Raw genomic sequence first — 121896 nt, forward strand, 5'->3', positions numbered from 1 at the left:
TCATCAACATAGGTTTGTGATATATATGATGATTTGTCCTTAAGTATGAGTTGTACTTTGGAGGAAAACTACCAAATAAATTCAATCTTACAAGAAAAGGAGATGTACATCTATCTATATATAACGTAAAAACTACATGGGTCACCATCAAAATTATTATTTGTAATGGGTAAGGATTGACTCATGAATCTATATGCCAACATGTGGACGTGGTAAAATCCATGTGTATGATTGTTTCTTGTTGATTGGAGTCATAATGCAAAAAAAGGAAGGCATTGTTGTTTTAGATGACAAGGATATATATACGTGTGTATATATATACTAATGGGATATACAAGATCATTAATCAAGCGGTAGTTTGGTCGGTCTTTTCACGTATGTGAAAAGTAAAAGGTCTTGAATTTGAATTCTCTCAACTACATTTATTTTCACCAAATAGTGAGCCAATGATTGTATAGTCCACCGTGTTATTTCGGCCATTGGTCTCCCAATGAAAAAATTTTTAAAGGCCATACTCTTATTATTGCAATAAGAGAAAAAGAAAGATGCAGTTTTCTTTTGATTTTTTTTTTTATGAGGTAGGAGCATGGTATTGATTATTCAAATCAGAAATAAAGCATTTTGAGATTATTATAAGCAAAAGAAGACATTATATTATATATTAGATAAACAAACTCAAGAAAATGTTATATATACTACATAAAAATATATAAAAAGAAATTGTCATAGGCATGTTTTTAAAAAATTCCCATCAATTAGGCTTTCAAAAAACCAATTTAAACCTATCAATTCATGATTTGAAAAAAAAAAAATTTAATAATTACAATTTAGATTGTTGGCATGATATAGCTTAGCAGTGTAATGTCCACTTTTTAAATGCAGAAAATGAGATTTCAAATCCAACATATAAATATTTGAATATTTACAATCTCTTAAAGATCCAATTAAATGGGCCATAAGCCCTCCAAATGGAGTGGACAAAGACAAACCAATCCAACAAGTTAATGGGCCATCCTAATGGTATTTTTACAGGCATTAATAAATTAGTTAATTGTGCCGAAATGTAGAAATGAAATCATATTTTTCAATTAAGAAATTAATTTTTATACTTTAAAAAATAAACAAATGAAAAAAAAAAAGTCGATAGAACAGAATTGACAATTTAGGTCCTATGATGTTCATGTTTTGTTTTCAATTACCGTTATTTAAAAGTTAGGCAGTGAGCTTTAATGGGTGAAGAAAAGTATGGAAATGGGAGGCCCAACCTAAGTGTAGCTTATATCATTATTGTCAATATTGCAACTACCAAAGAGACAAAACACCGCCTTTGGAGTGTTAAGTATTCTCAATTTCAGGAATTTTTGTATCCAAGTAAATATCCAACCAATGTCACAATTTCATTGTAAACCTAATTCCATATGTTTTAGGGACCAATGTGTTATGTAAATTTAATTTCAAGCACTAAAGTGTATAGTAAATTTATAATTTCAAAAATCAATACTAAAATGTTACTTCCTCCGTTCCATTTTAATAACAACAAATAGATATTTTATTTTATTTAAGTGCAGTTTAGAATCTTAAGAGTGTTTTAATATTTTTTTTTTCAATTTTACCTATATTTATTAACTGCAATTTATTTTTATGTTTATATGTATTTTTTTATCATTACTGTAATTGTAATTAAATTAAATTTTTGATCTCACACATCACTAGAAGTTTTTTATTATATCAACACTTGAAAAATGAAATGGAAGGACTACTTTAATAGTAGTGCTTTAATACGAGATAAAATTAGTATTGATTTGGTAGTAAAATTAAATGAAGAATTTTTAACTTTAACAAGGGTAATTTAGACATTATGTTATGTATTTTTAGAAAATTAATGTATTTCAATCATGTTCTTAATTATTATGAAAAAATAAAATTTTACTGTTGAAGTGGAACTAGTAGCTTTTAGTAATGTGAGATATAAGAGGATTATGAGCGTTTAGAGGTTTTTTTTGTTTTTTAGCAATGGGGGAAAGAGATTCGAACTAAATCTATTGACAAGTTGTATATGTACTTACCACTAATTTATGTCTTAGTGTACAACATTTAGAGAATTAATTTTTAGAGGATTAGAGAGCCTTCTAAAACGTTATCCCCCTAATGTATAACATTTTATGCCTTCTTACTAAAATTTTTTACAACATTATCCTTAATTAATTTAAAATCTCTCTTTTCCTTATACTTAATTAATTTAATGCCTTCTTACTGGAATTTTTTACGACCTTATCCTTAATTAATTTAAAATCCCTCCTTTCCTTATCCTCGGTTAATTTAATCCCTTCATTATCATTTTGTCTTTTTGTTTTTTTATGTTTTTCCTTATCCTTGTCTTTTGTTTTTCATTATCATTAAAAGAAAAAAAATATATTATTTATATATTTGAATTTGAACTCAAGCAAATATTAAAAATTAAAAACATTGATTCTTTAAAATATTAAAATTTTTCAATTTTTGTTCCCTTAAATTTTGAAAATTCAATTTTAGTGAAATCATCATTTTTTTATAATCAATTTAAACCTATGACTAAGTGAAAATTTTAATGGATTTTTTTATCATTTTAAATATAATTACCGATCAAACAGTTGTTTTTACTGCTGCTTAAACAATTATCAACTAACATTACATTTTGGCAGCCGCTGCTTACACATTTAACAATATTAAAACACAATTAACGGCTAATATTGTCAAACAGGCCCTTAATCTCAATCAACGTACGAATAAAATTCACATTGTTCATGTAAGTTACACGTAACAATAGCCAGGTGATTACTTTGATGGAACAAATAACATTAAAATTATTTACAAGCACAAATAACAGCCCTCCCCTTCAAGTTTTACTACTCCACTTCCTTTTTTCCCCACCAATCTCTCACAACAAACACAATGAACATTACAAATTCAAGAAAAAAAAATATCAACCAGGGCTCAAATCCTAGTTACCAAAAAATTTTTAAGAGAATCTGAATGAAAGAAAAGAAAAAAAAAAATACTTGAGTGAGCTCTTAGCCTTTTGATAATTGTCATGATTCTCTCTTGTTGAGTCATCTGACCTCATTGTTCAACTGTAATGAACCATCCTTCATTAATTTGAGACTCAGATTACTGAACCGTTCTCGTGAATACTGCCTTGATGCTTTTCGCCAATCTGTACCGGCCTTCATCATTGTTGCAAATTCATCATAGCTTATTCTTCCATCCTGCAAGTTTCCAGAAAATGATTCAGGAGGACTCTAAATGGAGACAAATTTTACAGGCTACAAGAAAGAATGAGATTTCCAAGGCTAATAAAACACTAAATGAGTGTGCCATTTATGCAAGCAAGGGAAAAGTAGCAGAGTAATCTCTTCTATAGGGTATATAGTGCACCCTGCAAAAACATTCTTGAGGGATCACTTGAACTGTGGAAGATGGATCCCACGTGAATATGAGAGAGGGTGCATATACACCAAAATCACTGAATAATCTCTCAGCATTTTGTGCCATCACAATATCTCACATGGAAGTGGAACTGATGATAATTTTAAAACTGAAAGAGACAAAAAGAGAAGAAAATAGGACTAACCTTGTCTGTGTCCACATCATGAATAATTGCGTTAATGACGTCTTCGATGTTTTCAACAACTTCATCAGCCAAAGCATGTCTTAGCTCCTCAATTTCTATGTACCCACTTTGGTTCCTATCAAAGAATTCGAATGCTTTTCGGAGGTGTTCATCATTACCCATCTTTCTTAGGTGAACAGAAATGGTCACAAATTCTCCATAGTCCAAATGCCCATCTCGATCTAGATCACCCTGTAAAAACAAATAAAACAAATTTATTAGGACCACAACCAAAAATGGCACGTTAATAGCACATTGAAATATTTATTCACTGTTTTCAGAAATTGCAGTTTTCATGTTTCTGTTTGAGAATCTATTCAGCAATGAATATACAGGCAATGGGTTTTCAAGTTTCTCTAACTAAGATCAGCATCTTAACAAGGCTAAGAGATTTTAAGGGCAGTATTCAGCACTTACAGCTTCCATTAGAAATTGAAGATCAGTTTCCGTGATTTGATGACCTAGCTTCTGCAGCCCAATTCTTAGGTCATCAATGTTAATTTTCCCCTTATTACTAGTATCCATCACTTGGAAGCCCTCCTTTATGCCAGCAACTTCCTCTACGGACAAATGCTCAGCTATGACCTGTTAATTTCAAATCAAAAAGCATTAGCAATATAAGCGTAGCATGTAAGATAGAACTCCAACTAACCTCAGACGCCAAATCAAGAGTCCAAAACAGAGAGTTTGTCAAGTCAAAAACAAGGATTAAAGATGTTACCCTCAGAGCTCTTTTCTTGAGTTTGTTCATTAGAGAGAATTGCTTGAGCCTTGCTTTCACTGTTTCACCTAAAGATACATTAGGAGCCTTCTTTGCATTTTGCAACCAGGGATGATCTACATTAAAAGAGAACAAGCATCTATTAATTAAGCATACAATAAAAGCTCCATGAACATGAAACAACAATTTCATCAGAACCCAACATTACCTAGAACTTGCTGTGCTGTAAGCCGACGATTTGGGTCAGGATCAAGCATCTTTTTCACGAGATCTTTTGCATTATCTGAAACCTTGGGCCAAGGATCCCTTTTAAAATCTATAACAGACCTAATGATTGCTTGTGCAACTCCCTGTTCAGTTTCTGCATAGAAAGGGGGAGAAAATTATGAAATCAAGTACCAGAACAGATAAATAAATTTAAGGAAATGAGGGAAGAAATGACATATAGAAGCATTATTTTGGATATAAACACAACATGAGAAAAATTATATGATTAGAAACATTATTGCTTTGATGTTGTTTAATTATCAACATGAAGATAGTTTCTCCCGTTTGACTAAATTCATAATTTAATATTCATGTATAAGCATTTTTGCTCATGCACATAATGCAAAGAATATCATGTGTTTCGATGATTTTATTTTACCCTAACCAAAAACACAAACTACAAACCTGCCCAAAAGGGTGGAACACCACAAAGTAAGATGTAAAGTATGACTCCAGCACTCCAAACATCTACTTCTGGGCCGTAATTCCTCTTTAGCACCTCAGGAGCCATATAGTATGGACTTCCAACAATCTCATTAAATCTTTCACCTGCAGGAAGCAACCAAACTTCAGCAGATGTAAATGGAAAAGAAAGAAGCCATTAATGGTGACTAAAAAGCATAATTACAAAATACAATAGATAACATTGAGGCATTACCAGGTTTGAAAAACACCGACAGTCCAAAATCAATTGCCTTCAAAGCAGCAGTTTCCTTCTTGTTTGCAAACAAAAAGTTCTCAGGTTTTAGATCCCGATGCATCACCCCCTGCTTGTGGCACATCTGCAAGAAAACAGAGCTAGTTAAACTCATTGCAAACCAAATCAAATTTTTTCAGTTGGAATTGTCTATAAGTTTAGTATTAGCAGGCTAAATACCGAAGGAATTGACCCCAATTAACTCCTGCCTCCAGCATAGAACAGAATATATTATCAAGAAACTAACTTCTTACAGAAAATTAGACCATTTTCTGGAATTTTAGTCAAGTACATCTTGCTACCAAAAGGCTCTCATGAACTATCAATAGTTAAAAAAAATAAAATAAAAAAAGAAAACAAGAGGAAATAGGCCAAACCAGATGTGTTTCTGTTTATACATAGGAGAAGTTGGGGTTACATAAAAGAAGCACAACCAGCAAAGGGAATCTATACAGTAAGAAAATTTTCTCCATTCAGAGTCACCATCTGCCTCGGCCATTTATATTTCTCAAAACTAATCATCTCCACAAAGTTCATAAGTCAATAAGAATACTAATACTATTTATTAATCACTTCAAAGAATTCATATTTTGATCAATTGAATTTATGGATGGGTCCTGAATCCCTATATTCATGAAGATCAAATATCAAATTCTCTCTCTTTCTCTTATTTGACCGATACACACATAAGTTAAATATTATTTGATAAAAGAAATAAAAGACCCAATCAAAAACATATAAAAATTCTTACCTGAACAACCTCTACAATGGTCTTTGTAACAGCAGCAGCAGCTCTTTCTGTGTAATGACCTCGAGCAACAATCCTATCAAACAACTCTCCACCCTCACACAACTCCATAACCAAATGCACTGCGTTATCATCCTCATAAGTATCCTTCAAACTCACAATATTAGGATGCTTAGGCAAATGCCTCATGATCTGCACTTCTCTCCTTACATCCTCTATATCCACTGCCGTCCTTAGCTTCTTCTTTGAGATGGATTTACAAGCGTACTTCTCAGCAGTCTCCTTGTCCGTACATAAATATGTAATCCCAAATTCACCTCTACCTAGCTCTCCGCCTAGCTCATATCTCTGCTCGATTTCTCGTCCTGTTGGCTCTTTTAACACCGTAAGCTTGTGGTGGACTCCATTGTTTTGGCCATAATCGATGGCAAATGGGTTTTGCTTCTTCTTGTGCTTCTTATTGTCAGGGGAAGGAACTGCTGATGGAGTTACACAACAATTACCCATGAATCAGAAAACAAAAAGGTAAAAGGGATAACAAAAAAAAAATTGAACTTTTGGGCTGTTGTTGTAACGGGTATTCGGATTTGAAGAGAAAAATGGATTCAGATCGATCAAAATTTGATCTTTTTAGTCAAAACCTGAGATTTTGGACAAAATAAGAAAAGGGTGTCTACCGTTGAGATTAAAGATCCAAGATCCAGCTATGAATCATAAGATATCAGTACGAACATAAAATTCTCGGGGGAAAGTTTTTGATTTCCCAGAAAAATTAGATCAAAGAGTAGAAATTTGAAGGATGAAGATGTGGGAAATAAAGGAAGAGAGGTTGAGTGATGAGGTTCTAAGAGAAGACAAGGAAGGAGAGCATTATAACGAAGAACAAGAATTCAAAAGAAAGATAGATTGGGCTGGATTGGTTCAACAAGAGAAGGAAGGGAGAGAGAGAAAGGTCAAAGCTCTTTCCCAGAGACTTCCCTCCTAACCTCTTTCCTTTCTCTCTCCTGACAATTTGCCCTTCCTCTCTCTTGACAATTTGCTGTTTGGTTTTTGTTTTTTTTTTTTTGGTTTTTTTGTTTTGATTTTATTTTTGTTTTGCTCTTCCCCCTTTCTTGGAAGAAAGAAAGGGGGAGGATTGATAATCCGTTGCTTTCCCAAAATATCCAAACAAAATACAAGTTTTCTTCTTCTTATTTCTTTTTTTTTTTTTTTTTTTTTTGGTTATTAGGTTAAAATTGAATTCTACAAAAATTACTCTTGACTTAATTGGATTTAATCTTTCAATTCTCTTCTTGCTTTATAACTAAAAGTTCTGTCTAAATATAGCCAAATTCAATAATAATTCAGTCAATGTGGAAAAAACTGTGAATACTTGTATGTATGAACTGAAATAATTTATTTTATTTCTAAAAATATCACAAGAATTTTTAGAAACAAAACAAAACAAAATTTAAATATTTGTAAGGTAAATAAAATGTGTGTATAATTGTTTTATACAACTAAAAAATACATGAAAATTGTTTGAATAGGTTAAAATATAGATTTCCCCCTTTCTTGAACAGTATAAATAATTTATTATATTACCTAATTTCGCAAGAGAATCCAATTGAAAGGGGAAATTTAGGGTTGTAATAGTTCATATTAAAATTGGATTAAATTGAAATCGCAAGTATCAATTTTGAATTGAATCAGATTAAAAAATTATTCTTTCCCTCAAGTTTTTATAATTAGAATTAATTTATAATTACCAGTTAAATAAACTATTCAGATTCACTTCTATTTGATTTTTTTTTTAGAAAAAAAGGATATATGGTCAAAATAAAAAAAATAATCAAGTTACAATCACAATTGAAATTAATGAATGTTTTACTAAAATTAATTTACAATCATTTAAACATTTAAAGACTAATTTATATCTTGACAGCGCATTCAGAAGGTTAAATGCACGAACAATACACATAAATATACAATTGAAATTATTTTAATTCAAGCAAATATGAATTAAATATTAATTTGCTGGCTTGCAATTTGCAAATTATAGATGAGAGTAAATTAATACAAGTAAAAAACAAAAAAAAAAAGAATAATAATAATGGCAACATGTCACAAACATAAGATTTGCAATTTATTGTATTTTGACTAGAAAAAACAATAGGTTATTTCTATATTTATTTATAATCCTAACTTTCTATCATGAATCATCATCCTCACATAGCCATCATTAATTTCACCCAAGTCAACAATAACATCATCTACATTACGCACATCATTTGGTAGGGTTGAGCACTTGGAAGAATGCCCAAACCAAAACTTTTTATTTTTTTAGTTTAATTTTCTAAAATTTCATTTTGGTTTGATTTTAGGTTTTTATAGATTTTATTTTTTTATTCATTGGAGTTCAAAAATGAACAGAATTACAGTACAGTTAACACTCCATTTTATAATATCACCAAATTAGTGCAACTTCTAAAGTAAAAATATTAATTGTCAATAATATATTCTAGTATTTATAAATAATTTGAATCATTTGCATTCTTTTATAAGATACTAGTAATAATCTTACTTGTCAACAATATATTTAGTTATGTATTTTAACATTTAATGTAAATAATAAAATAAATAAATAAATAAAGAAAATAAGAAGCGAAAAATAAATGATTTTTTATTTGAAAAAAGAGGAAATAAAAAAAACTTTACTTTTCTTGTTTTTCTAATTTGGAGAAAATAATTAAATAAACGAATAATGAAAGAAAAAACTAATTCTCTCCTCGTAACTAAACAATTTTCCTTCCTCATTTTCTTCCCATACCAAGGGTAGTTATGTAAATTAAAACGCGTTATGCCTTGCTTTTTAAAGGTCAACGTCCTCAGCGACACGGTGGTGCTTTACTGCTTTTACCTTAAGTAAGTTTGGACGCGTTCTTCTAGAAGGCAGCCATTCCCGTCATATTTCCCAAACTATCCCCAATGCCAAAGCTCACCTATTGGAAAATGTTTTGGGAAAATTACAAATTTATTGTTGGAACTTTTTCAAAATTTTTTATTTTACCGTCTGAGCAGAAAAATTAAGTATTTACACTGCTTAAATTTTTTCAATCACATGTCTGTGATCTATATAAATGAATGTCTAATATTCAATTTTCATCTTTAAAAATTGAAAAGAAAATAAAAATGAAAAAATTTACCACACAAAATCAACTCAAAAACTTTAATTTATGGACATTAATATTAAAGTGTCCATCATTTTAATTTAAATTATGTATTTTATGTATAAAAATTTTAAAAAATTATTAAAATGATAAATTAAAATATTTATTTAAAAATTTGCATTAAATTAGTGGAATTTGAACAATTTTATATTTAAATAAATATTAGCACATATCATTTAATACTTAAATCTTTAACTCTTACATAAATTTTTAACTTAATACTCATTTTTATCAAATAACATATAAGAGAGAATTTATTGCTTTATATATTGAAATTAAAAGAAATATTATTGATAAAGTATTACGTAAGCACTAAGTAATATTAGATAAAATCTCAATATCACTTAATAAAAATTCTTATATGCTAAAATGAAAATTTTAGCATAATAGAACTAAGACAAGCGGAAAAAATGAATAAAGAGAGAATTTTGTTATGTTTTAAAAATAAAAGAAAAGTGTGGGGTCAAATTAAAAATTACAAAAAGGAAAGATCAGAACAAAAATCTATCCATAGGTTAAAAAAAGAAAAATAAAATTTGAGTGGGCAAGGTTCCAAGTGGATTTTAGAATTTATGTAATTTATAAAAATCTTTTTATTTATTAAATACTTTCAATAAATAATAAATTTATTATATTGAATTAAAAATTCATAATCCGTAGGAAAACATTAAATGACACGATTGCCCTTCCCCAATCATTTCAGTAGGTGTTACTGCCTTACTGGTCCCAAAGAAACAAAAGTCGGTATCTGTCGCAATTCACATTAAAGGATAGAAAAGGGTATTTTCGTCAAATTGAAATTGAAATTGAAAAGGGTATTTGAAGGCACTCTTAACTTAAGCCTAACTTTTTTTTGTTTATTTATTTTTAAAGCTTCTGGGCCAGGTCAAACTTGACGGTTTTGACTTGTAAACGTTAACGTTTTGAACATGTATATACCGTGTGCCATTGCTCATAAAAATATATCTCCAGTTCAGTGCACGTATTTTTTTTGTTAAATTAAATAATTTATATTACAATTTACAAAATAAAGAAAGTAATTAAATATTTAATATTTTTTTCTCGGAAGAAAAATATTGAAGATTAAGTTTACAACGCAATTGCAATCTTCATAAAACAAAGTTACTAATTTAGAACTAAAAATATTCTTTTATTAATTATAATTTTCGGTAACATAATCTATATAGTAATTTTTAAAGGTCAAAGGAATATTTAATGAAATATTATTTTACTCAATTTTTAGTGTTTGAAATAATTAATGGATATTTTTTCGAAATTTATATTTTTTACTTTTTGTTTTACACATTAATAAGTCTTACCTGTAGTATTAGTTAACAAGTAACAAGTTATTTATTAAATATTTAAATTAACTTATAAATTAAAAAATATATTTTAAATAAAAACTTAAATGCAAGAAATCAAACCACATACCACCAAGGAAGAGCTTTTTGCTTAAAATAGAAGCAATGGTTTTTCAAAGGCAAGAACTATCTAATTATGGAACATGGATGCTGTTTATAAAGAGAGTTTTTGGACGAATTATGGAATTTTTACAATAGATTTAAATAGAATAAAAAATGTAATTTTTTATTTTTTATTTTTTTTAAATAGAATAAAAAAAATGGTATTACTTTTTAATACCAATGGAAACAAAAAGGATTTGAAGGTGTGGAATATAAAAGATAAAAGCACCATTGTTGTTGGGGTAGGAAGGAACAATTATTGATTTGGTATAAATAAGGAGGAAGAGAATAAAGCTATTCAACTTGGTCAAAGATAGTAAGTTAATATTCATTAATTTGGTTATTTAATTTAGTATTTAAATATTAATATTATTCTCAGCTTTTACATGTGAAAGTTATGAATATATAAAAATCAATGCACCTAAAGAAACTTCTCTTAAAATAACCAATTAATTTTTCTTTTTTTTTTTTAATTTTAAAATTATTTATTTATTAATTCCTAATTACAACCAAGAGTAAGCCTTTAAATAACAATAATTAATAATAATAAATTAAAGTAAGCATATTCTATAACAAGTAGCACCATTCAAATCCTGCAAAACGACACTTGGACTAGAAAAGAATGCTTGTTTTTCTTATTACTTAAATTTTTATTTCATGACAGGAGTAAAAATATAATAATGGTTCTTAAAGAATTAGTTTATTATTTATGTTGAATGGTTAATTGGTTTGATGGATTTGCATATTCCTTATTCTTTTTTTATATATAGGAAACTTATCCTTGAGATTTCTCTAGTTAAGTCTTCTTTTTCAGACCATGACCTATTCTTGACCTTACTCCCATTGATTTGCTAATCCAATTGCAAGAACTTTAAATTAAAATGATATTATTTTATTTTATTATGGGTATTATATCATGGAAAAATATTTATTTTATTTGAGCTAATAGTAGTTCAGTTCAAATTTTATATATATAAAAAGATGGATACAAAGACTCAAACTTTTTTGGTACATGTTTTAACTATTATTTTAATATCATTTTTATTAATAATATATTATAAAAAATTTAATTAATAATAGATGTCATATATTATATAATTTTAGTTATAATCAGATGTATAACCAAAATATGTAGCTCGATTATATTAATATTCAATTGATTTATTTCGGCTTGATTATTATTTTTTATTTTAGGGAAGTAAAAAAAAAAAAAATTGTAAATACTCATTTTTATTCAAAAGATAGAATCACAATTTCAAAATAAAAAGAATAAGGTCAAATGCTGATCATCTTCTCTTTTTGTGGAGTTCCTCATTTTACATGCAGTCCATAGAAAATGAATCTCTTCTTGTTGGCAAGGTTGGAATTAGGTCAATAATGGAATGTAATAATATGAAGAATCTTTTCATAGTTGGCAAATGAGATTAGGGTTCTCAACTGAACCTTCTATAACATGAAATATAAATCCAAATTCTATTCTATACCCTTCTAAAGTCCACTTGTCTTAACTGTTATGCGGTTAAAAGATACCTACCTCGCTTACTATGTTTTGTTTTGTTTGTGTAATAATATATATATTGTCTAGAGGAAAATGACATGCAAGAAAAAGTCAATGGTTAGGAGATAGGGGAGGAGGGTAGTGGATTAGTCATTAATGACAGCCATTGACTCAATCAAAGGAACACCTTGCAAAAAATAAAAAATGATGGACTTTATAAGTAACTATGCATCGACACATTTGTCAAAGTGTTAGGACTTAGGAGCCATCTTGGAGCATTCTAATATTGTATATCACTCGTAAGAATTCTGCTTCACCCAATAATTTCATTATATTAAACAAAAAATATCTTCATCTGTCCGGTCTCAGAGAAAGATTGCTTCTTTCTGTATTACAGTTCCTGAGAACCTTCACTTGCTTATTTCCTAGCAATACAAATAACTAATGACGTCTCCACGGATGATGGTTCAACGGAATATCATCTCCATGGAAGCAAAACTTGATATGCCTTGGTATTCCTAAATTCATTCTACATAAATCATTAATGTAAATATGGCAGGGAGCTTCAAAATGGTTTTGGTGCAAGAGAGAGGGAAAGGGAGCGATGAAAGAGAAAAGGGAATGAGATGGTGTGGCTAATGAGGTATGAATTTAAATGCAAGTATAAGGCTTTGTATTCAGAGCAGTCAGCAAGGATGTTCGATCTGCCGGCTTTCGATGTAAAGTCTAAATCGTTCATCTTGTCTTTTTTGCCAGCTTTGGATTTTTGCACATTCGGATGCTCAAGGGAGTAACCTCCACGAGTTCATCTTCTTGAATATACTCGATGCAGTCATCCAGACTATAATCCAAGGGGGTATCAAGAACCACTGCATAGAGAAATAAAATAGGGACCATTACATACAAGAATAGAAACCTCAATAACGGATACTAGCAAATGTACACACAACTTGGATAATAAAAAATGCCATGAACGAGGTATATGCGTCATAGATATATGAATTATAAGTTCAATGATTATTGCATTCCCAGGTATAGATGTCCAGCAGTACAGCAAAAATAGACCTCCATACCGGAAAAGGATTATTTCTCTAGTATAGAATTGCAGCTTTGCTTGATGACCGAAAATAAAGAAAATTCAGCTTCTAGAGAAATATATTCAGCTTTTTATTGTACTAATAAAGGATTTGCAAAACCACACCTCTTAGTTACTTAATAGTAATAACAATCATTTAGTAATGATTAACATTTTCCAAAAAACTATGCAGGCAATTGAATTCTTTTTTTATGAATAGAGAAATTAAGGTAACAGTGAGAGTAGCTTTTCACCTGTTTGTTCTTTATTTGAACGAACATTTGTAGCAGCCTTTTTCTTACACACATTCAGTGATAAGTCCCCTGGTCGTTGATGGATACCAACAATTTGACCTTTATAAACATCCACTCCAGGACCAATGAACATCTGCCCCCTCTCCTGGGAACTAGCAAGGGCATAAGAAGTAGATGTTCCTTCCTCAAAGGCAACCTGAAAATCACTCTCTTTGTTATACAATTTTCAGATTGACCGAAGCAAGAGTTATTTACCTTTTCAAAAGTTTGAAATCTCAACAAGATGTAATTACTGTTTCAATAGCATATATATTTGGAATGCATTTATGTGGTGCTGTAGACAAAAGAGAGTCTTAAATAGATCTCTCGAATGGTTGTACACATGGATTTTTTTTTTCCCCCCATTATCAAATTAAACAAATGCAGAACAGAGAGGTACAAACATCACAAGATACAGACAGAAACATGTCACTTATATTTGTTAGTTCTCAGTGTACATATTGGTGAGTTATTGAATGTTACTTTCATTTTTATTTGATTTTCTTATAAAGTTTACAAAGTGGGGATCAAAATAATTGAAAGATAAGTTCAAAAGTTTCTAGAAAGCCATTTGAAAGTATCTTTTTTCCCCCTTTACTGTTGAATAGAACACCAAAAGAATCATACTTCTAAAAATTAAGGAACAAAGACAATTTTGAAATTGCTTTGATGTTTAAAAGTTCTTATCAGACAGACTATGCAATTTCATCAAGCATAATATGGTTCATGTGTAAAGGACATGACATCATAAAAAACCAGCTTGATAACAAGCAGAAAAATTAGTGATTACCAATGAACCCTGATCTCGGGTAGATATGTCTCCAGCCCAAGGACCATAGTCATCAAATATCGTGTTAAGAATTGCGGTGCCACGAGAAGCCGTCAAAATTGCATTCCTTAGTCCAAGAAGGCCACGGGTAGGGATCTTATACCTTAGCAGTGTTGTTCCCTCTGACCTAAAGCACATAAAAAGTCCATAAATAGCATCATTGACACAACAAGATGCAGCTTAACTAAAACTGATGCTAATAAAAGTACAGTGATGTGAGCAAAATGGCAACTCAGTAGTGGAAGTATGGAACTATGGAGCACCATTTCTATAGAAGTGGTAAAATGTGAGAATCATCAAAGTATACAGACTCAATTTAATTTATTTGTAAAATTCAGATTCCATCAAACGTGTTAACTTCTCAAGTGAGAAGATATTTGCAATGGTTGCTGTCTTTATAAGCGACTAAAAGGATCTTTTTTTTTTTTTCGGTGGAAGATTAAGAAGACAATATTATGAATCATAATCAGCATCCGATAAAAACTATAACTAATAGATCTTGGGATCAGAATATGCATAAACACAGATATCAGTGGTACAGGCTTTCTTCTTTAAAAAGTCATCATGAGCAGTTTCTTTTAGAACATGATTCATCCAAATGTTTGCTAACGTAAGAATCTATACTTCTTACATGATTGGCCTTTGCACATCAAATGGTCCAATGTTTGTATCACAGCACCTAAATATCATGCACTCTTCTCTTTTCTGTTTTTGTTTGTCACTAAATTCCATTATTTCTTGAATCCTCTACTTAAAGTTGTTAATTAAACATGAACTTAATTAAAGAACACATAACATTCTACGTACCCAACACCTTGCGTATCAAACATCAGTCCACGCCTTTTGCCAAGAAGTTCAACCACAGGCCCCATATATTGTTCTGGTACCTCCACAGTGGCAATCTGCAAGCACTTCCCATGTTAGCTAGTGATAAATACAGGGCAAATGGAAAAACATAGCATTTTGCCAGAAACATATGTTATAGTGTTCTCTTCCAAGATAAGCATTTGGTTATTGTTACTTTCTTAAGCATTTATGCTGTAATTATCATCTAGTACCAAAATATCAATGCAAAGCTTTTAACAAATGCTGCACTAAGTTGCCACTATGGCATCTCACAAAAAAAAAAAAAAAAAAAAAATAGTGGCTATTGTGTAATTTAATGTAGATCACCTTGTCCATTTTTTTGTCGTGCAATTTTACTTATCCATTTACACATGCACCAGTTGGACAAACTGGTTTTAAAGGAACTAAGAGGAAATCAGGGAAATTCAGCTATGCAATGGTATATATATAATGTGATAATGTTGTATGCCATTACCATATACCAATACACATATATGTATGCATATATCTCCTGCATGTATGCATGTATATGGCTGTATAAAGTATTGTATTAATGAATAAAACAATTAGAGGATAAAGTTCTCTCATCCAGTGGGTGTATATCAAAAGCAAAACCAAAAAGTTGATTGGATGCATTATTTTGTGAAATGTAAGCATCTTTCCATAGGCTTAGCTAAACCAGTTTAACTGTTCCTAAATTTACATGCATGTGAGGAAACGGCAAATAAGCCACAAGAAAGAGAACAAAAAAGAGAGACAGAGACATGTTAATAACAGGAATCTTAAAGCACATCCATACCAAAGTCAATCATGCATTTAGTTACATATCCTATGCCCATGTTTTCCCCTCAAAAAAGGAATGAAAATCCAATTAGGGAAACCACCTCAAATGGTTCCAACACTTTGCCGTCCACTGTTTTGTTAATGACCTTGGGAGGTCCCACCATGAATTCATATCCTTCTCTTCTCCTGACAAACAAGAAACATAATATACATAAGCAAAATGAAGAAATGGAACAGCAGCAAATAGCTTTCACTTACATGTTCTCAATCAATATGGTGATATGTAAAGTGCCACGCCCACTAACAGCAAATGTATCTGCAGTTTCACCATCTTCAACTTTCATAGCCAAATTTCTTTCTATCTCACGGTAGAGTCGATCTCGTAAATTCCTGCTAGTCACATATTTTCCCTGAAATGGAGCGAAGAAACATCAAAGTTTAAATGGACGGAAACATGAAAGTGGTCATGCTAACAAATGCAAATACTATGTGCACATTATTAAGCATGATTATTTGATGAATTAAAATTTTCACAATGGATGGAGAAAAATATTTAAAAAAAAAAAGAGTTTATGATGCCAACAAAAGTACTAATGAATCCCGTCATCATAATATTTTTAGCAACCTATGCAAGGACATAATAAAATACCAGACAAAGAGCAAACCAACACTCTCAACTAACTTACAAACTTGTCTATATAGGCATGGGTTTTGTGGGAGAATAGAAAGAAACTAAAAACGCCAAATAATATACTTAATGATTTCACTATTTTAGGTTATTGCCTAATGGTCATACCTCCCGGCCAACAAATGGTGAAGTGTTTATAGAGAAAGCCATTTTCACAGTTGGTTCTTCGACTTTGATAGAAGGTAATGGCTTCCCAGATACTTTATCAGCAATTGTCTCCCCAATCTGATTAATGAAAATTAAATCAATCAGAAAGTGATACTGAAAAAAGCAAAGCAAATTTCATTAAACATATCATATTAAGGTTATATGGTAAATGAGGCAGCCTCATGATAGGAACAATAGTTGATCCATGCAAAAGAGAGGAAAGCCTATTTGTCTCTTTTGTTAGCAACCTACTCGTTATGATATGTTCCTTTTGTCCAATTTCAGAACATAAATTATTTCACTTCCAACATCGCGGTTTCTTACTTTGTGAGACAAATTGCACTGACCATGAAATAGTAGTTTTCAAATTATATACTTGACACAAAACAATAAATGGTATTCCCTTGTTGAATCAACAAAAATGAATGGAAAGAGTAAAGCTTACTTGAATGTCATCAATTCCACAAACTGCACAGATGTCACCAGCTTCCACACTTTCTGCTGGAACCCTAATAAACTTCTCATACACAAAAAGCTCACTAACTCTTGCATATCTGCAGAAATCTTCTGATGTACATACCTGGGAAGTTGAAACCATGATTTGGAAAAAAGAATTAACTTGTAGATGCCAAAACATTCTCCAACTTGAAATAATCACAACCGAAAAGGAAGGGGGGAAGGAAGTTTATGTTTATTTTTGGAAATTATTAAAATGTACAGCTGGAGGTTATCACCTGTTGGTAATCATTGATTTTGATCTAAAAATTGGACTTATCCCCTGGTAAATCCTCAATCACTTTACATATGCTTCATGTTATATCATAAAACAGGATAGTCCATTTGTCTTACATACTAGCTCAAATTCAGAACACTTCCATATGCCTAATGAGTATGTAATAATAACAGAATGTCACCACTTCACACTACTCTTAATATAACACAAAGGCCCATCAAGTGCATTCATGACCACAGGCGCACATTGATATCATTTATATTGCATGCATGGGGAAAAAAAAAATTTCTTGTACATCTATTCTTCGTTTATGAGATTTAGCAATGACTATATTCAAGGATAAATTTGATTCTATTTTTCAAAAAGAAATTAGAAATATATTTCTTTTAAGGAAAATAAAAGGTTCAAACTGGATATCTCAACCTCCTTCGTCAGTACAGAAATCCAACAACAACGAATACATTCTCCTATATTTTCAATTACTACAAAGTTATCTACAGAGTATCTGCTGCAAGTCGGCAACTAATAATTTATAGCACTCTGTGCAGTGCCATCAGCAACAATGCCTACAGCTGCAGTTCAGAAACACATGGATATCATATTACAGATGCCATGGTCTTTAAGATGCATAACACTACCATATTTTTTTTTCAGGATTTTCAAGCTAAATGGGACTTACATATAGATTGTGCATTAATATCAGCAAGTTGATTTATCCAAAAATTAAAGAAATCAGGCACCAAAAATGATTAGGTAAGAAATGCACATATCACCAATGATGGCAAAAGAACCAACATAGTTCAGATAACCAAACTCATGACAAAGCAACCAACAGAGAAAAGTAGACAAAAGAAATTCAGAATAGAAGATAACCCACCCGCACATCCATTCCTTTCCGCAGAACTCCTGCATGCAGGCGCCCAATAGCTATTCGTCCTTTATGTTCATCATATTCAATATTTGTTGCCTAAAATATGTCAATGACAGTTAATACAGATATCGAGGTTATAATATTTTCATAAAGGAACACAAGATTAAAACAAAAGATAAAATAATAGTTGAAAGAAAATATGGGCCAAATATAAGAATTTAAACATGACCAATTGACCTAGGCACAAAAAACTAAAATCACCTTTAGAATTCTAAATCTTGGCATCTGCTTCACCTAATTGGCGAGGAGTTTTAACCATAGGTAAAATGTTTTGTGTGAATGCAAACACGTGATAATTAGTAAGGCAATCTTTACATTCAATCTACAAGGAGTAAGTTTAGCTAAGCACAAGTCCGAAGGATGAAAAAGGAAATTCACCTTTACAGCAGATCACAGATGCATTCGACGGAATACTAAATGGTGCTGTGGGATACCTAACCATAATTTACTATCTCCCAGTTATGGAAGTTCCATCATTGTGGTCATTCTTTTTTTTTTTTTTGTGTTCTATGGTCCTACACCCTATAGTTTTAATTGAAGATAACTCATGAAGGATTGATTCATATGAAACCACATGGAAGTTGGTGATCGTTGAGATCAATATCCATGTATTAGTTATCACTTCTGATCCTATTAATAAAGATGATGCTACTCCTTAAGCTTTGGGTCGTGGCTTCAAATACTAAGCCCCATACCACGCTCCAAGAATATGAAAACTTGTGCCAGTGTAAGTCACAGTGAACATATTGAGTTGAAGAAAGCCAAATTCATGGACAAACAATATAAAAGCAAAGAGTAAAAAAAGATTAAACAGTTATATAATGGACAACCACTAACAAGCATTTGTAGTGCACCATCTTTGTCAATGCGTGGTCCAGGTATGCATCTGATTACAGACTCGAAAAGCGGCCCAAGATCTTCAGCCAAATCATCAGGAGATAATCCAGCCTTTCCTTGTATACCGCTTGCATATATCACTTGAAAATCACACTGCATGTAAAAGGTAAGACACTGAGATGAGATTTTAGATACTATCTTCTGAATATTTTGAAGCATCTATAAATCTGTCAAACTTCAGGAACAGAAAACAGGAAGCATGAAGAGGCTATATATGCAATGGGAAGTTCATTAATTGTTGACCACTAATTAGCATTCGAGTTTTGGAAAAGATTTCTTAGTTTCAGTCTATGTAACAATTAATTAGCAATGTCAAAGTTATAACAGAACATATTTGCAATTTTGCAAATCCTTAGACCATATCACTTAAGTACCTGTTCATCTGTTGCATTTAGTTCAATGAATAATTCAAAAGTCGAATTGATGACATAATCTGGACGAGCTGAAGGTCTATCAATCTTATTGACAACAACAACTACAGCATGGCCAAACTGTAAAGCCTTCTTCAAAACAAACCTTGTCTGTGGCATTGGTCCTTCAACAGAATCTACCTACAAATAAAAGAGCTGCATCAATCACCAATCAGACAATTGGATAAAAAGAAGAGAATATTGCCTACTTGATCTAAGATAAGCACCAAGAGGAAACATTGCAAGTTTAATAAGAAACAGAGAGGAACACATCCAGAAATAGTAGAGGCGTCTAATGACTGAAATTATAGTCCTGTAGTTTTATAAATGAAGAGTCAAACTAATTTCTATGTAGTAGAAGGTGAATTCAAATACAGTAGAACCTCATGCAATGGCTAATCAACAAAAGATCCACTCAAACCCTTTCTTGAAATGTTCACCAAATTCTAGAGCTAGCACCTTGAAATATTATGAAAGGTGGCAGGTACGAAGAGAAAAGTTTTAAGTATCCAAAAAATGCCTTGGTCCAAAATTCCAGAGTATAATTGGTAGAGTTAAAATAAGGTTTAAGTAGATTAAAAGCATTTAGGCTGGGGATTTATGGGTCGATATGCTGTCATCAGTTGACATTTCTTCAAGGCTAGAAACAATTAAAATAACAAAATAACAGATGCTTTCAGCAGTAAGCCAAACTGAATATGGAAAGAATAAGCCCTGCCCAGTTGACCTGAACTCAGCACATTGACACTTCTTCCTCGTGTTGCTCTTCAAAGCAATTTATCTAGCTAAAAATATCAACATATACAGCCTGTTTGTTGATAATTGGCAAAGGACATACAATAATAGTTAAACAAGGTTAGCACAACAAGTACCATTCACAAAAACATAGTATTTCAGATCGAACAAATGATTCTCATGCTAAAAGGACTTTGATGGGAAACTACAAGTTCATTGTTGACATTTAAGGTCAGTCAAAAATAACAGACTCATAGGAGAATTACTTAGTGCACCAGGTCTGGAAGAAATTTAGTGTACCTTCCCCTCTGAAACAGCCTATTTTCATGGGAGGACCTCACATATTTGCTGTTTATTTACACGTGCATGTTGTGCATCAGGCACATTGAATAAATCCTTTGTACTGGTTTAGTTCCAGAAAACTAATCTTTCACCTTTCAACACCCCCTGAACCCGACCAAAATGCCATGGACATTTGTTTAGATATTAACATCCCTTAATATATATCCTTCACGAATATAACACCATTTCATGTTCACTTTAACTTTTGAGAATGAAGGCACTTATGTTGCCTGGAGGACTTCTTTCAGCAAAATGCAGAAATAACAATAAAAATCAAAAAATCAATGTTGATAACAGAATGATTTGCTTAAAATTATTAGGTTAAATGTATGATAAGCCATATAATTAAAGGTACAAATTAGTACCACTAGAAGGACTCCTTCCACCATATTGAGGATGCGCTCCACTTCACCACCAAAGTCAGAGTGTCCTGGAGTATCTATTATATTAATTTTGGTATCCTTATAAGTAATTGACGTATTTTTGCTCAGTATCGTAATCCCTCGTTCACGCTCTAGATCATTTGAGTCCATTATCCTTTCTTGTACGAATTGGTTATCACGAAATACCTGCATAACAATATTGGTCATAAGTATTAATATCTATTCATTGCTCTCTTCCAAATGATATAATTATCAGATAGCTAAATTAAATCTGACCAGTGGCCACAATTTATTATGATATAAGAATTTTCAATTGAATTTTATTTATTTGGGATTCTCCAAATTAATAAAGATGCATTCAACCTATGGTTCTTAAGTGTTCTTGCATCAATCTGAATAAATTTTTACCTTTTCATTTTCTTTTCTTTAGTTTGAATTTGAAAAACTCTTTCTTGCACATCCAAAGTCCAAAAAGAGGCCAAATTTCAACCTCATTAGCAATCAATAGTTAAAAACGAAACACTCCAACTAATTTGCTATGGCTCAGTGGAAATTGAGTCATCTCCAGTGCCATGAGGTTGTGAGTTAGCACCCAAAGTGCTCAACTTTTATCAAGCAGCAAGCTATTCGATGCAGTCTATGAGGAAGCTATATAGCATGTTTCATTTACACAATAACGAACCATTGTACACATGAATTTCATAACTGTTACCTTTGATTGCCTCAACATGGCATCAACCAAAGTTGTCTTTCCATGATCAACATGAGCAACTATAGCTATATTCCTTATATCGCTTCTCCTCATCATTTGGGCCTTCTTTTCTGAGTCAATATAACAAGATTAAGCTATACCAGAAATTCTAAATAGCATTTACCAATAAAAAAAATTCATAGTAGTAACCGAATTTTTTTAAAATCAATTATGTGCCATATTGAAGAAGAAATTGAATTACCAGTAGCTGTTTCTGTAGCTTGAGAAACAGAGCATTTGATAAGACCATTAAATTGATTTTTTGAACGACACATGAGCGATGTTCTAGTGTTTGGGGAAGAAGATAAGCTGAAACCAAGTAGTTGCTTATTGAGCAGAGAAGAAGAAGCTGTCTTTCTGATAACAGGGTTAGGATTTATCATACAGAAGGAAGAGTTGTTGAAGCTAATTGCCATTTCCATTGCTTACTCCCTTCTACGAGCAAGAGACAGAAAGAGAGGGAGAAGATGGATTTGGCGAATGAGGCTATTATTGAAACTGAAGATTAAAAAATGAAAGGTTGCAACTTGCTACTAAAACTAAAAGAAGGGGGTCGCTTTTCTACGATAGGGTGATAAGCCCAGGTTCTACCACGTCCCGTGTATACGAGTCCATAGAGTTGGCTGCCATAATCATCAAAAAAAGCCCAAAAGTTTAAAGCTTTATTAACCTCAGCCAGTCACCCTTAGAGAGCTTTTGGATAACAATTCCGGAAGGAAAGAAAATATTAAAGGAAAATAAAAGTGAAAAATGTAAAATTTTTTTGTTCTTTTGATGTTGGAATGTTTAAGAAGAAAATAAGGAGAGAAAATGATTTCATGAATAGAAATATTATAAGTTTAATCTAAATAAAACAAATAGAGGTAAAATTGTAAATTTAATGATTTCCATCTAATTTTCCTTGTAAATTAGAGAGAAAATGGCATGTAGGTTTCATAATTTATTTTTCCTTTCATATTTTCTTCATTCATAAACAAATGAAGAAACTAAAAATTTAATTTTTTTTTTTTTGTTAATATTAGCCTTATGGAAATGTAATAAAATTTTAGTTTTTACATCTTTTTAGTGCAAGAGTCATCAATTAATTTCCTAAATCAGTTTTTGCTCTAACTTTTATAAGTTTGGCATATTGATTTAAAAGAATGACGGAGTTTTTAAAAAAATAATTAGAAAAGTTTTAATGGAAATAAAGAGAAAAAAAGGAAATCATTTAATTATTTAATTCTAAAAGATAATTTGCTCAATTTTAATATTAATAAAATATTTTGCTAAGATTGACGGACAAGATATTAATTGAGTAATTGAGGTAGTTAACTATCTCAATTTTTTATAAAGAGAATAACACAAGTTTTATCCACGTGAAAAGCAGTTTGCTGGGAGAGCGCTATTTTGCTCATGGTAGGGAATTATATTTAGCTTGAAAAGAACGTAATTTTGCCAATTTGATGTAAGAAAAATATCTTGTTCTACTGCTATTCACGTGTATATGTGACCAAGAAAATTTCAGAAATTCTCCAGAGTCACATGTTATGTTTGTTTGATTTTTCCATGTCTGGGTGTGTTTTCCAATTGAAAGTTCTGCAATGACTATCCTTATTCCCGCCACCTGGTTTCCTTCTCTTTCAAAACCCCAACGTTCATTTCCTCCACTGAAAACAAGGCCCATCTTTACCTGCTCTGCTTTTAAACAAATACGCAACAGCAGTGTACAATACCCAAATCCACAAATAACCCAATACTCTACCATATCGGGTGCATTTCCTTGTGAAGAAGACACTCTTCTCTTCAGCAACTGGCCTAAGCTCCTAAAGATTTCAATTGGCTCAAGAGATTTCTTGTTGGGTCAGGCAATTCATGCTTATTTAGTTAAATCAGGCTTTCAAGGTGATCCATTTGAAAGGAATAATCTTGTCAACCTTTATGTAAAATTTAGTAGATTGGATTTAGCACAAAAGGTGTATGAAGGAATGCTTGTTAGAAACACAATTACTTGGACTTCACTAATAAAGGGGTATTTGGATGATAATGAATTTGAATCTGCACTTAATATTGCCTCTGAAATGCATAAATCTGGAGAGGCGCTAAATGAGCATACTTGTAGTGTAATTCTGCAAGCATGTAGCTCTCCGGATTATCGGATATTTGGGCAACAGTTTCATTGTTTTGTTATAAAATGTGGGTTTGATGAGAATGTTGTTGTTGGAACTTCGTTGATTGCCATGTACACAAGAAGTAAATTGTTTGGTGATGCAGAGAAAGTGTTTGATAGCATGGCTTGTAAAGATGTTCGGTGTTTCAATTTTATGATTTTAGAGTATGCTAGGGCTGGAAATGGGGAAAAGGCTATACGAGTTTTCATAAATATGCTAAATGCTGGTCTCCAGCCAAACGATTATACATTCACTAACATCATTAGCGCGTGCGATGGGGATCTGGGTATAGAGGAAGGTGAGCAATTTCTGGGGCTTTCTTTTAAGTACGGTTTTCTGAATGAAACTTCAATTGGAAATGCAATTATTAACATGTATGGAAAGAAGGGAATGGCTAGAGAGGCTGAGAGAATGTTTTCTGCAATGACTGACAGGAATCTGATCTCATGGACTGCGCTTATATCTGGCTACACAAGGAGCGGGGATGGGAAAAAAGCTGTTGATACATTCATGGAGTTGCATTTGTGTGGTGTTAACTTCGACTCTAGTTTGTTAACTACCATTCTTGATGGCTGCTCGGAGTGCAGAAACTTGGAATTGGGACTTCAAATTCATGGACTTGTGATAAAGCTTGGTTATGCCTGTGCTGTTAATATTGGGACAGCTTTAGTAGATTTATATGCTAAATGTGGTAACCTAATGTCTGCAAGAATGGTTTTTGATGGTCTTTCCAGTAAGAGAATTGCTTCTTTCAATGCCATTCTGGCAGGGTTTATGGAAAATAGCAGAGATGGTGAAGAAGACCCCATTGTTTTGTTTAATCACTTTAGATTAGATGGTATTAAACCAGATATGGTGACTTTTTCACGACTCCTTAGTTTATCAGCTAATCACAGTACATTAGGAAGAGGAAGATGTTATCATGCTTATGCTATTAAGACTGGATTTGAAGCTGATTTGTCTGTGGCTAATGCTGTGATTACAATGTATGCCAAATGTGGAAGCATTGAAGAAGCTCATCGAATGTTTAATGTTATGAATGACCATGATTCCATATCTTGGAATGCTATGATTTCTGCTTATGCTCTTCATGGCCAAGGTGCAAAGGTTCTGTTGCTATTTGAAGAAATGATAAAAAAAGAATTCGCTCCCGATGAGATCACGATATTGTCCATTCTTCAGGCTTGCACTTACTCTGGTCTATTTAGAGATGGAATAAGCTTATTCAATGTAATGGAGCCAAAATATGGAATTAAACCGTTACTTGAGCATTATGCTTGTATGGTTGATCTTTTGGGTCGGGCTGGCCACCTGTCAGAAGCAATGGATATAATTAACAAAAGCCCTTTTTCAAAGTCAACCCTGCTTTGGAGGACTTTGGTCAACGTTTGCAAGTTATGCGGTGATCGGAATTTTGGAAAGTTGGCTTCAAAATATTTACTTGAGTTGTCACCTGTTGAGGCTGGATCTTACATACTTGTTTCAAATATGTATGCTGGAGAAAGAATGTTAGATGAGGCAGCAAAGGTTAGAACAGTTATGAATGACTTAAAGTTAAGTAAAGAAGCAGGTACTAGCTGGATTGAGATAGATGACAAGGTGCATCATTTTGTAGCAAGTGGCAAAGATCATCCAGAAAGTAATGAAATTTATGCGGAATTGGATCTATTAAGGGATGACATGAGATGGAGATATGATGTAGCTAATTTTAATCTGATTTGGAGTCTTTTATAATAAAAAGAGAAGAATATTTGTGCTTCGGAGTATTTGTAATTCATTTCCAACCCACTGTTTGGTATGGTGTGTGCTCTTCAAGTACTTTTTTTTTGTGCTTAAAGAACTAATTTAATGATTCTCTTTTGGACCAACTAGTCAGATTATGGGTCAAGAATAGAAGTAGAGGACAACATCGTCGAGAAAACTTCCCATCGTAGTAACACTTTTCAAATGCAGAAATAAATGCCAATTAGTCCAGATTATGTTTCGTGCTAATTTGTTAACTTGAGAAAAGGCAAGCACTGTACTGCAGTTGTCTATATTGCGATTCTGTTTCACCATTTGAGAGATAAGGTGGCAAAAAAACAGAAAAAAAAAAGTCAATGTCTCAGATGTATTTATTTACGTGCAGTGGTCCATTGTGGGCTAAAAATTCTGTATTCACTATTGTCGTAGAAGTAATGATAACTTGTATCACTGTGCTCAAGTACAACAAAAGGATATTTGAAAGCTGTGCATACTAAAGGGTGCAGCTTGAAGCATTATTGCTTGGTATATTTGGCATTCTGGCCTCAATCATATGCAAGCGTGGAAGTCTCAAAACTGCAAGGCACTTGTTTGAATGGTTTTGTGCCTTCAACTGTTCTGAACAAAACAGAAATATTCATGGAAATAAAACTGGCAAATCCACCCTGTTTTAGTACCAACTTACATCTGTGCAGTCACTAATTGAGTCTCCTTTCCCATTTGATGTATTAAATAACCACAGGCCGATCTATTTATCATCAAGGTCCACTAATTTGTCTGCCATCATCCTAGTGGTTTTTGTTGTATAAGAAGTATATCATTAGCTTTTCAAGTTCTTTTAGTACCTTCATTTGCATAAAATAATAAGGTTGGATTCTTCATAGATCTCAATTTTCACCAAGATAATAATATCTTCTCGTTTCTGACTTTGTGATGTATAACACTGCAGGATTTCCACTCAAGACTAAATAAGGGAGCTTCTTAGCCCAATAACATTGTACTTACGTGCATCAATGGTCATTATTGGGAGATAGTGAGCAGGTACTGAGATTTCTAAAATGATGCATGTCAATTAAAAATATCATAGTCCAACCTTTTTCTTCTAATTGGGAGACAATGGATCGTAAATCACGGTCTTTAAAGACTTATAGCATGCCTTTCACTGTGTATATCTTCGTTACTTTAAGACTGAAGGCGACACTTAATGTGAAAGTCCTTTCATAATTGTAAAAAATATATAGCTTTGAAGTTCCGATTTCTTGCAGTTGATAGATTGAAACATATTTTTTCAGATTTTTGGTGCTTAAAGATACTGTAATCAATTTTCATTTGAACAACACATAATCCTTGGGATTTTATCTTTACTAGCCAATTCTCTATGGTGTTTGATCTATCTATTGTGTATAATGTATATCACACATTCATCTTAGAAGGCCTGCATTTCTGTCTTTTAGACTAATTTATCATAACCTGTATGTTTATGGACAGGGTCTATTACCCTGAAACAAGGAAGGAAATGATATGTGGGTGATTACTTCTTGTTAAGAATGCTGAAAAGCTCTTCGGTGCATTTTGCTTTTATTTTTTGAATGAAGACTGGGAATGTCGTCTTCTTGGTATTCTTCTTCCTTTTGCCAACCAAGTTGTGGTCACTTTTACTGTGATGGTTGTTATTAACCCAGAAAGTTTTCGGTTTTTTCTTCTTTTCTTTTATCAATAATAATGCATCATTGTCTATTTTCAAAGTTCTTTAAACATTTTCATTATATCATATCTGTATATGAGAATGATGCTATGAAAGCATAATTGATGTCCAAATAAGACTGACACAGAAATGACTATAATCCCATAACAAAATTCCAAGTTTTGGGATATAATTGATGATATTGATAGAGACAGTTTATATATATAACTATGTGATTGATTGGAAGTAATGACCAAAATATTAAATTGTGCATGCAACTTGGCAGAAATAATTTGATTCTTGTCCTCTAGCATGTGATCTTCCATTGGTTCCTTGCCATAGTGAACTTATAATTGCAAAAACCGCATCTCCACTTCCTTGAACACATTCACATGAAGATAGTGCATACATATAAAACAACATTCTATACCACTTGTAGATGCACCAAACTGAACACATCTTAATTATCTTTAAACAAGTATTGGCATTAATTTAAGCACCAAAAGTTTCTTTCAATAAGAAGCAGTATAACTGTACAAGACAAAATAGTTGTTCCACCACTTTCACCAACAAACACTAACTAAAACACACTTGAAACTTCAAACACTCAAACAGTAACATTCCTTAGTTTTTGAGTGCAATTCCTCACTGCCCCATTTCATACATGGGTTTCCTATAGTTCAAAAGATGTAGGAACCCTAATAGTTTGGGACAATTATTTTTGTCCACCATTCTATTTTTTTTTTTTTTTTTTTTTTGTCTTTTTAAGTAAAATATGTTCTATATGATTATAGTAGATTATACTGTATAGTACTATAAGGTTCAAAAGAAGGACCTTTTAGCAGGAGCTCTTCCAACAGCTCTCATCAAATTGGCTATTTCAAGAACTCTAGCAACTTTTGTTCCTCTTTTAGCCTCAGCTGATGCCCTTCTATCCTCTGCTTTCTTGTGTGCTTTTGCTACTTCATTCTGCATCTTCTCTAGTGCTCTTGCTCTTTTCTCTTCCAGCTTCCTCTAAATAAATCAAGCTCATATAAGTTAGAACAAAAAAGAGAGTGTTAAAAACAGAGACAACATTAATTTTCTAGTTGATACAAGAAAAAAAAAAGAAAAGAAGGAGAAGAAGAAGAAACAGTAAAAGACATATACATGCTTTAGATATAAGCCGATATGAAAATGCCTTATCAATTGTAAAGGTATAATTCTCATATGTACTTTTCTGTCTTGAGTAGTGCTTGAAGCATGAAAATACTTTTCTTGTTGAAAGTTAGTTATTATCTTTTGTGGAAGCAATAATTACTGAAATTGAAACTTGAGCTAAAATTAGCTCACTAACTATCAATAGATAAAATACAAATCCAAGAAACTCCATTATTTGATCATAAACTAGTGGACTATATTAACTCTTGTCATATAGGTAAAGTATCAAAGTAACTTCACCTACATCATCAAGACTCTCTCTAATCAATATGGTTCAAAAAATTCAACAAAGAAATTATGATTGTTATCTGTTTCTCAATTGAGTAATTAATTAACAAGTCCTTAGTATAATCATGAAAAAATCTGCATGAGAAGGGAAACATATTAACTTTGGATCATCAATTCAAAAATTGATTAACAGGCAAATTAATAAATAATTAATCTACTAGACTAATAATTAATTTCTTTCTATACATACCTCAACTTTCTTCATCCAAGAAGAAGACTTTTGCACTTGCTCACTTTCCCAGCCATTAATTATGGCATCCTCTCTTTTGAACCTATTATTGATCTTAGCAATCTTTGCGTTTTGCCATGCAGATATCTTGGTTTCTATCTCTTCTTTCTTCACTCTCTGCACTGACACATCAGCACCACCACCACCAACAACAACCACCTGATTGGACCCAACCCTTCTTGAGCTTGAGCTGGGTTCTGGGTCCAAGGGGCGAGTATCAGGCACAATAGCCAAAGGGTTAGTCTCTTCAGGAACTTCATCTTCTCCGATCCTAGCCAACAGGTTGTTTAAGTTACTATCTTCATTATGATCAGAACCGCTATTGTTGTTGTTCATGCTAGTTCCTATTGCAGAACCAGCAAGAACCAAAGCATTGAACTCTCTACTCATGGAGGTGAAGTTCTCACTTGCAGCCCCTTCACTACTCATGGATATTGAGCGATGGCTACCCGTTTCCCAACGGCCTCGAGGCACCGAAGGCGGCGGGGGTGGGGTTAAGGCATGGATATCGCGGATATCTTCATGTTCTTGGTCGTGATCGGTTTCTCCATGGCTTGTGGAGGTGCTGGTGGTAGGTCTTTGAGCACTTAACATAGAGAAAGAGTATTTCTTTCTGGTTTTATTAAGTTGATTATTATGTGTGCAAGAAGTGGACAAGATAGTGATGAAGGAGAAGTGGGATTTTGTTAGTGAGAAAAAAGAGTTAAAGATTGGGATATCGTTATGGTCTTGGTTATGAGTGGTAATAATTTAGCAACATGAACCACAAACATAATTCTTTGGAATAAGCTTTAATTCCAAAATTATAAAGGTCCATAAATGGCCCTATAGGATTCAAGGTTTATTTTTGCCCCTTCTATTTTTTCTTCTTTTGGATTTTTTTTTAATGACTTTTCAAAGTGCTATTTGTGTTAGTCCTCATAGTTTCCATATTTTGTTTGTATTCCTCTTATTTTACTTTATTTTATAATTGTGTATAGGTTTAAATTGAAACAAAAATATATTTAATTACAATTTCTCTGGCTTAATGAGTCTAGTCAAGTCTAGACACAATATTTATTCAATGAATTATTAAATTTTAATTTGATAAAATTTGCTAATTTATGAATTCTTAAATAAGTTTAGCCTAAACAAACAAGGTATTGGTTGAGGTAGTAAGCAACTTCAACTTTTTTAAAGGTAAAAACACAAGTTCAATCGTCGAGAAAGGTAATTTTTGCACTTTTTCGCTCTCTTGGTTATAAAAAAAAAAAAAAAAGGTTTAGCCTAAGATAGATTAAGATGTTTTATTCTAAATTTGGGTCTAGCCTATCTAGACCTAGCTAATATGGAGTTTAGAAATTTATTTAAATCTTACTCATAACAATAAAGTATATATAAAATATTAATGTTTTATTAATTAGGTGAATTTGACATAGCTTGAAATAAAATCCCTAACTAACTAAATTTAAAATTCTTTACTCGAATTAGATTGAATTGGGAGGTTTTTAGAGCCATGAATATATTTATATATTTATTGCAAATATCATTTATAGATTGTAATTTTTTCTTTTAGAGATTATAATCTTTTTACGACTTTCAAAAATAGTATTTTATAATAATTTTTTAAGTAACGTTTAGAGTTTTGATCAGCCAAAACACTAATGCTATTTTTTATAGTGGTCAGGTAACATACCGTTGGAATTAAGTTTTAAATGTTAAGGTAGCATTTTATGAAAAGTTAATTCATATAAGGTTTAGATTTTCAGTTTCATAAAAAGCTAAATAAAAGCTAATAACTAAATGCTACTAAAATAGCTAATTTTGCCGAATAAACCCTTAAGTTACACATTTATGTTTTAAAAAACATCGAGTTTAAACTTTTACAGAAAAAAAGCTACCTCATATTCAATAATTTATCTAATAAAATAAGATTAGAGGATATTTTAAGAAATAATATATTAAAGAAAAATATCCTTAGCAATGAATATCATAAACATAAATAAATTACTATATCATTTATAAATGACTTAAAGAATCTTTTTTTTTCTTCTTTTTAATTCTTTTGAATGTGACATATCTCATGATGTAACCCTAAATCCAACAATTAATTGTTAGGTTGATCTAAAAATCTAACATAAAATTTCACTTTTTCTATTTTTGTTTCCCTAATAATCTATAGATATTAGATCATCTAACCCTTACTATCAAAGTTAGAGAAATGCTTTTTTTTTTTTTTTACATTACCCATATGAGGCCTCATCTAAGATGTAACTAAATCTATTAGAGTTGATATTTAGTTGAGCTACTAACCTAAAAAGTGATTCCTTGAAAAGGGCTACTTTCAAATTGCTAAATTTATAATTATTAAATAAGTATTGGGGATGAATTGCTAAATTTAGTTTATTTTAGGTCACAATTTTAAATTCGGGAAATTATGAGGACGTTTATGCAAAAGATAGACTTTTCCCATTTTGGTGAGTAAGTGTCGGCCATAAAGTTAATTGGCTTGACCCCACCAGGATTAGGTCAGTGGTGGTGAACCAGTACACACGCGTCGTAGGGTATCAATCAAGTTTCTGTAGAGGGTGGACACGTGGCAAAACTTCAGTCCGATAAGGACTCGTCACTGGGACCTACATATGTTCCTTCCATGCAAACGCTGGCCTAATCCACTATATTTTTGCCACGTGTTTTTGGATTTTCCTTTCCGCTCGCTCTCTAATCCTCTTGGGTTTGCAAGATGCCCACGTCTCACATGATAAATTAATGTTATCTTAGAGATGTCATTAATCAACTATAATACGCGGTTTAGTGATTAGAGAATAAAAATCAAACCTTCACAATGTTTTCTTTTTTTTTTTTTTTTTTTCTTTTTCTACTTTTATGATGACTAATCTTTTTATGACTTTTATATTAGCACATTTTAATAAATTTAAATATTGAATATAATTATTATGCATATTGTAAAATTATTAAAAATATGATTCATTTGAATTTTAATAAAATAAGAGTGTAATTATTATATAAAATTCGATATACATTCAAATGAAAAACCTTCAATAAAAACATGAAAATTTTAGTTGAACGTTGAATAGTCAAAATTTCCTTTCAAAAAAAATTCAAAATTAAAGAAATTTTCGTGGGTATGGCCTTTGTGATAATATAGAATGTGATAATATAAAATTATATATTAAAACAATAAATAAAGAAAAAAAAAGTATATATCTAAGCTTTCATCTGAATACTTATTTAAATGCTTGTATAATATTAAAAATATATATTTCTGTATTTATAAAGACTCTTAAATAGGAAAATCAAGACCTTAAAGATACATACTAATATATATTATATTTTTATGTGAGCTTAAATAGTGCTTTTTTTCTTGAGTACCGGGAGAAAAAATTTAAATCTGAATTTATTATCAGGTAGTATATATATTTATCATTAAATTATGTTTCGGTGTGCAAATAGTAATTAATTTATTGCTCATCCAATGAGAAATCCAGAAATATACTATTACCAATTTTGGAGCTATCCTATGATGTAACTGGGAGTGGTGGAATAAAATATGGAAAGGTGCTGGCAACTGCGATCTAATAGTATAATAAAAGTAATTATTATACAAAATTGTTACCGTTAAATGAAAAACTTCAGCAATAATATGCAAAAATATTTTAGTATAAATGTTAAAAATTAAAGAAATTTCGTTAACATAATTTCTGGAAAAATTTTAAAAAAAATTAACGTGAAAACACAAAATATAAAATAGTTTGCTGTAAAAATATATCTTAATAGTTATACATAGAGATGAATTTAATATATCTAATAGTGATAATAAAAAAATATATATTAAAACAATAAGTAAAAAAAAAAAATTGCATACATATACTTGGCTAGATCTTTTCTTTGAATATAGTTGCTTTGATTCTTGCATGATATTAAAATATTTATAGGAAGAACTAAGAATATAGTATTAGGAAATATTTTATATTAATTAAAAAACTAAATATATTATCAAAATAGTTAAATTTATGAAGCGAATGTTTATGATAATTTATATATATTTAATTATTAAAAAAGATATTTTAACTTTATAGGGGTAGATGCAAACTTAAAGATTACATACTATACAAAATATATTTTTAAACGGGTTTAAATAGTAATTAATTTGTTTTAAGCATTGCTTGTCCAATGAGAAATGCACAAATGTACTCTTCCCTAATTTTGGAGCTATCCTATGATGTAATTAGTAGTGGTGGACTGTAACGTATAGAAATGCTAGCAACCGACATTGATATTAATATTTAATATTTAATAATAGTATTCTCTTTCAATAATTATCATTTAATTAATCTATATTTATATTTAATTTAAAAGTAAGTCACCTATAACTCTATGGTTTCACATCACTTATAGTTTCAAATCAGTTTTTATACGCCGCTTGATCTGATAAGGATAATTTAAATCTACGTATTATATTAAATTCGATTTTCATATACGGAATAAATACTGGCTGGAGCACTTTATTATTGAGTGGAGCCAATCTAGTATGAGCAGATTTAATTCTAATCCAATATGCCAAGAAAATAGGTGGTTAAGAAAAAAAAAAAAACAGATGAGTTTCAACAAATAAACAATAAGTGTTTGAAAGAAAATTTAATTAAGAGATTGTACATAGTATTCTCCAAGTAACATGTGTCCACTGTTTAGTAATAAAGATTGGTGTCAAGTGTCTTAGAATGTATTGAGACTTGGGTGTGTGAGAGTGACCTATCGATGCAAATGAAAATGGCTTGCATAGTATTTTATTTTATGATTAAATAAAATAAAATATAATAACATTAATTGATGTTAACATATCTCATTATCTCAATGTCTTTTTTTGCCAATAAAATCCAAAACCTTCACAGAGAGGGTTTTCATTTCAACAGTGGGATTCAAGATTGACCTACATTTTTTTTTTTTTTTTTTTTTTTTTGTTTATGTATGGTAAGGTAAGTTGTAACATCATTTAATGCATATCTTGGGATTTGGGTAACCCTTTGAACAAACATGCTACTTTGATTATCTCGTAGATTGATTGATTTTTTTTTAATAATATATTTGTTTATAAAAACCAATAAAAAATAAATAAATAACAGATTTATTTTATATTATATCCATTAAATATCAATATCAATATTTAAAATATGAAATTGACTTTTTTGTATTTAAATGGATATATAGAGATTTAGTGTCTGGCATTGATTTGATTTGTATTGATTTAGTGCATTGAATGAAAATGAATTTATATTTTCTATTTATTGTTAAAATTCAATCTCGTGGCTCTTTATTTTTCACTCCTAATCTAATTTATTTCCATAAAATATAAGAACTGTACTCTTAAATTTATTCGAAAAAAGAAATAATTTCCATTCACGCATGAATTAAATTGAGATATCCATTAAAATACATAAATGATAGTCATTTAAATTGAAGTAATTTAAATCAATAAAATTAAACTAAAATGAAAAATAATATGGAGTAGATGACCATAATAGATAAAAAGAATAACTATTGCAAAATATTATACACCCTAGACATAAACTTTGAACTAAGGTTTTTCGTTCTCTTTTATTCTCCACGAAGTTACAAATTTTTATGTTTTTTTTAAGAATACAATGAATTCGGTGAAACATTTAAAAAAAAATAAATAAATGAGGTGTCAAACATACATTGGACGAATTTTTTTTTTTAAAAAGGAATATTTTAAGACTTGAGAAAAATGCACATCCTATATTATTGGAGAAGGAGAAGAATCCAGAGAAGAACTAGATAGTCTCTGCCATCCAATGGGCCTCAAAGTTTTCCTCCTAGTTTGGCAGGCCTGTGTGCGTACAATAATAGTAAGAAAAAAATAAATTTTTGCGTTGCTAGCGAAATTCCTATAACGAAACTAATACATACATCTTTCGGTTCGAAAAGTTGATCTTTTATCCATTAATTTCTATAAAAAGATTAAAATAATCTTGTTTAAAAAAAAAAAAAAAGACAATTTTAAATCTCCAAATTATAGCGAAATTTCTATAACGAAACTAATACATACATCCGTCAGTTTTAAAAGTTGGTCATTTATCCGTCAATTTATATGAAAAGACAAATAATATTTTTTAAAGAAAAATATAAAATTTAGAGTTTCCAAATTATAGCGAAATTAATATATAATTTTATAAAATTAACACATATCTAGTTGAGCTTGATAAGTCATTAATGTATTTATTAAATGAACTTGATAGTTCAGCTTGAGTCAACTCGTTAAACTTATCGAACAAGTTCAAGCGAGCTTTTTTTAAACAGAGCCTCGAGCATTTTCATATATAGATTGACTTATTTACAATAATACTCATAGCGAGACTTTTTTAAGTCAATTTTAAATACAAAACTGACTATCACTTTAGAAAGAAGATTTCAAATTTAAAGGATCAACCGATATCTATTTTCAGTTTTATTTGAAGGGTATTAAGAATCAACGATCAAATATCAAATCCATAACAGGGCACATAAAAAGATGGCAGCGAGTAGATCGCCCGCTTAAAAATTAATGACATGCACTTAAGTTTTAAAGGACTTCTTTTATACAAGTACAATATTACAAATATGTAGTACAACATTAATACAATTACACTAGACAAACATAAAATACTCAAATCCACAAACCACGGAAAATTGTAAATAATAACACAACAAGGAAGGAAATGGAACCAACAAAGTGATGGTTAGAATGGTAAATGATTTTAAAAAATATTTACGCTCTACGATCCAAAGAAATTACTCCTCCTGGTTGTATGAAAAAAAAAAAAAAGCCCAACTAATTGAACATTTAACATTTATGTTTATCATTGGCCGATAATTTTTGTTGAAAGGCCACAACACCTGCAATATATAATCCAAGTCAAAAACAGTCTACTCAAATTCAATTCAAAAACCTTAGCTAATAGGTGACAAGTGTCCATTTTCTCTAACAAATTCAATTTTATCAAAGTGTGTGAATATATACAAAGAGGAAATTAACAAATATAAAGGGAAAAAAAAAAGATATTGTCTTTAAAAAGCGAAATATTTACCTCATATAAGGCAATTCACTGCACCTAGCAACCTCATATAATTTCCATCTTCCAAACACTCAAACTAAACCGAGTGAGTTATTGAGGTCTTGACCTATTAATCCAGAGACATAAGAATTGTCAAATTAACATATATACATACATAAAATATAATGTTCTCTTACGAAATGGTAAATTTTCTAAGCATATTGTATTTTAATTTTAATTAGTTAAATATATGAAAAAAAACATTTGACCACAAGTAAAATTATTTTTTAGATGAAAAGAAAATTAAATAAGTTGATTAATAACATACTCTCTACATCATTCCTCCAAAATCATTCCTCCAAAATACAAGTCGTTTAAAATTACCCTTTATTTCATATAATAATATCCTCACCTTGATATTGGGGGCAACCAGTGATACGTAACTCAAGCGATGGTATGCCGTGCATGTAGTTTGGAAAGTTCCTGAAGTTGCAACAACATGCAACTTTGATAACTTTTAAACCGGTATTAGATCTGTGAAGAAGCCATTGCGGAAAATCCACTAACTTTGGTAAGCCTTCAATCTCCAGTTTGCAAAGGCTAAATAATTGGCTTGTCGAGTCTTGACTATCTATTCCTTCCTCCATTGTCAAATCAAGATTTTCGCAACTCGCAACAACAAGAGTCTTCAAAGCAGCTAGAAATTTCACACTTGGTGGCAAAGAGACCAAGCTGTGACAATGACGGATAACCAAAGTTTGAAGTTTTTTCAGACCTTGGATATCTCCAAACAAATACTCCAAATTTTCACAACCGATGATGAACAAATATCGAAGAGATCCGAGGCACCCAATTCCACCATTTGGTAAATACCTTTGCTGTGTAGTTATCCAAAGCATTCTAAGGCTAATCAAGTACTTTATATCTTTGGGCAACTCTCTAAGACCATCACAATCACCAAGCAGTAGAGTTTGCAAGCTTTGTAGTTTGCATATGGACTCAGGCAGTCTTTTGATGCGAATATTCCCATACAAACTAAGATATCTCAAATGCTTCAATTTGGCTATCCCTCTAGGGAGTACAGCCACCCTGGAAAAACCCAAATCCAAGGTCCTCAAGTATTTGAATTTTGAGATACATGTCTCAATGAAAACTTCACTTGCAACACCCCCGTTTCTTTCATTTAAAATGGAAACAGTTCTTACAGAATCTAGGTCTTGTAAGGGTGTTGGAAGATCCTGTGGAAGTAATTGAGGGTAGGGAAATGATAAGTGTCGAATGCTGTCAGATAATGGTTCATTGCCATTTATTACCGTTAAGCATTCATTTTGAGTGACTGATAATGCTAGATCGTGAATTAGATCATGCATTTTACATTTAACATGGCCATCTATTATATAGAACTCTTGGAAAAAACATCTAGAGCATAGCTCTTGGAAATAGCGCAAGCCCACATTTTCCAACTCTTCATTTTCATTTGAAGATTGAATAAGTCCATGTGACATCCAAAAATAAACCAATTCAACATCATCAAATGGATAATCTTTTGGAAAAATCGAACAATAAGCAAAACATCTCTTCAAGTAGGCTGGCATCAGTTCATAACTCAATTTTAAAGCAGGCATAATATAATTATCCTTTTGCTTTAATTTCCATATCTCACTCTCCATTACAAATTTCCAAGCACTGTCATCTGTTACAGAGTAAAGTAGGGTTCCTAAAGTTATTACTGCTAAAGGAACTCCCTTACATTTACTCACAATTTGTTCTCCATAGTGTATGAGGTTTGGATTTTGGTTCTGCACTTCTCCGAATGCACATCTAAAAAACAAAGACAAACAATCTGGTTCAGGAAGCCGACCTAAAGCGTATGGAGCAACTGTGCCCATAATTGTAGCAACATCATTGCTTCGTGTGGTGGCTATGATCGTACTTCCATTAGCACCCACCATTAATAAAGTTTTCAAGTCAACCCATTTTTTTCTATCCTCATTCCAAATATCATCCAATACGAGTAAGTATCTCTTTCTTTGTAAAGCCTCTCGCAAGGCTCTTTGCAATTGCTCAATATCCAAACCCACATATCTTTGACCAGTGCTTACACAGTTGAGAATCTTAATTATCACAGTTTGCAAATGAAAGTTATCAGAGACACAGACCCATAATTTCAACTCAAAATGAGTAACTACTCTAGGATCATTATACACCAATTGAGCAAGCGTAGTCTTCCCCATTCCTCCAATTCCAACAATTGGAATAATGGAGACATTGTCATTTTCAGCAGCATTCAACAAATTTTTAATGATAAATTATGTGTCTTGGTCTCTTCCAGTGACAGTTGCAGGATCCACAAAGGAGTGGGTCATGGGCTTCTCCGTATGGATGACATAATTATCATTAATCTGCTCATTGAGACCAAAATCAGACTTGAGAGATGCAATTTCAGCTACTCTCTTCCTAATGTTCTTTAATTCATGGCCCAATTTAAGGCGGAATGCAAGTGGATTACATGTAGAAAAGAATCGGCGTACCTTCCTAGTAGTGCTTCCGGATTTCACCACTTGCCTTCGCAAAGCTTCACATTCGAACTCATCAATCACATCTTCCGTATCATAAAGAACTTCTTTAAGCTTTCCAAGCCAAAACTCTATCCGGTGATCCTGGGATTGACGCTTCTCTGCATCAGAAAGCACAGCTTTGATAGCAAGTAACATCTCTTTAATTTTTTCAAGGTCATCTTCAAGCCCCCATGCCAAGAAAAATTCTTGAAGAGCAAGAGCAGTCAGTTTGCCCAAAACGCTTTCTGCAGTAATGAACAAAAAAGACTCTACCATTGTTTTCTCGTTGGAAGTGAGTGAATGGTTTGATGAGCAAAGATCAAACACAGATGGAAATGATTTTTTTTTTCCAGTAAAATAATTTATTTTATCAGTATTAATATGACTATGAAAAACCTAAACAAACTCAAACATCTAATCCCAAGCCATCCAAACCTAGTTTAACCTTAGATTCTTTGCTAGACAAAGAAGATTGACTTTCTAACATTGCAAGTTTGTGCTCTGTCTGGGCACGATATTTATACTCTCGGGCCAATGGGTTTGTGATTAAAATAAAAAATAACATTATTAAACTGTGGAATTCATTTCATTTATTTGCTTTGTGCAGTGCAGCGACCAATCTAGGAAAAAAAATTTTTCATATTTTTTTTATAAATTTTATTAATTTTTTAGATTTCAAGATACCTCCTGAATATTTTAAAGACATTTTAAAAAATTTATAAAATATTTAAAAATTTATTAATAAAATTGTGGTCTTAAATATATATTAGATAATTATTCGTACGTAAAGTAAAAGTTTAAAGATATACAAATGAAAAAAAATTCAAATAATTATCACAGTTTATAAGTTTTTTACTACATAAATATCTAGTGGTGTTAACTTTAGAAGGCCGTTTCACAATGTCGATTGAAATTCAAGATTTCACAAAACTTATATATTGTTAGTGATCTTCGGTTTTTATCAAGAAAATGCCTATAATATTATATTGAACAACCTAAAATATGTAGTGTTTTAGTGATGAATTTGAAACTTCTAAAAATATTGAAATTCTTCATCAAATTGCTAATTTTCTCTAAACAAATCAAAGATAGAGGCCCTAATTTTTAATAATGATGTTAAGATTGAAAATTTAATTAAGAATATTAAAGTAGAAAATTTAAGTAATTTTTTATTTTATGTTCATGTGGTATTATGGATCATCTTTTCTTTGTTTGTATTTTTTAATAATCTTTATATTCAATTAGCATAGCATGTCTAAGCATAGCATGTCTAAGCGTGCCGTGTTCTTTTTTTATACATAATTTAATTATTGAATTTTGATAAACAAATTTAAAAAAATTAATTATTTAGCCGACGAAATTATTTAAGTAATTCGTTCGTTTTAAATAAATATTTATTGTGTCAATAACGTTTACATCCGTCGTTAGTCCCTCCGTTTTTTTCTTAAGTGACATGGAAAGGACGAAAACACCCTTTGGCCATATGAAAGTGACAGATCCATTCTCTCCCTCCCCGCCATCTCCCCTGCACTGCTCCTCCACCATCGGCTTCTCTGCCATCAATATCCCCACCCCTTTCATCTTCGCCATCTTCAAACTCTCTTCCCAACCTCTCCACACAAACCCCCTCGCCTCCAAACCCAAAATCTCCACTCTCTTGCTTACCTTCCTCGTGTTGCTCAGTGTCGATTTCGTCCTTACTAGCTATCCTATGCCTCACCGTCGACTCGGCTCTTTCTGTCGACCTGGAGGTCCAGCTTGTCCATGTGGACGCATTACGGACTAAGGAGATCGCAGATACAGTGTTGGCTTTGTTTATTGGCTTATTATGCACAGACTCATTTGCTCTCTCGCCACGCGCTTTTGGCTTCTTTAACTTGAATTTACTTTCTATTAGATAACAAGAGGAAATTAGTTGAAAAAAAGTATCGGTTTTGGAGAAATTACATCCTCTTCATTAGGAATTTTTTTAATTAATCATGCTCATTGCAATACTAGTGAAGTAATTTTACCAAATATCTAAAAGGCTAGTTCACCTGTAGATGCGTGAAGGCTTTCCCATTGAGGAAAAACAAGAGAAGGGTAATTTTATCAATTTTATATATGTTCTCTCTCCTCTCTTTTACTTTTTTCTATATTTAAGGGAAAACACCATTAAAAGTGGACGAAGAGATTATTCAGGTGACAGATGCAAATGTCAGGGATGCTTTGAGTATTTATTCAAAACGAAGGAATTTCTTAGATAATTTCATCGTATTTTAGGGACTAAATAATTAATTTTTCAAAATTTTATGGCATTTTAAATTTAAAAGTAACCTTGTGATACATTGAATTTCACTTTTTGTAATAATCTCACACCTCCTTAATTAAGAGCAACATTTTTTAAGGTTTTTTATTTTTATTTACAAAATATTGATTTGATACGTGGTTAATGCAACTTTTGGAACAATATTTTTTACATTTTTAACTATATAATAAGTGTTGTTTACAAGTTGAGGTGTTGAATGGTCAAATACAATGTTTATCAAATCAAATATAGAATTGTTTTGGATCCAAATCTAAAACCATATAATTACTGTTCACTTTCTTTTCAAGTCCCAAATATATAGTTTTAAAGAAAAATCTAGATTGAAGGAGAAATTGATAAAATGAAACATATACAAGTAATACAAGGTGAAAATCACATTATTTGATGGATAACTTATATAATACAAATTTTTATTTGAAATTTTGGAAAAAGAATCAATTTTGTTAGCAAGAGAGATATTTTTGGAAGTCATAGAGAGTCGTATATTGAAGAGATATAGAGGAGTAGAAAGTTCCTGAATAGCTTATGCAGAAGATTGCTTTTTGTAGGAAACACGAGAAATGGAGAGACTACAATGGAGGAAGTTATCTCCAGTGAAAAAGCAAAGAGCCGATGTTGAAAGGGTCTCTAGTGTTAGTGTGCCCACCGCAAAAAATTATTTACAGTCAGTAAATAATTGAATCTATTGACAGATCGTATATACATTTATCATTGGACGATGCCTCGGTGTGCTATTATACTGCAGAATTTATTTAATTTCTTTACTCTATCTAGGCATGATGATGTTTATAATCTAGTTTTAATAAACTAGGTCAACAATAGTCCATATCATATAACTAAGCAAAAACAACTTCTTATACCCACTTTTTAAAATTATCATTAAGATAATATATTACTCTACTGTATAATTTATTTCATATCTCTAATGTGAAAGTTATTTCCTAACAAACCTTGAACATTTATTTTCGAGCTAGTCCACATATGATTCCGTCGTGGGTATTGAAGTTAGGTACACTTAACAACCAAAAAAAAAAAAAAAAAAAACGATGAGATATTTTATTAACTAAATTATGGAATGAAATCATAAGAGGGTATTTATTTACGTAATTAGCAGTGAAAAATTTCTCCAAACCTCCAAATCTTATCATTATCGTGCTTTGTTTTTCAAAATTAACTGTTTTAGTAACTGTTAATTAAGAAATCTTCAGCTATATTACTTATCTTTAACTTTGACCCAAAATAAACTTAATTTGATTGAATATTATTTTTGGCTTCTACTACAGTAAATAATTTACTAGTACATGTACTTTCTTTTTGTGTCATTTGGCATGCTAACTTATCGTAGCAGGTAAATCTAATTGATTATGTACGTACTTTTTCTTTTTCCTTTTCAAATATCTTTTTTTAAAAAACTAATTTGAAAATTTTTGTGATTATATATGTATTTAAGAAAATTTTACATATCACGTAATTTATATGAAAATGATATGATTTCACATAAAAAATAAATGAATAAAAAGTCTTAATATGAATATTAAAATTTTTGGAAATATTTAACCAAGATAAATAATTTTTTCTATAAAATTTTATAAAATGATCTTAATTAATATCATATATTAAAACATTTATAGATTTGAGTTATCCAAATTGATATATGCATTGATTTAAATTTTATAAAAGATTATTGTTGGTGTTTCGTACGTGATCCATTTTATAAAACTGGTAACAAGATAATTAAAAGTTTTCATTATTTTATTTAGTTAATAGTACTAAATTTGCATTAACTAATACATTTTTTATACTATAAATGTTAAATCCGACGTGTTAAGCTATATGCCGTCCTACTTAGCAATATTTTGAATATTAAGTGGGTCTCATGAATCCTATTCTTATTTTCAACAAGCCACGTAAAATGAATACACCTAATCGAAAAAAATTTATTTGGTAAGAAATTTGATTGTAAACGTTTTTTCGTTGAGATATTGAATAAAAATTTTTCAAAAGTTTAGAAACTAAATTTGTAATTACCTCATTTTAAAATATTCAAATTAATATATATATTTATGAACTCAAAATCATTGATCAAGATAAAGACGGCTACAATATACTTCATAGATAGTTTTCTTCCATTCAATAATTAATTAATTAATTTTAACAAATTATACAAGTTAATTCTAATTATAGTCTTATATGCCTGAAAATACATAGAAGAATCAACAACTAAATTGATCTAAAATGTTAATCTGATTTTTTTTTGATTATTTTAAACAAATTCAAAGATTTAATTGACTCAAAATATTGAATTTAATATTTTTAACTTTATTCCTAAAATAAAATAACAACAATAAAACCCTCAAGATTTGATAAGCTTATGTTAGTTAATCTACCAACTAAAACCCTGCAAATTGCAATTATAGCCACTCCACGGCTAATAGCGCAACCGCCTCTTCTTGTAACTGGCCTGGGGAAAAGAAACCCCTAATTCCCAAATTCTCCAATCTCTTCCCTAATAGCGCAACCGCCTCTACCTATTTCTTTGCCCCAAGCCTAGTACAAGTAAAAGCGTTTTGAGCTCTGCATAAAAAGGTAATCCCTCTGTTACAGTACATTCCCTTTCGTTGCTGAATGCTGACTTTTGTTATCTTGGAGTAATTTTATTGTTGGTTTTGAAATGTTATTGAATTTTGAATTTTTTTCTTGCTGTTTGTCAATACAACCACAACTACTACTTAGCCTTACAGAAAAAAAAAAAAATCTTTCATGTGATTTTGATAGATATTTTGACCTAAGTTTTGATCCTCATATTTGGATTACTGTGCCAAAGATGATTTATGGTCTGAGTTCGTTAACTAAAAAGTTAAAGACTTTGGTGTATATTGGATTTGGATTCTTGTTAATTAGTTCAGTTATCTACTACATCTACTATGATATGCCAATGCGTGAATGCGAATCGACTTGTATATTGATGTGTCATTGTTGATCTTGCAAATTTGGGACAGCAACATTGTAGAAATTCGCCTTGCTTATTGAGAGTACGGGTCTAATCTTTAATCATAACCTTATGCATCTCTTTAAATGAAGCAAGGTATTCTTTGGAACTAATAGGAGATTTAGCAGAAGTAGAATGATGTATTTCTGATTGATTCAGTGTAAGTTTAATGGTTGTGCCTTGTGACTGCTTACTATCTCCGTATGTGTTTGAGGTATCCATCACACTCTCTTGTTTCTGTGTTAACTCTAATCTGTTGATTCCTTTATCTTTTATAAGGCAGAGGAAGGGTATTAAAACCCTAACTGACTCTTATCCATTAAGCCCAATAACCATCATCTTGGGCCACCTTAATTAGAACCAGCCCTTTAATCACATGGGCTACATACAGATTATTAAATAATCTAACATAAGTTTCATTTAAAAGAAAGATTTGTAGATGAGAAAGTTGAATATAGGAGGAGAGAGATGACTCACTCCATTGTTCAAGCTTCAGATGTTATTGGGAGAGATTTTGATAGAGATAAAATTATCGACTTTTTGTTGCATTATAGTAAGGAAGAAAATCTTTCAGTTGTTCGTATAATTGGAATTGGTGGCCAAGGGAAGACGACATTAGCTAAAATGGTGTATAATGATGAAAGGGTAGACAAGAATTTTCAATTGAAGATGTGGGTTTGTGTGTCTCAGGAATTTGATGTTACTAGGTTGGCTAAGGAGATTACTAGTTCTGCTACTGGTAGGAGTTATGGTGACCTGACAATGGATCAATTGCAAGCACGATTGCGGAGGAGTTTAGGTGGTAGAAAGTTTTTGCTTGTTTTGGATGATGTTTGGAATGAAAATCTGGTTAAATGGGTTGAATTTAGAGGTTTGTTGGAGGATTGTGCTTTGGGAAGTAAAATTATTGTAACTACAAGGAGTTCAAAAGTTGCTTCTGTTGTAGGCAATGATTTTGCATACAATTTGCCTGTCTTTCCCATAAGGATTGTTTGTCTTTGTTTTGGAAATGGGCATTTAATCCAGGACAAGAGAAGCAATATCCGAATCTCATAGATATTGGGAATGAGATTGTAAGGAAATGTGGAGGGGTTCCTTTAGCAGTGAGAACTTTAGGAAGTCTACTTTATTCATCAACCGAAGAAAAAACCTGGGTGTCCATCAGAGACAATGAGATATGGAAATTACAACATCAAAAAAATGACATCCTACCGGTGCTGAAGTTGAGCTATGATCACATGCCATCTTACTTGAAACGATGTTTTGCTTATTGTTCCCTCTTTCCCAAAAATTATGTGTTGTACAGTTTTGAATTGATTCAATTTTGGATGGCTTATGGACTTCTTGAATCGCCTGATGAAGATGAAGCATTGGAAGAGAATGGGTTGCGTTTTGTGAAAGAACTATGGTCGAGATCTTTTCTCCAAGATATTGAGGATCACGGTTTCTTTTTTACCTGCAAAATGCATGATCTTGTACATGATCTAGCTATATCAGTTGCGCAAAGCGAGTGCTCAACTGTAATTTGCCAAGTCAACAAGTTCCTAAGTTCTTGCACAAGTTAGAGAAGGTAAGAACTATATTTTTCCCAGTTAGGGGGATGGGGCCTAGTACCGGAACATTTATTGACACCTGCATGTCAAGATTCAAGCACTTACGAGTGCTTAATCTTAGCGATTCATGCTTTGAGACATTGCCAAATTCAATTGGTACATTGAAGAATTTGAGATATCTTGACCTTTATAGGAATCGGAAGCTTCGAAAACTCCCTAATTCCATTTGCAGGCTGCAGAATTTGCAGACCTTAAGACTTGAAGAATGTGAGAAGCTTGAAGAAATTCCTAGAGATATCAAGCAGATGACTCGCCTCAGGTTTTTGGAGATAACTACAAAACGGACTTCCTTACCAGAAAATGGTATAGGATGTGTCAGTTCTCTAAGATATCTGTCTTTGTTTGAATGTGGAAATTTGGAAAAATTGTTTGATGATATGCAGGCTCTGACATCCTTTCGAACATTGGTTATAACTTCTTGCGGGAGTCTAGCATCCTTACCTCGCGGTATAAGGAATCTATCTGCATTAGAAACTTTGGTTATTGGAGACTGTGGAAAGCTTAATTTGATGGAAATGGAAAATACTGAAGATTTCAATCTGAGCCTTAGTTCATCCTTAGTTTTTGAGTGCAATTCCTCACTGCCCCATTTCAGACATGGGTTTCCTATAGTTCAAAAGATGTAGGAACCCTAATAGTTTGGGACAATTATTTTTGTCCACCATTCTTTTTTTTTTTTTTTTTTTTTTTTTTTTTTTTTGTCTTTTTAAGTAAAATATGTTCTATATGATTATAGTAGATTATATTGTATAGTACTATAAGGTTCAAAGAAGGACCTTTTAGCAGGAGCTCTTCCAACAGCTCTCATCAAATTGGCTGTTTCAAGAACTCTAGCAACTTTTGTTCCTCTTTTAGCCTTAGCTGATGCCCTTCTATCCTCTGCTTTCTTGTGTGCTTTTGCCACTTCATTCTGCATCTTCTCTAGTGCTCTTGCTCTTTTCTCCTCCAGCTTCCTCTAAATAAATCAAGCTCATATAAGTTAGAACAAAAAAGAGTTATAAACAGTGTTAAAAACAGAGACAACATTAATTTTCTAGTTGATACAAGAAAAAAAAAAAAAAGAAGAAGAAGAAACAGTAAAAGACATATACATGCTTTAGATATAAGCCGATATGAAAATGTGTAAAGGTATAATTCTCATATGTACTTTTCTGTCTTGAGTAGTGCTTGAAGCATGAAAATACTTTTCTTGTTGAAAGTTAGTTATTATCTTTTGTGGAAGCAATAATTACTGAAATTGAAACTTGAGCTAAAATTAGCTCACTAACTAGCAATAGATAAAATACAAATCCAAGAAATTCCATTATTTGATCATAAACTAGTGGTCTATATTAACTCTTGTCATATAGGTAAAGTATCAACGTAACTTCACCTACATCATCAAGACTCTCTCTAATCAATATGGTTCAAAAAATTCAACAAAGAAATTATGATTGTTATCTGTTTCTCAATTGAGTAATTAATTAACAAGTCCTTAGTATAATCATGAAAAAATCTGCATGAGAAGGGAAACATATTAGCTTTGGATCATCAATTCAAAAATTTAATTAACAGGCAAATTAATAAATAATTAATATACTAGACTAATAATTAATTTCTTTCTATACATACCTCAACTTTCTTCATCCAAGAAGAAGCCTTTTGCACTTGCTCACTTTCCCAGCCATTAATTATGGCATCCTCTCTTTTGAACCTATTACTGATCTTAGCAATCTTTGCGTTTTGCCATGCAGATATCTTGGTTTCTATCTCTTCTTTCTTCACTCTCTGCACTGACACATCAGCACCACCACCACCAGCACCAACAACCACCTGATTGGACCCAACCCTTCTTGAGCTTGAGCTGGGTTCTGGGTCCAAGGGCGGAGTATCAGGCACAATAGCCAAAGGGTTAGTCTCTTCAGGAACTTCATCTTCCCCAATCCTAGCCAACAGGTTGTTTAAGTTGCTATCTTCATTATGATCAGAACCGCTATTGTTGTTGTTCATGCTAGTTCCTATTGCAGAACCAGCAAGAACCAAAGCATTGAACTCTCTACTCATGGAGGTGAAGTTCTCACTTGCAGCCCCTTCACTACTCATGGATATTGAGCGATGGCTACCCGTTTCCCAACGGCCTCGAGGCACCGAAGGCGGCGGGGGTGGGGTTAAGGCATGGATATCGCGGATATCTTCATGTTCTTGGTCGTGATCGGTTTCTCCATGGCTTGTGGAGGTGCTGGTGGTAGGTCTTTGAGCACTTAACATAGAGAAAGAGTATTTCTTTCTGGTTTTATTAAGTTGATTATTACTATGTGTGCAAGAAGTGGACAAGATAGTGATGAAGGAGAAGTGGGAATTTGTTAGTGAGAAAAAAGAGTTAAAGATTGGGATATCGTTATGGTCTTGGTTATGAGTGGCAATAATTTAGCAACATGAACCACAAACATAATTCTTTGGAATAAGCTTTAATTCCAAAATTATAAAGGTGCATAAATGAGCCTATAGGATTCAAGGTTTATTTTTGCCCCTTCTCTTTTTTTCTTCTTTTGGATTTTTTTAATGACTTTTCAAAGTGCTATTTGTGTTAGTCCTCATAGTTTCCATATTTTGTTTGTATTCCTCTTATTTTACTTTATTTTATAATTGTGTATAGGTTTAAATTGAAACAAAAATAAATTTAATTACAATTTCTCTGGCTTAATGAGTCTAGTCAAGTCTTGACACAATATTTATTCAATGAATTATTAAATTTTAATTTGATAAAATTTGCTAATTTATGAATTCTTAAATAAGTTTAGCCTAATAAACAAGGTGTTGGTTGAGATGGTAAACAACTTCAACTCCCTTAGAACACAAGTTCGATCCTCGAGAAATGTAATTTATTGAAAAATTTTAAACTTTTTCGCTCTCTTGGTTATAAAAAAAAAAAAAAAAAAGTTTAGCCTAAGATAGATTAAGATGTTTTATTCTAAATTTGAGTCTAGCCTATCTAGACCTAGCTAATATAGAGTTTATAAATTTATTTAAATCTTACTCATAACAATAAAGTATATATAAAATATTAATATTTTATTAATTAGGTGAATTTGACATAGCTTGAAATAAAATCCCTAACTAACTAAATTTAAAATTCTTTACTCGAATTAGATTGAATTGGGAGGCTCTTAGAGCCATGAATATATTTATATATTTATTGCAAATATCATTTATAGATTGTAATTTTTTCTTTTAGAGATTATAATCTTTTTACGGCTTTCAAAATAGTATTTTATAACAACTTTTTAAGTAACTTTTAGAGTTTTGATCAGTTAAAACACTAATGCTATTTTTTATAGAGGATATTTTAAGAAACCCTTAAGTTACACATTTATGTTTTAAAAAACATCGAGTTTAAACTTTTTTTTTTAAAAAAACTACCTCATATTCAATAATTTATCTAATAAAATAAGATTAGAGGATATTTTAAGAAATAATATATTAAAGAAAAATATCCTTAGCAATGAATATCATAAACATAAATAAATTACTATATCATTTATAAATGACTTAAAGAATCTTTTTTTTTTCTTCTTTTTAATTCTTTTGAATGTGACATATCTCATGATGTAACCCTAAATCCAACAATTAATTGTTAGGTTGATCTCAAAATCTAACATAAAATTTCACTTTTTCTATTTTTGTTTCCCTAATAATCTATAGATATTAGATCATCTAACCCTTACTATCAAAGTTAGAGAAATGCTTTTTTTTTTTTTTTACATTACCCATATGAGGCCTCATCTAAGATGTAACTAAATCTATAAGAGTTGATATTTAGTTGAGCTACTAACCTAAAAAGTGATTCCTTGAAAAGGGCTACTTTCAAATTGCTAAATTTATAATTATTAAATAAGTATTGGGGGGGATGAATTGCTAAATTTAGTTTATTTTAGGCCAAAAGTTTAAATTCGGGAAATTATGAGGACGTTCATGCAAAAGATAGACTTTTCCCATTTTGGTGAGTAAGTGTCGGCCATAAAGTTAATTGGCTTGACCCCACCAGGATTAGGTCAGTGGTGGTGAACCAGTACACACGCGTCGTAGGGTATCAATCAAGTTTCTGTAGATGGTGGACACGTGGCAAAACTTCAGTCCGATAAGGACTCGTCACTGGGACCTACATATGTTCCTTCCATGCACACGCTGACCTAATCCACTAGATTTTTGCCACGTGTTTTTGGATTTTTCTTTCCGCTCGGTCTCTAATCCTCTTGGGTTTGCAAGATGCCCACGTCTCACGTGATAAATTAATGTTATCTTAGAGATGTCATTAATCAACTATAATACGCGGTTTAGTGATTAGAGAATAAAAATCAAACCTTCACAATGTTTTCTTTTTTTTTTTTTTTTCTTTTTCTACTTTTATGATGACTAATCTTTTTATGACTTTTATATTAGCACATTTTAATAAATTTAAATACTGAATATAATTATTATGCATATAGTAAAATTATTAAAAATATGATTCATTTGAATTTTAATAAAATAAGAGTGTAATTATTATATAAAATTCGATGTACATTCAAATGAAAAACCTTCAATAAAAACATAAAAATTTTAGTTGAACATTGAATAGTCAAAATTTCCTTTCAAAAAAAAAAAAATCAAAATTAAAGAAATTTCGTGGGTATGGCCTTTGTGATAATATAGAATGTGATAATATAAAATTATATATTAAAACAATAAATAAAGAAGAAAATAATATATCTAAGCTTTCATCTGAATACTTATTTAAATACCTGTATAATATTAAAAATATATATTTCTGTATTTATAAAGACTCTTAAATAGGAAAAATCAAGACTTTAAAGATACAGACTAATATATATTATATTTTTATGTGGGCTTAAATAGTGTTTTTTTTCTTGAGTATCCGGAGAAGAAATTTAAATCTGAATCTATTGTTAAATAGTATATATATTTATCATTAAATTATATTTCGGCGTGTAAATAGTAATTAATTTATTGCTCGTGCATCGAGAAATCCACGAATACACTATTACCAATTTTGGAGCTATCCTATGATGTAACTGGGAGTGGTGGAATAAAATATGGAAAGGTGCTGGTAACTGTGACCTAATAGTATAATAAAAGTAATTATTATACAAAATTGTTACCGTTAAATGAAAAACTTCAGCAATAATATGCAAAAATATTTTAGTATAAATGTTAAAAATTAAAGAAATTTCGTTAACATAATTTCTGGAAAAAAAAATTTTAAAAAAATTAACGTGAAAACACAAAATATAAAATAGTTTGCTGTAAAAATATATCTTAATAGTTATATATAGAGATGAATTTAATATATCTAATAGAGATAATAAAAAAATATATATTAAAACAATAAGTAAAAAAAAAAAATTGCATACATATACTTGGCTAGATCTTTTCTTTGAATATAGTTGCTTTCATTCTTGCATGATATTAAAATATTTATAGGAAGAACTAAGAATATAGTATTAGGAAATATTTTATATTAATTAAAAAACTAAATATATTATCAAAATAGTTAAATTTATGGAGCAAATGTGTTTATGATAATTTATATATATTTAATTATTAAAAAAGATATTTTAACTTTATAGGGGTAGATGCAAACTTAAAGATTACATACTATACAAAATATATTTTTAAATGGGTTTAAATAGTAATTAATTTATTTTAAGCATTGCTTGTCCAATGAAAAATGCACAAATGTACTCTTCCCTAATTTTGGAGCTATCCTATGATGTAATTTTTTTTTTCTTTTCTTTTTTGTTTCTATTCTATGATGTAATTAGTAGCGGTGGAATGTAACATATAGAAATGCTAGCAACCGACATTGATATTAATATTTAATACTTAATAATAGTATTCTCTTTCAATAATTATCATTTAATTAATCTATATTTATATTTAATTTAAAAGTAAATCATCTATAGCTCTATGGTTTCACACCACTTATAGTCTCAAATTAGTTCTTATTTGTCGCTTGATCTGATAAGGATAATTTAAATCTACGTATCATATTAAATTCGATTCTCATGTACGGAACAAATACTCATTGGAGCACTTTATTCTTTAATGGAGCCATTTCAGTACGAGCAGATTTAATTTTAATCCAATACACTTAGAAAACAGGTGGTTAATAAAAAAAAAAAAAAAAAAGATAAGTAAGAACAAATAAACAATAAGTGTTGGAAAGAAAATGTAATTAAGAGATTGTAGCTAGCATTCTCCAAGTAACATGTGTCCACTGTTAAGTAATAAAGATTGGTGTCAAGTGTTTGTGAATGTATTAAGACTTGGGTGTGTGAGAGTGACCTATCGATGCAAATGAAAATTATATAATAACATTTTTTTTTTTTTGAAGAAAAAATTATATAATAACATTAATTGATGTTAACATATCTCATTATCTCAATGTCTTTTTTGGCCAATAAAATCCAAAACCTTCATAGAGAGGGTTTTCATTTCAACAGTGGGATTGAAGATTCACCTACATTTTTTTTTTTTTTTTAATGTATGGTATGGTGAGTGGTAACATCATTTAATGTATATCTTGGGATTTGGGTAACCTTTTGAACAAACATGCTACTTTGATTATCTCGTAGATTGATTGATTTTTTTTTTTCTATAATATATTTGTTTATAAAACGAAGAAAAAATAAATAAAAAAAACAGATTTATTTTATATTATATCCATTAAATATCAATATCAATATTTAAAATATGAAATTGACTTCTTTGTATTTGAATGGATATATAGGGATTTAGTGTCTCACATTGATTTGATTTGTATTGATTTAGTGCATTGAATGAAAATGAAATTATATTTTCTATTTATTGTTAAAATTCAATATATCATGGCTCTCTATTTTCCACTTCTAATCTAATTTATTTTCGTGAAAATATAAAAATTATATTCTTAAATTTATTCGAAAAGAGAAAATAATTTCAAATCACACATAAATTAAATTGAGATATCCATTAAAATACATAAATGATAGTCATTTAAATTGAAGTAATTTAAATCAATAAAATATAACTACAATGAAAAATAATATGGAGTAGATGACCAAAATAGATAAAAGAATAACTATTGGAAAATATTATACACTATTTAAATATACATATACATAAACTCTAAACTAAGGTTTTTCGTTGTCTTTTATTCTCCACGAAGTTACAAATTTTTATGTTTTTCATAAGACTACAATGAATTCGGTGAAGCATTTAAAAATAAATAAATGAGGTGTCAAACATACATTGGACGACTTTTTTTTTTTAAAAAAAAAAGGGGAATATTTTAAGACTTGAGAAAAATGCACATCCTATATTATTGGAGAAGGAGAAGAATCCAGAGAAGAACTAGATAGTCTCATCCATCCAATGGGCCTCAAAGTTTTCCTCCTAGTTTGGCAGGCCTGTCTGTGTATATAATAATAGTAAGAAAAAATAATTTTCTGCGTTGCTAGCGAAATTCCTATTAGGAAACTAATAACGAAACTAATACATATATCTTTCAGTTCTAAAAGTTGATCTTTTATCCGTTAATTTCTATAAAAAGATTAAAATAATCTTGTTTAAAGAAAAATAGAAAATTTTAAATCTCCAAATTATAGCCAAATTTCTCTAACAAAACTAATACATACATCCATCAGTTTTAAAATTTGGTCATTTGTCTGTCAATTTATATAAAAAGACAAATAATATTTTTCAAGTTTCCAAATTATAGCAAAATTAATATATAATTTTATAAAATTAACACATATCTAGTTGAGCTTGATAAGTTATTAATGTATTTATTAAACGAGCTTGATAGTTCAGCTCAAGTCAACTCGTTAAGCTTATAGAACAAGTTGAAGCGAGCTTTTTTCAAACAGAGCCTCAAGCATTTCACGAGTAGATTGACTTATTTACAATAATAGTCATAGCAAGACTTTTTAAAGTCAATTTTAAATACAAAACCGATTATCACTTTAGAAAGAAGATTTCAAATTTAAAAGATCAACCGGATATCTATTTTCAGTTTTATTTGAAGGGTATCAAGAATCAACAATCAAATATCAAATCCATAAAAGGGCACATATAAGGATGGTAGCGAGTAGATTACCGACTTAAAAATTAATGACAAACATTAATACAAGTACAATATTACAAGTATGTAGTACAACATTAATACAATTACACTAGACAAACATAAAATACTCAAATCCACAAACCACGGAAAATCGTAAACAATAACACAACAAGGAAGGAAATGGAACCAGCAACGTGATAGTTACAATGGTAAGTGATTTCAACTCCCGTAAGGGTGAAAACACAAATTTCATTCCTTGAAAAAACACACTTTACTGAAAGAGCAAAAAACATTTACACTCTACGATCTAAAGAAATTACACTCCTGGTTGTATGAAAAAAAAAAAAAAAAAAAGGCCCAACTAATTGAACATTTAACATTTATGTTTATCATTGGCTGATAATTTTTGTTGAAAGGCCACAACACCTGCAATATATAATCCAAGTCAAAAACAGTCTACTCAAATTCAATTCAAAAACCCTAGCTAATAGGTGACAAGTGTTCATTTTCTCTAACAAATTCAATTTTATCTTTTTTTTTTTTTTTTGGTTCACAAGTTCGTCTATAAAATATAATTACATAATGTGTATAAATTTTACAAAGTGTGTGAATATATAGAAAAAGGAAATTAGCAAATATAAAGGGAAAAAAAATTAGATATTGTCTTTAAAAAGCGAAATATTTACCTCTGGGGCAATTCACTGCACCTAGCAACCTCATATAATTTTCATCTTCCAAACACTCAAACTAAACCAGCATGAATATGTTTTTTTTTTCTGTTTTGAAAAATGTGTTATCAATAATATCAAAGGTTTAAATCAATAGTTTTTTTTTTTCATGTTATACTACAAATATTTTTAGTAACATAATTATTCAAAATTTGAAAAATAATGTAGGAGACTATTAATATGTATAATGTCTTACCAGCAATCAAGCTATTGTTGAGTTGCGTTTACATGTGGGCTCAGGAAAGCCCACATGTAAACGCAACTCAACAATTGAAGTTTTGACCTATTAATCCAGATACATAAGAATTGTCAAATTAACATATATACATACATAAAATATAATGTTCTCTTAAGAAATGGTAAATTTTCTAATCATATTGTATTTTAATTTTAATTAGTTAAATATATGAAAAAACATTTGACCACAAGTAAAATTATGTTTTTAGATCAAACGAAAATTAAATAAGTTGATTAATAACATACTCTCTCCATCATTCCAAAATACAAGTAGTTTAAAATTTTTACATGAAGATTGAGGAAATAATTTATCTCCATCATTCCAAATTACCTTTTATTTCATATAATAATATCCTCACCTTGATATTGGGGGCAATCAGTGATGCTTAATTCAAGCGATGGTATGTTGTGCATGTAGTTTGGAAAGTTCCTGAAGTTGTTACAACGTCCAACTTTGATAACTTTTAAACCGGTATTAGATATGTGAAGAAGCCATTGCGGAAAATCCACTAACTTTGGTAAGCCTTCAATCTCCAGTTTGCAAAGGCTAAATAATTGGCTTGTCGAGTCTTGACTATCTATTCCTTCCTCCATTATCAAATCAAGATTTTCGCAATCCGCAACAACAAGAGTCTTCAAAGCAGCTAGAAATTTCACACTTGGTGGCAAAGAGACCAAGCTGTCACAATGAAGGATAACCAAAGTTTGAAGTTTTTTCAGACCTTGGATATCTCCAAACAAATACTCCAAATTTTTACAACCGGTGATGAACAAATATCGAAGAGACCAGAGGCACCCAATTCCACCATTTGGTAAATACCTTTGCCGTGTAGTTATCCAAAGCCATCTAAGGCTAATCAAGTACTTTATATCTTTGGGCAACTCTCTAAGACTATAACAATCACCAAGCAGTAGAGTTTGCAGGCTTTGTAGTTTGCATATGGACTCAGGCAGTCTTTCAATAAGAAGATTCCCACACAAACTAAAATATTTCAAATGCTTCAATTTGGCTATCCTTTTAGGGAGTACAGCCACCCTGGAAAAATCCAAATCCAAGGCCCTCAAGTATTGGAATTTTGAGATACATGTCTCAATGAAAATTTCACTAGCAACACCCCTGCTTCTTTCATTTAAAAAGGAAACAGTTCTTACAGAATGTAGGTCTTGTAAGGGTGTAGGAAGATCCTGTGGAAGTAATTCAGGGTAGGGAAATGATAAGTGTGTTATGAATTAAACTCAAATAATTCAATAATAACCTAGATCGTGCAAACCACTAGATTCAACAAAATAGATTGAATAAGAAAAGGTTGCGTACCTGACATCGTTGTTCGTCGATCTTGATGTATAGAATTAGGTTTGCAGCCTTCCAGAGAATTGAAGAATCGATTTTGCGGAAGCAGTACGAAAGGAACGTAAAACTGAATCGTATTCAACTCCTCTGGGGACCACGACCTTTATATACCTGTAGGGTTAGTACAATTCCTATATCGGTCCTTTAACGAAATAGGAATTATATAATGGTCTCTACACTTAATATCTATAATTAGTTGATACCTCAATAGTCAATTATTCACAATCAAGACCACATTTGAAATTGACTTTACAATTGGACTGCTGTACATATTTAATTTTACATATTAAGCCCACAATAGAAAATTAAATCCAACAATCTCCCACTTGGGCGAACATATGTTAAATAAAATACATACACCAAAATGAGCTCAACAAACGCAGTCATACAAGGTATCCAAAAACAATCTCGTCCATTAGTTATATTGATAAAGAGCTGAAGAAACATTCGCCATAGATCTCATGACTAAGTTCATCATCAACTACATTACCAATATCCCTAAATGACATAGATTCATTATAGAAGTGTAGCATGAAAACTACATGTAATGTGATCATCATGTCTGTTTCCAACTGGTCACCAACAAAAGTGAGATCAAGCAAAACAATAATAATAATACAGAGTGTAACCATCAACCAAAATGAGTACTCAACAAAATTTCATAATAAAACATATCCAAAATAAAATAGAGCATTCAAAAACATAATGTATGCATAAAGAGCAAACTCCCACTAAAACTAGACAGTCTCAAACAAAACGATACCCATATGAGCGGTGTGCTCATGGAAAACTTTCGGTATCACTGCCTTTGTAAGCGGATCCGCAATCATAGAGTTTGTTCCAATATGCTCTAAGGATATCTGTCCACTCTGTACCCTCTCCTTCACAGCCAAGAACTTAATCTCAATGTGTTTTGATCGAGAAGAGCTCCTGTTGTTGTTGGAGAATAAAACGGCTGACTTGCTGTCACAATACAACTTCAGTGGTCTTTCTATTCCACCTACTACACGCAGCCCAGTGACAAGGTTTCTCAGCCAAATAGCTTGATTGGATGCCTCATAAGATGCTACAAATTCAGCTTCCATGGTGGAGGTTGCCACTAGAGTTTGTTTCACACTCTTCCAAGAAATAGCACCGCCAGCCAATAGAAAAACGTAGCCAGATGTGGATTTTCTACTATCTTGGCATCCAGCGAAATCAGAATCAGTATACCCAATGATCTCAAGCTGATCTGATCTCCTATATGTGAGCATATGTCCCTTAGTCCTCTGAAGATATCTCATGACTCTTTTGGCTGCTTTCCAATGATCCATTCCTGGATTGCTGAGATATCTACCTAACATGCCAACTATAAAAGAAATGTCTGGACGAGTACAAACTTGAACATACATAAGACTTCCTACAGCTGACGCATAAGGAACCTTTTGCATTTCCTGAATTTCAAGTTCACTCTTTGGACATTGTTGATTACTAAATTTATCACCTTTTGCAATAGGGGTATCCAATGGTCTAGAATTCTGCATACTAAATCTCTTGAGCACTTTATCAATATAGCTCTTTTGTGATAATCCAAGAATACCTCGAGAACGGTCTCGATGTATCTGAATCCCTAAAACAAAAGAAGCTTCACCTAAATCTTTCATCTCAAAATGCTTTGAAAGAAAAACTTTGGTTTCATGCAACAAGACTTTACAATTAGTAGCAAGAAGTATGTCATCCACATATAAGACCAAAAAGATAAACCTACTCCCACTGAACTTATGGTACACACAATTTTCAACAACATTTGCCTCAAAGCCAAACGAGACAATTACTTGGTTGAACTTAAAGTACCATTGACGAGAAGCTTGCTTGAGTCCATAAATGGATTTCTTTAATTTGCATACCAGATGTTTTGGATCTCCAATTACAAAATTTTCTGGTTGCACCATATATATTGTTTCATCAATGTCGCCATTGAGAAACGCAGTCTTAACATCCATTTGATGAAGCTCAAGATCAAGATTTGCAACTAAGGCCATGATTGTCCTAAAAGAATCCTTCGAAGAAACTGGAGAGAAGGTTTCTTTATAGTCAATCCCTTCCTTTTGAGTAAAGCCTTTTGCTACAAGACGTGCTTTATATCTCTCCACATTACCTTGAGAATCCCTTTTGGTTTTAAATATCCATTTGCAACCAATGGGTTTCTTTCCTTCAGGTAATTGAACAAGATCCCAAACTTGATTGTCTTGCATAGACTTATACTCTTCGTTCATTGCCTCAATCCACTTATGAGAGTCAGAACTCTGCATGGCATGATAGAAACTAACTGGATCATCATCTATCATGTCTACAGTATCCTCATGTTCCTGAAGAAACACTATATAATCATCTGGAATAGCACTTCTTCTCTCCCTAGTAGATCTCCTCAAAGGCATTTGAACAGGCTCTAATTCTTGAGGTTGTTGAATTTGTTCTTGAGGAAGAATAGCATTGTCTTGAATTGGATCTTGAATAGTTACAGGAGCAACTGGAGTCTGTACGCTATCAGAAACAACAAAAGGAATGAGAACCGAATCATCCTTACTTGGTTCCTCTTCAAAGACAATGTTTCTTTCTTTATTTCTCCCTCCAAAATCAACATCCTCAAAAAATGTTGCAATTCTCGTTTCAAAAAAAGTTCTGGAAGTAGGATTATAAAACTTGTAACCCCTAGACCGCTCAGAATATCCAACAAAGTAGCTGCTGATAGTTTTGGAGTCCAGTTTTGTTTCATTCGGCTTGTAAGGCCTTGCTTCAGCTGGACATCCCCAAACATGAAGATGCTTTAGACTAGGCTTACGTCCAGTCCAAAGTTCATAAGGTGTTTTAGCAACTGCTTTAGATGGAATCCTATTGAGAAGATAAGCTGCTGTCTTTAACGCTTCACCCCACAGAGACTCTGGTAAAGTAGAATGACTAATCATACTCCTTACCATATCCATAAGAGTCCTATTACGTCTCTCAGATACACCATTCATGCTGGGTGTACCAGGCATTGTATATTGAGGGACAATTCCACATTCCTGTAGGAAAAGCGCAAAAGGTCCTGGACGTTGTTCGCCTGAACCGTCATATTTACCATAATATTCACCACCACGGTCAGATCGAACAGATTTAATCTTCTTTCCTAGTTGATTTTCAACTTCGGCTTTATAAGATTTGAACACGTCCAAAGACTCAGATTTTTCATGAATGAGATATAAGTAACCATAATGAGAATAGTCATCAATGAATGATATAAAATATCTTTGGCCATTTCTAGCTGCAATATGGAATGGACCGCAAATATCTGTATGAATCAGTTCTAAAACATTGGATGACCGAATGGCACCTAGTCTCTTTTGTTTAGTCTGTTTTCCTTTAATACACTCAATACAAGAATCCAAACCTGTGTAATCAAGTGTATCTAAGATACCATCAGAAACAAGACGCTCAATTCTTGATTTGGATACATGACCCAAACGTCTATGCCAAAGTACAGCTGAGTTATCAATATTCAACTTTCTTTTGGTACCTCTTGTAGTAACATGCAGGGATTCATGATAACTAGTATCAATGTCTAACATATATAGATTATCACATTCATTCAAGCAACCAGTACCCAAAACTTTTGAATTCATAGATAAAGTGAATACACTGTCTCCAAAAGAACAATGAAAACCAGATTTGTCCAAAAAGGAAACAGAAATCAAATTCCTTCTAAAAGAGGGAATAACAAAAGTATCTATAAGATCCAAAAAATAGCCAGTACTTAAACATAATCTAAAATGTCCAATTGCCTCTACTTCAACCGGATCGCCATTTCCTACATAGACGTATCTTTCACCGTCAGTTGGCTTTCTGTAGTTGAGGCAGCCCTGCAATGAAACACTTATATGAGCGGTAGCACCAGAATCCATCCAATAAGTGTTTTTAGGAGCTGAAGTTAAATTAACTTCACAACAGACTAAAACAAGGTACATACCCTTCTTTGCAAGCCAAATAGCAAATTTAGGACAGTCCTTTCTCAAGTGATCCGTCTTTCCACAAAAGAAGCATTTTGGCACATAAGGCTTCTTTTGTACTGGATCTACAGCAGTAGCAGCAGCAGGTTTCTCAATAGCCTTTTCAACAGTCTTTGCAAAAGGCCTCTTTCTTTTCTTGTTCTTGCCCTTCCCAGCTGAAGAAACAAAATGTGCACTCTCTCTTTTGTTAGAATTCATCTTTTCCTCCTCATCAACACAATGAGAAATGAGCTCGTTAAGAGTCCATTTATTCGGCTGACAATTATAGGAAGTCCTAATTTGTCCATACTGAGAAGGAAGAGAATTCATAACCAAATGGACTAAAAGGTCATCTGGTAAAGCCATACCCAGCGCCTTCAGTCTCTTTGCAATCTGAGACATGCTAAGAATATGCTCCCGAACACCACCATTGCCAGCAAACTTCATGGAGGTTAATTTTCCTAAAAGTGTTCCCACTTCGGCTTTGTCATTCTTGACATAAGCCCTCTCCAGCTCGGCAAGATAGTTTTGAACATTGTTCTTTTCAGCTGAGACAGAGTCTCGAACATGTTCTGGGACTCCTTTCTGCATGATCATTAGACCTAAGCGATTAGAACGCTCCCACTTCTCATACTGAACCCTTTGAACATCAGTGCTCGTATCAGTAAGAGGAGCAGGTTCGTCCATCCTGAATGCAAGATCCAAATCCATACAGCCCAGAAAAATCATAATATCTGATTTCCAAGACTCAAAATTTGATCCCTCAAGTTTAGGGACACAATCAGGATTAAATGACATGTTAGCTGACATCAGAGAAAATAAACAAATAGATAAGTATAAGCTCACAATCCACAAATGAAACAATTCACATAAGTAGAGATCAAAAAATGGAAATAAGATACAGACACAACATTAATATTCTCATCTTTGGATGTAAAACATTAACTTGTAATTAGTATCTCAATGCAGCAATCAAATATTGATAACATAGTCCTGACAAATAATAAATCTTCCTTTGGGCCGATATATCATTGTCATGGAAAATAATCAAACAATTATCACATATTTATTACCAAACATGTATTCAAAACTCAGCCAGATAGCAACCTTCCTTTGGGCCGATTAACTATCCGCAACGAATTCTAATACACCTGTCTAATATTCTAAAATAAATCAATTCAAGCAATAGAGGTCACTTTGGTGACTTATTGATCAAATCAATTTATTTTAATAAATATCAAACAGAATAGGGACTTAATCACTCCAAAATTTAATCTCAAGTCGACAAATTAAATCATTTAATTGTAATTAAAACAAAACAATTGCAATTAAATGAATTGATTGTCTAAATATTTAATAATCTAAAATTATTTAGTCCAAAAAAAAATTATAATCTAGTCTTTAAGTCACTAAATTTGAGACTAAATTATAAAATAGGACTAAATATATTTGAATAAATAAAGTTCAGGGTCTAATCGAAAGAAAACAGAAAATTAAAGCCTAATCTGGAGTTACAGAAAATTTAGGGCCTAATCTGAAATTACAGAAAATTTAGGGCCTAATCTGAAATTACAGAAAATTTAGGGACCTAATCTGAAGTTACAGAAAATTTAGGGACCTAATCTGAAGTTACAGAAAATTAAAAGACCTAATCTGAAGTTACAGAAAATTAAGGGACCAATATGAAATTACAGAAAATTAAGGGACTAATATGAAATTTTCCAGGGACCTAACTGTTATTTTCCATCCCTAACCTAAAAAACAAAACGATAAGGGACGGAAAATAACAGGTTCCAGCCCCTTTCCGCCGCCAACAATGGAGGTTTTTTTTTTTTTTTTTTTTTTTAACAAGATCCAGCCAGCAAAGAAAAAAAAAAAAATACCAAACGAACAATTAATCGTTAATGGCGTTAGTTCAAAACCTCTTACCTGTTCTTGGGAATCCGAAGAACAGTGAGAACAAAAATATATATATACATTTTTTTTTTTTTTTATTAAACAAAACCCTCAATCTATAAACAGTAGGGTAAACAAATAAATAAAAAAAAAAAATACGAAAAACCAATCTAAAATCTAGCAATTATGCACAAGGCTCTGATACTACTTGTTATGAATTAAACTCAAATAATTCAATAATAACCTAGATCGTGCAAACCACTAGATTCAACAAAATAGATTGAATAAGAAAAGGTTGCGTACCTGACATCGTTGTTCGTCGATCTTGATGTATAGAATTAGGTTTGCAGCCTTCCAGAGAATTGAAGAATCGATTTTGCGGAAGCAGTACGAAAGGAACGTAAAACTGAATCGTATTCAACTCCTCTGGGGACCACGACCTTTATATACCTGTAGGGTTAGTACAATTCCTATATCGGTCCTTTAACGAAATAGGAATTATATAATGGTCTCTACACTTAATATCTATAATTAGTTGATACCTCAATAGTCAATTATTCACAATCAAGACCACATTTGAAATTGACTTTACAATTGGACTGCTGTACATATTTAATTTTACATATTAAGCCCACAATAGAAAATTAAATCCAACAAAGTGTCGAATGCTTTCAGATAATGATTCATTGCCATTTATTACCTTTAAGCATTCAATTTGAGTGACTGATAATGCAAGATCGTGTATTAGATCATGCATTTTACATCTAACAGTACCATAATATATATCGAACTCTTGGAAAAAACATCTAGAGCATAGCTCTTGGAAATACCTCAAGCCAACATTTTCCAACTCTTCATTTTCATTTGAAGATTGAACAAGTCCATGTGACATCCAAAAATAAACCAATTCAAGATCATCAAATACATAATCTTTTGGAAAAATCGAACAATAAGCAAAACATCTCTTCAAGTAGGCTGGCATGAGTTCATAACTCAATTTTAAAGCAGGCATAATATCATTATCCTTTTGCTTTAATTTCCATATCTCGCTGTCCATTACAAATTTCCAAGCACTTTCATCTGTTACAGAGTAAAGTAGGGTTCCTAAGGTTATTACTGCTAAAGGAACTCCCTTACATTTACTCACAATTTGTTCTCCATAGTGTATGAGGTTTGGATTTTGGTTCTGCACTTCTCCGAATGCACATCTAAAAAACAAAGACAAACAATCTGGTTCAGGAAGCCGACCTAAAGCGTATGAAGCAACTGTGCCCATAATTTTAGCAACATCATTGCTTCGTGTGGTGGCTATGATCGTACTTCCATTAGCACCCACCATTAATAAAGTTTTCAAGTCAAGCCATTTGTTTCTATCCTCATTCCAAACATCATCCAATACGAGTAAGTATCTCCTTCTTTGTAAAGCCTCTCGCAAGGCTCTTTGCAATTGCTCAATATCCAAACCCACATATCGTTGACCAGTGCTTACACAGTTGAGAATCTTAATTATCACAGTTTGCAAATGAAAGTTATCAGAGACACAGACCCATAATTTCAACTCAAAATGAGTAACTACTCTAGGATCATTACACACCAATTGAGCAAGCGTAGTCTTCCCCATTCCTCCAATTCCAACAATTGGAATAATGGAGACATTGTCATTTTCAGCAGCGCTCAACAAATTTTTAATGATAAATTCTGCGTCTTGGTTTCTTCCAGTGACATTCGCAGCATCCACAAAGGAGTGGGTCATTTCCCTCTCCCTATGGATGACATAATTATCATTAATCCGCTCATTGAGACCAAAATCAGACTTGAGAGATGCAATTTCAGCTACTCTCTTCCTAATGTTCTTTAATTCATGGCCCAATTTAAGGCGGAATGCAAGTGGATTAGATGTAGAAAAGAATCGGCGTACCTTCCTAGTAGTGCTTCCGGATTTCACCACTTGCCTTCGCAAAGCTTCACATTCGAACTCATCAATCACATCTTCCGTATCATAAAGAACATCTTTAAGCATCCCGAGCCAAAGCTTTATCCGTTGACTCTGCGACTGACGCTCCTCCGCGTCATAAAGCACAGCTTTGATAGTAAGTAACATCTTTTTAATTCCTTTTAGATCATCTTCAAGCCCCCATGCCAAGAAAAATTCTTGAAGAGCAAGAGCAGTCAGTTTGCCCAAAACGCTTTCTGCAGTATTGAACAAAAAAGACTCCGCCATTGTTTTCTCGTTGGAAGTGAGTGAATGGTTTGATGAGTAAAGATCAAACACAAATGGAAATGATTTTTTTTTTTTCCAGCAAAATAATTTATTTTATCAGTATTAATATGACTATGAAAAACCTGAACACACTTAAGCATCTAATCCCAAGCCATCCAAACCTAGAATAAAGATGTAAAGTGAAAACCTTAGATTCCTCGCTTTCGCTAGACAAAGAAGATAGACATTCTAATATTGCATGTCTTTGCACTGTCTAGGCACGATATTTATTCTCTACTTTTAATCCGGCCAATGGGTTTGTGATTAAAATAAAAAATAACATTATTAAACTGTGGAATTCATTTCATTTCATATTTTTTTTATAAAATTTATTAATTCTTCAATCATTTGGTTTGTGCAGTGCAGCGACCAATCTAGACAAAAAATATCTTAGTTTCATAGATTTTATTAATTTCATAGATTTCAAGATACCTCCTGAATATTTTAAAGACATTTTAAAAAATTTATAAAATATTTAAAAATTTATTAATAAAATTGTGGTCTTAAATATATATTAGATAATTATTTGTACGTAAAGTAAAAGTTTAAAGATATGCAAATGAAGAAAAATCCAAATAATTATCACAGTGTATAAGTTTTTGCCTACATAAATATCTATTGGTGTTAAATTTAAAAGGCCGTTTCACAATGTTGATTTGAAATTCAAGATTTCACAAAACTTATATATTGTTAGTGATCTTCGGTTTTTATCAAGAAAATGCCTATAATATTATATTGAACAACCTAAAATATGTAGTGTTTTAGTGATGAATTTGAAACTTCTAAAAATATTGAAATTCTTCATCGAATTGCTAATTATCTCTAAACAAATCAACGATAGAGGCCCTAATTTTTAATAATGATGTTAAGATTGAAAATTTAATTAAGAATATTAAAGTAGAAAATTTAAGTAATTTTTATTTTATGTTGATGTGTTATTATGGATCATCTTTTCTTTGTTTGTATTTGTTAATAATTTTAATATTCAATTGGGGTATCTGTCTTAGCCCGTCATATCCTTCTTTTCATATATAATTTAATCTTTGAACTTTAATAAAAAATTTTAAAAAAATTAATTATTTAACCATGAGGTATGATAAAATTATTAAAATAATTCATTCGCTTTGAATAAATATTCAGCGCCTCACTCATGTTTACTTCTGTCATTCTAAGTAGTCCCTTCAGTCAAGTGACATAGAAAGGAAGAAAACACCCTTTGGCCATATGAAAGCAGCAGATCCATTCTCTCCCTCCCCGCCATCTCCTCTGCACCGCCTCCTCCACCATCGGCTTCTTTGCCTTCAATATCGCCACCCTGCCATCTTCACCATCTTCAAACTCTTTTTCTAACCTCTCCACACAAACCCCCTCACCTCCACCCCCAAAATCTCCACTCTCTTGCTTACCTTCCTCGTGTCGCTCAATGTCGATTCCGTCCTTATCAGCTCATCCTATGCCTCAGTTCAACTGACCATGCCGTCGACTCGGCTCTTACTGTCGACCTGGAGGTCCAGCTTGTCCATGTGGACGCATTACGGATTGAGGAGATCGCAGATACAGTGTTGGCCTTGTTTATTGGCTTATTAGGCGCAGACTCATTTGCTGTCTCGCCACGCGCTTTTGGCTTCTTTAACTTTGAATTTTGTTGCTATTAGATAACAAGGGGAAATTAGTTGAAAAATGTATCGGTTTTGGAGAAATTACATCCTCTTCATTAGGAATTTTTTTAATTAATCATGCTCATTGCAATACTAGTGAAGTAATTTTACCAAAGACCTAAAAGGCTAGTTCACCTGTAGATGCGTGAAGGCTTTCCCATTGAGGTAATTTTATCAATTTTATATATATGTTCTCTCACCTCTTTCTTGCTTTTTTTTTATATTTAACGGAAAACAACCTCAAAAGTGGACCAAGAGATTATTTGGAGTGACAGATGAAAACGTTAGAGATGCTTTGAATATTTGTTCAAAACAAAGGAATTTCTTAGATGATTCCGTCATACTTCAGGGAATAAATAATTAATTTTTTAAAATTTTATGGCACCCTAAACTTTAAAAGCAACATTATGATATCTTGAATTTCACTTTTTTTAATAATCTCACACTTCCTTAATTAAAAAAAATATTTTTTAAGGTTTTTCGTTTTTATTTGCAAAATATTGATTTAATACGTGGTTAATGTAACTTTTGGAATAATATTTTTTACATTTTTAACTATACAATAAGTGTTATTTACAAGTTGAGGTGTTGAATGGTCAAATACAATATTTAACGAGTCAAATATAGAATTTTTTTTTGTATCCAAATCTAAAACCATATGATTACTGCTCACTTTCTTTTCAAGTCCCAAATATATAGTGCTCTAAATCCAAAACTCAAATTCATGGATCGTAGTTTTAAAGAAAAATCTAGATTGAAGGAGAAATTGATAAAATGAAACATATAGAAGTAAAAATACAAGGTGAAAATCACATTATTTGATGGATAACTTATATAATATAAATTTTTATTTGAAATTTTGGAAAGAGAATCAATTTTGTTACCAAGAGAAACATTTTTGGAAGTCATAGAGAGTTTTATACTGAAGAGATATAAGAGGAGTAGAAAGTTCCTGAATAGCTTATGCAGAAGATTGCTTTTTGGAGGAAATACGAGAAGTGGAGAGGTTACAATGGAGGAAGTTATCTCTAGAGAAAAAGCAAAGAGTCGATGTTGAAAGGGTTTGTAATCTTAGTGTGCTCACCGCAAAAAAATATTTCCAGTCTGCATATAATTAAAAATAAAAAAAAAAATTTTTTTTACTCTATTTTGCATACATCAACTGTTTTAAATTCCACATTTTTATCTGTTTGGAGGGAGGTGTACCAGTAACAAATTTAAATCTTTAAGAGGCCACAAAATCATTTTCACTAGTAGAGAGGACCATAAAGTTTTTTTAGTAAAATTTGAGGGTATGTGCTCTGCCTATAGGCTATATCTATGTATGTGCAAGCTAGAATATTATGTCTATAAATAGAGCTTAATTTCACTCATACGTACATGGACTATATCCCCTACTATATTGGCGTACCAAAATTTCAATTTGTTATGCAAAAATATCAAATCTTTAATTTGTATTTCGCTAAAATACATTTTAGCCGTTTGATATTAGATGAAATGTTGATATGGATACCCTAATTTTGGTATACCAAGTCAACCACAAATTCATATCATACACGTAACGAAAAACAATTTCTTACATTCACTTGTATTTTTAAAATGTCAAGTTACTACTTGTAATATCATTAAAATAACATTATTCTACTGCAGAATTTATTTAATTTCTTTGCTGTGTTTAGGGATGATTTTTATACCCACCTATATTTTTAAAATACCAAGTTAATTCTAATATCATTAAAATAATATTTCTCTACTGTATAATTTATTTCACATCTATATGTGAAAGTTATTTCCTAACAAACCTTAAACATTTGTTTTCAAACTAGTACATATATGATTCCATCGTGTGTATTCGTTTGTTTATTTACGTTTCTTCAAATAATGTTGAAGTTAAGTACACCTGCAAGCCGCAACTTAAAAAATAGACGAATGGCTAAACTTTATTTATTTTATGATTAATTATAATGGAATAAAATCATAAGAGGGTATCATTCGATATATGTACGTAAGTTAATTTATTTATATAATTTTCTATTAATTTTTATCTATAAGGTGTCACAAACCGTGAATTTAGATCGGACCGATACAATGACTTGAGATAACTGAAGGTTACCTAAGCTCATAGCAAGTCTTTATCAAATCAGAAATAAACATAAAGAGGGAGAAAATGAAAGTTACAGAGGGAGAAAATATAATCCCATTAACATTTCTGGATGGAAAAGTTACAGAGGGAGAAAATGAAAGCCATCAACCTTTACCAATTGAACATGTCCTCCAGGTTCCTATTTTCTGCGAAAGTGGGTCTAATCGTTGCGAGTCTTTGTCCTTCAATATCAGTAAATTGATAATAAGCATGCAGTGAACGTTAATCAAACTGATCACTAAGGCTACAACACATGACGCGTGGGCTCTTCCAAAGCTAGGGTTGACTTGACTTGACTTTTCCAATTTCACGTTATTAATTGTTCCTACTTTTGCTTAGTTTTTTTTTTAATATTTATTATATTTAAGAAAATATTATATTTTTCAATATTTATCATATTTATAGATTTATAAATAATAAGTTTTTTATTTTTACTATTTATATATGATTAATAGTAATTATTTCATTTCTTCAATATTTTATTATAATTTAAATAAATTAAAAATAATATAGTCAATTTATTAAATAATTTATTTTAATTTAGACAAATTGAATCATACTATTTCTCTTGTCGGCTTTATTCCGGCCTTGTATACTTGTTCTATTTTTCAGGTTGGTTATAATATACCAATTCTCTATTTAATGTCATTGCTATGCACGCATTTCGCTTTATTTGACACATTTATCTTTTCATTTTACTAAACTTAGTTTAAAATAATAAATATTTTTTATTCTAAAAAATATAGTTTTAAAATTATTTTCTTTATGTTTTGTAACATTTTTATTTTTATTTTTGAATATGACTATTTAAGTTAATAGATAAGTAAATAGATAAATGAAGATCGCACGGCTAGATATGAAATTATTTCCTTAATTGAATTGTATGCATGGGATAATCAGATATCAATATATTCATTATAAAGAAAAAACAGTTTCTATAACACATTACCGAGTAATATCATTCGGGTAGAAGAGTGATGGGCAACCTACCAAAGAATGACGCCACTATCTTCCATGACACGATGCATCAAGATACATGTGGATGATACAATTAATTAAATCAGATACAACAAAAAAACATTTGAATGTGTTAAGTACAAAACTATTGGAGAAATACCAGCTTAGAAAGACGATTTTCATATCACAAACGAGTACCGAATCTATAAAAGACATATAAGAATGGAGTGTTAACCTTTTAATATTGGTTTACCTTATAGATTATAACATTTAAATTTGTTATATAATTCTTCGAGCCGTAAAGCTTAATGTGTGTTTTTTAGGGTTCGAATTTGTATTCTCATGCTTACAAGAATTGAGGTTGCTAACCACCTCAACTAATATCTTGTTAGTAATTAATAATCTATTTAAATAACTCATAATTTATTAACAATTTCTGATATTTATGAACGCTTTTTATTAAAAAAAAAAAAAAAAGAGGTAAAACTCATTTATTTTGAAAATTACCATTTACTCACAGGTTAATCGCAAAGCAATTGCAAGAATTTCCAAGTCTTTGGGCTTGCAATTGCAGAATAGTCGTGCTGCGTAAACTATACATATTAATACCATGAGTTTGCTCTCTATAAAGTATAAACAAACAAATAATAACAAAATGCATATAATTTTTAAAAATTCTTAATATCACACGTGTGAAGGCACTGCAGAACTTCATTTTGGATTATATAAAATATAATTACAAGAATGTATAAATAAAAGTAGCCAAATACATAAACCTTCAATAGGGAATGGATAATTAATGAACACGACACTACTACTTCATACGAACTAATAAACTCACAATGTTGAATTAATATAGTAAAATTACAAAAGGTAAAATCTGACAAGCTGCTCATCTATTTTAGTTATGCGGAGATCGGAAAAATCTAGAGATCTCCCCAACTCGGCCAGACCAGGATATGTTACTCTAAGTTGGACTCTGTAACTGTGTGATTGCAAGGGTCAACCATTCAATTCTAATTAACCCAATATATATATATATATATATATATATATATATATATATATATATATATTTTGGGGTATATATATATATATTTGAAAAACCAAGCAATCTATACCAATTTAGTAATTAGTAATAGTTGATTAATTTTAAGTCACATTATTTTCAACACAAAACTTTATAAAAAAAAGGGAATTAACAGATATTTAAAAAGAAAAGTGAAGGGGGGAAAAAAAATTAGGCCTTCAATCTGATTCCCAGGCAGTGGTGGCTGTCCTTCTCTCAAACGCTTCTGCTGGTGTATGTCATAGAAATTTGATTTCGGGCATGCAAAGAGTGTTTGGCACGTGATTGGCAGGTTCAGGTGAAGCATCTATATAGGGAGGTTAATAGTATTGCTGATTTTTGGCTTCTTCTTCTCGTAAATTAGCAAGAGGTTTGAAATTCTAGCATTCTCACCTGTTTCTTGTAACCTTTGATATGAAACTCTTCTAGTGATTGTATGTTCTGTATGTAGTCTGGCAGGTCTCTGAGGCTGTGACAAGAAACAACTTCGATAACTTTTAAACTATTAGTAGATCCTCGAAGAAGCCATTCTGGAAAATCCACTAATTTTGATAATCCTCCAATCTTCAGTTCGCGAAGGCTAAATTGACTTGCTGAGTCTTCCTTCATTGTCAAACTAAGACTTCTGCAATCTGCAATAACAAGAGTCTTTAAAGAAGCTAGGAATCTCACACTTGGTGGCAAACAAACCAAGCTGTCACAATCACGGATAACCAATGTTTGAAGCCTTTTGAGACCTTGGATATCTTCACACAAAGACTCCAGATTGTCACAGTCGGTGATGAACAAATATTGAAGAGACTTGAGACACCCTATTCCGCCAACTGGTAAATACCTTTGCTTTGTAGTTATCCAAAGACATCTAAGATTAATCAATTCCATATTTTTAGGCAACTCTTCTAGACCATAACAATCACCAAGTAGTAGAGTTTGTAAGCTTTGTAGCTTGCATATAGAATTAGGCAGTCTGTTAATGTGCATATTCCCATATAAAATAAGATATTTCAAATGCTTCAATCTGCCTATCCCTTCAGGAAGCACTTTCACCCTGGAAAAACTCAAATCCAAAGCCCTCAAATATTGGAATTTTGAGATACACGTTCTAAGAAATATCTCACTACTAATCCCCTTGCCTCTTTCATTTGAACAGGAAATAGTTCTTATACGATCTAGCTTTCTTACGGGCTTAGGAAGATCCTCAGGAAGCAATTCAGGGTAAGGAAATGATAAATGTCAAATACTTTTGGGTATCTGTTCGTTGGAAGAGGTTACTATTAAACATTCATTTTGAGTCACTGTTAATGCTAGGTCGTGTATTAGATCATGCATTTTACAATATACATTACCATTGTATTCAGAGAAATCTTGGAAAAAACATCTAGAACACAGCTCTTGGAAACAACGGATGCCAACATCTTCCAACTCTTGATTTTCATTCGAAGATTGAATAAGTCCATGCGATATCCAAAAATAAACTAACTCTATATCTACAAATAGATAATCTTTCGGAAAAATCGAACAATAAGCAAAACATCTCTTCAAGTAGGATGGCATGTGTTCATAACTCAATTTTAAAGCAGGCAAAATATCATTTTCCTTCTGCTCTAATTTCCATATATCATTGTCCCTTACAAATTTCCAATCACGTTCACCAGCTACAGAGTAAAGTAAGGTTCCTAAAGTTATTACTGCCAAAGGAATTCCTTTGCATTTGCTCACGATTTCTTCCCCAATTTTTATGAGGTCTGGGTTTTGTTTATCTTCTGGTTCTTCAAATGCACATTTACAGAATATAGCCAAACAATACTCATGAGAAAGATGGTCTAACTCATATGATGAGACTGTGCTCATGATTGAAGCAACATGCTTACTGCGTGTGGTGACCAAGATCTTACTTCCACTAGCACCCCCCATCAATAAAATTTTCAATTCAAGCCATTTTCTTCTATCCTCATTCCAAACATCATCCAGTACGAGTAAATATCTCTTTCCATATAAAGCCTCTCGCAAGGCGATTTGCAATTGCTCAATATCCATATTCATATTAACAGGGCTCACACAGTTAAGGATCTTAATTATCATCTTCTGCAAATCAAAGTCTTCAGAGACACATACCCATGATTTTGACTGAAAATGACTTACCACCCTCTCATCATTATACACCAATTTAGCAAGTGTAGTCTTTCCCAGACCTCCAATTCCAACAATTGGAAGAATGGAGATATTTTCATTATCAGCAGGTTTCAACAATTCTTTGATAATTCTTTCTTTATCTTTGTCCCTTCCAATGACATTTGAAGCATCCACAAAGGAGTGGGTTATTTCCCTCTCTTTACGTATGACATAACTATCACTAGTCCGCTCAGTGAGACCAAAATCAGACTTGAGAGCTGCAATTCCAGCAACTCTCTCCCTAACCTTCTTTAATTTATGGCCCATTTGAAAGCGGAAAGCAAGTGGATTAGAACTAGAAAAGAATCGGCGTACCTTCCTGGTAGTGCTTCCAGATTTCACCACTTGCCTGCGCAAAGCTTCACAGCGGAACTCATCAATCACATCTTCTGCATCATAAAGGACATCTTTAAGCTTTCCAAGCCAAAACTCTATCCTGTGGTCCTGGGATTGACGCTTCTCTGCATCAGAAAGCACAGCTTTGATAGCAAGTAACATCTGTTTAATTTTCTCAAGGTCATCTTCAATCCCCCATGCCAATAAAAATTCTTCAAGAGCAAGAGAGGCCAATTTCTCCAAAATGCTCTCTGCAGTGTTGAACAGAAAAGACTCTGCCATTGTTTTCACTAGGAAGTGAGTGAGTGAATGATTTAATGAATAATGGTTAATATACAAATGGAAATATTATATAGCAAGCCAAAGAAGACAGGTTCTAACTTCTAATATTCCATTTCTTTGCTCTGTAAACTGGGTAAACGCTAAGTCCACAGGAAATGGGAACACTCAGAAAAGAAATGAGGAATAAAAGAGACAAGCTAAAGTCTCTGGGCGTGCGACACCTCTGTCTAATTAACATTATCGAAAAATCTTTATTTAATACTAACAATAAAAAATAATAATAATAAAGTTTCTAATTATAAAAAAATGTCAAAATAATTAGTTTTAGAGACTACTTTTTATAAATTCATTGCTTAAAATATAAAAAGTAGTTGCTCAAAAATATTCTCCATTAAAGTACAATAAATGGTATTTTGATGGTAGCCCCATTCCCTCTAATAAAAAATATACTTTCATCTTGACCCGTTGAATTACTTGATTCTATAACTCAAATAATATTTGATATTTTCAATTGTTAAATTCCTTAAATAAACAAATGCTCAAAGACAATGAAAGTTTTTTTTTTTTTTTCTCTTTTAAGCTCTTTGCTTCGCTTGTTTCCATAAAATAACATGCATGAAAATATTTTTCGCAAATTCTATTGTTAGAAGCGTTCAAAAAAATAAATCAAGGAAAAATATTTTCATGGTCAAAATAAAAAATAAGTCATTTTTAAAGAAAACGACTTCTATTTTCAATAGCCTGAAATATTTTCCAGACTTTTGACAAACTTAGAAGAATTTTTTTCTGCAGAATTTTTTTTTTTTTTTGAATATTAGAAGAAGGGAATTCAAACCTGAATCTATTGAGAGGTCGTATATACACTTACCATTATGCTATGCCTTGATGTGCTATTACATTGTAGAATTTATTTAATTTCTTTGCCTTGTCTAGGCATGATGATGTTTATAATCTAGTTTTAATAAACTAGGTCAATAATAGTCCATATCATATAAAGGTTGCAAAAACAACTTCTTATACCCACTTGTATATTTTTAAAATATCATTAAAATAATATATTACTCTACTGTAAAACTTATTTCATATCTCTGATGTGAAAGTTATTTCCTAAAAAATCTTTAATATTTTTTTTTGAACTAGTCCACATATGATTCCGTTGTGGGTATTGAAGTTAGGTACAATTAACAGCAAAAAAAAAATAAAAAATGATGAGATATTTTATTAACTAATTATTATGGAATTAAATTATAAGAGGGTATTTATTTACTTAATTAGCAGTCTAAAATTAACTGTTTTAGTAACTGCTAATTAAGAAATCTTCAGCTATATTGCTAATCTTTAATTTTGACCCAAAATAAACTTAATTTGATTGAATATTATTTTTGGCTTCTACTACAGTAAATAATTTACTAGTACAAATACTTTCTTTTTGTGCCATTTGGCATGATAAGTCTAGCGGGTAAATCTAATTGATTATGTATGTACTTTTTTTTTTCTTTTCAAATTTCTTTTTTTAAAAAACTATTAGGAAAGTTTTTGTGATTATATATGTATTTAAGAAAATTTTACATATCACATAATTTATATGAAATAATGATATGATTGCACATAAAAAAATAAATAATAAAAAATCTTAATATGAATATTAAAATTCTTGGAAATATTTAACCAAGATAAATAATTTTTTCTATAAAATTTTATAAAATGATCTTAATTAATATCATATATTAAAACATTTATAGATTTGAGTTATCGAAATTGAAATATGCATTGATTTAAATTTTATAAAAGATTATTATTGGTGTTTTGCACATTATCCATTTTATAAAACAGGTAACAAGATAATTAAAAGATTTCATTAATTTTTTTAGTTAATAGTACTAAATTTGCATTAACTAATACATTTTTGAAACTGTAAATGTTAAATCCCACGTGTTAAGCTATATGTCGACCTACTGAGCAATATTTTGAATATTAAGTGGGTCTCATGAATCCTATTCTTATTTTAAAAAAGCCACGTAAAATGAATACACCTAATTGAAAAAAATTTATCTGGTCAGAAATTTGATTGTAAACGTTTTTCGTTGAAACACTGAATAGAAATTTTTCAAAAGTTTAGAAACTGAATTTGTAATTACCTCGTTTTAAAATATTCAAATCAATATATATTTATGAACTTAAAATCATTAGTCAAGGTAAAGACGGCTACAATATACTTTAGTTTTCTTCCATTCCATAATTAATTAATTAATTTTAACAAATTATACAGGTTAATTCTAATTATAGTCTTAGATGCCTAAAAAAACATTGAAGAATCAACAGCTAAATTGATCTAAAATGTTAATCTGATTTTTTGATTATTTTAATTGACTCAAAATATTAAATTTGATCTTTTTAATCATTTTTAACTTTATTCCTAAAAAAAAAATAACAACAATAAAACCCTCAAGATTTGATAAGCTTATGTTAGTTAATCTACCAACTAAAGCCCTGCAAATTGCAATTATAGCCACCCCACGGCTAATAGCGCAACCGCCTCTTCTTGTAACTGGCCCGGGGAAAAGAAACCCCTAATTCCCAAATTCTCCAATCTCTTCCCTAATAGCGCAACCGCCTCTACCTATTTCTTTGCCCCAAGCCTAGTACAAGTAAAAGCGTTTTGAGTTCTGCATAAAAAGGTACTCCCTCTGTTACAGTACATTCCCTTTCGTTGCTGAATGCTGAATTTTGTTATCTTAGAGTAATTTTATTGTTGGTTTTGAAATGTTATTGAATTTTGAATTTTGTTTCTTGCTGTTTGTCAATACAACCACAACTACTACTTAGCCTTACAGAAAAAAAAAAAAAAAATCTTTCATGTGATTTTGATAGATATTTTGACCTAAGTTTTGATCCTCATATTTGGATTACTGTGCCAAAGATGATTTATGGTCTGAGTTCGTTAACTAAAAAGTTAAAGACTTTGGTGTATATTGGATTTGGATTCTTGTTAATTAGGTCAGTTATCGACTACATCTACTATGATATGCCAATGCGTGAATGCGAATGGACTTATATATTGATGTGTCATTGTTGAGCTTGCAAATTTGGGACAGCAACATTGTAGAAATTCGCCTTGCATATTGAGAGTACAGGTCTAATCTTTAATCATAACCTTATGCATCTCTTTAAATGAAGCAAGGTGTTCTTTGGAACTAATGGGAGATTTAGCAGAAGTAGAATGATTTATTTCTGATTGATTCAGTGTAAGTTTAATGGTTCTGCCTTGTGACTGCTTACTACTTGATCAATAACTATGGGTATCAGAATTAGCTAACTAGAGACATTCTGAACCTGTGAAGAGGTGTATTTGTCAAATCCCGAAAGTCATATCAATGGTTTTGAAATCTTCTTTAAAGCTGTAGTTTATTTGAGAGTGCTGTCTCTCTGCCTGTCTCATTCTTTTCTATGTTTTACATTCATTCGCTGATATACTCGAGAATTACTGTTTCATATTTGTCTATTCTAATGTTGACTGTTCTTTGGTGTTGGTTCTGTTATTAATTATTGATCATTGAATTTCTATTTCTATCTTTACGGTTTTAAGTAGTTTTAGATCATAGCAGACAGTGGAGTTATCCTCTGTTTTTATCTTGATTATTTGTGTATGTCTGCTTTTAATTTTATTGAGCCATTGTAGGGTACCTTTACTAATTATTTATTTGTTAGATTCTTGAATATATCTAGCAGTCTTCTACTCTTTGTTCTCCATATTCTTCTTTCTTTCTTATCTTTTAATACTTTTACTGTCTAATTCTTATTGATCCTTTTTATGTAGCTTACGGAGAAAAACATGCTAGAAAATGAGGTAAACCCAACTCTCAGCAAGTCAACTGGCCTGCCAAGGAAACGCTTCTACAGAGCACGAGCACATAGCAACCCACTCAGTGACTCACACTTCCCTGTTCCAATTTCCCCTTCTCATGTTGACTATTCAGTTCATTACCCGCAATTTTTCCCTTCATCTGATCAAGTGGATAGTTCCAAAAAGATTCAGTTTGCGGATGTTGGTTGTGGTTTTGGAGGGCTACTTATTAGTCTCAACCCTTTTTCCTGAAACCCTAATGATTGGTATGGAACTTAGGGATAAAGTGACAGAATATGTCAAGGAACGAATTTCTGCATTAAGGATAGCTAATCCAGGTCAATATCAAAATGCCTCAATGGTTCGAACCAATTCTATGAAATACATACCAAATTACTTTGGGAAAGGACAGCTTACGAAGATGTTTTTCCTGTTTCCGGATCCCCACTTAAAGGAGAAGAATCATCGTCGAAGGGTTATTAGTCCACATTTGCTAGATGAGTATGCCTATGTTCTTGAGATTGGCGGGATTATTTATGCAATTACTGATGTGGAAGAATTGGGTGAGTGGATGAAGGCTTGTTTGGAGAATCACCCTATGTTTGAAGCCCTCACAGAGGAGGAGCTTGGAGTAGATCCTGTTGTAGAGCTCCAAAGCACAGCAACTGAAGAAGGACAAAAGGTGGCTAGGAATGGGGGACAGACTTTCCAAGCAGTCTATGGACGTATTGCACCATCTCTATGATACATAAGAAACTTAGACATACTTAAACAGATGGCTTAAACTAATTAAGCCAATCAGTTTTGCTAGGTTACTTTTTACCCTTATTCTTATCTGAGCAATTTTTTGTCATTGTTAATTTTGTAGGATTATGTGCTTATTATTTATTTTCTAGCTAAGATTTTTATTATCTTGTATTGTACCCAGCTTCAGTTTTATGATATTACTCCGCCTTCCCTAATTCTCACTTCATTTCAATTCATTCATTATATTTTTCTCATGACCGCACCCGTCGATTATGGATTGATTTTAACCATTTGGTGTTCTAGTTTTGTTATTTATGTTGAACAACGCATGGAAGCTGCTGCGTTTAGTTCCTATTGATGTTGAGTTATTGCAATGGAGCCTTGACAAAGAATAATGGTTATTTCATTGAGATTAGAAATGAAAGATTGGTTCCATAACCACGACTGAAGATGGCAAGTGTAGATATACCAATCATTAGGACTCAAACTATTAACCTTTCAGATCATTAGAGTAAGTATACACTCCATTCTGAAGTTAGTATTAGGTGAAGACCCCTCAGTAAGAAATTTCTGAGAATTTTGCTCTGGTAGGTAATGTGCTAGGCTGGTTAGAGAATTTTGCTATATTTAGATCGGCCTAAATTAGCAATTTAACAAGCAAATGCAGCCTTGAATGTCATGCAAGCCCAGCCCGACCCGTGAACGCGATCTTTCCACCCATTTCAGTGGCTACCTGCAAGAAACTTATTGGCAGGAGACAAAAGTAAAGGAAGGAAAAGACTTTAAACTTAAAAAGATAAGTCAATTGTAGTTTATGAAGAAAGAATCTTTTTATACTTAGTTATCAATAATTTGCTCGATAATGATTACTTGATTATAGACTTCTCAAAATATGCCAACTTGATTTCACCGATTGATCATTTCTGCTCTGCAAGTCTGCTTTTCATTTCACCTCCGCCACCATAGCAAACCCAATTAGCGACCACTGCTTTCTTTTTCCTTTTGCTGTTTAACAAAAAAAAAAAAAAAAAAGAAAGAAAAGAAAATGGCAGAATCTTTTCTCTTCAACATAGCTGAAACTGTTCTTCACAAGTTAACATCTAAAGTTGTTGACGAGATTAGCTTAGCATGGAATGTCAACGAAGACTTAAAGAAGCTCCAAGACACCTTGTCCACCATTAAAGCTGTGCTCTTGGATGCAGAGGAGCAACAGGGAAAGGAAAACAGTGAGCTTACTGTTTGGTTATCCAAACTTAAAGAAGCTTGTTTTGATGCGGAGGATATTATTGATGATTTTGTCTATGAAGACTAATAACAAACTTGTGTTCCATTTAAAGATTGGGCATAAAATGAAAGATATTAGAGAAAGATTTGATGAAATTGCTGCTTTGAAGAATAAGTTTCATTTAAAAGAAAGATTTGTAGATGAGAAAGTTGAATATAGGAGGAGAGAGATGACTCACTCCTTTGTTCAAGCTTCAGATGTTATTGGGAGAGATTTTGATAGAGATAAAATTATCGACTTATTGTTGCATTATAGTAAGGAAGAAAATCTTTCAGTTGTTCCTATAATTGGAATTGGTGGCCAAGGTAAGACGACATTAGCTAAAATGGTGTATAATGATGAAAGGGTGGAGAAGAATTTTCAATTGAAGATGTGGGTTTGTGTGTCTCAGGAATTTGATGTTACTACGTTGGCTAAGGAGATTACTAGTTCTGCTACTGGTAGGAGTTATGGTGACCTGACAATGGATCAATTGCAAGCACGATTGCGGAGGAGTTTAGGTGGTAGAAAGTTTTTGCTTGTTTTAGATGATGTTTGGAATGAAAATCTGGTTAAATGGGTTGAATTGAGAGGTTTGTTGGAGGGTTGTGCTTTGGGAAGTAAAATTATTGTAACTACAAGGAGTTCAAAAGTTGCTTCTGTTGTAGGCAATGATTTTGCATACAATTTGCCTGGTCTTTCCCATAAGGATTGTTTGTCTTTGTTTTTGAAATGGGAATTTAATCCAGGACAAGAGAAGCAATATCCGAATCTCATAGATACTGGGAATGAGATTGTAAGGAAATGTGAAGGGGTTCCTTTAGCAGTGAGAACATTAGGAAGTCTACTTTATTCATCAACCGAAGAAAAAACCTGGGTGTCCACCAGAGACAATGAGATATGGAAATTACAACATCAAGAAAATGACATCCTACCGGTGCTGAAGTTGAGCTATGATCACATGCCATCTTACTTGAAACGATGTTTTGCTTATTGTTCCCTCTTTCCCAAAAATTATGTGTTGTACAGTTTTGAATTGATTCGATTTTGGATGGCTTATGGACTTCTTGAATCGCCTGATGAAGATGAAGAATTGAAAGAGAATGGGTTGCGTTTTGTGAAAGAACTATGGTCGAGATCTTTTCTCCAAGATATTGAGGATCATGGTTTCTTTTTTACCTGCAAAATGCATGATCTTGTACATGATCTAGCTATATCAGTTGCGCAAAGTGAGTGCTCAACTGTAAACTTTCTCACCCCATCTGTTGATGAAAAGGTCCGTCATTTATCCTTTTCAGGCAGTAATTTGCCAAGTCAACAAGTTCCTAAGTTCTTACACAAGTTAGAGAAGGTAAGAACTATATTTTTCCCAGTTAGGGGGATGGGGCCTACTAGCGGAACATTTATTGACACCTGCATGTCAAGATTCAAGCACTTACGAGTGCTTAATCTTAGCGATTCATGCTTTGAGACATTGCCAAATTCAATTGGTACCTTGAAGAATTTGAGATACCTTGACCTTTATAGGAATCGGAAGCTTCGAAAACTCCCTAATTCCATTTGCAGGCTGCAGAATTTGCAGACCTTAAGACTTGAAGAATGTGAGAAGCTTGAAGAAATTCCTAGAGATATCAAGCACACGACTCGCCTCAGGTTTTTGGAGATACCTACAAAACAGACTTCCTTCCCAGAAAACGGTATAGGATGTCTCAGTTCTCTAAGATATCTGTCTTTGTTTGAATGTGGAAATTTGGAAAAATTGTTTGATGATATGCAGGCTCTGACATCGCTTCGAACATTGGTTATAACTTCTTGCGGGAGTCTAGCATCCTTACCTCGCGGTATAAGGAATCTATCTGCATTAGAGACTTTGGTTATTGGAGACTGTGGAAAGCTTAATTTGATGGAGATGGAAAATACTGAAGATTTCAATCTGAGCCTTAGTTCATCCTTAGTTTTTGAGTGCAATTCCTCACTGCCCCATTTCATACATGGGTTTCCTATAGTTCAAAAGATGTAGGAACCCTAATAGTTTGGGACAATTATTTTTGTCCACCATTCTTTTTTTTTTTTTTTTTTTTTTTTTTGTCTTTTTAAGTAAAATATGTTCTATATGATTATAGTAGATTATACTGTATAGTACTATAAGGTTCAAAAGAAGGACCTTTTAGCAGGAGCTCTTCCAACAGCTCTCATCAAATTGGCTATTTCAAGAACTCTAGCAACTTTTGTTCCTCTTTTAGCCTCAGCTGATGCCCTTCTATCCTCTGCTTTCTTGTGTGCTTTTGCTACTTCATTCTGCATCTTCTCTAGTGCTCTTGCTCTTTTCTCCTCCAGCTTCCTCTAAATAAATCAAGCTCATATAAGTTAGAACAAAAAAGAGTTATAAACAGTGTTAAAAACAGAGACAACATTAATTTTCTAGTTGATACAAGAAAAAAAAAAAAGGAGGAGAAGAAGAAGAAACAGTAAAAGACATATACATGCTTTAGATATAAGCCGTTATGAAAATGCCTTATCAATTGTAAAGGTATAATTCTCACATGTACTTTTCTGTCTTGAGTAGTGCTTGAAGCATGAAAATACTTTTCTGGTTGAAAGTTAGTTATTATCTTTTGTGGAAGCAATAATTACTGAAATTGAAACTTGAGCTAAAATTAGCTCACTAACTAGCAATAGATAAAATACAAATCCAAGAAATTCCATTGTTTGATCATAAACTAGTGGTCTATATTAACTCTTGTCATATAGGTAAAGTCTCAAAGTAACTTCACCTACATCATCAAGACTCTCTCTAATCAATATGGTTCAAAAAATTCAACAAAGAAATTATGATTGTTATCTGTTTCTCAATTGAGTAATTAATTAACAAGTCCTTAGTATAATCATGAAAAAATCTATATGAGAAGGGAAACATATTAGCTTTGGATCATCAATTCAAAAATTAAATTAACAGGCAAATTAATAAATAATTAATATACTAGACTAATAATTAATTTCTTTCTATACATACCTCAACTTTCTTCATCCAAGAAGAAGACTTTTGCACTTGCTCACTTTCCCAGCCATTAATTATGGCATCCTCTCTTTTGAACCTATTATTGATCTTAGCAATCTTTGCGTTTTGCCATGCAGATATCTTGGTTTCTATCTCTTCTTTCTTCACTCTCTGCACTGACACATCAGCACCACCACCACCAACAGCAACCACCTGATTGGACCCAACCCTTCTTGAGCTTGAGCTGGGTTCTGGGTCCAAGGGGCGAGTATCAGGCACAATAGCCAAAGGGTTAGTCTCTTCAGGAACTTCATCTTCTCCAATCCTAGCCAACAGGTTGTTTAAGTTACTATCTTCATTATGATCAGAACCGCTATTGTTGTTGTTCATGCTAGTTCCTATTGCAGAACCAGCAAGAACCAAAGCATTGAACTCTCTACTCATGGAGGTGAAGTTCTCACTTGCAGCCCCTTCACTACTCATGGATATTGAGCGATGGCTACCTGTTTCCCAACGGCCTCGAGGCACCGAAGGCGGCGGGGGTGGGGTCAAGGCATGGATATCGCGAATATCTTCATGTTCTTGGTCGTGATCGGTTTCTCCATGGCTTGTGGAGGTGCTGGTGGTAGGTATTTGAGCACTTAACATAGAGAAAGAGTATTTCTTTCTGGTTTTATTAAGTTGATTATTATGTGTGCAAGAAGTGGACAAGATAGTGATGAAGGAGAAGTGGGATTTTGTTAGTGAGAAAAAAGAGTTAAAGATTGGGATATCGTTATGGTCTTGGTTATGAGTGGTAATAATTTAGCAACATGAACCACAAACATAATTCTTTGGAAGAAGCTTTAATTCCAAAATTATAAAGGTGCATAAATGAGCCTATAGGATTCAAGGTTTATTTTTGCCCCTTCTATTTTTTCTTCTTTTGGATTTTTTTAATGACTTTTCAAAGTGCTATTTGTTTTAGTCCCCATAGTTTCCATATTTTCTTTGTATTCCTCTTATTTTACTTTATTTTATAATTGTGTATAGGTTTAAATTGAAACAAAAATAAATTTAATTACAATTTCTCTGGCTTAATGAGTCTAGTCAAGTCTAGACACAATATTTATTCAATGAATTAAAAAATTTTAATTTGATAAAATTTGCTAATTTATGAATTCTTAAATAAGTTTAGCCTAAACAAACAAGGTGTTGGTTGAGGTGGTAAGCAATTTCAACTCCCTTAAATGTAAGAATACAAGTACGATCCTCGAGAAATGTAATTTATTGAAAAACTTTGAACTTTTCCGTTCTCTTGGTTATAAAAAAAGAAAAAAATGTTTAGCCTAAGATAGATTAAGATGTTTTATTCTAAATTTGGGTCTAGCCTATCTAGACCTAACTAATATGGAGTTTATAAATTTATTTAAATCTTACTCATAACAATAACGTATATATAAAATATTAATACTTTATTAATTAGGTGAATTTGACATAGCTTGAAATAAAATCCCTAACTAACTAAATTTAAAATTCCTTACTCGAATTAAATTGAATTAGGAGGTTCTTAGAACCATGAATATATTTATATATTTATTGCAAATATCATTTATAGATTGTAATTTTTCTATTAGAGATTATAATCTTTTTACAACTTTCAAAATAGTATTTTATAACAACTTTTTAAATAACTTTTAGAGTTTTGATCAGTCAAAACACTAATGCTATTTTTTATAGTGCTCAGGTAACATACCGTTGGAATTAGGTTTTAGATGTTAAGGTAGCGTTTTGTGAAAAGTTAATTTATATAAGGTTTAGATTTTCAGTTTCATAAAAAGCTACATAAAAGCTAACAGCTAAATGCTACTAAAATAGCTAATTTTGCCGAATAAACCCTTAAGTTACACATCTATGTTTTAAAAAACATCGAGTTTAAACTTTTACAGAAAAAAAGCTACCTCATATTCAATTATTTATCTAATAAAATAAGATTAGAGGATATTTTAAGAAATAATATATTAAAGAAAAATATCCTTAGCAATGAATATCATAAACATAAATAAATTACTATATCATTTATAAATGACTTAAAGAATCTGTTTTTTTTCTTCTTTTTAATTCTTTTGAATGTGACATATCTCATGATGTAACCCTAAATCCAACAATTAATTGTTAGGTTGATCTAAAAATCTAACATAAAATTTCACTTTTTCTATTTTTTGTTTCCCTAATAATCTATAGATATTAGATCATCTAACCCTTACTATCAAAGTTAGAGAAATGTTTTTTTTTTTTTTTTTTTTTTTTACATTACCCATATGAGGCCTCATCTAAGAATAATCTATAGATATTAGATCATCTAACCCTTACTATCAAAGTTAGAGAAATGCTTTTTTTTTTTTTTTTTTTTTTTTACATTACCCATATGAGGCCTCATCTAAGATTTAACTAAATCTATTAGAGTTGATATTTAGTTGAGCTACTAACCTAAAAAGGGATTCCTTGAAAAGGGCTACTTTCAAGTTGCTAAATTTATAATTATTAAATAAGTATTGGGGATAAATTGCTAAATTTAGTTTATTTTAGGTCACAATTTTAAATTCGGGAAATTATGATGACGTTTATGCAAAAGATAGACTTTTCCCATTTTGGTGAGTAAGTGTCGGCCATAAAGTTAATTGGCTTGACCCCACCAGGATTAGGTCAGTGGTGGTGAACCAGTACACACGCGTCGTAGGGTATCAATCAAGTTTCTGTAGATGGTAGACACGTGGCAAAACTTCAGTCCGATAAGGACTCGTCACTGGGACCTACATATGTTCCTTCCATGCATACGCTGACCTAATCCACTAGATTTTTGCCACGTGTTTTTGGATTTTTCTTTCCGCTCGCTCTCTAATCCTCTTGGGTTTGCAAGATGCCCACGTCTCACGTGATAAATTAATGTTATCTTAGAGATGTCATTAATCAACTATAATACGCGGTTTAGTGATTAGAGAATAAAAATCAAACCTTCACAATGTTTTCTTTTTTTTTTTTTTTCTTTTTCTACTTTTATGATGACTAATCTTTTTATTACTTTTATATTAGCACATTTTAATAAATTTAAATATTGAATATAATTATTATGCATATAGTAAAATTATTAAAAATATGATTCATTTGAATTTTAATAAAATAAGAGTGTAATTATTATATAAAATTCGATATACATTCAAATGAAAAACCTTCAATAAAAACATGAAAATTTTAGTTGAACATTGAATAGTCAAAATTTCCTTTCAAAAAAAAATTCAAAATTAAAGAAATTTCGTAGGTATGGCCTTTGTGATAATATAGAATGTGATAATATAAAATTATATATTAAAACAATAAATAAAGAAAAAAAAGTATATATCTAAGCTTTCATCTGAATACTTATTTAAATGCCTGTATAATATTAAAAATATGTATTTCTGTATTTATAAAGACTCTTAAATAGGAAAAATCAAGACCTTAAAGATACATACTAATATATATTATATTTTTATGTGGGTGCTTTTTTTCTTGAATTTCAAATTTAAATCTATTGTCAAATACAGTTAGATTATGCCGATGTGCAAATATTAATTAATTTATTGCTCATCCAATGAGAAATCCACAAATATACTATTACCAATTTTGGAGCTATCCTATGATGTAACTGGGAGTGGTGGAATAAAATATGGAAAGGTGCTAGCAACCGTGACCTAATAGTATAATAAAAGTAATTTTTATCCAAAATTGCTGCCGTTAAATGAAAAACTTCAGCAATAATATGCAAAAATATTTTAGTATAAATGATAAAAATTAAAGAAATTTCGTTAACATAATTTCTGGCAAAAAAATTTTAAAAAATTAACGTAAAAACACAAAATATAAACTAGTTTGCTGTAAAAATATATCTTAATAGTTATATATAGAGATGAATTTAATATATCTAATAGTGATAATAAAAAATATATATATTAAAACAATAAGTAAAAAAAAAAAAAATTGCATACATATACTTAGCTAGATCTTTTCTTTGAATATACTTGCTTTCATACATGCATGATATTAAAATATTTATAGGAAGAACTAAGAATATAGTATTAGGAAATATTTTATATTAATTAACAAACTAAATATATTATCAAAATAGTTAAATTTATGAAGCAAATGTGTTTATGATAATTTTTATATATTTAATTATTAAAAAAGTTATTTAAACCCATGCATATGCTAACTCCTCATTATTAATGTATGACGACTTTATAGGGGTAGATGCAAACTTAAAGATTACATACTATACATAATATATTTTTAAATAGGTTTAAATAGTAATTAATTTATTTTAAGCATTGCTTGTCCAATGAGAAATGCACAAATGTACTCTTCCCTAATTTTGGAGCTATCGTATGATGTAATTTTTTTTTTCTTTTCTTTTTTGTTTCTATCGTATGATGTAATTAGTAGCGGTGGAATATAACATATAGAAATGCTAGCAACCGACATTGATATTAATATTTAATACTTAATAATAGTATTCTCTTTCAATAATTATCATTTAATTAATCTATATTTATATTTAATTTAAAAATAAGTCATCTATAACTCTATGGTCTGACATCACTTATAGTCTCAAATCAGTTCTTATTCACCATTTGATTTGATAAAGATAATTTAAATCTACGTATCATATTAAATTCGATTCTCATGTACGAAATAAATACTCGCTAAAGCACTTTATTCTTTAGTGAAGCCAATTCAGGACGAGCAGATTTGATTCTAATTCAATACGCTGAGAAAACAGGTGATTAAGAAAAAAAAAAATGAGTAAGAACAAATAAACAATAAGTGTTCCAAAGAAAGAAAATGTAATTAAGAGATTGTAGCTAGCATTCTCCAAGTAACATGTGTCCACTGTTAAGTAATAAAGATTTGTGTCAAGTGTCTTAGAATGTATTGAGACTTAGGTGTGTGAGAGTGACCTATCGATGTAAATGAAAATGGCTTGCATAGTATTTTATTTTATGATTAAATAAAAATTATATAATAACATTAATTGATGCTAACATATCTCATTATCTCAATGTCTTTTTTGGCCAATAAAATCCAAAACCTTCATAGAGAGGGTTTTCATTTCAACAGTGGGATTCAAGATTGACCTATATATATATATATATATATATATATATATATATATATATATATATATATTCATGTATGGTATGATGAGTGGTAACATCATTTAATGTATATCTTGGGATTTGGGTAACCTTTTGAACAAACATGCTACTTAGATTATCTCATAGATAGATTGATTTTTTTTTAATAATATATTTGTTTATAAAAACGAAGAAAAAATAAATAAAAAAACAGATTTATTTTATATTATATCCATTAAATATCAATATCAATATTTAAAATATGAAATTGACTTCCTTGTATTTGAATGGATATATAGAGATTTAGTGTCAGGCATTGATTTGATTTGTATTGATTTAGTGCATTGAATGAAAATGAAATTATATTTTCTATTTATTGTTAAAATTCAATATATCAGGGCTCTTTATTTTCCACTTCTAATCTAATTTATTTTTGTAAAAATATAAAAACACTATACTCTTAAATTTATTCGAAAAAAGAAAATAATTTCGATTCACGTATAAATTAAATTGAGATATTCATTAAAATACATTAATGATAGTCATTTAAATTGAAGTAATTTAAATCAATAAAATAAAAATACAATGAATAATGATAAGGAGTAGATGACCATAATAGACAAAAAGAATAACTATTGGAAAATATTATACACCCTTTAAATATACATAGACATAAATTTTAAACTAAAGTTTTTCGGTTGTCTTTTATTCTCCACGAAGTTACAAATTTTTATTTTTTTCTTAAGAATAAAATGAATTCGGTGAAACATTTACAAGTAAATAAATGAGGTGTCAAACATACATTGGACGACTTTTTTTTTTAAAAGGAATATTTTAATACTTGAGAAAAATGCACATCCTATATTATTGGAGAAGGAGAGGAATCCAGAGAAGAACTAGATAGTCTCAGCCATCCAATGGGCCTCAAAGTTTTCCTCCTAGTTTGGCAGGCCTGTGTGTGTATAATAATAGTAAGAAAAAAAATAAATTTTTGCGTTGCTAGCGAAATTCCTATTAGGAAACTAATAACGAAACTAATACATGCATCTTGCGGTTCTAAAAGTTGATCTTTTGTCTGTCAATTTCTATAAAAAGATAAAAATAATCTTGTTTAAAGAAAAATATAAAATTTCTGAATCTCCAAATTATAGCAAAATTAATATATAAATCTATAAAATTAACACATATATCTAGTTGATCTTGATAAGTCATTAATATATTTATTAAACGAGTTTAATAGTTCAGCTCGAGTCAACTCGTTAAGCTTATCGAACAAATTCAAGCGAGCTTTTTTCAAACGGAGCCTCGAGCATTTCATAAGCAGATTGACTTATTTACAATAATACTCATAGCGAGACATTTTTAAGTCAATTTTAAATATAAAACCGATTAACACTTTAAAAAGAAGATTTCAAATTTAAAGTATCAACCGGATATCTAGTTTCAGTTGTATTTGAGGGGCATTAAGAATCGACAATCAAATATCAAATCCATAAAAAGGGACATATAAGGATGGCAGGGAGTAGATTACGCACTTAAAAATTAATGACATACCCTTAATTTTTAAAGGACTTCTTTTATACAAGTACAATATTACAAGTATGTAGTACAACATTAATACAATTACACTAAAAAACATAAAATACTCAAATCCACAAACCACGGAAAATCATAAATAATAACACAGTAAGAATGAAAATGGAACTAACAACATGATGGTCAGGATGTTAAGTAACCTCAACTCCCGTGTGGATAAAAACACAATTCCATTCCTGGAAAAACGCACTTTACTGGAAAGCTAAAAACGCACTAATTGAACGTTTAACATTGGTTGGCTGATAATTTTTGTTGAAAGGCCACAACACCTGCAATATATAATCCAAGTCAAAAACAGTCTACTCAAATTCAATTCAAAAACCTTAGCTAATACGTGACAAGTGTCCATTTTCTCTAACAAATAATATCAAAGGTTTAAATCAATAGTTTTTTTTTTTTCATGTTATACAACAAATATTTTTAGTAACATAATTATTCAAAATTTGAAAAATGATGTAGGAGACTATTAATATGTATAATGTCTTACCAGCAATCAAGCTGTTCCTTTGGTTCAGAGAAGCCCACCTGTAAACGCAATTCAACTAATTGAGGTTTTGACCTATTAATCCAGAGACATAAGAATTGTCAAATTAACATATATACATACATAAAATATAATGTTCTCTTAAGAAATGGTAAATTTTCTAAGCATATTGTATTTTAATTTTAATTAGTTAAATATATGAAAAAAACATTTGACCACAAGTAAAATTATGTTTTTAGATGAAAAAAAAATTAAATAAGTTGATTAATAACACACTCTCTATATCATTCCAAAATACAAATCGTCTAAAATTTTTACTTGAAGATTGAGGCCGTCATTCCAAATTACCCTTTATTTCATATAATAATATCCTCACCTTGATATTGGGGGCAACTAATGATACGTAACTCAAGCGATGGTATGTCGTGCAAGTAGTTTGGAAAGTTCCTGAAGTTGTAACAATATGCAACTTTGATAACTTTTAAACCGGTATTAGATCTGTGAAGAAGCCATTGCGGAAAATCCACTAACTTTGGTAATCCTACAATCTCCAGTGTGCGAAGGCTAAATAATTGGCTTGTCGAGTCTTGACTATCTATTCCTTCCTCCATTGTCAAATCAAGATTTTTGCAACCCGCAACAACAAGAGTCTTCAAAGCAGCTAGAAATTTCACACTTGGTGGCAAAGAGACCAAGCTGTCACAATCACGGATAACCAAAGTTTGAAGTTTTTTCAGACCTTGGATATCTCCAAACAAATACTCCAAATTTTCACAAGTGGTGATGAACAAATATCGAAGAGACCCGAGGCACCCAATTCCACCATTTGGTAAATACCTTTGCTGTGTAGTTATCCAAAGCCATCTAAGGCTAATCAAGTACTTTATATCTTTAGGCAACTCTCTAAGACCATAACAATAACCAAGTACTAGAGCTTGCAAGCTTTGTAGTTTGCATATGGACTCAGGCAGTCTTTTGATGTCAACATTCCAATCCAAACTAAGATATTTCAAATGCTTCAATTTGGCTATCCCTTTAGGAAGTGCAGCCACCCTGGAACAACTCAAATCCAAGGCCCTCAAGTATTGGAATTTTGAGATGCATGTTCTAAGAAATACCTCACTACTAATCCCCATGCCTCTTCCATGTGAACAGGAAATAGTTCTTATACGATCTAGCTTTCTTACGGGCTTAGGAAGATCCTCAGGAAGCAATTCAGGGTAAGGAAATGATAAATGTCGAATACTTTTGGGTATCTGTTTGTTGGAAGAGGTTACTATTAAACATTCATTTTGAGTCACTGATAATGCTAGGTCGTGTATTAGATCATGCATTTTACAACATACATTACCATTGTATTCCAAGAAATCTTGGAAAAAACATCTAGAACACAGCTCTTGGAAACAACGGATGCCAACATCTTCCAACTCTTGATTTTCATTCGAAGATTGAATAAGTCCATGCGATATCCAAAAATAAACTAACTCTATATCTACAAATGGATGATCTTTCGGAAAAATCGAACAATAAGCAAAACATCTCTTCAAGTAGGATGGCATGTGTTCATAACTCAATTTTAAAGCAGGCAAAATATCATTTTCCTTTTGCTCTAATTTCCATATCTCATTGTCCCTTACAAATTTCCAATCACGTTCACCAGCTACAGAGTAAAGTAAGGTTCCTAAAGTTATTACTGCCAAAGCAATTCCTTTGCATTTGCTCACGATTTCTTCCCCAATTTTTATGAGGTCTGGGTTTTGTTTATCTTCTGGTCCTTCAAATGCACATTTAAAGAATATAGCCAAACAATACTCATGAGAAAGATGGTCTAACTCATATGATGAGACTGTGCTCATGATTGAAGCAACATGCTTACTGCGTGTGGTGACCAAGATCTTACTTCCGCTAGCACCCCCCATCAATAAAATTTTCAATTCAAGCCATTTTCTTCTATCCTCATTCCAAACATCATCCAGTACGAGTAAATATCTCTTTCCATATAAAGCCTCTCGCAAGGCTATTTGCAATTGCTCAATATCCATATTCATATTAACTGGGCTTACACAGTTAAGGATCTTAATTATCATCTTCTGCAAATCAAAGTCTTCAGAGACACATGCCCATGATTTTGACTGAAAATGACTTGCTACCCTCTCATCATTATACACCAATTTAGCAAGTGTAGTCTTTCCCAGACCTCCAATTCCAACAATTGGAATAATGGAGACATTTTCATTATCAGCAGGTTTCAACAATTCTTTGATAATTCTTTCTTTATCTTTGTCCCTTCCAATGACATTTGAAGCATCCACAAAGGAGTGGGTCATTTCCCTCTCTTTACGTATGACATAACTATCACTAGTCCGCTCAGTGAGACCAAAATCAGACTTGAGAGCTGCAATTCCAGCAACTCTCTCCCTAACCTTCTTTAATTTATGGCCCATTTGAAAGCGGAAAGCAAGTGGATTAGAACTAGAAAAGAATCGGCGTACCTTCCTCGTAGTGCTTCCAGATTTCACCACTTGCCTGCGCAAAGCTTCACAGCGGAACTCATCAATCACATCTTCTGCATCATAAAGGACATCTTTAAGCTTTCCAAGCCAAAACTCTATCCGGTGATCCTGGGATTGACGCTTCTCTGCATCAGAAAGCACAGCTTTGATAGCAAGTAACATTTCTTTAATTTTTTCAAGGTCATCTTCAATCCCCCATGCCAATAAAAATTCTTCAAGAGCAAGAGAGGCCAATTTCTCCAAAATGCTCTCTGCAGTATTGAACAGAAAAGACTCTGGCATTGTTTTCACTTGGAAGTGAGTGAGTCAATGATTTAATGAATAATGGTTAATATACAAATGGAAATATTATATAGCAAGCCAAAGAAGACAGGTTCTAACTTCTAATATTCCATTTCTTTGCTCTGCAAACTGGGTAAACGCTAAGTCCACAGGAAATGGGAACACTCAGAAAAGAAAAGAGGAATAAAAGAGACAAGCTAAAGTCTCTGGGCGTGCGACACCTGTCTAATTAAGATTATCGAAAAATCTTTATTTAATACTAACAATAAAAAATAATAATAATAAAGTTTCTAATTATAAAAAAATGTCAAAATAATTAGATTTAGAGACTACTTTTTATAAATTCATTGCTTAAAATATAAAAAATAGTTGCTCAAAAATATCATTTGATGGTAGCCCCATTCCCTCTAACAAGAAATATACTTTCATCTTGACCCGTTGAATTACTTGATTCTATAACTCAGATAATATTGATATTTTCAACTGTTAAATTCCTTAAATAAACAAATGCTTAATTAATATCATAAAATGATCTTAATTTTTTATAAATTTTTTTTTATAAAATGATTTTTTTATAAAAATCATATATTAATTAATATTATAAAATGATCTTAATTAATATCATATATTAAAACATTTATAGATTTGAGCTATACAAATTGAAATATGTATTGATTTCAATTATTCAAAAGATTATTATTGGTGTTTCACACATTATGCAATTTATAAAACACGTAATGAGATAATTAAAAGTTTTCATTATTTTTTTTAGTTAATAGTGCTAAATTTGCATTAACTAAATACATTTTTGAGATTATAAATGTTAAATCCGACGTGTTAAGTTATATGTCGTCCTACTCAGCTATATTTTGAACATTAAGTGGGTCTCATGAGTCTTATTTTTATTTTCAGCAAGCCACATAAAATAAAAACATCTAATTGAAAAAAAATTTATCTAGTCAGAAACTTGATTGCAAACATTTTCCATTGAGACAATGAATAAAATTCTTTCAAAAATTTAGAAACTAAATTTGCAATTAACCCATTTTAAAATATTCAAATTAGTACATATTTATGAACTAAAAATCATTAGTCAAGTTAAAGACGGCTACAATATACTTCATATATAGTTTTCGTCCATTCCATAATTAATTAATTAATTTTTTTTAACAAATTATACAGGTTAATTCTAATTATAGTCTTAAATGCCTAAAAATACATTGAAGAATCATCAACTAAATTGATATAAAATGTTAATCTGATTTTTTAATTATTTTAAACAAATTCAAAGATTTGATAAGCTTTAATCTTTTTAATCAAATTCAAAGAATCAAAATATTAAATTTAATCTTTTTAATCATTTTTAACTTTATTCCTAAAATAAAATAACAACAATAAAACCCTCAAGATTTGATAAGCTTATGTTAGTTAATCTACCAACTAAAACCCTGCAAATTGCAATTATAGCCACTCCACGGCTAATAGCGCAACCGCCTCTTCTTGTAACTGGCCTGGGGAAAAGAAACCCCTAATTCCCAAATTCTCCAATCTCTTCCCTAATAGCGCAACCGCCTCTACCTATTTCTTTGCCCCAAGCCTAGTACAAGTAAAAGCGTTTTGAGTTCTGCATAAAAAGGTACTCCCTCTGTTACAGTACATTCCCTTTCGTTGCTGAATGCTGAATTTTGTTATCTTAGAGTAATTTTATTGTTGGTTTTGAAATGTTATTGAATTTTGAATTTTGTTTCTTGCTGTTTGTCAATACAACCACAACTACTACTTAGCCTTACAGAAAAAAAAAATCTTTCATGTGATTTTGATAGATATTTTGACCTAAGTTTTGATCCTCATATTTGGATTACTGTGCCAAAGATGATTTATGGTCTGAGTTCGTTAACTAAAAAGTTAAAGACTTTGGTGTATATTGGATTTGGATTCTTGTTAATTAGTTCAGTTATCTACTACATCTACTATGATATGCCAATGCGTGAATGCGAATCGACTTGTATATTGATGTGTCATTGTTGAGCTTGCAAATTTAGGACAGCAACATTGTAGAAATTCGCCTTGCTTATTGAGATTACGGGTCTAATCTTTAATCATAACCTTATGCATCTCTTTAAATGAAGCAAGGTATTCTTTGGAACTAATGGGAGATTTAGCAGAAGTAGAATGATGTATTTCTGATTGATTCAGTGTAAGTTTAATGGTCCTGCCTTGTGACTGCTTACTAATTGATCAATAACTATGGGTATCGGAATTAGCTAACTAGAGACCTTCTGAACCTGTGAAGAGGTGTATTTGTCAAATCCCGGAAGTCATATCAATGGTTTTGAAGTCTTCTTTAACTCTGTAGTTTATTTGAGAGTGCTGTCTGTCTGCCTGTCTCATTCCTTTTCTATGTTTTACATTCATTCGCTGATATACTAGAGAATTACTATTTCATATTTGTCTATTCTAATGTTGCCTGTTCGTTGGTGTTGGTTCTGTTATTAATTATTGATCATTGAATTTGTATTTCTAACTTTACGGTTTTCAGTAGTTTTAGATCATAGCAGACAGTGGAGTTATCCTCTGTTTTTATCTTGATTATTTGTGTATGTCTACTTTTAATTTATTGAGCCATTGTAGGGTACCTTTGCTAATTATCAATTTGTTAGATTCTTGAATATATCTAGCAGTCTTCTACTCTTTGTTCTCCATATTCTTCTTTCTTTCTTATCTTTTAATACTTCTACTGTCTAATTCTTATTGATCCTTTTTATGTAGCTTACAAAGAAAAACATGCTAGAAAATGAGGTAAACCCAACTCTCAGCAAGTCAACTGGCCTGCCAAGGAAACGCTTCTACAGAGCACGAGCACATAGCAACCCACTCAGTGACTCACACTTCCCTGTTCCAATTTCCCCTTCTCATGTTGACTATTCAGTTCATTACCCGCAATTTTTCCTTTCATCTGATCAAGTGGATAGTTCCAAAAAGATTCAGTTTGCGGATGTTGGTTGTGGTTTTGGAGGGCTACTTATTAGTCTTTCAACCCTTTTTCCTGAAACCCTAATGATTGGGATGGAACTTAGGGATAAAGTGACAGAATATGTCAAGGAACGAATTTCTGCATTAAGGATAGCTAATCCAGGTCAATATCAAAATGCCTCAGTGGTTCGAACCAATTCTATGAAATACATACCAAATTACTTTGGGAAAGGACAGCTTACGAAGATGTTTTTCCTGTTTCCAGATCCCCACTTCAAGGAGAAGAATCATCGTCGAAGGGTTATTAGTCCACATTTGCTACATGAGTATGCCTATGTTCTTGAGATTGGCAGGATTATTTATACAATTACTGATGTGGAAGAATTGGGTGAGTGGATGAAGGCTTGTTTGGAGAATCACCCTATGTTTGAAGCCCTCACAGAGGAGGAGCTTGGAGTAGATCCTCTTGTAGAGCTCCTAAGCACAGCAACTGAAGAAGGACAAAAGGTGGCTAGAAATGGGGGACAGACTTTCCAAGCAGTCTATAGACGTATTGCACCATCTCTATGATACATAAGAAACTTAGACATACTTAAACAGATGGCTTAAACTAATTAAGCCAATCAGTTTTGCTAGGTTACTTTTTACCCTTATTCTTATCTGAGCAAATTTTTGTCATTGTTAATTTTGTAGGATTATGTGATTATTTATTTTCTAATTATCTTGTATCGTACCCAGCTTCAGTTTTATGATATTACTCTGTCTTCCCTAATTCTCACTTCATTTCAAGTCATTCATTATATTTTTCTCATGACCGCACCCGTTGATTATGGATTGATTTTAACCATTTGGTGTTCTAGTTTTGTTATTTATGTTGAACAATGCATGGAAGCTGCTGCGTTTAGTTCCTATTGATTTTGAGTTATTGCAATGGAGCCTTGACAAAGAATAATGGTTATTTCATTGAGATTAGAAATGAAAGATCGGTTCCATAACCACGACTGAAGATGGCAAGTGTAGATATACCAATCATTAGGACTCAAACTATTAACCTTTCAGATTATTAGAGTAAGTATACACTCCATTCTGAAGTTAGTATTAGGTGAAGACCCCTCAGTAAGAAATTTCTGAGAATTTTGCTCTGGTCGGTGATGTGCTAGGCTGGTTAGGGAATTTTGCTATATTTAGATCGGCCTAAATTAGCAATTGAACAAGCAAATGCAGCCTTGAATTCATGCAAGCCCAGCCCGATTCGTGAACGCGATCTTTCCACCCATTTCAGTGGCTACCTGCAAGAAACTTATTGGCAGGAGACAAAAGTAAAGGCAAAGACTTTAAACTTAAAAAGATAAGTCAATTGTAGTTTATGAAGAAAGAATCTTTTTATACTTAGTTATCAATAATTTGCTCGGTAATGATTACTTGATTATAGACTTTTCAAAATATGCCAACTTGAATTCACCGATTGATCATTTCTGCTCTGCAAGTCTGCTTTTCATTTCACCTCCGCCACCATAGCAAACCCAATTAGCGACCACTGCTTTCTTTTTCCTTTTGCTGTTTAAAAAAAAAAAAAAAAAAAAAAAGAAAGAAAAGAAAATGGCAGAATCTTTTCTCTTCAACATAGCTGAAACTGTTCTTCACAAGTTAACATCTAAAGTTGTTGACGAGATTAGCTTAGCATGGAATGTCAACGAAGACTTAAAGAAGCTCCAAGACACCTTGTCCACCATTAAAGCTGTGCTCTTGGATGCAGAGGAGCAACAGGGAAAGGAAAACAGTGAGCTTACTGTTTGGTTATCCAAACTTAAAGAAGCTTGTTTTGATGCGGAGGATATTATTGATGATTTTGTCTATGAAGCCTTACAAAGACAATCTACTAATGGTAAGGTATGTCGATTCTTTACTAATAACAAACTTGTGTTCCATTTAAAGATTGGGCATAAAATGAAAGATATTAGAGAAAGATTTGATGAAATTGCTGCTTTGAAGAATAAGTTTCATTTAAAAGAAAGATTTGTAGATGAGAAAGATTTGATGGATATCGTTATAGGATTCAAGGTTTATTTTTGCCCCTTCTCTTTTTTTCTTCTTTTGGATTTTTTTAATGACTTTTCAAAGTGCTATTTGTTTTAGTCCCCATAGTTTCCATATTTTCTTTGTATTCCTCTTATTTTACTTTATTTTATCATTGTGTATAGGTTTAAATTGAAACAAAAATAAATTTAATTACAATTTCTCTGGCTTAATGAGTCTAGTCAAGTCTAGACACAATATTTATTCTATGAATTATTGAATTTTAATTTGATAAAATTTGCTAATTCATGAATTTTTAAATAAGTTTAGCCTAAACAAACAAAGTGTTGGTTAAGGTGATAATCGACTTTAATTCCTATAAAGGTAAGAATATAAGTTTGATTCATGGAAACATATTTTACTAAAAAACTTTTATGCTCAAATTTTTACGCTCTCTTGGTTATAAAAAAAACAAAAAAGTTTAGCCTAAGACAGATTAATATGTTTTATTCTAAATTTGGGTCTAGCCTATCTAGACCTAGCTAATATGGAGTTTGGAAATTTATTTAAATCTTACTCATAACAATAAAGTATATATAAAATATTAATATTTTATTAATTAGGTGAATTTGATATAGCTTGAAATAAAATCCCTAACTAACTAAATTTAAAATTCTCTACTTGAATTAGATTGAATTGGGAGGTTCTTAGAGCTATGAATATATTTACATTTATTGCAAATATCTTTTATCGATTGTAATTTTTTTTTTAGAGATTATAATCTTTTTACAACAACTTTCAAAATATTTAAATTGTATTTTACAACAACTTTTTAAGTAATTTTTAGAGTTTTAATCAGTCAAAACACTAATGCTATTTTTTATAGTGTGCAGATAACATAGCGTTGGAACTAGATTTTAGATGTTAGGTAGCGTTTTGTGAAAAGTTAATTCATATAAGATTTAGATTTTAGGTTTCATAAAAAGCTACTTAAAAAGAGTTAACAGCTAAATGCTATTAAAATAGCTAATTTTGCCGAATAAATTCTTAAGTTACACAATTATGTTTTAAAAAACTTCGAGTTTAAACTTTTAAAGAAAAAAGCTACCTCATATTCAATAATTTATCTAATAAAATAAGATGAGAGGATATTTTAAGAAATAATATATTAAAGAAAAATATCCTTAGCAATGAATACCATAAACATAAATAAATTACTATATCATTTATAAATGACTTAAAGAATCTTTTTTTTTTCTTCTTTTTAATTCTTTTGAATGTGACATATCTCATGATGTAACCCTAAATCCAACAATTAATTGTTAGGTTGATCTCAAAATCTAACATAAAATTTCACTTTTTCTATTTTTGTTTCCCTAATAATCTATAGATATTAGATCATCTAACCCTTACTATCAAAGTTAGAGAAATGTTTTTTTTTTTACATTACCCATATGAGGCCTCATCTAAGATGTAACCAAATCTATTAGAGTTGATATTTAGTTGAGCTACTAACCTAAAAAGTGATTCCTTGAAAAGGGCTACTTTCAAATTGCTAAATTTATAACTATTAAATAAGTATTGGGGATGAATTGCTAAATTTAGTTTATTGTAGGTCAAAATTTTAAATGCGGGAAATTATGAGGACGTTTATGCAAAAGATAGACTTTTCCCATTTTGGTGAGTAAGTGTCGGCCATAAAGTTAATTGGCTTGACCCCACCAGGATTAGGTCAGTGGTGGTGAACCAGTACACACGCGTCGTAGGGTATCAATCAAGTTTCTGTAGATGGTGGACACGTGGCAAAACTTCAGTCCGATAAGGACTCGTCACTGGGACCTACATATGTTCCTTCCATGCATACGCTGACCTAATCCACTAGATTTTTGCCACGTGTTTTTGGATTTTTCTTTCCGCTCGCTCTCTAATCCTCTTGGGTTTGCAAGATGCCCACGTCTCACGTGATAAATTAATGTTATCTTAGAGATGTCATTAATCAACTATAATACGCGGTTTAGTGATTAGAGAATAAAAATCAAACCTTCACAATGTTTTCTTTTCTTTTTTTTTTTTTTTTCTTTTTCTACTTTTATGATGACTAATCTTTTTATGACTTTTATATTAGCACATTTTAATAAATTTAAATATTGAATATAATTATTATGCATATAGTAAAATTATTAAAAATATGATTCATTTGAATTTTAATAAAATAAGAGTGTAATTATTATATAAAATTCGATATACATTCAAATGAAAAACCTTCAATAAAAATATGAAAATTTTAGTTGAACATTGAATAGTGAAAATTTCCCTTCAAAAAAAAAAATTCAAAATTAAAGAAATTTCGTGGGTATGGCCTTTGTGATAATATAGAATGTGATAATATAAAATTATATATTAAAACAATAAATAAAGAAAAAAAAATATATCTAAGCTTTCATCTGAATACTTATTTAAATGCCTGTATAATATTAAAAATATGTATTTCTGTATTTATAAAGACTCTTAAATAGGAAAAATCAAGACCTTAAAGATACATACTAATATATATTATATTTTTATGTGGGCTTAAATAGTACTTTTTTTTCTTGAGTACCAGGAGAAGAAATTTAAATCTGAATCTATTGTAGTAGTATATACATTTATCATTAGATTATGTTTCAGTGTATAAATAGTAATTAATTTATTGCTCGTCCAATGAGAAATTCACAAATATACTATTACCAATTTTGGAGTTATCCTATGATTTAACTGGGAGTGGTGGAATAAAATATGGAAAGGTGTTGGCAACCGTGACCTAATAGTATAATAAAAGTAATTATTATACAAAATTGTTACCGTTAAATGAAAAACTTCAGCAATAATATGCAAAAATATTTTAGTATAAATGATAAAAATTAAAGAAATTTTTATGTTTTTCTTAAGACTAAAATGAATTCGGTGAAACATTTAAAAATAAATAAATAAATGAGGTGTCAAACATACATTGGACGATTTTTTTTTTTAAAAGGAATATTTTAAGACTTGAGAAAAATGCACATCCTACATTATTGGAGAAGGAGAAGAATCTAGAGAAGAACTAGATAGTCTCAGCCATCCAATGGGCCTCAAAGTTTTCCTCCTAGTTCGGCAGGCCTGTGCGTCTTAGTTAATAGTAAGAAAAAAATAAATTTTTGCGTTCCTAGCGAAATTCCTATTAGGAAACTGATAATGAAACTAATACATACATCTTTCGGTTCTAAAAGTTGATCTTTTGTCAGTCAATTTCTATAAAAAGATTAAAATAATCTTGTTTAAAGAAAAATAGAAAATTTTAAATCTCCAAATTATAGTGAATTTTTATAACGAAACTAATAATACATCCGTCAGTTTTAAAAGTTGGTCATTTGTCTGTCAATTTATATGAAAAGACAAATAATATTTTTTAAAGAAAAATATAAAATTTTGATTTTCCAAATTATAGCGAAATTAATATATAATTTTATAAAATTAACACATATCTAGTTGACCTTGATAAGTTATTAATGTATTTATTAAACGAACTTGATAATTCAACTCGAGTCAACTCGTTAAGCTTATCGAATAAGTTCAAGCGAGCTCTTTTCAAACAGAGCCTCGAGCATTTTCATATGTAGATTGACTTATTTACAATAATACTCATAGCGAGACTTTTTTAAGTCAATTTTAAATACAAAACCGACTATCACTTTAGAAAAAAGATTTCAAATTTAAAGGATCAACCGGATATATATATTTTCAGTTTTATTTGAATGGTATTAAGAATCAACAATCAAATATCAAATCCATAAAAGGCACGTATAAGGATGGCAGTGAGTAAATTACCCACTTAAAAATTAATGACATGCCCTCAATTTTTAAAGGAATTCTTTTATACAAGTACAATATTACAAGTATGTAGTACAACATTAATACAATTACACTAGACAAACATAAAATACTCAAATCCACGAACCACAGAAAATTGTAAATAATAACACAACAAGGAAGGAAATGGAACCAACAACGTGATCGTTAGAATGGTAAGTGATTTTAACCCCCATAAGGCTGAAAACACAAATTCTATTCCCTAAAAAACACATTTTACTGAACGAGCAAAAAACATTTACGCTGTACGATCCAAAGAAATTACTCCTCCTGGTTGAATGAAAAAAAAAAAAAAAAAAAGCCCAACTAATTGAACATTGAACATTTATGTTTATCATTGGCTGATAATTTTTGTTGAAAGGCCACAACACCTTGCAATATATAATCCAAGTCAAAAACAGTCTACTCAAATTCAATTCAAAAACCTTAGCTAATAGGTGACAAGTGTCCATTTTCTCTAACCAATTCAATTTTATCAAAGTGTGTGAATATATAGAAAGAGGAAATTAACAAATATAAAGGAAAAAAACAAAAAAGATATTGTCTTTAAAAAGCGAAATATTTACCTCTAACCAATTCACTGCACCTAGCAACCTCATATGATTTCCATCTTCCAAACACTCAAACTAAACTGAGTGAGTTATTGAGGTCTTGACCTATTAATCCAGAGACATAAGAATTGTCAAATTAACATATATTCATACATAAAATATAATGTTCTCTTAAGAAATGGTAAATTTTCTAAGCATATTGTATTTTAATTTTAATTAGTTAAATATATGAAAAAACATTTGACCACCAGTAAAATTATGTTTTTAGATGAAAAGAAAATTAAATAAATTGATTAATAACATATTCTCTTTGTCATTTCAAAATACAAATCGTTTAAATTTTTGAATGAAGATTAAAGAAATAATTAATCTCCATCATTCCAAATTACCCTTTATTTCATATAATAATATCCTCACCTTGATATTGGGGGCAACCAGTGACACGTAACTCAAGCGATGGTATGTTGTAGATGTAGTTTGGAAAGTTCCTGAAGTTGAAACAATATGCAACTTTGATAACTTTTAAACCGGTATTAGATCTGGGAAGAAGCCATTGCGGAAAATCCACTAACTTTGGTAATCGTTCAATCTCCAGTTTGCGAAGGCTAAATAATTGGCTTGTCGAGTCTTGACTATCTATTCCTTCCTCCATTGTCAAATCAAGATTTTCGCAAGTCGCAACAACAGGAGTCTTCAAAGCAGCTAGAAATTTCACACTTGGTGGCAAAGAGACCAAGCTGTCACAATCACGGATAACCAAAGTTTGAAGTTTTTTCAGACCTTGGATATCTCCAAACAAATACTCCAAATTTTCACAACCGATGATGAACAAATATCGAAGAGACCCGAGGCACCCAATTCCACCATTTGGTAAATACCTTTGCTGTGTAGTTATCCAAAGCCATCTAAGGCTAATCAAGTACTTTATATCTTTGGGCAACTCTCTAAGACCACGACAATTACCAAGCAGTAGAGTTTGCAAGCTTTGTAGTTTGCATATGGACTCGGGCAGTCTTTCGATGAGAATATTCCCAAGCAAACTAAGATACTTCAAATGCTTCAATTTGGCTGTCCCTTTAGGGAGTACAGCCACCCTGGAAAAACCCAAATCCAAGGTCCTCAAGTATTTGAATTTTGAGATACATGTCTCAATGAAAACTTCACTTGCAACAGCCCCGCTTCTTTCATTTAAAATGGAAACAGTTCTTACAGAATCTAGGTCTTGTAAGGGTGTTGGAAGATCCTGTGGAAGTAATTGAGGGTAGGGAAATGATAAGTGTCGAATGCTGTCAGATAATGGTTCATTGCCATTTATTACCGTTAAGCATTCATTTTGAGTGACTGATAATGCTAGATCATGATTTAGATCATGCATTTTACATTTAACATGGCCATCTAGTATATAGAACTCTTGGAAAAAACATCTAGAGCATAGCTCTTGGAAATAGCTCAAGCCCACATTTTCCAACTCTTCATTTTCATTTGAAGATTGAATAAGTCCATGTGACATCCAAAAATAAACCAATTCAACATCATCAAATGGATAATCTTTTGGAAAAATCGAACAATAAGCAAAACATCTCTTCAAGTAGGCTGGCATGAGTTCATAACTCAATTTTAAAGCAGGCATAATATAATTATCCTTTTGCTTTAATTTCCATATCTCACTCTCCATTACAAGTTTCCAATCACTGTCATCTGTTACAGAGTAAAGTAGGGTTCCTAAAGTTATTACTGCTAAAGGAACTCCCTTACATTTACTCACAATTTGTTCTCCATAGTGTATGAGGTTTGGATTTTGGTTCTGCACTTCTCCGAATGCACATCTAAAAAACAAAGACAAACAATCTGGTTCAGGAAGCCGACCTAAAGCGTATGGAGCAACTGTGCCCATAATTGTAGCAACATCATTGCTTCGTGTGGAGGCTATGATCGTACTTCCATTAGCACCCACCATTAATAAAGTTTTCAAGTCAAGCCATTTTTTTCTATCCTCATTCCAAACATCATCCAATACGAGTAAGTATCTCTTTCTTTGTAAAGCCTCTCGCAAGGCTCTTTGCAATTGCTCAATATCCAAACCCACATATCTTTGACCAGTGCTTACACAGTTGAGAATCTTAATTATCACAGTTTGCAAATGAAAGTTATCAGAGACACAGACCCATAATTTCAACTCAAAATGAGTAACTACTCTAGGATCATTATACACCAATTGAGCAAGCGTAGTCTTCCCCATTCCTCCAATTCCAACAATTGGAATAATGGAGACATTGTCATTTTCAGCAGCGTTCAACAAATTTTTAATGATAAATTCTGCGTCTTGGTTTCTTCCAGTGACATTTGCAGCATCCACAAAGGAGTGGGTCATTTCCCTCTCCCTATGGATGACATAATTATCATTAATCCGCTCATTGAGACCAAAATCAGACTTGAGAGATGCAATTTCAGCTACTCTCTTCCTAATGTTCTTTAACTCATGGCCCAATTTAAGGCGGAATGCAAGTGGATTAGATGTAGAAAAGAATCGGCGTACCTTCCTAGTAGTGCTTCCGGATTTCACCACTTGCCTTCGCAAAGCTTCACATTCGAACTCATCAATCACATCTTCCGTATCATAAAGAACATCTTTAAGCATCCTGAGCCAATGCTCTATCCGTTGACTCTGCGACTGACGCTGCTCCGCGTCATAAAGCACAGCTTTGATAGCAAGTAACATCTTTTTAATTCCTTTTAGATCATCTTCAAGCCCCCATGCCAAGAAAAATTCTTGAAGAGCAAGAGCAGTCAGTTTGCCCAAAACGCTTTCTGCAGTATTGAACAAAAAAGACTCTGACATTGTTTTCTCGTTGGAAGTGAGTGAATGGTTTGATGTGCAAAGATCAAACACAAATGGAAATGATTTTTTTTTTTCCAGCAAAATAATTTATTTTATCAGTATTAATATGAGTATGAAAAACCTAAACAAACTCAAACATCTAATCCCAAGCCATCCAAACCTAGTCTAAAGATGTCAAGTGAAAACCTTAGATTCTTCGCTAGACAAAGAAGATTGACTTTCTAACATTGCAAGTCTTTGCTCTGTCTGGGCACGATATTACTCTCGGGCCAATGGGTTTGTGATTAAAAAAAAAAAAACATTATTACACTGTGGAATTCATTTCATTTATTTGGTTTGTGCAGTGCAGCGACCAATCTAGAAAAAAAATATCTGGACCCAGAATTTTCTAGACCCCCATTATAAGTAAAACGGGTCATTTTATTGTTATAAATTTTATTAATTTCGTAGATTTCAAGATATCTCCTGAATATTTTCAAGATATTTTAAAAAATTTATAAAATATTTAAAAATTTATTAATAAAATTGTGGTCTTAAATATGTATTAGATAATTATTTATAGGTAAAGTAAAAGTTTAAAGATATACAAATGAAGAAAAATCCAAATAATTATCACAGTTTATAAGTTTTTAACTACATAAATATCTATTGGTGTTAAATTTAAAAGGCCGTTTTCACAATGTCGATTGAAATTCAAGATTTCACAAAACTTATATATCGTTAGTGATCTTCGGTTTTTATCAAGAAAATGCCTATAATATTATATTGAACAACCTAAAATATGTAGTGTTTTAGTGATGAATTTGAAACTTCTAAAAATATTGAAATTCTTCATCAAATTGCTAATTTTCTCTAAACAAATCAAAGATAGAGGCCCTAATTTTTAATAATGATGTTAAGATTGAAAATTTAATTAAGAATATTAAAGTAGAAAATTTAAGTAATTTTTTTATTTTATGTTTATGTGGTATTATGGATCATCGTTTCTTTGTTTGTATTTTTTAATAATCTTTATATTCAATTAGCATAGCATGTCTAAGCGTGCCGTGTGCTTTTTTCATACATAATTTAACTTTTGAATTTTGACAAAAAATTTTGAAAAAATTAATTATTTAGCCATGATATATGACGAAATTATATGTTTTCTCATCTCTCTCTTGCTTTTTTCAATATTTAGAGGAAAACACCCTTAAAAGTGGGCGTAGGGATTATTTAAAGTGACTGAATATTTGTTCAAAACGAAGGAGTTACTTAGATAATTTCGTCATACCTCAATGATTAAATAATTAATTTTCCAAAATTTTATGGCACCGTAAACTTTAAAAGCAACCTTGTGATACCTTGAATGTCACTTTTTATAATAATCTCACACCTCCTTAATTAAGAACAATATTTTTTAAGGTTTTTAGTTTTTATATACAAAATATTGATTTGATATGTGGTTAATGCAACTTTTGGAATAATATTTTTTTTTTTACATTTTTAACTATACAATAAGTGTTGTTTACAAGTTGAGGTATTGAATGGTCAAATACAATGTTTACCAAATCAAATATAGAATTGTTTTGGCTCCAAATCTAAACCATATGATTACTGTTCCCTTTCTTTTCAAGTCCCAAATATATAGTGCTCTAAATCCAAAACTCAAATTCATGGATCGTAGTTTTAAAGAAAAATCTAGATTGAAGGAGAAATTGATAAAATGAAACATATACAAGTAATACAAGGTGAAAATCACATTATTTGATGGATAACTTATATAATACAAATTTTTATTTGAAATTTTGGAAAAAGAATCAATTTTGTTAGCAAGAGAGACATTTTTGGAAGACATAGAGAGTCGTATATTGAAGAGATATAAGAAAAGTAGAAAATTCCTGAATAGCTTATGCGAAAGATTGCTTTTTGGAGGAAATACGAGAAGTGGAAAGGCTGCAATGGAGAAAGTTATCTCTAGTGAAAAAGCAAAGAACTGATGTTGAAAGGGTTTGCAGTGTTAGTGTGCCCACCGCGAAAAATATTTACAGTCTGCAAATAATTTTTTTAAAAAAAAAAATCTTTTTTTTTACTCTATTTTGCATACATCAACTGTTTTAAATTCTTGCATTTTTATCTGTTTGGAAGGAGTGTAATACTAACAAATTTAAAATTTTTAAGAGGCCACAAAATCATTTTCACTGGTAGAGAGGACGATAAAGTTTTTTTTATAGTAAAATTTGAGGGTATGTGCTCGGCTTATAGCTATATCTATGTATGTGCAAGCTAGAATATTATGTCTATAAATAGAGCTTAATTTCACTCATTGTATCTGAACTATATCCTCTATTGCATTGGCGTACCAAAATTTTAATTTATTACGTAAAAGTATCAAATCTTTAATTTGTTTTTTCCCAAAATACATCCGTCAATTTAACCGTTTAATATTATGGCGCGTTAAAAACGTAAAAAAGTGCTCTATCAGCCCTGCCAAGTCAGAGATGTAGTAAAACTCTCTCTTCCTAACTAAATCCAATTTCTCTCTCCTATCCAAATAAGACCCATCTCTCTCGTTGAAGCTCTCATCAATGGCCAAAGAAGTATCCACAACCCTCTTTCATGGATTTCTTAGCCATCCCAAGCTTAGAAACGCACTGAGGTCGTTCGACTTTTTGCAAATGTGGGCAGGAAGCGATTATGAAACCTCATAGACTGAGATTAATCCTGGCAGGCATTTTTTTGATGCGTGAATTATGGGGTAAATTTTTTATTTTTTAACGATTTATGGGTATTATTTGTTGATATGTTTATGAATGATTTCTTCTCTGTTCTTTCCAGACACCGAGCTATTACCGATTCGTTGAATGGATAGCTCCCGATGTACATCCCAGATCGAAAATGGTGATAGTTAGGTTGCTAAAAGAGATAGATAAAATTGAGAAAGAGAAAATAGAGGTTAAAGCGGTAATAAGAAATTGAAGTTTTTTTGGTTGTGATTGTGGTTGTTTTGGTCATTATTTTGTTCTTTTCTAGCTATTTGTTGGGGTGTAAGGTGGAGCGGAAGGAAACGATGAGAGATTCTCTGTCGTTGCTAGAAAAGAAAATGAGAAAAGGGCAAAAAGTGAGAATTCAGATTGAAACTCAAAAGACAAAAACGAAGAGACTGTTGGGCAGGAGAAAGAAACATTTGGCCAAGAGAGACAAATAACATTTTGCATAGAATAGAGAGCCATTCAATTGATGTATGACTTAACAGGGCTGACAGAGCACCTTTTTACGTTTCTAATGCGTCATGTCAGCATTTCGTCCAATGGCAAACGACTAAACCGACGGATGTATTTTAGTGAAACACAAATTAAAAATTTGATATTTTTATGTCACAAATTAAAATTTTGATACACCAATAAAATAGAGGGTATAATCCAAATTTGATGAGTGAAATTAAGTCCTATAAATAGTCAATACCCTAGTTTTAGTATACCCAGTCAACTACAAATTCATATCATAAACGTAACCAAAAACAATTTCTTACATTCACTTGGTGTTTTTAAAATGTGAAGTTACTACTTGTAATATCATTAAACTAACATTATTCTACTGCAGAGTTTATTTAATTTCTTTGCTCTGTTTAGGGATGATGTTTATACCCACCTGTATTTTTAAAATACCAAGTTAATTCTAATATCATTAAAATAATATTACTCTACTGTTTAATTTATTTCACATCTATATGTGAAAGTTATTTCCTAACAAATAGGGGTGGCCATATTGTGATTTTGGGAACCGGAACCGTCGGTTCGAACCGGTCTCGCACAGTAACTAGAATCGGTGAGAATCGGAATCGAAACTGGAGATTTTCGGTTTGATTCCGGTTCCAAATTTGTAGAACCATAAACCGGCGGTTCCACAAAATCGGTCGGAACCGGATTGGAACTGACGGTTAACCGGCGGTTCTAGCAGTTAGAAACTGTCTTTTTTTTTTTTTTTTTTTTTTTTTTTTTTTTTTTTTTTTTTGAAACCTCTTAACCTAGGAACCAAAAATTAAAGAGTCCATAATTCAATTTTCAATAATTTAGTGAATAACCTCAAATCTCAGTTAGTTGTTGAAATAACTTGAAATGAAATTGAATCAGAAAGCGGTGCTTTTTGCAGGTTTCATAGTCTAAAAACTGAAACTAACCTTAATGCTTTAGTCTGCTGAAAGGGTGCAAACTCGCTGCAATCCACTGCTGCCATGGTAAGCTTCATTTCTAGCTTCATCTCTCTCTAACAAAGCTAAATCGTAGACCTATGGTCACAAATTGACTCATTATTATTCTTTCGAAAAAGAAGAGAAAGAAGAAGGAGATGAGATTGTTAGACAAAAAAGAGAGAAAAATAAAGTAAAAGAGAGACAGAAGGACACTGTTTGTTTATTGCACTTATCATTCAGCTAAGGACACGTTAATCATTCAACCAAGCAAATTTGCATGATTTACACCTGGGTATCATGCAAAATAGTAAGAAAATTAAAATAACACATGTTTAGAATCGATGTCAAAAAAAAAAAAAAAGAAAAAAACACATCTTTAGAATCGAATCCTGATCCATCAAACGTACAACTAACGTGCTAACCAACCCATCCACCATACACTTTAGCATCGAATGCAAAAACACTTCTATATAACTTGTCAAGCTGGAGTGGTGGGGGACAGTGCAACTCCCCTCGTTTAGTATATATATGAAAATTAGTGTTATAGTTTTCAAAGGCGTGTAAAAGTAAACTCATGAATTAAATGGTTAATATTTTTATTAAAGTTTTAATTAGGTTTAATATATTTTTAAATTTAAAAAAAAATAATAAGTTTAAGCCTTTTTTTTTTAAAATTATGTTCAAACTTTTTTAAACAAAAAATAAATAAGTTCAAGTCTTTAAAAAAATAAATTTAATTGAACCATTTTTTAATTTTTTAGGTGTATTTTTTTTTACAAATAACTTTCACAAATTTATTAAATTTTGAAAACCGGTCTTCAAAATTTAAAATTTAAAATTATGCGATTTGCCAGAAAATCGGTTAGAAAACCGATGGGAACCGTCGGTTTTGACACCGTACCAAAACCGGAACTGTTCGGTTTCAAACCGGAATCGGAACCGAAAATTTTCGGTTCGGTTTCGGTTTCAGTTTTTTTGAAACCGGAACCGTCGGTTCAGGAACCGTGGCCATCCCTACTAACAAACCTTAAACATTTGTTTTCAAACTAGTACATATATGATTCCATCGTGTGTATTCGTTTGTTTATTTACATTTCTTCAAATAATATTGAAGTTAAGTACACCTGCAAGCTGCAACTTAAAAAATAAACAAATAGCTAAATTTTATTTATTTTATGATATCATGGAATAAAATCATAAGAGGGTATTATTCTATATATGTACGTAATTTAATTTATTTATATAATTTTTTATTCATTTTTATCTATAGGTGTCACAAATTAAATCAGTGACTTTAGATCGGACCGATAGAATGACTTGAGATAACTGAAGGTTAGCTATCTCGAAGCAAGCCTGTATCAAATCAGAAATAAACATAAAGAGGGAGAAAATGAAAGTTACAGAGGGAGAAAATATAATCCCATTAACATTTCTGGATAGAAAAGTTACAGAGGAGAAAATGAAAGCCATCAACTTTGACCAATTCAACTTGAGCACACAAATCTTGGACTGCTTTTAATAGCCTTTTATGGTTTGACCATTTCTGAGAAATAAATTTTAATTTATTACACAAAAATATTAAATCTTTAATTTGTGTTTCGCTAAAATACATCCATCAGCCGTTTGACAGGGCTGACAGAGCACTTTTTTACGTTTTCAATGCGCCATATCAGCATTCCGTTCAATGGCAAACGACGGATATATTTTAGTGAAACACAAATTAAAAATTTGATATTTTTACGCAATAAATTAAAATTTTTGTACCTCAATGTAACAGAGGGTGGGTGAAATTAAGCCCTATAAATAGTCAATACCCTAGGTTTAGCATACCAAGTCAACCACAAATTCATATCATAAACGTAACCAAAAACAATTTCTTACATTCACTTGGTATTTTTAAAATGTGAAGTTACTACTTGTAATATCATTAAAATAACATTATTCTACTGCAGAATTTATTTAATTTCTTTGCTCTATTTAGGGATGATGTTTATACCCACCTGTATTTTTAAAATACCAAGTTAATTCTAATATCATTAAAATAATATTACTCTACTGTATAATTTATTTCACATCTATATGTGAAAGTTATTTCCTAACAAACCTTAAACATTTGTTTTCGAACTAGTTCATATATGATTCCATCGTTTGTATTCATTTGCTTATTTACATTTCTTCAAATGATGTTGAAGTTAATTACACCTGCAAGCCTCAACTTAAAAAATAGATGAATAGCTAAACTTTATTTATTTTATTATTAATTATAATAGAATAAAATCATAAGAGGGTATCACTCGATATATGTACGTAATTTAATTTATTTATATAATTTTCTATTAATTTTTATCCATAGGTGTCACAAATCGTTATTTTAGATCGGACCCATACAATAACTTGAGATAATTGAAAGTTATCTAAGCTCATAGCAAGCCTTTATGAAATCAGAAATAAACATAAAGAGGGAGAAAATGAAAATTACAGAGGGAGAAAATATAATCCCAATAACATTTCTGGATAGAAAAGTTACAGAGGGAGAAAATGAAAGCCATCAACCTTGACCAATTCAACATGAACACACAAATCTTGGACCGCTTTTATGGTTTGGAAAGACACCGATGTGACGAAATAACAAAGACATGTCCTCCAGGTTCCTATTTCCTGCGAAAGTGGGTCCAATCGTTGCGAGTCTTTGTCCTTCAATATCAGTAAATTGATAATAAGCATGTGGTGGACATGAATCAAACTGATCACTAAGGCTACACCACATGACGCGTGGGCTCTTCCAAAGCTAGAGTTGACTCGACTTGACTTGACTTTCCCAATTTCGCGTAATTAATTGTTCCTACTTTTGCTTAGTTATTATTATTGCGTTTCTAAATACTTGTAGGTTTGAAAAAAAATATTATGTTTTAAATATTTATTAATTTTATGAATTTCATAAATAATAATTTTTTTTTCATTTTTACCAGTAATTATTTCACTTTTTTTAATAATTTATTATAATTTAAATAAATTAAAAATAATATATTTAATTTATTAAATAATTTTTTTTAATTTAAACAAATTGAATCGTACTATTTCTCTTGTCGTTGGCTCTATGACGGCCTTGTATACTGTTCTATTTTTCAGGTTGGGTATAGTATTCCAATTCTCTATTTAATGTCATGGCCTCACATGCATCCGCTTTATCTAACACATTTATCTTTTCATTTTACTTAACTTAGTTTAAAATAATAAATATTTTTTATTCTAAAAAATATAGTTTTAAAATTCTTTCTTTATGTTTTGTAATATTTTTATTTTTATTTTTGAATTTGACTATTTAAGTTAATAGATAAGTAAATAGATAAATGTAGATCGCAAGGCTAGATATGAAATTATTTCCTTAATTGAATTGTATGCATGGTATAATCAGATACCAATATATTCACTGTAAAGAAAAAACAGTTTCTATAACACATTACCGAATAATATCATTCGGGTAGAAGAATGATGGGCAGCCTACCAAAGAATAACCACCACTATCTTCCATGATATGATGCATCAAGATGCATGTTGATGATATGATAATTAAATCAGATACAACAAAAAAACATTTGAATGTGTTAAGTCCAAAACTATTGGAGAAATACCAGCTTAGAAGGACGATTTCCATATCATAATGATCGAGTACCGAATCTATAAAAGACATATAAGAATATAGTGTTAAACCTTTTGGTATTGATTTACTTTATGGATTATAGCATTTAAATTTGTAATACAATCCTTCGGGCCGTAAAATTTAATGTGTGCTTTCTGAAGATCGAATTTGTATTCTCATCATTATGAGGATTGAAATTACTAATCACTTCAACCAATACTTGTTAGTAATTAATAATCTATTTAAATAACTCATAATTTGTTAACAATTTCTGATATTTATGAACTCTTTTTATTAAAAAAAAAAAAAAGATATACTCATTTATTTTGAAAATTACCATTTACTCATAGGTTAATGGTAAAGCAATTGCAAGAATTTCCCAAGTCTCTGGGCTTGCAATTGCAGAATAGTCGTGCTGCGTGAACTATATATATTACTACCATGTGTTTGGTCTCTATAAAGTATAAACAAACAAATAATAACAAAATGCATATAATTTTTAAAAATTCTTAATATCACACTTGTGAAGGCACCGCAGAACTTCATTTTGGATTATATAAAATATAATTACAAGAATGTATAAATAAAATTAGCCAAATACATAAACCTTCAATAGGGAATGGATAATTAATGAACACGACACTACTACTTCATACGAACTAATAAACTCACAATGTTGAATTAATATTATAAAATTACAAAAGGTAAAATCTGACAAACTGCTCATCTATTTTAGTTATGCGGAGATCGGAAAAATCTAGAGATCTCCCCACCTCGGCCAGACCAGGATATGTTACTCCAAGTTGGACTCTGTAACTGTGTGATTGCAAGGGTCAACCATTCAATTCTAATTAACCCAAAAAAAATATATATATATTTGAAAAACCAAGCAATCTATACCAATTTAGTAATGAGTAATAGTTGATTAATTTTAAGTCACATTATTTTCAACACAAAACTATATATAAAAAAAGGGAATTAACAGATATTTAAAAAGAAAAGTGAAGGGGGGAAAAAAAATTAGACCTTCAATCTGATTCCCAGGCAGTGGTGGCTGTCCTTCTCTCAAACGCTTCTGCTGGTGTATGTCATAGAAATTTGATTTTGGGCATGCAAAGAGTGTTTGGCATGTGATTGGCAGGTTCAGGTGAAGCATCTATATAGGGAGGTTAATAGTATTGCTGATTTTTGGCTTCTTCTTCTCGTAAATTAGCGAGAGGTTTGAAATTCTAGCATTCTCACCTGTTTCTTGTAACTGGGGACAACCTTTGATATGAAACTCTTCTAGTGATTGTATGTTCTGTATGTAGTCTGGCAGGTCTCTGAGGTTGTGACAAGAAACAACTTCGATAACTTTTAAACTATTAGTAGATCCTCGAAGAAGCCATTCTGGAAAATCCACTAATTTTGATAATCCTCCAATCTTCAGTTCGCGAAGGCTAAATTGACTTGCTGAGTCTTCCGTCATTGTCAAACTAAGACTTCTGCAATCTGCAATAACAAGAGTCTTTAAAGAAGCTAGGAATCTCACACTTGGTGGCAAACAAACCAAGCTGTCACAATCACGGATAACCAATGTTTGAAGCCTTTTGAGACCTTGGATATCTTCACACAAAGACTCCAGATTGTCGCAGTCGGTGATCAACAAATATTGAAGAGACTTGAGACACCCTATTCCACCAACTGGTAAATGCCTTTGCTTTGTAGTGATCCCAAGACATCTAAGATTAATCAAGTCCTTCATATTTTTAGGCAACTCTTCTATACCATAACAATCACCAAGTAGTAGAGTTTGTAAGCTTTGTAGCTTGCATATAGAATTAGGTAGTCTGTTAATGTACATATTCCCATATAAAATAAGATATTTCAAATGCTTCAATCTGCCTATCTCTTCAGGAAGCACTTTCACCCTGGAAAAACTCAAATCCAAAGCCCTCAAATATTGGAATTTTGAGATACATGTTCTAAGAAATATCTCACTACTAATCCCCTTGCCTCTTTCATTTGAACAGGAAATAGTTCTTATACGATCTAGCTTTCTTACGGGCTTAGGAAGATCCTCAGGAAGCAATTCAGGGTAAGGAAATGATAAATGTCGAATACTTTTGGGTATCTGTTCGTTGGAAGAGGTTACTATTAAACATTCATTTTGAGTCACTGATAATGCTAGGTCGTGTATTAGATCATGCATTTTACAATATACATTACCATTGTATTCAGAGAAATCTTGGAAAAAACATCTAGAACACAGCTCTTGGAAACAACGCATGCCAACATCTTCCAACTCTTGATTTTCATTCGAAGATTGAATAAGTCCATGCGATATCCAAAAATAAACTAACTCTATATCTACAAATAGATAATCTTTCGGAAAAATCGAACAATAAGCAAAACATCTCTTCAAGTAGGATGGCATGTGTTCATAACTCAATTTTAAAGCAGGCAAAATATCATTTTCCTTCTGCTCTAATTTCCATATATCATTGTCCCTTACAAATTTCCAATCACGTTCACCAGCTACAGAGTAAAGTAAGGTTCCTAAAGTTATTACTGCCAAAGGAATTCCTTTGCATTTGCTCACGATTTCTTTCCCAATTTTTATGAGGTCTGGGTTTTGTTTATCTTCTGGTTCTTCAAATGCACATTTAAAGAATATAGCCAAACAATACTCATGAGAAAGATGGTCTAACTCATATGATGAGACTGTGCTCATGATTGAAGCAACATGCTTACTGCGTGTGGTGACCAAGATCTTACTTCCACTAGCACCCCCCATCAATAAAATTTTCAATTCAAGCCATTTTCTTCTATCCTCATTCCAAACATCATCCAGTACGAGTAAATATCTCTTTCCATATAAAGCCTCTCGCAGGGCGATTTGCAATTGCTCAATATCCATATTCATATTAACAGGGCTCACACAGTTAAGGATCTTAATTATCATCTTCTGCAAATCAAAGTCTTCAGAGACACATACCCATGATTTTGACTGAAAATGACTTACTACCCTCTCATCATTATACACCAATTTAGCAAGTGTAGTCTTTCCCAGACCTCCAATTCCAACAATTGGAAGAATGGAGACATTTTCATTATCAGCAGGTTTCAACAATTCTTTGATAATTCTTTTTTTATCTTTGTCCCTTCCAATGACATTTGAAGCATCCACAAAGGAGTGGGTCATTTCCCTCTCTTTACGTATGACATAACTATCACCAGTCCGCTCAGTGAGACCAAAATCAGACTTGAGAGCTGCAATTCCAGCAACTCTCTCCCTAACCTTCTTTAATTTATGGCCCATTTGAAAGCGGAAAGCAAGTGGATTAGAACTAGAAAAGAATCGGCGTACCTTCCTCGTAGTGCTTCCAGATTTCACCACTTGCCTGCGCAAAGCTTCACAGCGGAACTCATCAATCACATCTTCTGCATCATAAAGGACATCTTTAAGCTTTCCAAGCCAAAACTCTATCCTGTGGTCCTGGGATTGACGCTTCTCTGCATCAGAAAGCACAGCTTTGATAGCAAGTAACATCTCTTTAATTTTCTCAAGGTCATCTTCAATCCCCCATGCCAATAAAAATTCTTCAAGAGCAAGAGAGGCCAATTTCTCCAAAATGCTCTCTGCAGTGTTGAACAGAAAAGACTCTGCCATTGTTTTCACTAGGAAGTGAGTGAGTGAATGATTTAATGAATAATGGTTAATATACAAATGGAAATATTATATAGCAAGCCAAAGAAGACAGGTTCTAAATTCTAATATTCCATTTCTTTGCTCTGTAAACTGGGTAAACGCTAAGTCCACAGGAAATGGGAACACTCAGAAAAGAAAAGAGGAATAAAAGAGACAAGCTAAAGTCTCTGGGCGTGCGACACCTCTGTCTAATTAACATTATCGAAAAATCTTTATTTAATACTAACAATAAAAAATAATAATAATAAAGTTTCTAATTATAAAAAAATGTCAAAATAATTAGATTTAGAGACTACTTTTTATAAATTCATTGCTTAAAATATAAAAAATAGTCGCTCAAAATATTCTTCATTAAAAAACAATAAATGGTATTTTGATGGTAGCACCATTCCCTCTAATAAGAAATATACTTCCTTCTTGACCCGTTGAATTACTTGATTCTATAACTCAAATAATATTGATATTTTCAATTGTTAAATTCCTTAAATAAACAAATGCTCAAAGATAATGAAATTTTTTTTTTTTTCTCTCTTTTAAGCTCTATGCTTCGTTTGTTTCCATAAAATAACTTGTATGAAAATATTTTTCGCAAATGTCTGTTGTTAGGAGCATTCAAGAAAATAAATCAAGGAAAAATATTTTCATAGTTAAAGAAAATAACTTTTATTTTCAATAGCCTATAATATTTTACGGACTTTTGACAAACTTAGGAAAATTTTTTTCTGCAGAAATTTTTTTTTCTGTAGTATTAGGAGAAGAAGATTCAGATCTAAATCTAATGACAGGTCGTATATACATTTACTATTAAACTATGCTTTTGTGTGCTATTACATTGGAGAATTTATTTAATTTCTTTGCCCTGTCCAGGCATGATGATGTTTATAATCTAGTTTTAATAAACTAGGTCAACAATAGTCCATGTCATATAACTAAGCAAAAACAACTTCTTATACCTACTTTTATATTTTTAAAATATCAGTAAGATAATATATTACTCTACTGTACAATTTATTTCATATCTCTAATGTGAAAGTTATTTCCTAACAAACCTTAAATATTTATTTTCGAACTAGTCCACATATGATTCCGTCGTGGGTATTGAAGTTAGGTACACTTAACAGCCAAAAAAAAAAAAAAAAACGATGAGATATTTTATTAACTAATTATTATGGAATGAAATCATAAGAGGGTATTTATTTACGTAATTAGTAGTGTAAAATTAACCGTGAAAAATTAACTGTTTTAGTAATTGCTAATTAAGAAATCTTCAGCTATATTACTGAAACGACCCGAAAATTTAATTTCGTAGAATTTTCATTTAAAAACCAAAATTTTTATTTCAACCAATGAGATTATACCAGTAGTATTTTATTATTGCTAAACTGGACCCGTAAACCAATTCGATTTTTCGAAAACCAAGCGAAAAAAACTCAAAAACCAAGCAAATTGAGCCAAATCATTAAATTAGACCAAACCGGTTCGAATCGAACCGGAATGGTCTAGAAGCCAAGATTTTTCTTTCTTTTCTTTTTCTTTCCTTTTTCTTTTTTTTTTTCTTTTTTTTTCTTTTCTCTTCTTCTTCCTTGCGCCAGCGCCATCACGCGACCTCGCTGCCTCTCCTCTCTCGTTTTTCCGACCACCAGAACCAGCGCCTCCTCGCCGTCGACTCCTCGCCGCAGCAGCCCGCCTTCCTCCCCTTCTCTTCGTTTCTGTTTCTAGTGAGCGCAAGAGTCACAGCGAAGCTGGAACCTCAACGCGATCGAGACAGTCGCGTCTCCGTCGTTCCCTCCGAGCAGCTCCGGCGATGATCTCCGACGAGGTAAGTTGATTGTCCTCCCATTTCACTCCTTTAGAAATCATTTCGTATAGATTAGGCGATTTAACGCAGGTATTGATCAAAATGGGACTTAGGGATTTAAGAAATAAAAATTGGGATTTTGTTAGATATTGACATAAATTGTGGTAGTTGGCTATGGAACTGAGTTCTATATGAAATTTGCTGCGTCTTGGCGTAAGAATTGCAAGATTTAGGAACCAAGGTACCTCCGGCCACCATAGACGGCGGCGACAGCGGTGGATTCGGTGACCGGAATTCCTCATAGACAGTATATTCCAATTTTTACATAGGATCTAGTTTTGCAATTAGTTTGCACTTTGATAAGGTATAGTGTTCGAATCATTAGACGACAGAAATCGAAAATTAGGCTTCTAAGCCGTAAATATCACAGAAAGTTAAATTAAGGAGGGGTTGGTAGAAATGCAGTAGCTAAGTTATTGGGTATTCTAATCACATGAATAAATTGGTTGTTAGCTTATTTTGTTAGCATGACTTGAGATTAAATCGAAGTTATAGTTTTATAATAAGAAAATTTTTAGTGTTATTGATTTCATATACAGATTATGATATAAGGATAAATAGACACGTGTTTACAATTAGTAACGGGTAAAAATATTTAGTTTTCTACGCCAAGACGAAGTTGAATTCATAAAACATGAATTAAAGTATGCTTAGGAAACCAAGATATGAGTTTACTTAGCACATACTTGTAGGTTGGACTCAAATTCATCGTAAGGATATAATAACCAGCAGGGTTGTTAGACACGTAAATTTGTAAGTTATACTTGGCTTATTAAAGGAAATCTAGGATTTAGTGTTGTATATAATTGGTTATAGGTCATGAAATATAAAATAGGTGCAGTCAAACAAACCATTTATTTGATTGTGATTAAATTTGAAAGGTGAAAATCAATGATGGGTATGTATATAAATGAGACTTATTGATTCAATTTAAGAAATTATTTTGTTTTTACTTATTAAGTAATTCATAGTAGATTATGGATTCAAGATATTGATTTTATAATTACTGTATAAAGAAGAATGGTGGGTTGATAATGATAGGAGGATGGGGATTTTATTTAAAGTTCTTTGCCTGGTGGATGGGCTGCCGATTGTTTTACGGTAATTTAAACTAGATGTTGAGTATGATTAAGGAGAGATGCTGTCGGGTGTTCGGCGGAATATTTAAAGGCTAATAGGCCAAGTGTACTATTAGAAATCATTAGATGACTAATAGAGTTATAATAGGATACGGGTTATTATTGATTAAATTTATGGGTGCAAATAAGTGTAATACAAAAATTTAGTAAATGCTAATAATTATACTAAGATAAGATGAATAATTATTCTACTAATAAATCAAATAGATTATAAGTTAGAATTCAAACATTGATTGAGAAATCTTAAACACATAACTTCAACTGGGAAAATACGACAATTGCATTTAAGATAGTATACCATTTGTTTGAACTATAGGATAGTTTATAAGCTGGTCTTTAAAAGATTTCAATATTATTTCAGCAAATAGCATTGTAAGTAGAGCATAAAATTGTAATATCTGTAATTGTGTTCTTATATGTATATAGATATATAAAAGATTTTATTTATTTGTCAATTAGCTAAAGAAGCTGATTATATTTATGTGAAGCAATGAATGTTCAGTAATATTATTGGAACACGTTTGAAGGTTATTATAAGTTGTGAATTAATAATTGAATGTTGACATTATTATTTGGAGGGAGGAAGGGAAATTTAACTGTTTGATCGCCCGACGGATGGGCTGTGTGCATTGAATGATTAATATATATAATTTTGTGATATTTTAGCAGGTAAATAGTCCAATTTTTAGGGGAGGTGCTGCCGAAATTTCGATAGAACTTAGACTAGTTTTAGTTAACAATATAAAGTAATAAGTTTATTTAGAATAATTCTATAACTTAATACATAGTAAATAAAGTATTCTAATTATTTTACTATCATCATTATTTACTTAATTATTCAATTACTTCTTTATTTTCATTGTTATTGTTTATTATCATTATTATTATTTATTTATTTATTTGCATTTGAGTATGAATGTCTAATTGTGCATTGCATTCCGATGTTCAACTTTGCAATATTTCTGCAATTATTTGCAATGCTTGATTAGTTGTGATGTGACAATGTCTTGCTTTGTTTGTGTGGAATTGGGATGAAGTGGGTCACCATGGGTTTGTGAGGACGGTCGATAAAGCATGGATCCTAATTGTGATGAATTATGAAATTGGACCGTCGGCCGGGAAATTGGGAGATCGGCGCCCCCGTGTGCACCTACCGTACCGTTACCGTAAACCACAGGTTGGTCTCTTTATTGGGCGCACCTGATAATCTAGATTTGATCGCAGCCCGCAGGGTGGCCTCCTGTTGTGTGCGCCTGATGATCTAGATTTGATGGAGACGACCGGGTTACCTCCTGTTGGTATGGAAAAGAAAAGAGAGAATGGAAAAATAATGAGAGGGCTGGTCAAGTGAGGATTAGACCGGTCGGCCAGTATGGGGGATCGGCTCCCTGGTGCACACGTTGTGAGAGGATGAGCCATGTGGGAGGACGGCTCATCGGGGGTTTCGGTGACTCCACTGACTAATTTCCACGTGATGTGATTATATGAAGATGTTAATAATTGTGAGTGCTGGTGATATGCCATTTGTGTGACTGGCTGTGTGAGCATATACCTAGTCGGATGACTAGGTTGATATATTTATACAATTGTGTGAATGCGTGTGTTGTGCAATCTTTATTATTCATTAATAAACTCACATCTCCTTAGTTTAAATCTTTCAGGAAGTAGCATTTCTAAATCCCAGCTATAACTCTGCTCTTCACCGTTAAAAAGAAATTCGCTAATTTTCGTATTGATCAATTAAATAGATAAATGTCCGAAGACTTATATGTATACATCCGTCAGTAAACTCCGCAGTTATAGAACTTGTATACTTTTAAGTTGTGTATTATTATAGATGGAATAATTCTGTGAGTCTGTATTATAACTATAGTGTATTGTAAGCAGGGAAATTTGTAAATGTTTAAAATTATATTGAGATAGCAAATTTGTAGTGTTTCAGGCTTACTACGGGCCTCGGGGGCCTTAAGCTTACCTGGGCCCTAGTGCCGGTCCGGCCCATGGAAATGGGTCGTGACAATTACTTATCTTTAATTTTGACCCAAAATAAACTTAATTTGATTAAATATTATTTTTGGCTTTTACTACAGTAAATAATTTACTAGTACATATATTTTCTTTGTGTCATTTGGCATGCTAACTTAGCGTAGCAGGTAAATCTAATTGATTATGTACGTACTTTTTCTTTTTTATTTTCAAATTTCTTTTTTTAGAAAACTAATTTGAAAATTTTTGTGATTATATATGTATTTAAGAAAATTTTACATATCACATAATTTATATGAAAATGATATGATTTCACATAAAAAAATAAATGAATAAAAAAGTCTTTATATGAATATTAAAATTCTAGGAAATATTTAACCAAGATAAATAATTTTTTCTATAAAATTTTATAAAATGATCTTAATTAATATCATATATTAAAACATTTATAGATTTGAGTTATCCAAATTGAAATATGCATTGATTTAAATTTTAAATGTTAATAGTATTAAATTTGCATTAACTAATACATTTTTTATACTATAAATGTTAAATCCGACGTGTTAAGCTATATGTTGTTCTACTTAGCAATATTTTGAACATTAAGTGGGTCTCATGAATCCTATTCTTATTTTCAAAAAGCCACGTAAAATGAATACACCTAATTGAAAAAAATTTATCTGATCAGAAATTTGATGGTAAATGTTTTCCGTTGAAATACTGAATAGAAATTTTTCAAAAGTTTAGAAACTAAATTTGTAATTACCTCATTTTAAAATATTCAAATTAATATATATTTATGAACTTAAAATCATTAGTCAAGGTAAAGACGGCTAGAATATCCTTCATATATAGTTTTCTTCCATTCCATAATTAATTAATTAATTTTAACAAATTATACAGATTAATTCTAATTATAGTCTTAGATGCCTAAAAATACATTGAAGAATCAGCAACTAAATCGATCTAAAATGTTAATCTGATTTTTTAATTATTTTAAACAAATTCAAAGATTTAATTGACTCAAAATATTAAATTTAATCTTTTTAATCATTTTTAACTTTATTCCTAAAATAAAATAACAACAATAAAACCCTCAAGATTTGATAAGCTTATGTTAGTTAATCTACCGACTAAAACCTGCAAATTGCAATTATAGCCATTCCACGGCTAATAGCGCAACC

The 121896-nt window shown here is 31.4% G+C and overlaps 15 protein-coding genes, 1 long non-coding RNA gene and 2 pseudogenes across 30 annotated transcripts; 6 read left to right on the forward strand and 12 right to left on the reverse strand.

Annotated features, from left to right (window-relative positions):
- Positions 1-2729: 2729 nt before the first annotated feature.
- Positions 2730-7155, reverse strand: LOC105645212 (calcium-dependent protein kinase 32). The gene is made up of 8 exons (XM_012230749.3): positions 6086-7155; positions 5296-5419; positions 5043-5186; positions 4579-4731; positions 4371-4486; positions 4067-4234; positions 3611-3841; positions 2730-3245 (listed from the first exon to the last, which is right to left on the reverse strand). Exons 1-8 carry the CDS (start codon positions 6587-6589, stop codon positions 3090-3092), a joined length of 1596 nt encoding a protein of 531 aa, XP_012086139.1. The 5' UTR covers positions 6590-7155; the 3' UTR covers positions 2730-3089.
- Positions 7156-12558: 5403 nt separating this feature from the next.
- SVR3 (elongation factor family protein) lies at positions 12559-22618 on the reverse strand. The gene is made up of 14 exons (XM_012230747.3): positions 22298-22618; positions 22057-22166; positions 21327-21530; positions 19849-20025; positions 19415-19567; positions 18524-18613; positions 17359-17493; positions 16875-16991; positions 16337-16488; positions 16180-16264; positions 15257-15351; positions 14411-14576; positions 13582-13777; positions 12559-13121 (listed from the first exon to the last, which is right to left on the reverse strand). The coding sequence occupies exons 1-14, from the start codon at positions 22515-22517 to the stop codon at positions 12988-12990; spliced, it is 2034 nt and encodes a 677-aa protein (XP_012086137.1). The 5' UTR covers positions 22518-22618; the 3' UTR covers positions 12559-12987.
- An 825-nt stretch (positions 22619-23443) lies between these two features.
- On the forward strand, positions 23444-26004 carry LOC105645210 (pentatricopeptide repeat-containing protein At5g27110). The gene has a single exon (XM_012230746.4). It carries the CDS (start codon positions 23679-23681, stop codon positions 25977-25979), a length of 2301 nt encoding a protein of 766 aa, XP_012086136.1. The 5' UTR covers positions 23444-23678; the 3' UTR covers positions 25980-26004.
- A 2132-nt stretch (positions 26005-28136) lies between these two features.
- Positions 28137-30171, reverse strand: LOC105645209 (remorin 4.1). Its single transcript, XM_037641094.2, has 2 exons — positions 29351-30171; positions 28137-28686 (listed from the first exon to the last, which is right to left on the reverse strand). The coding sequence occupies exons 1-2, from the start codon at positions 29981-29983 to the stop codon at positions 28495-28497; spliced, it is 825 nt and encodes a 274-aa protein (XP_037497022.2). The 5' UTR covers positions 29984-30171; the 3' UTR covers positions 28137-28494.
- Positions 30172-35911: 5740 nt separating this feature from the next.
- On the reverse strand, positions 35912-40215 carry LOC105645291 (putative disease resistance protein RGA1). The gene is given in 3 exon segments (XM_089717501.1): positions 35912-36283; positions 36475-36568; positions 36854-40215. Coding segments are annotated over 2 exon segments (2457 nt in total). The 5' UTR covers positions 39276-40215; the 3' UTR covers positions 35912-36283; positions 36475-36533.
- Positions 40216-40359: 144 nt separating this feature from the next.
- Positions 40360-48156, reverse strand: LOC105645206 (remorin 4.1). 3 transcript variants are annotated; one of them, XM_089717502.1, is made up of 3 exons: positions 47521-48156; positions 46686-46864; positions 40360-40889 (listed from the first exon to the last, which is right to left on the reverse strand). In XM_089717502.1, the coding sequence occupies exons 1-3, from the start codon at positions 48154-48156 to the stop codon at positions 40883-40885; spliced, it is 822 nt and encodes a 273-aa protein (XP_089573628.1). In that variant the 3' UTR covers positions 40360-40882. The 3 variants fall into 3 exon arrangements, with proteins under 3 accessions (XP_089573628.1, XP_089573629.1, XP_012086133.3); XM_089717503.1 differs by lacking the exon at positions 40360-40889 and adding an exon at positions 45408-45752; XM_012230743.4 differs by lacking the exon at positions 40360-40889 and adding an exon at positions 45408-46371.
- Positions 43643-48592, forward strand: LOC119371279 (uncharacterized). 2 transcript variants are annotated; one of them, XR_005178860.2, is made up of 3 exons: positions 43643-43893; positions 47643-47844; positions 47916-48592. It is a non-coding gene; the product is annotated as an uncharacterized LOC119371279 (long non-coding RNA). The 2 variants fall into 2 exon arrangements; XR_016319445.1 differs by having other exon boundaries at positions 47643-47799.
- Positions 48593-55178: 6586 nt separating this feature from the next.
- LOC149498056 (disease resistance protein RGA2-like) lies at positions 55179-64646 on the reverse strand. Its single transcript, XM_089718398.1, has 2 exons — positions 62871-64646; positions 55179-56179 (listed from the first exon to the last, which is right to left on the reverse strand). Exons 1-2 carry the CDS (start codon positions 64427-64429, stop codon positions 55297-55299), a joined length of 2442 nt encoding a protein of 813 aa, XP_089574524.1. The 5' UTR covers positions 64430-64646; the 3' UTR covers positions 55179-55296.
- A 5402-nt stretch (positions 64647-70048) lies between these two features.
- Positions 70049-71276, reverse strand: LOC119371277 (uncharacterized). Its single transcript, XM_089717419.1, has one exon. The coding sequence runs from the start codon at positions 71274-71276 to the stop codon at positions 70656-70658; it is 621 nt and encodes a 206-aa protein (XP_089573545.1). The 3' UTR covers positions 70049-70655.
- Positions 70343-73085, reverse strand: LOC149498057 (disease resistance protein RGA2 pseudogene; annotated as a pseudogene).
- A 2502-nt stretch (positions 73086-75587) lies between these two features.
- On the forward strand, positions 75588-77891 carry LOC105645207 (tRNA (guanine-N(7)-)-methyltransferase pseudogene; annotated as a pseudogene). The gene is made up of 2 exons (XR_016319419.1): positions 75588-75763; positions 76903-77891. The product of XR_016319419.1 is annotated as a tRNA (guanine-N(7)-)-methyltransferase pseudogene (transcript).
- A 166-nt stretch (positions 77892-78057) lies between these two features.
- Positions 78058-82792, reverse strand: LOC105645288 (remorin 4.1). Of its 6 annotated transcripts, none has more exons than XR_016319417.1 (4): positions 81954-82791; positions 81105-81283; positions 78514-78681; positions 78058-78409 (listed from the first exon to the last, which is right to left on the reverse strand). XR_016319417.1 is itself a non-coding variant. In XM_089717423.1 (4 exons), exons 1-3 carry the CDS (start codon positions 82584-82586, stop codon positions 78594-78596), a joined length of 900 nt encoding a protein of 299 aa, XP_089573549.1. In that variant the 5' UTR covers positions 82587-82792; the 3' UTR covers positions 78058-78419; positions 78547-78593. The 6 variants fall into 6 exon arrangements, 4 of the variants coding, with proteins under 4 accessions (XP_089573549.1, XP_089573547.1, XP_089573550.1 ...); XR_016319418.1 differs by having other exon boundaries at positions 78058-78419; XM_089717423.1 differs by having other exon boundaries at positions 78058-78419; positions 78547-78681; positions 81954-82792.
- LOC105645208 (putative disease resistance protein RGA1) lies at positions 78722-81034 on the forward strand. The gene is given in 2 exon segments (XM_089717420.1): positions 78722-78981; positions 78983-81034. Coding segments are annotated over 2 exon segments (2238 nt in total). The 3' UTR covers positions 80961-81034.
- A 5823-nt stretch (positions 82793-88615) lies between the features above and the next one.
- Positions 88616-92131, reverse strand: LOC105645205 (disease resistance protein RGA2). Of its 2 annotated transcripts, none has more exons than XR_005178857.2 (3): positions 89545-92131; positions 89172-89243; positions 88616-88953 (listed from the first exon to the last, which is right to left on the reverse strand). XR_005178857.2 is itself a non-coding variant. In XM_089717823.1 (3 exons), the coding sequence occupies exons 1-2, from the start codon at positions 91961-91963 to the stop codon at positions 89196-89198; spliced, it is 2433 nt and encodes an 810-aa protein (XP_089573949.1). In that variant the 5' UTR covers positions 91964-92131; the 3' UTR covers positions 88616-88953; positions 89172-89195. The 2 variants fall into 2 exon arrangements, 1 of the variants encoding a protein (XP_089573949.1); XM_089717823.1 differs by having other exon boundaries at positions 89172-89209.
- A 1229-nt stretch (positions 92132-93360) lies between these two features.
- LOC149498058 (tRNA (guanine-N(7)-)-methyltransferase-like) lies at positions 93361-96536 on the forward strand. 2 transcript variants are annotated; one of them, XM_089718304.1, is made up of 3 exons: positions 93361-93599; positions 94733-95099; positions 95202-96536. In XM_089718304.1, the coding sequence occupies exons 2-3, from the start codon at positions 94748-94750 to the stop codon at positions 95504-95506; spliced, it is 657 nt and encodes a 218-aa protein (XP_089574430.1). In that variant the 5' UTR covers positions 93361-93599; positions 94733-94747; the 3' UTR covers positions 95507-96536. The 2 variants fall into 2 exon arrangements, with proteins under 2 accessions (XP_089574430.1, XP_089574429.1); XM_089718303.1 differs by having other exon boundaries at positions 93365-93599; positions 94733-96536.
- LOC149498059 (putative disease resistance protein RGA4) lies at positions 96536-97143 on the forward strand. The gene is made up of 3 exons (XM_089718139.1): positions 96536-96826; positions 96872-96997; positions 97138-97143. Exons 1-3 carry the CDS (start codon positions 96536-96538, stop codon positions 97141-97143), a joined length of 423 nt encoding a protein of 140 aa, XP_089574265.1.
- Positions 97144-100827: 3684 nt separating this feature from the next.
- On the reverse strand, positions 100828-104549 carry LOC149498060 (disease resistance protein RGA2-like). 4 transcript variants are annotated; one of them, XR_016319528.1, is made up of 3 exons: positions 101809-104527; positions 101407-101496; positions 100828-101110 (listed from the first exon to the last, which is right to left on the reverse strand). XR_016319528.1 is itself a non-coding variant. In XM_089717825.1 (3 exons), exons 2-3 carry the CDS (start codon positions 104108-104110, stop codon positions 101462-101464), a joined length of 2337 nt encoding a protein of 778 aa, XP_089573951.1. In that variant the 5' UTR covers positions 104111-104199; positions 104417-104549; the 3' UTR covers positions 100828-101461. The 4 variants fall into 4 exon arrangements, 2 of the variants coding, with proteins under 2 accessions (XP_089573951.1, XP_089573950.1); XR_016319527.1 differs by having other exon boundaries at positions 100828-101211; XM_089717825.1 differs by having other exon boundaries at positions 100828-101496; positions 101809-104199; positions 104417-104549.
- Positions 104550-112618: 8069 nt separating this feature from the next.
- LOC149498061 (putative disease resistance protein RGA1) lies at positions 112619-115914 on the reverse strand. The gene is made up of 2 exons (XM_089718522.1): positions 113065-115914; positions 112619-112854 (listed from the first exon to the last, which is right to left on the reverse strand). The coding sequence occupies exon 1, from the start codon at positions 115688-115690 to the stop codon at positions 113195-113197; it is 2496 nt and encodes an 831-aa protein (XP_089574648.1). The 5' UTR covers positions 115691-115914; the 3' UTR covers positions 112619-112854; positions 113065-113194.
- Between the last annotated feature and the right edge of the window lie 5982 nt (positions 115915-121896).

Source organism: Jatropha curcas, chromosome 2 (assembly GCF_041381405.1).
Source record: "Jatropha curcas cultivar XTBG-Jc1 chromosome 2, XTBG_Jcur_1.0, whole genome shotgun sequence".
Classification (NCBI taxonomy): domain Eukaryota; kingdom Viridiplantae; phylum Streptophyta; class Magnoliopsida; order Malpighiales; family Euphorbiaceae; genus Jatropha; species Jatropha curcas.

Coding starts and splice junctions, on each gene's coding strand:
- LOC105645212 (XM_012230749.3), bottom strand. CDS start 6,589: ATGGGTAATTGTTGTGTAACTCCATCAGCAGTTCCTTCCCCTGACAAT. Junction 4,732..5,042: donor TGTTCCACCCTTTTGGGCAG/GTTTGTAGTTTG, acceptor CTTTCTATGCAG/AAACTGAACAGGGAGTTGCA. Junction 4,487..4,578: donor TACAGCACAGCAAGTTCTAG/GTAATGTTGGGT, acceptor CTTTTAATGTAG/ATCATCCCTGGTTGCAAAAT.
- SVR3 (XM_012230747.3), bottom strand. CDS start 22,517: ATGGAAATGGCAATTAGCTTCAACAACTCTTCCTTCTGTATGATAAAT. Junction 13,778..14,410: donor CCCGAGATCAGGGTTCATTG/GTAATCACTAAT, acceptor AGTGATTTTCAG/GTTGCCTTTGAGGAAGGAAC. Junction 13,122..13,581: donor TTCAAATAAAGAACAAACAG/GTGAAAAGCTAC, acceptor TTCTCTATGCAG/TGGTTCTTGATACCCCCTTG.
- LOC105645210 (XM_012230746.4), top strand. CDS start 23,679: ATGACTATCCTTATTCCCGCCACCTGGTTTCCTTCTCTTTCAAAACCC.
- LOC105645209 (XM_037641094.2), bottom strand. CDS start 29,983: ATGTTAAGTGCTCAAAGACCTACCACCAGCACCTCCACAAGCCATGGA. Junction 28,687..29,350: donor CTTGGATGAAGAAAGTTGAG/GTATGTATAGAA, acceptor TGATTTATTTAG/AGGAAGCTGGAAGAGAAAAG.
- LOC105645206 (XM_089717502.1), bottom strand. CDS start 48,156: ATGTTAAGTGCTCAAAGACCTACCACCAGCACCTCCACAAGCCATGGA. Junction 46,865..47,520: donor CTTGGATGAAGAAAGTTGAG/GTATGTATAGAA, acceptor TGATTTATTTAG/AGGAAGCTGGAGGAGAAAAG.
- LOC149498056 (XM_089718398.1), bottom strand. CDS start 64,429: ATGGCGGAGTCTTTTTTGTTCAATACTGCAGAAAGCGTTTTGGGCAAA. Junction 56,180..62,870: donor TCATTATCTGAAAGCATTCG/ACACTTTGTTGG, acceptor TTAATTCATAAC/ACACTTATCATTTCCCTACC.
- LOC119371277 (XM_089717419.1), bottom strand. CDS start 71,276: ATGCACATTAACAGACTGCCTAATTCTATATGCAAGCTACAAAGCTTA.
- LOC105645288 (XM_089717423.1), bottom strand. CDS start 82,586: ATGTTAAGTGCTCAAATACCTACCACCAGCACCTCCACAAGCCATGGA. Junction 81,284..81,953: donor CTTGGATGAAGAAAGTTGAG/GTATGTATAGAA, acceptor TGATTTATTTAG/AGGAAGCTGGAGGAGAAAAG. Junction 78,682..81,104: donor GGAAGAGCTCCTGCTAAAAG/GTCCTTCTTTTG, acceptor TTTGTTAAACAG/CAAAAGGAAAAAGAAAGCAG.
- LOC105645205 (XM_089717823.1), bottom strand. CDS start 91,963: ATGCCAGAGTCTTTTCTGTTCAATACTGCAGAGAGCATTTTGGAGAAA.
- LOC149498058 (XM_089718303.1), top strand. CDS start 94,748: ATGCTAGAAAATGAGGTAAACCCAACTCTCAGCAAGTCAACTGGCCTG.
- LOC149498059 (XM_089718139.1), top strand. CDS start 96,536: ATGGCAGAATCTTTTCTCTTCAACATAGCTGAAACTGTTCTTCACAAG. Junction 96,827..96,871: donor GACAATCTACTAATGGTAAG/GTATGTCGATTC, acceptor TTCCATTTAAAG/ATTGGGCATAAAATGAAAGA.
- LOC149498060 (XM_089717824.1), bottom strand. CDS start 104,230: ATGTCAGAGTCTTTTTTGTTCAATACTGCAGAAAGCGTTTTGGGCAAA. Junction 101,497..101,808: donor TGGTTGCCCCCAATATCAAG/GTGAGGATATTA, acceptor CTGGATTAATAG/GTCAAGACCTCAATAACTCA.
- LOC149498061 (XM_089718522.1), bottom strand. CDS start 115,690: ATGGCAGAGTCTTTTCTGTTCAACACTGCAGAGAGCATTTTGGAGAAA.